Source organism: Amaranthus tricolor, chromosome 12 (genome assembly GCF_026212465.1).
Source record: "Amaranthus tricolor cultivar Red isolate AtriRed21 chromosome 12, ASM2621246v1, whole genome shotgun sequence".
Classification (NCBI taxonomy): Eukaryota; Viridiplantae; Streptophyta; class Magnoliopsida; order Caryophyllales; family Amaranthaceae; genus Amaranthus; species Amaranthus tricolor.
This window is the reverse complement of record NC_080058.1, coordinates 7,419,479-7,563,657: the sequence shown is the minus strand read 5'-3', so window position 1 is coordinate 7,563,657 and position 144,179 is coordinate 7,419,479. Positions and strand designations below refer to the sequence as shown.

General features: G+C 31.8%; 9 protein-coding genes across 14 annotated transcripts in view; 6 read left to right on the top strand and 3 right to left on the bottom strand.

Annotated features, from left to right (window-relative positions):
* The window catches only part of LOC130796694 (autophagy-related protein 18h-like), an 8,819-nt gene extending 4,304 nt beyond the window's left edge, over positions 1-4,515 (top strand). Inside the window, exons 5-9 of the mRNA XM_057659060.1 lie at positions 111-902; positions 1,006-1,181; positions 2,251-2,351; positions 2,609-3,133; positions 4,140-4,515. Of these exons, the coding sequence (XP_057515043.1) occupies positions 111-902; positions 1,006-1,181; positions 2,251-2,351; positions 2,609-3,133; positions 4,140-4,144 (1,599 nt within the window). The 3' untranslated portion in view covers positions 4,145-4,515. The remainder of the gene's footprint in view (positions 1-110; positions 903-1,005; positions 1,182-2,250; positions 2,352-2,608; positions 3,134-4,139) is intronic.
* Positions 4,516-6,403: 1,888 nt separating this feature from the next.
* Positions 6,404-9,434, top strand: LOC130796814 (histidine-containing phosphotransfer protein 1-like). The gene is made up of 6 exons (XM_057659210.1): positions 6,404-6,575; positions 6,687-6,817; positions 6,949-7,017; positions 8,182-8,253; positions 8,697-8,769; positions 9,109-9,434. Exons 1-6 carry the CDS (start codon positions 6,510-6,512, stop codon positions 9,169-9,171), a joined length of 474 nt encoding a protein of 157 aa, XP_057515193.1. The 5' UTR covers positions 6,404-6,509; the 3' UTR covers positions 9,172-9,434.
* Positions 9,435-17,729: 8,295 nt separating this feature from the next.
* On the top strand, positions 17,730-27,607 carry LOC130797163 (uncharacterized). 2 transcript variants are annotated; one of them, XM_057659648.1, is made up of 3 exons: positions 17,730-18,759; positions 18,877-19,041; positions 27,341-27,607. In XM_057659648.1, the coding sequence occupies exon 1, from the start codon at positions 17,880-17,882 to the stop codon at positions 18,372-18,374; it is 495 nt and encodes a 164-aa protein (XP_057515631.1). In that variant the 5' UTR covers positions 17,730-17,879; the 3' UTR covers positions 18,375-18,759; positions 18,877-19,041; positions 27,341-27,607. The 2 variants fall into 2 exon arrangements, with proteins under 2 accessions (XP_057515631.1, XP_057515630.1); XM_057659647.1 differs by lacking the exon at positions 27,341-27,607 and having other exon boundaries at positions 18,877-19,216.
* A 58,885-nt stretch (positions 27,608-86,492) lies between these two features.
* Positions 86,493-88,481, bottom strand: LOC130828492 (uncharacterized). Its single transcript, XM_057694473.1, has 3 exons — positions 88,388-88,481; positions 88,194-88,315; positions 86,493-88,124 (listed from the first exon to the last, which is right to left on the bottom strand). The coding sequence occupies exons 1-3, from the start codon at positions 88,479-88,481 to the stop codon at positions 86,493-86,495; spliced, it is 1,848 nt and encodes a 615-aa protein (XP_057550456.1).
* Positions 88,482-94,252: 5,771 nt separating this feature from the next.
* Positions 94,253-97,351, top strand: LOC130796830 (uncharacterized). Its single transcript, XM_057659231.1, has 2 exons — positions 94,253-94,758; positions 97,233-97,351. Exons 1-2 carry the CDS (start codon positions 94,265-94,267, stop codon positions 97,243-97,245), a joined length of 507 nt encoding a protein of 168 aa, XP_057515214.1. The 5' UTR covers positions 94,253-94,264; the 3' UTR covers positions 97,246-97,351.
* A 14,319-nt stretch (positions 97,352-111,670) lies between these two features.
* On the bottom strand, positions 111,671-114,591 carry LOC130796872 (gibberellin receptor GID1C-like). 3 transcript variants are annotated; one of them, XM_057659293.1, is made up of 2 exons: positions 113,966-114,591; positions 111,671-113,271 (listed from the first exon to the last, which is right to left on the bottom strand). In XM_057659293.1, the coding sequence occupies exons 1-2, from the start codon at positions 114,002-114,004 to the stop codon at positions 112,237-112,239; spliced, it is 1,074 nt and encodes a 357-aa protein (XP_057515276.1). In that variant the 5' UTR covers positions 114,005-114,591; the 3' UTR covers positions 111,671-112,236. The 3 variants fall into 3 exon arrangements, with proteins under 3 accessions (XP_057515276.1, XP_057515277.1, XP_057515275.1); XM_057659294.1 differs by having other exon boundaries at positions 111,671-113,074; XM_057659292.1 differs by having other exon boundaries at positions 114,271-114,591.
* Positions 114,592-116,603: 2,012 nt separating this feature from the next.
* LOC130797210 (putative disease resistance protein RGA3) lies at positions 116,604-133,082 on the bottom strand. 2 transcript variants are annotated; one of them, XM_057659705.1, is made up of 6 exons: positions 132,449-133,076; positions 120,992-121,128; positions 119,123-119,786; positions 118,039-118,463; positions 117,299-117,397; positions 116,604-117,076 (listed from the first exon to the last, which is right to left on the bottom strand). In XM_057659705.1, the coding sequence occupies exons 1-6, from the start codon at positions 132,500-132,502 to the stop codon at positions 116,860-116,862; spliced, it is 1,596 nt and encodes a 531-aa protein (XP_057515688.1). In that variant the 5' UTR covers positions 132,503-133,076; the 3' UTR covers positions 116,604-116,859. The 2 variants fall into 2 exon arrangements, with proteins under 2 accessions (XP_057515688.1, XP_057515689.1); XM_057659706.1 differs by lacking the exons at positions 116,604-117,076; positions 117,299-117,397; positions 118,039-118,463; positions 119,123-119,786; positions 120,992-121,128 and adding an exon at positions 129,724-131,745 and having other exon boundaries at positions 132,449-133,082.
* On the top strand, positions 121,883-127,338 carry LOC130797211 (uncharacterized). 2 transcript variants are annotated; one of them, XM_057659707.1, is made up of 7 exons: positions 121,883-122,210; positions 124,317-124,535; positions 125,482-125,568; positions 125,710-125,856; positions 126,066-126,092; positions 126,379-126,474; positions 126,939-127,338. In XM_057659707.1, the coding sequence occupies exons 1-7, from the start codon at positions 122,010-122,012 to the stop codon at positions 127,149-127,151; spliced, it is 990 nt and encodes a 329-aa protein (XP_057515690.1). In that variant the 5' UTR covers positions 121,883-122,009; the 3' UTR covers positions 127,152-127,338. The 2 variants fall into 2 exon arrangements, with proteins under 2 accessions (XP_057515690.1, XP_057515691.1); XM_057659708.1 differs by having other exon boundaries at positions 122,080-122,210; positions 123,701-124,535.
* Positions 133,083-133,710: 628 nt separating the features above from the next.
* On the top strand, positions 133,711-142,617 carry LOC130828490 (AP2/ERF and B3 domain-containing transcription factor At1g50680-like). Its single transcript, XM_057694472.1, has 4 exons — positions 133,711-133,866; positions 134,156-134,201; positions 135,039-135,081; positions 141,693-142,617. The coding sequence occupies exons 1-4, from the start codon at positions 133,711-133,713 to the stop codon at positions 142,615-142,617; spliced, it is 1,170 nt and encodes a 389-aa protein (XP_057550455.1).
* Positions 142,618-144,179: the final 1,562 nt, after the last annotated feature.

Here is a 144,179-nt window from a genome sequence, read left to right as displayed (position 1 = left end):
ATCTATCTCCATTCCTCTTGTTTTTAGTAACTGAGAAAATATCAATTTTTTAGCGGTTGTAGTTCTTTTATGTCTTCTGCCTGTGCTTACTTATGGTCTTTATTTCTCAGGTTATTCAAGATATTTGTATCAGTCAATATAGCCAATGGGTAGCTATAGTTTCTTCTAAAGGAACGTGCCACATATATGTTCTCTCTCCTTTTGGTGGGGAGTGTGGACTTCAAATTCAAAATTCTCACATTGATGGGCCAACGCTTGTGCCTGGATTATCTTTACCATGGTGGTCTAATTCGTCTCATACTACTTATCAGCAGTCTCTTTCAGCACTTCCTCCTCCTACGGTTACTCTCTCTGTGGTTAGTAGAATAAGAACAGGCAACTCTGGGTGGCTGAACACTGTCAGCAGTGCTGCATCTTCCGCAGCCGGAATGGGGTCTGTGCAAACTTCTGCGGTCTCAGCTGTTTTCCACTACTCAATGCCTAATGGCTCAGCGCCTGCACGCTCAAACTTCTTGGAGCACCTTTTGGTTTACTCTCCTTGCGGCCGTCTTATCCAATATGGACTTGTCCCGTGTATGGTTGAGGTAACAGGTGATACTGCTTCAAGAACCGGAACAGGCTCGCTGGTACAGTTACAAGATGAGGATTTAAAGGTGAAATCTGAAATTATACATTGGTGGGATGCTTGCCGAAGAGCAGATTGGCCAGAAAGAGAGGAATGCATCAAGGGGATAGTTTTTGGCGGAAAGGATATGTCTCCAATGGTCTTGGAAGCTTCTGAAACTGAAGATAATGATAATGTTGCAAAGGAAGAGAAGCTGCATGAACAATCCACCTTGTATCTATCAAATGCGGAAGTGCAGATGAATTGCGGAAGAATTCCGACATGGCAAAATTCCAAGGTATGCGTTTTCTTGTTTGATATGTGCTTTTTTTTGTTTATCCACGAGTTGTGAGCTCGGTTTAATATTTGATTATTCTAACAAGCTTTTTTTTGGCTCGTAGATACATTTTTTTGCTATGAATTCTGTGGTGCGGGATAGTCAGAATGGTTTTGTTGATGTTCTTGGTGGAGAAGTTGAAATTGAGAGGATCTCGCATCTCGAGATTGAAATGAACAGGAAGGATTTGTTACCTGTATTTGAGTACTTTCACCAAGTGAAGCCTGATTGGAACAACAGGTATAAAAATCTCCTTGCCATTAGTTGGCCCACCCGTTCTCACAACACGAAAAATTGATCCCTCTTCTTGTCCTCTCATTTTATGTTGCTTTTCTTCTCTTTTTTTTCCTACTTCCGCCTCCTTTTTTGCTGGGTATTTTTGATAAGTTTTAGTAAGTGACAAACTGGGCATAGCTTTATATGAGCATCCAGCAACGGCTATATGACTATAACTAAGTGCTTCGAGTTTTGGACTCTTACTTTTACCGCAATTGACTCATTCACCTAGGTCATTTCATGTCAAATTAACCGTAGAGTTGTGATGAACAACCCTAGTTATGTGATCTTAATCACCCTTATTTTTGAATGTTCTCCATACTTGGATCCTTAGAATCAGAATGCGACGAGAAACTCAAAAATTAATGATGCCCTAGTCACTCTAATATTCTTTTTTGCCATGCCCGAATGACAGGAAACAAGAAACAACAAGAATGCTCATTTATCTTCTTGAGCATTTGCTATAGGCTTTCTCTTTCGGTAATATAAAAAGTAAATCATGTCTGTATGTATCAATCAGACTTATGCAAGTTTATAAATTATAAACGATTCATATATCAATTAGAGTTTATTAGACATAAACAAACGAAGTTCTCTTGCTACATAATGAAGGTGTCCTTGACGAAGGCAGGTGACAATATGACGAACAAGAAAAAAAAAATACCGCCTTTAAATTGATTTTTTTGGCTATCCAACAGTTGGTGTGGGTACAACACTGAGTTTCGTATAGTTTTATTCTGTTAGCGGTGCTAGGAAGTGACTTGAAATATTCTAGTGTTAGATACTTAAAAGCGAAAATACCGTCCATTTAACATCAAAAAAAAAAAAGAAAGAGAACTTGCCAGATGGCTCTTTAAGTATCTCCTTTACTTTTGATTTCTTGTTGTGACATGTTTATGGGTATGTTCATACTGTAGAAATGTTGCATCTGAAGAAGGTAAAGTTTTTTTGGAATTGTGTAGCAATCTTACTTTATTATTTTGTTGTATGTATTTCTTTCTTTGGGATCACTGATATTTTAGTTTCAATGAAGGGAAACATATCCAATTTCCGGGTCTGAAGCACGTTTGGCTGAAGACATGTACCTATCTCAACCCGTGGTCCATCCTCAACCTGTACGGAACACACATACTGGTAAATATTTTTGAGCTAATTGTTAAGAGGTGTTCGTTCATCGGTTTGATTTTGGATTAGGTGTTTCAAGTCGGTACAAAATTAGGTCTTGTGTCCGCGTTGATTTTTATATAAATTAAAATTTGTTTTGAAGTCAAGTCAAGTTGGGTTCGGTTACAAGGTCGGCTAAATATTGGGTTGTTGGTTCTTTTTTGAACACCTTTGTACATATCTCTATTTGATTTTGTGTTCTAAATGGTCTTTTGTGATTCTGTCAGGATCCTTTGCACCAGCTTCAGAAATGGATTCGGCCAAGTCTTATCTGGAACTTACCCAAGATCAGATGGCTAAAAACAGGATAAAAGTTCCTTCTACTTTTTCTCCGTCTTTACTGACCCAAAACTCAATAAGAACCGACACTTCCTCCATGGAAATTTCTCCACCAGAAAACAGTTGCCTTGTAAATAGTCCTTCCCCTGTACAAAATGGATTAATTTCAGCTAAAACAGCTAATTTAACGGAGGTCCAATCGTCCAGCAGTGTTGGAGGCAGTGAAGCTTCAAATATTAGCTCTAACCGTTCTGATTTTAGTATGAACGTGGCCGATGAGAGCTCTGTCCAAGATTCGCTAGATTTTGGGGGTTACTACCAAGAGGAATATTGTAAAGCTGCAACCCTTGATGAAGGTCATGAAGTTATAACTGACGTAGATAGCAGCAGCAGCCCCCGCGAGAAAGCAAAGTCCGAAGAGGATGGCGAGAATGATGAATTGCTTGGAGGTATTTTTGCTTTTTCTGAAGAAGGTATGAACTTTTAGCTCACCTGATGTTATTTAAATTTACAGCTTCTGGTTCATGCTCTTATGAATGCCTTACCGTGAAACTATCGAAGTATGCTTTAAATGAATTCCTTATGGAAAAATTCTGGATGTTCTACGAGTTAATTGGCATCATATCTTTTTAGTTTCATTCTTTTAAGCAGTCAAGACCATAGTGCAAAAATACGGTTTCGGTCACGATCACGGTAACGAAATGAATTTTACGGTCAATATGGGTGATACATTAATGCGGCCTATATCATAGAGTAAAAATGCGGTAACGGTTGAGATTGTGGTAATGAAACGGTGATGCGGTGACGGGAGTGATGCGTTTATCGTAACGCCTAAATATCGGTCAAAACCAAAAGATATCCCTTGATATGGCCTAAACTGCGGTTTTTGACACCTTTACCGGGAAATTTTGGTTCGTTGTTTTTAAAAACCTTTTCAACGTAGCCGACGCGATGCAATGCCACCTTGTTTTTACACAATGGCCCTATATTTCTGTCACTGACTCATCATTAGCTCAAAAACATTTACAATACAGTTCCGATTGGTGGTGTGGCTTTGTTTTTGCGCTATGGTCAAGACTTGTATAGTTTGGTAGTCCATGAGAAATATAGAAAACTTTTTTCCGATATAGTTAGTGTCTTTTAGATTCGTTCTTTTAGGTAGTCAAGACTCAAGACCATTTAGAATTCGTTGATTCTTACCGTATAGTAAATTCTTACGAGACATGTGGACAATTTACATATATAAACCTTCTAGTTATGTGAAGTCCAATATGGAACATTACGGTTTCTTTATTACGGAATGATCGTTGGGCTTGAAGTCTATTTTCTTGAAAGGAAATCAATGAAATAGGCTACTAACGGATTAGTATGTTTATTCATAATTTGGGATCGTTTGCATCTGTACTTTCGGTTATTCAAATATTTTAGCACGTTCAACTGGCATATCGTGATTCTGGACCTGTTCATGCCTTCTTGTAGGATGAAAAGCAATCAACGGTCGATTTTCCTAATTGATGATCAGACGGGTACGCAATTGGAGGTTGTTGATTCGAGTAAAATTTGAAGATTTTCTGTCGATTTTAGTCATTGAACATTGCTTTTGTTGAACGAGTTGTTCACTCTTGGGGCTGATGTATATTGATTTCTTCTTTCATTTTTCCTATTTTATGCCATTACTGCCAAAGCAAATGCTTCATATTTATCTAGTTTACTTGTACATAATGTAGGCTCAATAGTTCCAGTGATTCCTGTGTTCATTTCTTCTTTTAATGCTTTGTAACCCTAAATTCTTCTACAATTTAGATATTTAGAAATACGAATAAATAAAGCAAAGAAAAAAAATTGATTTATTTCAGTTGTGCTTGCCTTCTAGTATCAATAGGACAAAATTCCGTATAGAGGTGTCTTTCAAGTTATTGGATTGATTTCGAAATAGGTGTTTTGGGTCATTTGAAATGGGTTTGGTGTCCAAATTGTTGTTTACATAAATAAAAATCATTTTTGAAGTCGGGTTAAATCGGATTCAATTGTAAGGTTAGGTAAATTTGGGGTAATCGGAATGTATTATCTCATTCTTAAAACAACTGGTCTTTTGTGAGTCCGTCTCTCAGGTCGAACCCATTAAAGCTTAATCTCTACTCTTATTCTACATTTTTCTTTATGTCGGTCCAATTAGAGATGGTCTCTAAAAAGAGTCGGTCACTGACAAGAATGTGTTCTTAAAATTAGTTTAAGGGGATGGTCTTAGTAGTTGTCTAAGAATCTATCAAGGTGAAAGTATATAATAAGAGGTTGGTAAAAATTAGTAAAATAATTTTGAAAATGAATCATTAAGAAAAACAAAAAATACTTTTTGCAATGTGTGTAGCGAAATAGATAAACACACACTTTTTGCTTCTTCTGTAGAGTATTTCCAAAAAGATCAACATTCCATACGTACAAATACATAATTTACTGTTAAAGAAATTAATGAAAGGTAATTAGTGTGTGGTTTAAGAAGTCAATGAAACACCCATTAAAGGAGAGGGAAGCTTGTGGTTATATAAATTTTTCTGATTATTTTTTGCTATTTTAAATCTAAATAAATAGATGGTCTTTTAAAGATATCGTCTTTTTTACGAGTTTGTGTAGTCTATAAACATAATAATGATAATATAACAAAAATAGCTCGTTTTGTATGAAACCGTCTCACCATAAGATAGGTCCATATAATAGCCCACTTCTTTAATTGTTTACTTTAAGATCATAAGTAATCGTTTTAAGATTATGAGTAATCACTTTAAGACTATAAAAAGTAATTATATTAAAATTATAAGTGATCACTTTAACGTTATAATTGATCATTTTAAGATAAAAAATATATATTCGGCTAGCCCAATAGAGATGGCCTTACCGTGAGATTGTCTCATTTAAGAATTTGTGTAACAAAAAAAAGATAATTTTTACAAGAAATAAATAAATAATATGTCAAGAAACCAACTCAACCAAAAGCGTAAGCTGATGGTTAAGGCTCCAATATATGTTATATGTTCTAACATAATAGCATAACACTTATTTTTTTCAAAATATAAGGGTTTGATTTTTATTACCTAATGCCATATTTGGCAACGATGATTTTATTTGAAAATTTGCAATTGGCTTAAATTTATTTTTTGGCAAGTTAAAATTTTTCAAATTTAGATTTGGATCAAATCCCACCAATATTTTTAAAGTAATTAAAGTTGAAAATTTAAAAATGACTACTCAAACCTTGTCATTTTCAAAATTTTATTCTCAAATCCATAATTTAAAATTAAATACTTATTCTCAAATATTATATAAAGAAATTCTTTTATTACGTATAAAAATTGAACTCAACTTATTTGAGAAAAGTAATATTTTAAGTGAATTCTCTCTCTTAATACCTCACTTAATTCCCCTTGTATCTAGAAATTTTCAGTCTAATCACGAATAAAAAAAACCAAAACTTGACATAAGTTTATTCCTTTTAACCTTGGTCAAAATACATTAAAAAATCCCAACCAAATTAAAAAAAGAAAAGAATAACTTGATTGTTTATCTAAAACTTTTTTTAAAAAATCATTATTATACTCAGATCTTCCCTCTTGACTTGGTTATTCATATCAATATATATATATATATATATATATATATATATATATATATATATATATATATATATATATATATATATATATTTATATATATATATATAATCACAATAAAATAAAATGATGATATAAACTAATTCCAATTACAACAAACTTTCTAACACTCTTATTTCATTGAAAAACACCGATTTTATTCATTCTTCTTCCCTTTTTTGTTACAAAAAAACAAGCCCTTAAGATGAGTAGTAGTGCTTCTGTATTGCAGAAAGAATTGGTTGATTATACTGCAACTTTATTTGATCAGGTACTAATTAATCATTTCCCCCTAATTAATTAAGCTTTGTTAATTCCCTTAATCATGTTTATATTCTATAATTAAATTCCCAATGGGTTAATTTTTATGAAAATAAAACAGGGAATTCTGAATGATCAGTTTACCCAACTTCAATTATTGCAAGATGAAACCAACCCAGAATTTGTTGTTGAAGTTGTCAACCTTTTCTTTCAAGACTCTCAAAGGCTCCTTCATATTTTGTCTCAATCATTGTAATTAATTAATCATTTTTGTGACTATTTTTTTTAATTAGGATATATATATATATATTAGACTATAGAAACTGATATATTGGTTTATATAGTCGATTTTAATATTGTTAAATCTTTGAATAAATATGCAGAGAAGTAGAAAATGTGGATTTTAAGAAGCTTGACACTCATGTCCACCAATTAAAAGGAAGCAGTTCTAGGTACAATTCGTCATTTACTTCTTCTATCTCATTAAAATTGCATTATTTACGTTAATTATGTGAGCTTTTAGAGTTAAATAATATTATTTCGTAAATATATTTTCTTTTTAACGTGTGATTTTTTTTCATATATATGGTAATTAGGGATACCAGACGCAGATAATATATATCTCCCAAAATAGGAGAATATATAAACAAATACAATGATTAAAGTGAAGATACTACTAATTTTGATGATATAAAAGTTAAATTCTTCTGAAAATTATTTAGTTAGAGTCTTCATATGTGTCTGGCTTGATTTTCTACTAACTTTATTTAACATTTTAAAAATATTTATAGTCTATATATTTTTTAATAACTTTATTTTAATATTTTTTTAATGCATATAGTTCTAAATTAACATACTAATTTTATTTTTATTTTATTAAATATTTATAGTCTCTATATTTTCTCGACTATTTACCTAATGAGTTAACATTACTTTTCATTTAAAATATTCTATCATTTTAGCTCAAACAAAATATTTGTTATGGATACATCAATAAGCAATGAATCAGTATCTGTGAATGGGTATATTTTTATCAAATTTCACACCCTAATAATTGTTAGAGTATATAACATATCCTGGGGCTTCAACCATTAGCTTAAACTTTTGGTTGAATTGTTCCTTGACATGGTATAAGAGCCAACGTGAGAGGTCACGGGTTCGAATCTCAACCACCCCTCATTTAAAGTGGAATATTCAGCGCCTACGCGCATCCACACTTCTAGCTCAATGGGGTCTCGTGTGAGGGGGCGTGTTAGAGTATATAACATATCCTAGGGCTTCAACCATTAGCTTAAGCTTTTGGTTGAATTGGTTCCTTGACAATAATGGGATAATTAGTTGATTGAAAGAAAATATTAAATTATTGTAGTTTGATTTTGTTTGAATATGATTAATCTGCAGCAAATCATGTATAATAATCTTTTGATTCCTTATTAAAAAAATGTTGGTTGACTTTGAGCATTAGTTGAATGTTTGGATAAGGATTTGATGCTTTGATCTCCTAACATGTTTAGCATTTCTCATCTTGACTAAATTAAAAGTCAAAAACACGTTATATATTTGCCTTATAATGTTATTATGTCTAACAATAATAAATTTGGCAACAAATGATGCAGCATTGGTGCACAAGGAGTGCTAAATGCATGTATTGCATTTCGAAGGTGTTGTGATGAGAACAACATTCAAGGGTTTGTTCTATTTTAAATATTATTTTCTTTCATTTCATTCGTTTTGCTGCATTTTCGTTAAAAAAAATTTATTTAAATAAAAATAAAGTAGCAAAATGAATTAGATAATATTCTCTCATATTTTTTTAATTAGTCTCATTTGACTTTTTACTAACTTTTAGGTGGGTCAAATGAGACTACTTAAAAAGGAGAGAGAAAGGATAATAAGTAAATTGTTGGTTCATTAGATAAATTGTAATAAGGTAATGTGACTATGGGTAATAAGGTAAAAAATACATATTATAAATAAAAATGAGACTAATAGGATGACTTAAACCTTATTTAGAAATGAGACTAATAGGAAAAATAGGATAGAGTATTATTGATACTTATAAGCTTATCTTTTGGGATTGATAGCCGATAAAATTGAAAAATACTATGCCTAATGGTCTTACTATGTGTAGGTGCTTAAACTGCTTGCAGCAAGTAAGGAATGAGTACGTCCTACTGAAGAGTAAACTGGAAACCTTGCTTCAGGTGACAAATATTTTATGAAGTTGTGATTCTATATACTTAAATTTAGTAGTAAGTCTTGAATTCCGCGCAAAATGGGGTGTTTGATAATATATTTTAGTAGACGATTTTAGCTTATTTTGACGCAAAAATTAACTAAGTGATCATATATATTATCGTATTTGGTAAATTAGTTGGTTGAAATAATTTGTTGTTATGAGTCATCTATTTTTAAATTATCTGCGTCTAATAGTGTTTTCAAAATAAGTTGGTCAAATCAGTTGATCAAATTGTTGAAGAAGCTTTTTTAACTTTAATTTTGTATTTGTAAATATATTTTGAAATTGGTATGGTAATTTGTAGATGGAGCAACAGATTGCAGCAGCTGGTGGGTCAATTCCAAGAGCATCCGGTGACATAAAATAAAACAACAAAATACAGATGAACATCAAAGTAGTTACATTATTATATATTAGTCAACTTGGTCCTTGTATGTACTTCTATTAGAGAATTATTGTTTTATCTTTTGTTTACCGTATAATGGCTAGTGCTAAAAGAAATATTTCCTCCGTTTCAGTAAATTTATAATGTTTTAGAAAAAAATATGAAGCAAAATTAATGGGATAAATGGTGTATTAAAATAGTATTTAAAGTGGCCGGATTTATTTAGTTGTTGTAATAGTTTATCACCCTCTTGGAGAATTTTCTATTCCTTTCATATTTTCTTTCACTATTTTGATATAAAAAAATACTATAATGGAAAAATTAACATTAATATTTCAACCTTTCTCACCCGCTATGAATAATTTTAATTTTAGATTATTTTTAATAAATTATTTGTCCTTTGTTTGCTTTTTACATACGAATAGGATATACTAATAGCAAATTAAATTAAAGGCAAAGGTTGAATTATTGTAAAATAAAAATATTATGCTGATAGCAAACTAAAAGCAAAGGTTGAATTATTAAAAAATAATCAAAATGTAGAATTATTTACATCGAATGGGTGAAAGGCTGGATTATTAACTAATATCAATTGTTTTTCCTATAATAATTGTGGTAATAATACTCCAATAGTTACAAAAAGTTAAAAAATAATTATGAGGGGGTGTTATTTTCTCTCTTTATCTTACATCATTTTAGCTTTGGTTTACTAAATTGTGAGAATAATTTTGTTAATTTGCCAGGTAATTAATAATGCTATAACATGAGGGCCATCTCCAAACTTTTTAAGTGCTCTAAACAAAAGTAAACATATGAGCTTTTTAGAAGAAGCGTATATGTTGTCATTTTTAAGTTACAATAATAAGCTACCATACTTTTTTTATCAAACAAAGTAATAATTTGTTCAATTAATTTAATTAAAAAAGAAAATACAATAAATTTATAATAATAACACTACTCTTTTAATAGGAATAATAGCACTAATACTTAATTACCTATATTGAATAATCATCAATGAAAAAATAATCAAACAGTATCTATAACCTACTAGTCAATAGTTATTTAATACTGAATGAAGAAAGAGATTATAGAGTTAAAATGTGTTGATGAAATTAAATGAAAATAATAGATCTATTATTAAAAATCGAAATGATGCAAAATAAGAAATACAATATAAAATAAAAAATAATACTGAATGAGATGAAGTATATAATAGTCAGTAGTTATAACTATTTGGGGCAAATTTTCTCGATCTCCTTAATTTATTTTTTTGCTTCGCCTATGACTAAGAGAATACAATTGAAACTATTATTTAATCACAAATTTTCGTGAGAGACTATCTTTGATTGGTCAGCCCTTAAAAAATATAAAATAACAATAGGCATTAACCTTTAAAAAATTGAGCCTAAAAAACATCTCTCAAAAAGACAATCTTTAAGGAGACTGAGTGTTATTTAATTTGTATAGTAACCAAGTGGATGATCATTTATTATATTGTAGACTTGTAGTGTACGCTCTACCACTAATTAAGGTATATTCTTGATTCTTTGAGTAAACCTCTAATAATTATTAAGTATCACTAATATTATTATTTTAAAATTACACTAAAAAACCTTCCAATGATCGCATATTCACCATACCAAAAAGCACCATTTAATCCGTCAACAATTTTAGAGTATTAAACATGCCATCAACCTCTTGTAGTCTTCTAGTTAACATGTTGCTAAATGCTAGGGCACTATTTTTTTTTTTGGCGATCAGAATAGTTTTTTTAACTAATTAAAATTAAATTAAATTGAAAGATTAATAAAAATGCATGCACGTGAAAGTGATTGGTACATATAACTTGATTAAAACATAAAATAAAATAAAATAAAGTCTCCCAAATTTTTTAGAAGTCGCAACAAAACTTTACTTTCAACTCTTATCATAAATATCTTACAATTTAATAAGAGCGATTGAAATTTGAAAATAACAAATATCAATTTCTCAAACGCTATGGCGAAATGGATTAATTCTATTGGACAAGCTAAGATATGCTTAAATGTACTATCAATTAAGGCAGGTAATAATTTACGCTATCTTAACTTCTCCCAATTATTTTCCTTGATTCCATACTTTTATGATGGAGCTTATTTTTTACTAGGCTACTTTTTAAGCTGTAGTACACTCAATCCAGGCAAGCCTTTATAAGAAAGCAACTAACCCATGTACTTGTATATGTGGATAATCTCATCCTAACTTTTTCAAATTTTATTTAGATCTTGTTTTTGCTTGTGTTGTTTCTTTTCTGCAAGTAGATGTACTATGTTATTCATATCTTTTTTACGCAGGGCTCTTACTGTTCGGAAGTAAAATTGACCTCAATTCTCTAGTCCTCCCTGTGATGGGAGTACATGTATGAATTATATGTCATCTTCCCTTCCCTCATCCCGACCCTACTTTCGAATGGGATAATGGGTATGATGATGATGAAAGTTGCTCGAAGTCTTGATGGAACATCTTAACTATTACTAAAACAAAACACTGCTGACATCATCACTATTTAAAAGTGCATACGTGTCACAACCTTAATAAAAAATTTTCCTCCAACACTAAATGATGATGTCATTGTTTTTATAACTACTTTTTTATCTTTGACTTTATTACTCACATCATTTAATATAATAGAAATTCATATATATTATTTCTTTTTTTCAATTATTTATAAAATATTTTTATTTTATTTATTAAATGAGTATTATTTAGTTTATTGGATCTTTTGAGATGGTTAAAATATAATATACTTTTACTAGGATTTTTTTTTGTTATTTATTCAATTGGTTACTATAAAATGTAATGATTTCTACTTTGTTCTAATATAATTCAAGTTGTGACTAATTTTATGTAGGTCAATTATATTTTTCATGACAAAAACTATTTTTTTCGTTTAAACTTTTATAAAATAATTTTACATATTTTTGTGTTAAATTTGATTTTGAAATGTGTTATTAATTGTTGTAATGCTTTATATAAATTAATTTAATTTATGTCGGACAATTTAATAAAACCGTTCATCGCACGGGCACTATCTAGTTATCATAAAGGAAAAATTACCTGAAATAATCCAACCTATTCGTGATTTTCCTACAATAATCCCACCTATTGCTTAACCATGAACAATCCCAACTTTGAGGAATATTTTCCTAGAGTAAACCGAGTGACCGGATGACTTGCTTTAGCAAGTTTAATTTTATTTAAAAAAAGATAAATTAAAATAAAATGTCAAAAAAATGTTTAAAAAAATATTCAAAAAAAATTTAAGATATTTTTTATATTTCAGAATTTTTTATTTAAAATTCATTTTTCTCCAATTTTGGTGAATTACCTATTATAGCAGGTCATTGGGTGATCTAAATTTTCTCTAAACAAATACCCCTTAAAGTTAGGATTATTCATAGTTAATCAATAGGTGAAATTATTACAGAAAAATTACGAATATGATGGAACCCTTGAAAATCTAAATGAGAGTGATCTCTTAAAAGCACGTCCAGCTACCACACCCACGGGACAAAATTAAATTTCAGCTAAATGAGATTTAGCTAATAGCATAAAGTAGATAAACTTTCAACCGGGAAAGTTGTGTTCATTTAAGAAAGCAAAAACATTTTATTACCAGAAAATCCAACATTATGTGTGGAACAAGCTTTGATTTCTGACGTCGTCTACAAAACACCCAATAGGCTATCTATCCTTAAATTAGGGATGACAAAGGATTGGACTCGGTTCGAATTATTCACCTTCCGACCTTGCTCCGATCCGATTAAAACTTGGATTATGTTTTTCTGTCCACATCCACACAGAATCAGATTATGCATTCTCCAACTTTACTCTAATTAAGACTCTCGGACTTTCGATAGAGTTCGGATTATTATCAAGTTTTACTGATCTTATGGATATTAAATTAATGACTTAAAAGCATAAAAAACTAGTAGAGTAACCTTTCAAACTAATAAAGAAAATATGACCTTCAAAATCTAGAATCGCAATTAGAATATATAGTTAGAATCGTATAGAATAGCAACCATGGTTATCAAAATCGCGATTTGAATCGTAGGATTGTACGATCCTACAATCCAGATCATGCCAACGACTAGAATCGCACATAGGATCGAAATCAGTCAGGATCGTGCATAGGATTGGTGGGATCAATCGGGATCGGTAGGTTCAGCTAGAATCGGTAGGATCGGTCAAAACTAATTAATTACAATTTTTTTGCTAGTATCTTTGTTCTTTTAAACTTACTATGGTTTATTATTATATCTTTGTGTGTATGTGCTCTAAAATATATTATGTGTAGTGTATATCTTATATATATTTTGTCATTTCATTAAAAATAGAGAAAAAAACTGTATTAGAAAAGTAAGATATGTATGTATTTTAAAATTAAAGAAAAATCTTAAGAAAATGTATGAGTTTTTAAGAAAATTAAGGCAAAACAATAAACATAGACATAATATAACTTGTTAATTCTGCAAATTTGTAGGATCGTCCGATCCTACGATCCAATCCTAAGATTCGATCCCACAAGTTGATTTCGATCCTATGTAGAATCTTGATCCTGACAACCTTGATAGCAACTACATACGTACGATTCCACCGATTCCAAAAAATTCTACACAAAAATACTAAATTGGGCCTTAGCCCACCCAATCAACTATATTATTGGACCCTAATTTCTATATGTTTTGGTTTCTAGTGATTAAATTGAGACGTTTGACTATAACATGACTATTTTATGAATAACACGCATGGGAGTTGGGACTCTCAGCTTTTTAATGAAAAATTTTGCTAGATTAGAGTTGTTTTTCTAATCTGGATTAACAGTTGAGGATTTGTTTTATTTGATTTTACTGACTTATAAATAATTAAATTAATCTTCATAATTAATAATTTTTAAAATTTTGATTGTGAAAATAATTAATAATTAAATTAATCTTCAAAACTAATATACTCTAGCTTTGATAAATCTATTACAAGATCACTCTACTTGACATTACTTAATTTAATAAGGATCATTGTTACTGCATCTAGTTGGTGTGTTTGTTTACTAAATTATTCATAATATGATTAGTGTATCCATTCACAGAAAATATGAGTATGTATTTTTTGAATAATAACAGAGTTTTAAAAATATTAAATGAATTTTAAGTATGTTCTTTTACTATAAAAATGGCTAAATAATATATATATATATATATATATATATATATATATATATATATATATATATATATATATATATATATATATATATATATATATATATATAAATAAATAAATAAATAAATAAATATATATATATATATATATATATATATATATATAGGAGGGATCCATTGAGAAGGGGTTGAAAATGAGAAGGTAAGAAAGACTCTACACCCTTGATTTCACTAAAATAAAAAAAATCTATGCTCACGATTGAGCCAAAACTCATAATTATAAAAGTAACTATGTTACACAGAAAGGTAACTATGAAATAATTTTTAAAATGTTCTTAATTTATAACATAGTATCCTTTTTTGTATATATAGTAACCAAACAAAATCAAACAAAAATCCTTCTCACCCTTCTCATTTTAAAATCCTTCTTATTTGATCCTACAGCTATATATATATATATATATATATATATATATATATATATATATATATATATATATATATATATATATATATATATATATATATATATATATATATATATATATATATATATATATATATATATATATATAAGCAATCACAATAACTTCTTATTTTACAAAATTTTTGAATTATTTGATTTTATGATCCGATTATGAGAGTTGTTTTCGATTTGGGTTATATTTTCGCTAAAAACTTTGGCTATAAATCTCTTGATCTCTCTTTTAATATTCAATTATGAAACCAAAAACTTTGCGTTTAAAAACTTTGAATATCATAATTATATTCAATTTGGAGTTGGATGTCGGGTCGAGTCGGAATCGAAGTCGGGTCAGATTGGAGTATCGGTATTTTTATAAAGTCCAACTTCAGTTCGTCTCTGAATCGAACTCGGACTATATAATCAAATTCATAGTCCGATATTATATTTCTCGTGTTAAGCTTCTCAATTTTTCTTAATAAATGATTCGCTACAAAAGGGAACGCAAATCGAATTAAATTTCTCATATCAAAGATAGATTCAGATTGAATCATTGAATAGCCATCCAAAGAAAAACAAGATCTTATTGTCCATTGAACATAAAACCTATGCTATTATATTGAAATTCAAATTGAAGACAATTGAAAAACTAACCCTCATTCTTGGCTTGAAAATATAAAATGCCACCGAACTGTTGACAATTGACATAGCCGTTTTGTTTTTAGCAAATTATGGCGAAAAATAATATTTGTTTTCATTTGTCCATTTAAATTTTTCTAAGAAAATTTTATGTGGTAAACCTAAGGTTTTGAGTTTTCTACGTGATAATCAAAACTTTGAAAAAATCCACGTGGTAACCCTGAGGTTCACCAAATTGTTCCACAGTGACCTTTTTGCACATAAAATATTAGCAAACGTTAATTTTGAAGCTTTAAGGTTGTTCTATGCCTATTTTTGCGACTCACTAGTTCAAATGCCATCAATCTCAACCTTTTTCCCCCTAAATATAAACCCTAACTCTACCATTTTTTGATTTCGGGGAAAAAATATGATTTAGATGAAAGATGGTAGAGTTAAGGTTTATGTTTTGGGGGAAAAGCTTGAAACTGATGGCATTTGAAATGGTGAGTCGCATAAATAGACGTACAATAACGTTAAAGCTTTGAAATTGGTGTTTGCTAACGTTTCATGTGCAAAAAGGTCACGGTGGAAGAATTTGGTAAACCTCAGGGTTACCGCGTGGATTTTTAAAAGTTTTGATTACCACGTGGAAAACTCAAAATCTCAAGGTTACCACGTGGAATTTCCCATTTTTCTACTTTAGGAAATAGAAATTTAAATTTAATTTTTAAAACATATATTAAAGATAAATTATATTCATATAAAATCTTGTTAAATTCATTTTGATACAAAGTTATTTAATGTATAATTTTACAGATTTTTTATGATACATACTTAAAGATATTAAAGTTTAAAATTTGCTTTAAAATGCGTGTAAAAAAAGGGACAAACAAAAAAAACGAAGAAAATATTTGAATTAAAAAATATAAGACTATTTTGTCTTAATCAAAAATTAAGGGGTTTAATTTTAAAATTGGCAAAATTTAAGAAGCTAATTGCCCACATTCATGATTAATTTAGTAGATTAGACTTGAATTTTATAAATGTTGAACTCTAGTAGAGCCATTAATTATTACAAAACATCAAACAGCCCTCAAAATATGATACTCCCTCCGTTGTTATGTGTTTTTTCTTAAATAAAATTTATAAATTTTAGTGTCAAACTTTGACTACGATTTCTCATTAATTTATAAAAAAAATTATATTTATGTGGGATTTTGATATATTCGTCTCAATATATACTTTGTAAATATCAACTTTTTATAATTTTTAAAAACTTATAATTAAAATTATTTGACTTTAAAATTTGCATTGGAATCTACAACAAAAATATCAATGTCAATAATATTTGAAAATAGGAGGAGTAATATTTAAATTTGAAGTGCTCAGACTCGATTTCCAACCTCTTCAACTCTTAATTTTAACTAAAGTGCTCAAAATTAGATACCGGAATATAATCATCCGAATTTGGACACCAATTTTTCAGATAGTGAAAATCAAGATCCGGTTTCGATCCGAAAAAGTTGCATACCCAAAATTCGGATTTTAGGTTTAATCTAGATATCAGGATCAGATATCAAATATTCGATTTTTAAATTCTTTTTTATGGGGTTTTTTTAAAATTACAATTTTCTACACATAAATATTTAAGTTTATTTCACTTTCTTTCTTCAACAAAGCTTAATTTTTTAAAGTTTAAAAGAAAATCATTTTAAGAATATGATTGGATAATCAAATTCTAATTTAATCACAATAGGTTATAATACAACTTAATTGTAGTTGAGAATAGTAATGTCAGTATATTCGACAGCCTAGACAAAGTTTTATAATAATATATACATATATGATAAGGAAAAAAAGAAAACGAATATCCGGTTTTTTAAACCGAACATCCAAACAAAATTATCCAATTTCAAAAATTGAATAAATTATTCGATTTTTTAATACAAAAATCAAATATTTCAAAAGGAATATTTTTGCACAACCCTAATTTTAACCTTGGTGTTATAATCTAACCCCATTATAAATAAAATAAAATTATAATAAATAAAACACGAATTCTTTACAAAAGATTTTAGTAAATAACGGTTATTTGTGTGGTTAACAAATTACGGAATCACGCTTATATAAAGGGTAAGAGTTTTGTTGTTTTAATTTATTTTTTTTTAAAATTTATTTTATTATTTTTTACAGTGATTTATAAATCAAAGGGATTGATTAGAAATTTAAAATTTTTAATTCTTTCAAATCCCTAACAACCATAAAACCCAAAAACCGGTAGGAAATTTTCTTTATAAATATGGATTTTCTACATCTCCATCAAACCCATTTCGATTTTCGTTTAATAAACTTTATAACTTCCCAAATCTCATTCCAATTCCTTTGAATCTCATTATCATTTCAAAATGGCCATAAAGAAACGAAACCAAAAGAAACAAAAACAACCAAATAAGGCCGATAAGGCGGGAACCAGTCAAAATCCGCACCCTCCTATAATTTTCGAAATAGATGATGGCAAAGATCAGGTAATAAATTCGCTTTCGATGACCGTTCAATCTTTGGATAATGAGTTGAAAGGGTCCCAATCACAAGTCCAAGCGTTACATGCCCAGATTGAAGAAATGAAGAAAGAAAACGGGAAAGTTGAGAAAGACAGAGATGAGATAAAGAGTGAAAAAGATCGTCTAATTGGGCTGATTAGTGAACTGAGTGTTAATCTTGAGGAGATTAGTAAGTTTAACCCGGTAATCGGGGAATCGGTATCAAAAGAAAACGATTCTGATAAGAAATTGGATGAGTTGAATTTGAAAGTGGATGAAAAATTGCAAGGGTTTGATATGGATCTGAGTCGTTTAATGGATGAAATTCATGGGCTGAAAAATACACAAATATGTCTGTAAAATAAGTTCAATGATCTGGTCTTTATCCGGAGAACCACACAAGGAATTAATCCTTGAGAAGAATGGGGAATCAGCCATGGAAATTGTGAGTTCAGATGAGGAGAAGCAGAATGGACCGGAATTAGAAATCTGCAACAAAATGGAGGAATTAAGGGCTGATGATGGAGAATGGCGATTCACTTTTTTTTTTTTTTTTTTTTTTTTTTTTTTTTCTTTTTGGAAAATTTATATTAATAATAATAATATTATTATTAACTTTTTTATATTTGTCAGTTCCAAGAAACATCACGCAGGGCAACCAAGGCGTGACCTACTCACTACAGGGTGGAGTGTATTTGTCAGTTCCAAGAAGCTACTAGCTAGTGATGCATTTAATATTTTTACGGTAATTTATATATTGTTCGTTGGAAATATTTTTTTTGTTTTTTACTGGGGTAACTGGTAAAAGTTCCCGTTTCGTTCATAAATATTGTAATTGAATTTCATTTTTACTTATCGATAGGGGTGAAAATGGAGAACTGCGTGTTGGAGTGAGGAGGTTGATGAGGCAGCTAAACAATATGCCATCTTCTGTTATTTCTAGTCATAGTATGCACCTTGGTGTTCTTGCCACAGCCGCTCATGCAATTCAAACTAAGACCTTATTTTCAGTTTTCTATAAGCCGAGGTCAGTCTATTTTACCCTAAACTGATCTCTATTTTGCATTGCAGTTCATTTCTTGTTGTTCAAGAGAAAGGTTTTTTTGGTATGTGCACTCTTTATATTTTGAATTAAGAGACTAATTGGATCCATGTCAAGTATAAAGTGAATCTCTCATGACAACATTTAGCTTCCCTGCTGATTGAGCTTTTATTAAAAATATAAATGAATTAATAATAATAATAATAATAATAATAATAATAATAATAATAATTTTGAATTATTGTTGTTATTAATAATAATAATAATAATATTATTATTATTATTAATATAAATTTTCCAAAAAGAAAAAAAAAAAATGAATCGCCTAAATCCGGGCGATTTAATATTTTTTTTTCTTTTTGAATAATAATTATTATTTTTAATTTTGTTATTATTATTATTATTATTATTATTATTATTATTATTATTATTATTATTATTATTATTATTATTATTATTACTGTTATTATTATTAATTTTATTTATATTCTTTTTGAAGAATATAAAAAAGTTAATTATTATTATTATTGTTGTTATTGATATTATTATTATTATTATTATTATTATTAATATTATTATTATTATTATTATTATTATTATTATTATAAATAAGAAATTTATAGGGAGTGGCAAAATTGTAATTTTTTAAAATTCAAAGACAAATTCGTAATTTCATTTGAAGGGGGCGGCGATAAAATGAAAAAGGTTGCAAAATTTATTAACTCCCTTGTTTTTTTGCTTATATGCCTTAAAGATTTGTAAACGTGTATACTAAATAGCTTTTTGCTTATTACTTTTGTAGTTTTGGGGAAATTAATTCGATTCATTACAAATAGAATAATTATCGAGTACATCAATTACACTTTCAAAATTTTCAAGTTGTTGGGACTGTAAAATTCTGTTTTTCTTAATATTTTCATATTTGTGGCTAGATTAAGTTGTAAAATTGGGTCCATTACGCTAAAAGTTTCTATTATTGGCTATTTAATCAAAATATGAAGCATGAATCACTATGAGACTGTCTTATACAAGAATTTGTGATTTGGGATGATAAATTGAAGTGTCCATAAGCTATAGTTAAAGTTAACTTATAACAATTGTAGTGGAAACTATTTTGCAAAGATTGTAATTAAGATTGAGCATGATTTGATTTTATTCAAAATAAGTTGTATGCATTAAAATTAAATTGATCGACAAGTTAGTTATGTATAGGGGTGATCAATCGGCCGGATAAGGGTCAGGTCGGGCTTAAGTAAATATGGGTCGGGCTTTCAAAGCCTGCTTTGGCCCAACCCGACCCATTTTTACTATTAAAAATTATTTTAATTCTTATTTATCAATTTATAACAATTAAATTATCATTTATAATAATTAGATTGAAAAAATATTAATAATTTCTTTGATATTGTCATTTATACTATTTAAATTATACATTAATTATATTATTTACAAAGGCCTATTTTTGGCCTTTATTGAACCCTTTTATAGCCGCTTCATTTTGATTATAATATAGCCCCTTTTTGGCCCGGCCCTTACAAAGCCCTTCTAGAAGTGGGCCGGATATGGGCTCAAAATGAAAACCTGGCCCATTGAACACCCCTAGGCCTAGCTATGTACATGTAAGAGTCAAAATTGAACCAACTCAATATCATAAAGAGGTTAAAAATCCTGTACATATTGCAAGACTGAGATAACATATTACTGGTGAATAAACAATGTTTCTATTCTCTTAATTGGTATACATGTATCTCATGTGCCAGATAAAATCAATTATGATATAATAATATCGATATGAAATTGCAACAAAGAATTAAAAGTCAGTTTTTTTTCTTTAGATAAAATTAAAAATATCACTTAATTAAATGGGTTGGGGAATTTATAAATAATTAGGATTGTATGGGCAATATATTTAGGAGAACGTTAAGCAGTTCAATTATTTATCTATTTTATTAAATAAGCCCTATTGTCCCAATATAAACTAGAAAGATTTGTTAAAGATATAAACTATAACTTATTACTTAAAATAATTCACAGCGGTACTCAAAATAATCTTTATTGAGGTGAAAACTTTAAAATAATCCAAATTATTTTTCAAATATACCAATCAAGAGAATTTTGAGAAAATGCATAAAAACTTAAGTTTATCATGAGAAAGGTACATCAATTGTAATGATAATTTTGAAAAAATCAATACTAAAGATTATTTTGAGTGGATGAGTTAAGAGTAAAAACTATTTTATTAAATTTTTCTAAAAAATCAATAAACAGTTACTCTTGCAAGAGACTAATAAAATATAGAGTATATAATTAAAAGAAATAGGATATTAAGATATCTTGCTAATAATCTCAATCCTTATTCAATATTCGGTTTAAAAACCAACATACGATAAAATTATCTAATTTCAAAAAATCGAATAAATTATCTGCTTTTTTAAATTGATACCAAATATTTCAAACTTACTTTTTTGCACACCCCTAATTTTATCGCTTGTGTTGTAAATCTAAGTATCTAATCTCAGTATATATTGCCTAAAATTTACAATGAAATAAATTAAAATAAAACGGAAAACTACCAAAAAACCCAAAAACCCACGGGAAATTTTCTTTATAAGTATAGATTTTCTACATGTCCATTAATCCCATTTCCATTTTCGTTTATTAAACTTCAAACTTCCCCAAATCCCATCTCAATTCCTTAGAATTTCATTATCTTTTCAAAATCAAAATGGGCAAAAACCAAAGAAACAAACAAAAACAAAAACAAACCCAAGAAAACCAAAAACAACCCCAAGAAAAACCAAAAGAAAGCCAAAAACAACCTAAAGAAAAACAAAAACAACCCTTAGAAAATCAAAAAGAAAACCAAAAACAACCTCAAGATAAACAAAAACAACCCCAAGAAAAACAAAAACTATCAAATAAGACGGAAACAAAGGCGGGAATCAGTGGAATTCAGCACCATCATACATTTTTATATGAAACCTAATTTACCAACAGAATCTTGCAAATCTTAAAGAAATTATCGCCATAGAGAATCATGGCAAAGAACAGGTAATAAATTCGGCCGTTCAAAAATTGGATATGGAGTTGACACTGATACAGGATAACGACGCAGTAAATGAAATGTCGAATAAGGTTTTGTTTGTTTTCATGGAGTCATTGTTGAAAAAGATTGAAGAAATGGAAAAACAGAATGGGTTATTAAAAAAAAGAGATGGAGTCGATTGAGATTAGTGATCTGGGTGTTAATCTTGAGGAGATTAGTAAGTTTAACCCGGAAATTAGGAATTCGGAATTAATAGAAAAGGATTTAGATATTGATAGTATATGGCAGGGATTTAATATGAAGAATAAACAAGTGTTTAGTATATATGAATCATTGTTTGATTCTCCACTATCTTCAGTCTTTTCATCTTCTTCTCCTCATGATCTGAACTTACTACTTTCCCATACTTCTTAAGGATTAATTCCCTATTTGGTTCTCCATATCATTAAACTTATTTTGCAGCCATTTTTGTATATTTTTCAGTTCAGGAATTTCATCCATTAAACGACTCAATTTCATATTAAATCTTTGCCATTTTCTATCAATATCTAAATCCTTTTCTATTAATTCCAAATCCCTAATTTCCGGGTTAAACATACTAATCTCCTCAAGATTAACACCCAGATCACTAATCTCAATCGACTCAATCTCTTTTTTTTCAATAACCCATTCTGTTTCTCCATTTCTTTAATCTTTTTCAACAATGACTCCATGAAAACAAACAGAACGTTATTCGACATTTCATTTACTGCGTCGTTATCCTGTATCAGTGTCAACTCCATATCCAATTTTTGAACGGCTGAATTTATTACCTGTTCTTTGCCATGATTCTCTATGGTGAAAATTTCTTTTAGATTTGCAAGATTCTGTTGGTAAATTAGGTTTCATATAAAAATGTATGATGGTGCTGAATTCCACTGGTTCCCGCCTTTGTTTCCGTCTTATTTGATAGTTTTTGTTTTTCTTGGGGTTGTTTTTGTTTATCTTGGGGTTGTTTTTGGTTTTCTTTTTGATTTTCTAAGGGTTGTTTTTGTTTTTCTTTAGGTTGTTTTTGGCTTTTGGTTTTTGTTGGGGTTGTTTTTGGTTTTCTTGGGTTTGTTTTTGTTTTTTTTGTTTCTTTGGTTTTTGCCCATTTTGATTTTGAAAAGATGATGAGATACTAAGGAATTGAGATGGGATTTGGGGAAGTTTGAAGTTTAATAAACGAAAATCGAAATGGGATTAATGGACATGTAGAAAATCTATACTTATAAAGAAAATTTCCCGTGGGTTTTTGGGTTTTTTGGTAGTTTTCCATTTTATTTTAATTTATTTCATTGTAAATTTTAGGCAATATATACTGAGGTTAGATACTTAGATTTACAACACAAGCGATAAAATTAGGGGTGTGCAAAAAAGTAAGCTTGAAATATTTGGTATCGATTTAAAAAAGCAGATAATTTATTCGATTTTTTGAAATTAGATAATTTTATCGTATGTTGGTTTTTAAACCGGATATTGAATAAGGATTGAAATTATTAGCTAGATATCTTAATATCCTATTTCTTTTAATTATATACTCTATATTTTATTAGTCTCTTGCAAGAGTAACTGTTTATTGATTTTTTAGAAAAATTTAATAAAATAGTTTTTACTCTTAACTCATCCACTCAAAATAATCTTTAGTATTGATTTTTTCAAAATTATCATTACAATTGATGTACCCTTTTCATAATGAGCTTAAGTTTTTATGCATTTTCTCAAAATTCTCTTGATTGGTATATTTGAAAAATAATTCGGATTATTTTAAAATTTTCACTTCAATAAAGATTATTTTGAGTACTGCTGTGAATTATTTTAAGTTATAGTTTATATATTTAACAAATCTTTCTAGTTTATATTGGGACAATAGCGTTTATTTAATAAAATAGATAAATAATTGAACTGTTTAACGTTCTCTTAAATATATTGCCCATGAGCCATCAGTTAAAATTTTAAAAAAATTTCATGGTTTACCTGGCGACAACCCACGCCCGTCGCCAAGCATTAAAAAAAAAAAAAAAAAAAAACTGCCTTTTATTGGCGACGAAATGCCTACCATCGAATCTATCGCCAAATAATAAAATAAAAAAAAAAGAAAAATGGCTTTTGGCGACCACAAAGCCCGTCGACAATGTACTTTCTCAGTTGGTGACTAGTCCTTCTCTCGCCTTGTCGTCGCCAGTGGCGACCAACTCTTCCCCTCGTTATTTTTCCATCGCTAATTCAATAGTTTTTTGTAGTGTTAGCAGCATAACTTTTTATTTTATAATAATTCAACATTTGCCTCTCGTTTGCTATCAACATACTCTATTAGTATGCTGATAGCAAACTAAGTGCAAAGGTTGAATTATTAAAAAAAAAATCCAAAAGTGGAATTATTCATAACGGACAAGTGAAAGGTTGGATTATTAATATTAACTTTTCCTTTTATTTATTAATAGTGTACTATTTGATATTTTGAGATGGTTAAAATATAATTTACTTCTATTAGGATTTATTTTGTTATGTAAGCTCCTGGTTACTTAAATGCAATGCTTGATTCTAATATGATTTACATTGTGACTTGTGACTATTTTTATGTAAGTTACTTATATTTTTTATGAGAAAAATTTATCTTTGTCGTTTAAACAAATAAAATAATTTTAAATATTTCTATGTATTTATATTTAATTTTAAAGTGTGTTATTAATAGTAATAATATTTAATACTTCTATAAATTAATGTCATAGTTATTTTTGTTAGCAAAAATTAGTATTTATTTTTTATTAAAAGAACTCATAATTTCGTATTGTACTCAAGGTACGAACCATTTATTTTTTATTTAAAATAAAAAAATAAAAGTATAAATATAATTACATTGCGCACAATGCAAAATGTGATATAATATACGTAATGTATACAACTGTTCAGAGTGAAACGAAATATAACTATAATGTACAATTTATTTCTTAAAATTTTAAAGTCTTAATATATACAAATATGTCCGAAATTTTGACAAAAGCCGTACATGGCATTTGCGGTATACAGTAATATTCTAAAGTTGAATTTAATTACACTTTCAATTTTTTACTAGTTGTTGTGATTACACAATTTTTTTTTTTTTTTTTTTTTAATATTTACATATCGTAGTTAGATATACTTGTGAAACTTGATTAAAGATTGAGGGGCAAATTAGCTACATTAAACGGAACGTATTTAAAGACAAGTTTTCATTGACTATAGTCTATTGTTGTAGTTAAATAACATTTGTAGCGGAAACTATTTTGTAAATATGGTTTAATGACTAAGATTGAGCATGATTTGATATGATTAAAATTAAATTGATAAGTTACTTACATACACACGAGTCAAAATTGACCCAACTCGATATTATACTCTAAATTTATCAAATACTCGAATGTACACCTCTAAATATTACAAAGAGGTTAAAAAATCCTATACATTTTACAAGACGGGAAAAAACATATTTCTAGTGATAAAAAACGTCTCTACTTACTTAATTTTATTGTATTTTAGCAAAAGCCAATTTGAATGTACGCATGACATTTGTTTTTTTTTTTTTCCATTGGATAGTATTAATGGAATTAACTTGCTTTATTTTTTGACTTACCATATTTACACGTTTGCATCTTTGGAAAAATTTATACATTAATGGATGCAATAAATCATAATTATTTCAATTACACTGTTATATATAAATGTACAATTTAGAAAATTATACTGAAAAATAGATAAAATAATGAAAATATAGTGGTAGAAAATTATACTGCAAAATAAATTTCTTTCATTACAATTATACTGCAATTTATTAAATTACAAGAAGTACATTATTAGACTTAAGCGACATAAATTAAAACTTAAGCGACATAAATTAATTTAATTGATTACTAAATTCAGTCATTTACATTATTAGACTACCATAATAATAAATTTGAATTTTAGGAAAACTGTAAAAAATATTGAACTAGATGATTATTATGGAAAGAAATAATTTAATGCAAAAAAATCAACCAGCTTCAATCAGTGTGTAGGCAATCAGACTATCTTAGCTACCAAATATAGTGCAATAAAAATCAATCAACTAAAAATATTGTCTGATTTTCTGTAATTTAATTATTCTTTTATGAAAATAAAAATATATAAACACTTTCATGGCTGATATTACAATATAAATAGCCCCATATGGCCATTCCAATTGTTTTCTAATACTATTTCTCTTCCCTGAATCTTTAGTGTTGTTTAATAATATTTTATAGAATAACCATGAGTTTAATTACATTCAATAAATTTATAGTGACAGGGGAACATGTAATATTAATGACTATTAATAAAAGTCAAGGACAAACAATATTCAAAGTTAGTTTGTTCCTACCTTAACCTATTTAGTCATGAACAATTTTACGTCATCATTTCTAGAGTCACTGGAAGGAAAGGACTAAAAATTCTCATATGCGACTAGGATGGTGAAATATGTCATCGTACTGAAAATGTAGTACATATAGAGGTATTTCAAAACCATTAAACTCTTGATTAACAACGTATTTTGGGTTTCTTTATATTTAATTCTTTACAATATACATGTGTAAATACTTATTATCCACCTTCATTTAATATTTGTGTTAGTCTAAAATTTCATTAAAATATTACGTATTTAAAAATCTGTGTATTGCACGAGTTTTATACTAGTTTGTTATATTTTGGGAAATTTAACATGGTAACATCCAGTTTTCATGAAATGTCAGTGGTAGCATTTTTTTAAGAAAATTTCACATTGTGGTATCCAGTTTATGCACTATCTAATTGCCGTAGCATTTTTCGTTAAGTTCATGTTAAATTTCGTTCAATTCATCATTTTGTAAGTTTTTTCCACATAATAACATCCAGTTTTTGTTTAATTCACCATTTTTTAACGTTTAATTCACCGTTTAATTCATTAACGCTCATAAATATTGTAATATTTTTGTTTTTATTCAAATTGTTGGCATTATAAAGTTTTAACTCATTAACGCCCATAAATGTTGTAATAATCAATATAGACAAAGTATACATTTGACACTAACGTTTGTTGTGACGAGAACAAAACAAATTATTACAACATTTTGAACTTTACAATGTCAACGATTTGAATGAAAATAAAATTAGGAAAAATTATAAAAAATACCTAATCAATAAATCAATAAAATTATGGAGAATCAGCCATGGAAATTGTAAATTCAGATGAGGAGAAGCAGAATGGACTGAAATCAGAAGTCTGCAACAAAATGGAGGAATTAAGGGCTGATAATGGAGAATCAGACAATGGGTTAAAGAAGTGTTTACGGATGATTCTATGTTTTGCGGTATTAATTCTGATAGCTGTATTTTTTTTTTATTGTGCTTTTAACATTCGTAAATGGGATGAATTGTAAAAATCAGCCATGAAAATGGTTAAAAAATCATATACATTTTGCAAGACTACAAAAAACATATTACTAGTGAATAAATAATGTCTCTACTTTCTTAATTTTTTATATTTTTAATACTCGTTAAATTTCCTTTTTTACATAAATTTAAAAGAAAAATTTAAATCATTTTTTGAAATATATGATAGAGTAAGAAAAGTCATTTAGAACCAAACGCAAAATTTAGCAGAGCTCTTTTATAAACTTAGTCTATAGACCACAATTTTTTAGTGTTCATCAACTTAATAATAGCAAATATTTTTTAATGATTATATTTGTCCAATGAAAAAACATAAACTACTATTTTTATACTTTTAAGTATAATACACACTAAAAAAGTACAAATCACCTCCATACTAAAGTTCCAAAATTGAACCCCCTGTTAAGCAAATTAACCTTCCAATTTCCATATAAAATGTAATACTTTCATAATAATCCTATATATAAAAAATTTAAAAAAAAAAAAAAAAAAACTGATTAAAAATTTAATCCCTTCTTTTATGAGTGTATTTCATAATGGATTGAATATAATCATATTTTGTTATTGTATATTATAGCAGTTATTGTTTATAGGTTATTTTTTTTTGCATATTAGATAATACTTTTTCTATTATTTAATGTTATTTTCGTTTAGAATATTCTAGTTTAAAGAAAGAAAAATTTGATTAAAGTTTTTTAAAAAACATATATAAAAGATAAAATATATTTATGTAAGATTTTGTTAGATTTATCTTGTTGTAAACTTTTTGTTATAAATTTTTTATAATTTTTAATAATGTGCATATTTAGACAAAATAAAATTCTATATTGACTATAAAAAATGTGAAAAAAGTAAAAAGGAAAAACATGGAGAGTATTTAGTATCTTTATTAATAAATGTCCGTTCGTTAGTCTTTCCAAAACATAGAATGAGCGTAGGGAAAGCAAAAACATCGAGGATCGCAAAACCCCTTATTAAGTCTAGATTAATTAATAAAGTGTACTACTTTCTTGAATCTTAAAATCCTCTTTTAAAAAGACAGATATTTACCTCAATTATGATAAGACTCGATTTTCAATCTTTTTAATTCTTAAAATTAACTAAGAGCGTTTTTGTCATATAGTAAAAATCATTATTCAGTTTTGATCCGAAAAAATCGAATATCTGAAATCCGAATATTCGGATGCGTCATCGTATATCCAATTTTATAATTCTTTTTTTGGATTTTACAAAAAATTGAAATTTTTTACACATAAATATTTAAGTGATAAGTGCAATTATTTGCACTTATTTATACCATTTTATACTCCTTACAGATGGTTGTTGTTAGTAATTTCGTGCTTATTTTGAAGATTTATGCTATTTTATCCATTTTGGTTATTCATGTTGATTTTGAGTGGTTTTGATTGTTTTAAGCATAATTCTTATGATTTTAATTACGGAGTTTACTCAGGTGATTTTAGCTCGGTTGAAGCTGTTTTACAATGAAGATGGACAAAAAATAGAAAAATATTTATATTGCAAAAATTAAAGAAAGTAAATATTTTCCTAAACACATGACTTTTTCAATTATATTTAGAACAATAAAAATAATTAATATTTTCAATTAGTCAAATAAATCCATTAAATATAAACAACAATTAACAATCAAAGAACTATTACTAAATATCGTAGTTCCACTTTTGTATTTATCCATAATCCATATTCCATATAGTACTACACTACTACTCTACAAGTTATACCCTACGGCCTACACAATCAAGTTTGAAGCATCATGAATCAAAAGGCCAACATTTGAAATAAAAATTTTCTTTTAATAAAAAATTTTAACAATAAGTTTTGTCCTAAAATAATTTCAATGTCTTCAAGTACGAGTCTAAAATAAGTGTTTGTTTACTGTTATGAACAACGAATAAAAAAAAAAGACAAAATCCTAATTGGGGGCTCTTTGACCTCATAACATTAAATAAGGGTATTTAAACTGCAATAAGTAACCTGTTTCGGGTCTTCTAAAGATATTTTAGTAACTTCATCCTGAAAGTTGGCCTGAAGAGGCTTTGATCAACAATTTTGAATTATAAGCTGTAGACTTGACCCACTAAACTTGAGACCCATTGACCCCATAACACTATGTGACAATAAAAGGGATGAATAAACTATATTTGTTGTACAATTATAAGATTAGTTAAAGGGTAACCTATTTTAAAAAAGAAATATTATAACAGATCAAGTTTGGAAGACTATAAAGTTATATTATAGTAGATTCAAGGGAATAAAAAATAGTTAACAAGAGATTAAAAGAGTTTGTAATCACATTGTCTTCTTAACTCTCGTTAACATTATTAGAGTTAACATTATTAGAATTTAGTTTTGAATTAAACATAGTTTAAATTTATTAGCTTATTAAAAAAGAATAGTTTAAATTAGGATTTGATTTCTTGATTTTATGTTATATAGTAATTTTTGTTATATTTTTGCACTCTTTAAACTATATATAATAAATAGTAAGGGGCCCAAAGCTAAAAATTTAATTTGACTGATAAAACCTTATAATCCAATTTAATTTATACCTAGCTATTATATCAAAAGTATATCATTAATATTAATCGAATATTAAATATCTCTTTTAGGAAAACTTAATCCTATATTTTTAGGAAATAATCTAAACCTAATATATTCTAGGCATTTTTTATGTTAATAAAATAAAATTAACAATTTATGTTAATTTATTTTATAAATAAAATTTTGACAATAAATAAAATTAATAATTTCAGCTCAATTAATTTATTTAATTTTAACAGAAAATAAATAAATTAAAACTAAACTTTAGAAGTGTTAAATATAAGTAAATTCATATCTCTTAACACCAAATAAACATGTATAAAATTACTTTTATACTTAATATGAATTTGGACCAAATTAATAATCAAATAAATATTTATTTAACTTTATTGATTAATTTATAAGTTTTGAATTATCAAAATTTAAAGGAGTTGAGTCATCAATGTGATACTTTCATACCATTGCTACATAAAAAGAATAAAACATGAGTAAATTTTTTTAAGTATAAATTTTCTCAATCAAAAATCCCATTTTCATATTCATTTTTTTTATCTCCTTCATTTCTTTCAGTTTCATAAATTGTACTACTTTCCAATCTCGTCTCAATACCGTATAATCTCATCCTTTTCTACGTTTAACGCTTGGACTTTTGACTCGGATCACGTCAACTTAGCCTCCAATGATTCAATGACCTTCAAAAGCATAATTAATTCTCAAGGATTTTCGACAAAAAAGTGGGATTGTTTTTGTTCCTGTTTTTTTTTTTGTTTTTGTTTTTGTTGCGATTGTTTCTTTTTGCCCATTTTGAAACAATGATGAGATTATACGATATTGAGATGAGATTGAAAAGTACTACAGCTAATTAATTAAATTGAAAGAAATAAAGGAGATAAAAAAACAAATATAAAAAAAAATGAAATTTTTGGAGATTGAGAAAATGTTTACCTGAAAACTTTTCCCCCGATTTCATTCTTTTATATAGGGGTGGAATTAAAGTATGACATTGAAAACTCATTTTCTTTAAATAAATGTTCATATTCAAAACGCATATTATACTAATCTATGAAATTAAATAATTACATTTATTTTATTATTTGGTCTGAATTCATATTAAGTATATAAAACTAACTTTATATATGTTTATTTAATGTTAAATGATATGAATTCACTTATATTTTAATCAGTCAAAAATAATTTAATTGAGTTGAAATTGTTAATTTTAGATTAGTTCAGTTAGGAGCTGTTTGGGTATGTGCTTTATTAGAATATCTTAGAATATCTTAGAATAATATCTCTTTGATTTCTTGCATTATTTTGTATATCTTTGTGATTATGTAGAATATTAGGAGAATATTTAGTTTCCTAAAGTTTAATAGCAATCTTGTATATATTGACATCAATATCAATGAGAAAGGCAACCCGAGTCATTCTTAACATGGTATCAGAAGCTTCGGTTTTTGATCCCGACTCTTTCTTCCCTTACTCCAAAAGCTGCCACCATTTTTCTTTCTTTTCTTTCTTCATTTCTTTAGTCTCTCTTCTCCATGGCCTCTCCCACAAAAATTCATCCTACTACCTCTTGGGCTCCTCCTTATTCTTACAATAATGGGTATTCTGATGGTCTTCTTGGCCCACGACCGGCGCAAAGTTATCACACAGGGACTAATACTTCTATGAATTATATTTCTACAGACATCGATCATGCTATGAACACTCTCTCTTTATCTACTCCGGATGAGCAATTTTATATGGATACCGGTGCCACATCTCACATGACTCGCTCTCAAGATACTTTACTTCCTTATTTTCCTTTAAAGCATCAATTCAATAATGCTATTTTTGTTGGTAATGGTAATTTATTTCCAGTTCTTGGTCACGGGCATATTTCTTTTCCATCTTCACAAAAATCCCTTACCCTTAAAAATGTCTTACATGCACCTAAACTTATTAAAAACCTTATTTCCGTTTGTAAATTCACTCAAGATAATATGGTTTCCGTTGAATTTGATCCTTTTGGGTTTTCTGTAAAGGATTTGGCCACGGGGAACATCGTTTTGAGATCTAATAGCACGGGTGATCTTTATCCTTTTCCTTCTACTCATGGAGCTTCTCCTTCCTCCTCCACATCATCGGCTTTTTCCGCTTTTTCCTCTAGTATTTGGCATTCCCGTTTAGGACATCCGGGCAATGCAGTTTTAAATTCCTCGTATTCCTCTAGTTCAATTAAATATAATAAAGATCCTCATTTTGTTTGTCATTCTTGTCCTTTAGGAAAACACATTCAATTACCTTTTGTTAATTCTATGACTATGAGTTCTAAACCCTTTGATATTATTCATAGTGATTTATGGACGTCTCCCATTTCTAGTCCATCGGGATATAAATATTACGTTCTTTTTCTTGATAATTATACTAATTTTTTGTGGACTTTTCCTTTATATCGCAAATCTCAAGTTTATGATGTGTTTGTGAATTTTCATACTTTTATTCGCACCCAATTTGAGCTTAATATAAAATCTTTCCAATGCGATAACGGGGGTGAATTTGACAATAATATGTTTTGTCAATTTTGCACTATTCAAGGCATTTTACTTCGTTTTTCTTGTCCTTACACATCATCCCAAAATGGCAAATCCGAACGAAAAATTCGATCCATAAATAATATCATTCGCACTCTTTTGTGTCATGCATCTCTTCCTCCATCTTTTTGGCCTCACGCCTTAAACACGGCCACTTATCTCCTCAATATTCTTCCCTCTAAACTTCTTGGTAATCTCACTCCCACTCATGTTCTATACCGTAAGTCTCCTACATATGGTCACCTACGGGTTTTTGGGTGTTTATGTTTTCCTCTTTTTCCCTCTTCTACTATTCACAAACTCCAACCTCGATCCGCTCCATGTGTCTTTTTAGGATATCCCTCTTCTCATAGGGGTTACAAGTGCTATGATCTCTCATCCCGTAAAATCATTATATCTCGGAATGTTCTTTTTGATGAGACCATTTTTCCTTTTTCTCAATCACCTTCTTCATCTCCCCCAACCTATCAATTTTTGGATGATAATATTCCCATTCAATTACTTAACACAGCCCCAACTAAATCTTCTAGGCCTAATCCATCCTTGAGCCCAACTACCACCCTTCAATCTCCATCCCCCTTTTCCCCTACTGGGCCTGCCCCACGCAGCCCAGTAGCCATCCAAACTCCCCCTCTTTCTCCCTATTCTACTGGGCCAGCTCCCTTAAGCCCAAAAACCGTCCAGCCTCCTCTTTTCTCTCCCTCTTCTACTGGGCCAGCAACAGTCAGCCCAGTCCCCATCAGCCCCATCAGCCCCACCCCACTTCAGTACACCTCCTCCTCCCTCCCCTCAACTGGGCCTGCCTCACGCAGCCCAGTCCCACAGCCCCCTCCTTCCTCCCCCTTCTCTATCGGGCCTGCCTCACACAGCCCAATCAACCCCCTCCTCCTTCCTCATCCACCGGCATAACTACGCGGAGTAAACACGGTATTTTCAAGCCCAATCCCAAATACTACTCTCAAGCTTTATCCGTTTCCTTTTCACCTTTACCCAAATCTCCTCTTCATGCCCTTCGTGACCCGAACTGGAAGTTAGCCATGAAAGAAGAATTTGATGCCTTAATTGAAAATCATACTTGGGATTTGGTGCCGCGTCCTCCTAATGCTAATATCATTCGGTCTTTGTGGGTATTTCGTGTCAAGACCAAGTCTGATGGCTCTTTTGAGCGCTATAAAGCGCGTCTTGTTGGTGATGGTAAATCTCAAAGGGAAGGCATTGATTGTGATGAGACTTTTAGTCAACGTTGTGAAACCTGCTTCTATTCGCATTGTTTTAAGTATTGCTCTTTCCAGGTCTTGGTCTATTCATCAGCTTGATGTTAAGAATGCTTTTTTACATGGTCATTTAACTGAGACTGTTTACATGCATCAACCTATGGGTTTTCGTGATTCTACTCGTCCTGATCATGTTTATTTTCTTCGTAAGTCTCTTTGTGGTCTCAAACAGGCTCCTCGTGCTTGGTATCACCGGTTTGCTACTTTTGCAACTACTATTGGCTTTTCTAACAGCATTTCTGATAATTCCTTGTTTGTTTATTGTCATGGCTCTGATATTGCTTATCTGCTATTATATGTGGACGATATTATTCTCACAGCTTCCTCCACTTCTCTTCGTGAGTCCATTATGTCCAAACTTAGCTCTGAATTTGCCATGAAGGATTTGGGTCCTCTTAATTATTTCTTGGGTATTGCTGTTACTCGTACTTCTACAGGCCTCTTTCTCTCTCAACAAAGGTATGCCTCTAAAATTCTTGAAAAGGCCGGCATGTCTCAATGTAATCCTGTTGCTACTCCTGTTGCTACCTCCGGCAAACTTTGTGCTAATGCTGGTTCTCCTTGTGAAGATCCTACCTAAGTATCTAACCTCAGTATATATTGCCTAAAATTTACAATGAAATAAATTAAAATAAAACGGAAAACAACCAAAAAAACCCCTAACAACCAAAAAATGCAGAAACCCGCGGAAAATTTTGTTTATAAGTATAGATTTTCAACATTTCCATTAATCCCATTTCCATTTTCGTTTATTAAACTTCAAACTTTCCCAAATCCCATCTCAATTCCTTAGAATCTCATCATCTTTTCAAAATCAAAATGGGCAAAAACCAAAGAAACAAACAAAAACAAAAACAAAAACATACCCAAGAAAACCAAAAACAACCCCAAGAAAAACCAAAGGGTGTTGCTATTTTTCGCCACCCCTTTTCATTTTTTCGCCACCCTCCCCTCCCCCAAAATTACTTAATTGCCCCTGCATTTAAAAAAATTATAAAAATGCCATTAGAGTTAAAACTTAATTAATAAATGTAAATCACGCTTAATAACACTATTAAGAATTTAATGCGGATGATTTGTCTATATATATCGAATTCTGAGATGCGTTTAAAGTACGAATTCAAACACGGTACTATCTCTCTAAAAACTGGTACTATCTCTCTAAAAAGTGTTAAAGAAGTTGTAAGGCGTAATTGGTTAAATATGGCTAACGAAAGCGACTATGAGTCGGATGCGGTACGTAAAATTGTCGTTCGAAAAAAAAAAAAAAAAAAACAAGTCGCACAAATCTAGGCGACTGAACCATGGTTCAGTCGCACAAATCTGGGCGACTAACTCATGGTCCAGTCGCACAAATCTGGGCGACTGAACCATGGTCCAGTCGCCCAATTTTGTGCGACTGGACCATGGGTTAGTCGCCCAGATTTGTGCGATTGGTTTAATTTTTTTTTTTTTGTTTTTTTTTATATTTTTTTTATTTACGTATTAATGTTTTTTTAAATTATTATTATAATTATTGTTAGTACTATTATTATTATTATTATTATTGTTGTTGTCATTATTATAATTTTTATTGTTGATATTTTTATTTTTGAATTTTTTAAATATTTTAATTTACGTAATTTATTTATTTATTTATTTATTTATATATTTATTTATTTATTTATTATTATTATAATTATTATTATTATTGTTGTTGTATTTGTTGTCATTATTATTACTATTATTATTATTATTATTATTATTATTTGTCTTGTCATTATTTATTTATTTTAAAAGTTTTTAAATTTTTTTATTAACGTAATGTTTTTATTATTATTAAAATTGTTATTGTTATTGTCATTATTAATTTGACTTATCGTTATCTATTTATTTATTTATTATTATTTTTATTATTATTATTATTATTATTATTATTATTGTTGTTGTTGTTGTTGTTGTTATTATTAATCCAATTATTATTATTGTAGTCATTAATGTACTTAATTTATATTATTTATATTTCAAATGTGCAGGAGTTTGAAAACTTTGGAGACAACGTAGACTACTCCGGTCGCTTTGTTACGGATAGGGAATTTATCTCCATAGATGAGTTACATAGTTGGGCCGATGCGATAACAATAACAATCGGTTTTCAATTTACACGTGCTTCTTATAAAAAGAAAGAAGGACGTTCCAGAGTTAGTTGTTATTTAATATGTCACCGCTATGGTAAACTTAGGGGTGATGTAGATAATGTAGATAATGTTGCCCGACCTGGTTCTAAAAGTAGGAGTTGCGGGTGTAAACTTATGATTGTAGGAAGTAGTCGTAAACCAGGAGAAAGACCTTGGACGGTAAGGGTGTGTCCTGGTGAAAAAGGAAAACATAACCACCCGTTCTTGGTGTACAGAGATGGTCATGTAAGGGCGAGGATTAATGTAGATATTCGGGAGCACATACGACAGCTTAGTGCAACCGGAATGCAACCGGCCTTCATTATGAATTCTATTAGAGATAATTTTCCTGGTTTTTATGCTAGTATGAATCAGATATATAATATTAGGCAATCAATAAGGAGAGATGAGATGGAGGGTAGGACTCCCCTTCAACACTGTCTTCATATGGCCACAAAACATAATTATGTGGTCTGGACAGAGTTGGATAATGACGGGCACTTGAGCAGACTTTTAATTGCAAATCCTACTTCAATCCAAATGATACGTACGTGGCCGTATGTTGTGCTGATAGATACAACGTACAAAACGAACAAACCAAAGTGGCCACTATGTGAAGTGATCGGAATGACGCCAACAAATCACAACTTCTTGGTTGCGTTTTGTTTGATGCGAGATGAGGCGGCTGTGTCGTATTCGTGGGTGCTGCAGGGATTGAGAGATATTTTCGGCACTGCTCAGACTCCTAGCGTCATTGTAACCGATCGTGACGAAGGTTTATCTGCAGCTATTCGTGACGTCTTCCCAGGTAAAAACGCTTTGTGAGTTCATTATTGTGGTTATATCTAATGATAATGTCTTAATTACGTTCACTGTTTTGTTTAATGTAGATGTACGTCATTTGTTATGCACCTGGCATATTGGCAACGATGTTGAGAACATGGTGGACAAGTTGTACGGCGGCAAGAAAAATCAACAAGGGCAGTTATTCAGGAAAAGTAGATGGAACCCCTTGGTTGAAAGTGCTACAATCCGGGAATATGAAAAGAGATGGGAAGGGACCGTCAGTACGTGGTCGGTTAGGAACCGAAGGGTCGTTCGGTATTTGACTGGAACATGGATTCCACTTAGAGATCAGTCGCGTATCTGTTGGCCCCCCGGGCTGGGGTGATGTCACTAACCAGTCCGTGTAAGTGGACTGTGAGGGCCTGCCCCGTGGCGGCTCATTATCGACAAAACTACCTCCTGCACGCTCAGATGCGGCAGAAGAACTCGGGCCGCCACGGGCAAATCTGCCGTCGGGGCCACGAACTACAGTCCAGTCCAATGGGGCAGGCTCAAGAGCTTGGAACTGAACATCATCAGCATCATTATCATCATCACTATAAACCCCCCAACTACTCTGGAGGCTATCAGCCTGGTCATCAAAATGAGTACGCACTTGGTTCAGCATACTCGACCTTTGGGCCTCACTGTGTCTGGCAGCCTCTTCCTGCCTAGCCCTCCTAGCAGAACCCGTGACCCCCCTCTCATGCGGGTCCCCTCTGAGTAAGGTAGGCCTAGAACTATTACCTCTCAACAATTGCCTAAAAAAACCCTTTCCTTTTCCTTGATTACCAGCCATTTTCTACAATTTTTTACAGTTTCATTCAATATTATAAATAATTAATTAACAATACAAACATAAACAATTATTTAACAACAAAAAATTAAATTATTATTAACTATTACAATAACAGTAATAACATAAAAAAAATTAAATTAATAATAATAATCACCTTTTTTTAAAAAAACAACAAAAAAATTAATAATAATAATCACGTTATTTTTTTTTTCAATTAATTAAATTATTATTAACTATCACAAAAAATAATAACATACTTCAAAATTTAAATTAATTATTCTTAAATATATGGAAAAATAAATAAAATATAAATAAATGAACATAAGTCAACATAAAAAAATAAAAATTAATTACAATAATAACATTTTATTTAAAAAATATATATATACAATTATTAATAATAATCACCTTTTTTTTATTTCAAAATTTAAAATAGTTATTCCTAAATATACGGAAAAATAATAAAAAATAAATAAATAAATAAATTATTTACAATATTAACATTTTATTAAAAAAAATATATAAAATTATTAATAATAATCAGGTTTTTTTTTATATTTCAAAATTTAAAATAATTAATTCTAAATATAAGGAAAATATATATATATATATAGATATATATATATATATATATATATATATATATATATATATAGATATATATATATATATATATATATATATATATATATATATATATATATATATATATATATATATATATATATATATATATATATATATATATATATATATATATATATATATATATATATATATATATATATATATATATATATATATATATATATATATATATATATATATATATATATAACAATCAGGTTTTTTTTTTTTCAAAATTTAAAATTATTATTCCTAAATATATGGAAAAAAAAAAATTAAAATAAATAAATAAATTAATTATTTACAATATTAAAATTTTATTAAAAAAAATATATAAAATTATTAATAAAAATCAGATTTTTTTTTTAAATTTCAAACTTTAAATTTATTTTTCCTAAATATAAGGAAAAAAAAAAATACATATATATATATTTATATAATAATAATCAGTTTTTTTTTAAATTTCAAATTTTAAATTTATTATTCCAAAATATACAAAAAAATAAAAAATAAATAAAAAATTGATTCGCCCAGATCTGGGCGACTCATTTTCTTTTTTTTTTTATTTTTTTTTATTTTTTTTTATTTTTTTCGTAAAATATAAATAATATATATACACTTACTAAAAAAAAAAATAAATAAACATTACAACATACAAATTTAAACTAATAATTTATAAAACAAAACATAAACATATATTTAATAATAAATAAAAATAACAATAACAATAATAATAATAAAATTAATATTAACAATATTAACATATATTTAATAATACAAAATTAACAATCACAATAATAATAATAAAATTAATAATAATAACATTAACATATATTTAATATTAACAAAAATAACAATACAATAATAATAATAATAAAAGTAATAATAATAAAATTAACAAAATACATACGGAAAAAATTAAAAAAAAAAAAAAAGGAGTCGCCCAGATCTGGGCGACTCCTATTTTTTTTTTCTTTTTTTTTCGTGATTAAATTTATTTACAAATAACTTACCTCGATTGATAATTTCCGGATTGAACTTAATTTTTGCTCCCAAATTTTGCTTTTGTATGTTGGTTTTTAGTTGTAGTGAGAGTATTTTTAGTGTGAGTGTGGTTTATATAGAAAATTTTAGCTTTGATGGCAAAATTGTAATTTTTTCAAAAACCAAGGGCAAATTAGGGGGGTGGCGAAAAAATGAAAAGGGTGGCGATTTATATGAATCGGGAAATCAAAAGAAAGCCAAAAACAACCCCAAGAAACACAGAAACAACCCCATGAAAAACAAAAACTACCAAATAAGACGGAAACAAAGGCGGGAACCCGTCTAATTCAGCAGGATCGTACATATACACATGAAAGGATTGCAGTCTACAAAAACTACCGAATTTACCAACAGAAACTTGCAAACCAGTCTAATTCGCTTTCGACGGCCGTTCAAAAATTGGATATGGAGTTGACACTGATACAAGATAACGATGCAGTAAATGAAATATTGAATAAGGTTCTGTTTGTTTTCATGGAGTCATTGTTGAAAAAGATTGAAGAAATGGAGAAACAGAATGAGTTATTGAAAAAAAAAGAGATGGAATCGATTGAGATTAGTGATCTGGGTGTTAATCTTGAAGAGATTAGTAAGTTTAACCCGGAAATTAGGGATTCGGAATTTATAGAAAAGGATTTAGATATTGATAGAAAATGGCAGGGATTTAATATGAAATTGAGTGGTTTAATGGATGAAACTTCTGAGCTGAAAAGTATACAAAAATGGCTGGAAAATAAGATTAATGATATGGAGAACCAAACAGGGAATTAATCCTTAGGAAGTATGGGGAAGTAGTAAGTTCAGATCATGAGGAGAAGAAGATGAAAAGACTGAAGATAGTGCAGAATCAAACAATAAAACAAGTGTTTGGTATGTAGAAAAGTGTACAGGAATGATTCTATGTTTTGCGGCATTAATTCTGATAGATGTATTTTTTCTAATATGTCTTTAACATTTGTAAATGGGATGAATACTAAATAGTTTTTGAGCTTATTACTTTTGTGGTTTTTTGAAATTGGATTCATTAAAAATGGAAGTATAATTTGTGAATTATAATTTTAAAGTTTAGCATTTTTACGAATTATAGCTTTAGTGTTTATCTTTTGCTAATTACAGCTACTAAATTAAAGTATCAATGTTTGCAAATTCAAGCCAAAACACAGAATTTCAACCATTTTAATGGTCGGAAATTTAGGTTAAGTAGTCGAAGTTCAGTGTTTTTGGCCTGTACTTGTAAACTTTGGTATTTTGGTGGCTAAACTTTAAGGCTGTAATTCGCAAATTATTCGAAATGGAATAATAATCTATCTATAACTAATCAACTATTAATAAAACAAAATACGGCTGACATCATCATCTTTTAAAATTGTTTACGTGTAGCTTTCTCATTAAAAATTTTGCAGCTAAAATTTAATGATGATGTCATTGTTATTATGTTTGTCTTTGACTTACGACTTTCTTATTTTAATTATGTTATTATTCTTAATAATTGTTTTTTTTACTTTTTAGGTTAAATCGTATTTAATGTATAGAAAATATATATTATATTACATTTATTTCAATTATTTACAAAATATTTTTAATTTTATTTAGAAAAATTGATATTAATAATCCAACCTTTTACTCATCTGCAGTGAATAATCCCACCGTTAGATTGTTTTTTAATAATCCAACCTTTGCCCTTAGTTTGCTAGCAGCATAACTTTTCATTTTATAATAATTCAACATTTGCCTCTAGTTTGCTATCAACATACTCTATTAGTATGCTGATAGCAAACTAAGTGCAAAAGTTGGATTATTAAAAAAAATCCAAAGGTAGGATTATTTATAAAGAACAAGTGAAAAGTTAGATTATTAATATTAACTTTTCCTTTTATTTATTAATAGTGTACTATTGGATATTGTAAAATGGTTAAAATATAATTTACTTCTATTAGGATTTATTTTGTTATGTAAGCTACTGGTTACTTAAATGCAATGCTTGATTATAATATGATTTAGATTGTGACTTGTGACTATTTTTATGTAAGTTACTTATATTTTTTATGAGAAAAATTTATCTTTGTCGTTTAAACAAATAAAATAATTTTAAATATTTCTATGTATTTATATTTGATTTTAAAGTGTGTTATTAATAGTAATAATATTTAATACTTCTACAAATTAATGTCATAGTTATTTTTGTTAGCAAAAATTAGTATTTATTTTTTATTAAAAGAACTCATAATTTCGTATTGTACTCAAGGTACAAACCATTTATTTTTTTTTTAAAAATAAAAAAATAAAAGTATAAATATAATTACATTGCGCACAATGCAAAATGTGATATAATATACGTAATGTATACAACTGTTCAGAGTGAAACGAAATATAACTATAATGTACAATTTATTTATTAAAAATTTTAAAGTCTTAAATATGTCCGAAATTTTGATAAAGTCGTACATCGCATTTGCGGTATACAGTAATATTCTAAAGTTGAATTTAATTACGCTTTCAATATTTTCGAGTTGTTGTGATTGCACAATTTTTTTATTTTTTTTTAATATTAACATATTGTGGAAAGTATTTAAAGACAAGTGTTCATTGACTATAGTCTATTGTTGTAGTTAAATAACATTTGTAGCGGAAACTATTTTGTAAAGATGGTTTAATGACTAAGATTGAGCATGATTTGATATGATTAAAATTAAATTGATAAGTTACTTACATACACACAAGTCAAAATTGACCCAACTCGATATTATACTCTAAGTATATGTTTGTTTTGGCAAAAATATAAGCTGGAAACGGATTCAAGTAATCCATTCTTTTTCTAAGTGTTTGTTTTGCTGTTTTGATAACGAAATCCGTTACATGGAAGAAACTGAATCGATTTCTTTGTTTCCGCTGCTCAACGTACGGTAACAATTAGTTAGTGTTTACAATCTCTGGTAATCCATATCTTTGCTTCCCTTTTCCCTCTTTGTCACTCATGGTTGTGGATAGCTTTTTCTCTCTTCAGTCTTATTAGCTTCTATTCAAATAAGTAAAGCATGTGTTTCCATTCTCATTGATAAACCAAACAAGAAACAAAGTAACGGTAATTGTTACTATTACACCTTCTAAACCAATTCCAATCCATTCCATTACCACTCCTCAAACTAAACACCCCCTAAATTTATCAAATACTCGAATATACACCTCTAAATATTACAAAGAAGTTAAAAAATCATACATTTTACAAGACGGGAAAAAACATATTTCTAGTGATAAAAAATGTCTCTACTTACTTAATCATACATTCTACTAATTTTATTGTATTTTAGCAAAAGCCAATTTGAATGTACGCATGACATTTGTTTTTTTTTTCCATTGGATAGTATTAATGGAATTGACTTGCTTTATTTTTTGACTTACCATATTTACACTTTTGCATCTTTGGAAAAATTTATACATTAATAGATGCAATAAATCATAATTATTTCAATTACACTGTTATATATAAATGTACAATTTAGAAAATTATATTAAAAAATAGATAAAATAATGAAAATATAGTGGTAGAAAATTATACTGCAAAATAAATTACTTTCATTACAATTATAGTGCAATTTATTAAATTACAAGAAGTACATATTGCCCTTTTTTTTAGCAATAGTTGTTAAAACTTAAACGACATAAATTAATTTAATTGATCACTAAATTCAGTCATTTACATAGTTAGACTACCATAATAATAATTTTTAATTTTAGAAAAACTGTAAAATATATTGAACTAGATGGTTATTATGGAAAGAAATAAATTAATGCAAAAAAATCAACCAGCTTCAATTAGTGTGTAGGCAATCAGACTATCTTAGCTACCAAATATAATGCAATAAAAATCAATCAACTAAAAATATTGTCTGATTTTCTGTAATTTAATTATTCCTTTATGAAAATAAAAATATATAAACACTTTCATGTCTGATATTACAATATAAATAGCCCCATATGGCCATTCCAATTGTTTTCTCATACTATTTATCTTCCCTGAATTTTTAGTGTTGTTTAATAATATTTCATAGAATAACCATGAGTTTAATTACATTCAATAAATTCATAGTGACAGGGGAACATGTAATATTAATGACTATTAATAAAAGTCAAGGACAAACAATATTCAAAGTTAGTTTGTTCCTACCTTAACCTATTTTTAGTCATGAACAATTTTACGTCATTATTTCTAGAGTCACTAGAAGGAAAGGACTAAGAATTCTCATATGCGACTAGAATGGTGAAATATGTCATCGTACTGAGAATGTAGTACATATAGAGGTATTTCAAAACCTATAAACTCTTGATTAACAACGTATTTTGGGTTTCTTTATATTTAATTCTTTACAATATACATCTGTAAATACTTATTATCCACTTTCATTTAATATTTGTATTAGGCTAAAATTTCATTAAAATATTACGTATTTAAAAATCTGTGTATTGCACGGGTTTTATACTAGTTTGTTATATTTTAGGAAATTTCACATGGTAACATCCAGTTTTCATGAAATGTCAGTGGTAGCATTTTTTAAAGAAAATTCCACATGGTAGCATCCAGTTTATGCACTATCTAATTGCCGTAGCATTTTCCATTAAGTTCATGTTAAATTTCGTTCAATTCATCATTTTGTAACTTTTTTCCACATGATAACATCCAGTTTTTGTTTAATTTACCATTTTTTAACGTTTAATTCACCGTTTAATTCATTAACGTCCATAAATGTTGTAATATTTTTGTTTTTATTCAAATTGTTGGCATTATAAAGTTTTAACTCATTAACGCCCATATATGTTGTAATAATCAATATGGACAAAGTATACATTTGACACTAACGTTTGTTGCGACGAGAACAAAACAAATTATTACAACATTTTAAACTTTATAATGTCAATGATTTGAATGAAAATAAAATTAGGAAAAGTTATAAAAAATTACCTAATCAATAGGTCTATTTGAAAAAAAACTACCTTGTGTATTTTTTTTTTGCAAAAAACTAACTAAGGGTTTGACCAATTTGAGAGGTTAAGTTGTCTATGTGGTAGTATCTCATTGGTCCACGTTTTTTAAAAAATTAAAATTAAAACACATATTTTAACAAAATAAAAATAAAAGATATTTGACGTCATTTTTACCCATCATAACGATTTTTTTTTAAAAAACGGAAGTCGTGATTATTTGTCTAGTCTTCGATACGTAAATCGAAAAAGATATTTAAAGTCATTTTTACCAATCATAATGATATTTTTTTCAAAAATTAGACGTCGCGATTATTCTTATGGGATAACTCTTTCAAAAATCTGGTCGAAACAGGTACTTATTCGCCTATTTAATTTTTTGAAACAGCATATTCGCGATTAATCATAAAGGTAATTACGACGTTCGTTTTTTGAAAAATCATCGTTATGATGGGTAAAAGACGTTATATTTATTTTTCGGTTTACATATTGAAGAATAGGCGAATAAGTACTTGTTTCGACCGAATTTTCGAAAGAGTTACCCTATAAGGGTAATTGCAACATCCGTTTTCTAAAAAAAAATCGTTATGATAGGTAAAAATGACGACGAATATCTTTTATTTTTATTTTGTTAATTTATGTGTTTTAATTTAAAATTATTTAAAAATACGAGGACTATATTAGATTAGGTAGTTTTCGCAAAAAAAAAATACATAAGGTAGTTTTTGCAAATTGAATTTAAATGTAGTAGGAATACTAAAAACTTGCTGAATTCCATTATCTTAGAGCTGTTGTAGAGATTTGAGATTGAACTATGATCTTGGTGGTGATAAGAAAGTTTCAAAGCATGGGGGAATCATCACAGTTCTTTAAGTTTGGACACTCCGGTAATTTCAGTATTCCTGTTACTATTGGAGGTGTTCTAATAAACAAAGCTTTATGAGACTTGGGTGCAGGTGCGAGCTTGATGTTGTATTCATTGTATAAGAAGTTAGGAAATGTCGGTAAACTGGCCCCCTATGAGACTAAACTGCAACTTGCCAACCGTAGTCTCATCAACTCTAAGGGGATCTTGATAGATGTGTCAGTAGGTGTTAGACGGTCTGAGGTCCCTTGTAATTTCTTAATTGTAGACATACTCGAGGACACCCCAATCATTCTAGGGAGACCATGTTTGGCAACTTGTGGGATCGTAGTAGATGTTGCTAGAGGTAGAATTGTGATGGAGATAGGGGATGAAAAACATGATTTCAATATTGATAATTCCCTTGATTTTTCTATGTTTGTTGAATCTGTGTGTCATGTAGACACTCCCACTAAATCTAGTAGTGGGTTGGATTTTGATGCTTTAGAGGCCTTTCTTAAAGGCACTGGGGGGAGTGAAGAAGTAATGAGTTGGGAAGGTATTTGTGATGACAATTTTGGTCTAACCCATGAGTTGTTGCAGGATGATGAATTTGTGCAGGATATTGATTTGCGGGACGAAGAGACAATGCATGAGGAAAAGAAGGTGACAAGGGAGAGCACCACACCTCCCAAGGTAATTTCTAGTGAACTCTTATCCATACAGAGTGCTAATTTTGTCCCCAACCAAAATCGCAATAAGAAATGTTTTAAAAAGAAATTTTGTAAGAGAAAGAAAAAGAAAAGGCTTGTTAGGGACAACAGTTTTATGAGTGTTGATCTTGTTGACGATGACACTACTTGGGTAAAGTATCTAGAAAGTGTCAAATTGAATACTTTTATTAAAAGAAACCTTTTCCTTTGTATTGATCTTGAGCCCAATTGATTTTCATGGGTTGAGCTAAGTCGAGCTATAGACGTTAAACAAGCACTTTGCGGGAGACAACCCGTACTTTTAGCTAGATTTTATTTTTGTTTTAGTTCTTTTTACTTTAGACTTTCCCTATCCGTGTGTTTCTGTTTCTCGTATTTTTTCCCTTGCTACGCAATTAAGCATTGGGGACAATGCTTTAGATAAGTATGGGGGGAGTCTACATCTCTTGGCTGTAGTTTTTATTGCTTTCTTAGATTAGGATTTTTTATTTTATTTTATCATGTTCATATTTTTGTTTTCTTTTTATATAAAAAAATAAAAGAGAAAAAAAATTGAGAGTGCTAGCTAATAACCTGGGAAGGAGGTCTAGGCAAAAGGAGAGTGAGTGCTCATCAACTGTTATTGATCTACATCCTTTGTTACGGCATCCGCAGGTATACTTCTATTCCTATCTCCGTCTTCTCTTAAATTCTAGCTCCACTAAATTGTCACACCTTAACCCACCTATCTATCCTCACTTAGATTCTCGCACATCATCTTCTATAAACCATTGCATGTAATTTGAACTACAAATTTTTTTAAACCAACATAAAGCCCTCATCCTCTTTTGTCCAAAATAGTTCTTGGATTGCGAGATCCAAGAGCTCCATTATTCTAGCTATATTGAATGGAGTTTAGGTGTCTTGTTTGGTTTCATTTTGTGTTGGTTGTGGTGATGTTGTGTTGGGTTGGGTATGAGGTCGACAAGGAGTTCGGGATTTTTATGGGCTTAAGTGAGATCATGTTATAAGAGACAAGGATATTAAGATAGGAAGCCTCTTTCTTTTTTGGGAGTCATAAGGAGAGCCGGTGTTTCATATCATAAGAGGTAATGATGCAACTGACGGTGCTATCCCAATTCATGATTGGAGTATTTTAGTTAGCTATGCATTCTTATTTTGTGCTTTAATCTGCTTTATCCAGGGTTACTGAAGACCCTATTTTCTATAAGGGTTACTGAATACCCTTTTGCTACCCATGTTTTCTATCTTGTATATTTTTGTACAATCTTAGCATTGCATTTATATTGTATCTTTGATTTTCACGGCTAAGTTTGTACATGTTGTTCATTGAAAAAGGAAGAAAGAAAAACATGCTTGAAAAGAGAAAAGCCCAGCTAGGTTGAAAACCCAAAAGGGCGATCTAGACAAAAGAGCGGCATGAGTGGGTGAGCAAGTGAGACTTGGAAAAATTAATGAGTGGCTAGGACGAAAACCCAAAAATGAGTTCCTAGGCGAAATGAGAGATAAAGAGAGATTCTAAATTTTTTCATCTCATTTGTTCTTGGAGCTAGCGACATGAGAAGTCGGAGTCATAAGGTAGGTATTTGGGTAAGCCACATTGATGGGATAAGTGTAGTATTTGTTCAAATCCATTGTCTCTAGGAGTTATTAGGGGGTTGAAGTGTAGGGTTTTGAGGTGCTTGATCTTCTAGTACCTTCCACGGTTGTTGTGTGTAATGTGGCAAGTATGAGGGCAAGTGGTACAGTTTCTTGGAACACTTGTCACACTAGGGGATTAGAGGAGCCTAGGAAAGGGAGGCATAAGAAGTAGACTAGGTTTGGAGACCGTGTCTTAACCTTCATTTTTCATTGTCAACCTTGATTTGGTCGAGGACAAGCAAAGGTTAAACATGGGGGACTTTGATAATTGCAATTATTTGCACTTGTTTATATCATTTTATACTCCTTAATGATGGTCATTGTTAGTAATTCCGCGATTATTTTGAAGATTTATGCTACTTTCCTCGTTTTGGTTATTCATGTTGATTTTGAGTGGTCTTGATTGTTTTAAGCATAATTCTTATGGTTTTAATGATGACGGAGTTCATTAAGAAAGATTTTAGCTCAGGTGAAGATGTTCTACAAAGAAAAATAGCAAAAGAGTAAAAGAGTGTTTATAATGCAAATATTTTGAGGTGAAATTTGATATATGTCTACTCTTTTGGCCATAAATTTTGATAGGAAGATTTCATTAATGTAAGGTTTGCGGCATTAGAAACTAGACTTTAAGATCTTTCCAACGGTATATTATATGTCCAATTCCAATAATCGAGCAAGAAATGACAATCGTTTGAAGTTTGCATAAACTGTCTGCCAAAAACGCCGACTCGGCGACGAGGCAAAACAAGTGTCTGCCGACTCGGCAGTTGAGGCTGACAATCACATGAATTTTCGAGAAGATGAAGCCGACACGGCGATGAGTTTAGTCATGATTAAAGCCGACTCGGCGGTCAAGCTGAGTTCATTTTCGGGCGCTTTTTCCAACCGGTTTTCTTATGGGCCCTAGGTAATTTATTTCCCTTATTAGTATAAATACACTCTTAATCTTAGATTAGGGTTTCTCTTCTTCCGCTTCTTTTCTCTTGTTTTCCTTTCATTAGTCTTAATTACTCCTTCATTAGTTTATATTAATCTCTAGTTTTTAATTTAGTTCTTCATTAAGCATTTGACATTAATCTTCCATTGGGTATTGTAAGTCTTTTTTTTGATATTTAATTTCCTTTGCTTTTAATTCCTTATATTAGTTTTAATCTTTCTCTAGTGAACATTAATCTTTTGTTTTTAATCTTCCTTTAATAAAAGAATTAGTTTGTTCTTTATTGTTGTTATTTGAATTGATTGTTGTTTTCTTGATACTTAATTATTGATTTATTTGAGTTTGTCATTTATTTCATTTTCAATCATGCCGAGTATCATTCTAGGGTTTGTTTTCATTGCTTTTGCCATGATTAGTGAGTAGATCCATTTTCTAGGATTAGGGTTTGAACCTATAAGTTGAGTATGAATTAATTCTTGGATGTGTCTATGAAACTAGGATTAAAGTGGTTAAATTATGCTAATTAACCCTAAATTAAACTTGCTTTATCGGACTAGTCAATAGAACTAGTATGTGAGATTGGGATCGACTTTGCTTTAGGGTAAATTTTAGTTAAATTCTTATTTATTCGTTCAATAAAACTAGGGTGTGAGAATTGAATTAATAAGGTCTAAATCTAATAGTTAATCAACAGGGCGAGAGTTTGAGATTGACAAGATCATGTTTAACCACACAATTAATTCGAATCTTCATAGACACTAATGAGAATTTCATCATATAAGACTTTAGGGGTTTCTCGACACCCTAGATTCCTTCATCATATAGCTTTATCCATTTTATTAAAGCATTTGTAGTTGTTAGTAAACAATCAACCAACATTTTTCTTCTCTTAAGCAATATAATTGATCGAAATAACTAAGTTTCTTATTCTAAGCTTCCTTGTGTTCGACGCGCATCTACACGTACACCGTGCGCTTGCGGTTAATGAAATTTACACATCAGAAAACCTTTTTATAGTTGACATTTTTTTTATTGTGGTATCATTCTTGTGTTAATGTTCGTACAAATCTTAAACGGGACAATTTTTTATTCTTGCCTTAATATTTGTGCAAATCTCAAATGAGATATTTGTTTAAATCTAAAAAAGATATTTGTTTTAATCTCAAATGAGATATTTAATCTTAATTGGTGAAATAGTTATTATATAAATGATTAATAAACACAAAGTTAATCAGTTTCAAATTTTATTTAAAAGAATTTTTTCACTATTGATTCAAACCAAAAACCCCAAATCACAAAAATGTAAATGACTCCATTAAAGATGTATGATTAAGAAAAAGGAATTAAAACCTTAACTGTTAAAGAATTACTAGCAATAGAAAAACATAAACATGAAATAAACCAAAAAAATAAACACAAATTGACAAAAGAGCATATTAAATTAAAATCATTGTTCCACATTATTTGTAGACTGAGGAAAACATATACAACGAAGTGAAAAAGAAAACGAGAGAGAAAGTAACGATAAAACTAAAAAGAAAGTTGGATGAATAGTGGATTACATTACCTTCAACAGCAATGGCGAATCTTATCTCGATAGTAAAGTTTGATTTTCAAATACAAAGCAAAATGAATTTCAAAAGTAAAAGTCTAAATTGAATATATATGATTATTTACAGAAATAATAAATGGGAGAAGACATAAACAAAAGTCTAATTTGAATTGGGTCGACTGAAAATAGCTTTTCAAATATCTGTAGACGACCTTCTAATTACTTACAAAAATAGAATCAATAACAAAAAGCCTTAAAAATAGAATCAATAACAAAAATTTTTATTTTTATCAAATACCTATATTTTCATTCCAAGATATAAGTTTAATATATATTTATATGTATCAGAATTAAAAAATGAGTACCCAAAAATATCAGACAAATTAAATTGAACGATTTAAAAAGTAAGATAAAGTTATTATTTGAAGTCGTTTTTGCTTAAGTATGTGGTATTTAAAGAATCAATTCACTAATTGGTTTTAAAGTTTTACTTTTGTTTCTCCACTTCAAATTTTTTAATTTTAGAAGAGAGAAATTTTAATTTGATTTTTGAAGTAGGTATTGAAGACAAAATATATTCATGTGGGATCTTGTTGGATACATCTTGATGCAAAAAAAATCTTAATATATAATTTTTACGATTTTTTTTATAATGCGTATTAAAAGAGAGATACCGATGCTCAAAATTTACTTTAAAATGTGTGCAAAAACTAAAGTGGAGAAAAAAGAATGGGAAGAAGTGCATTTTTTTTTGGGGGTCATCACTATCATGAGCATTTTTTTTTAAGTTAAATTCATCACAATTGGAACAATACTTACTTATCTTCCGCCTAATCCTTAATTTGTTTTTATTATTTTATCATCTTTAATATTTAACTTATAAATTAATATATAGTTAAATAAAAATTTTACTTAATTAGTTTTAATGGAAAGATTTTTAATATTAATTTTTGTGTACATTTTTATTTGTCAGATAGGAAATGTAATTCGTGCCTCTTTTTTATGAAAATTTTCAAATATTGTTTTCTAACGTATACTTATATTTTTAAGTATAAATAAATGATGTAAAGTAAAATATGTGAATATGAGTGCGTAAAAGAAATTGGCAAATACGATAAATTGTTAATGAATCCGTTAAATTTCTTTTTGGACATGACTCGATATTTTTTTCTACTAATAGTCCACTCATAAACTTAATATTTATTAAATTTAAATGGAAAATCTAAATCGTATTTTAAGGAAAATGCTAAATAAGATATTTGAAAGACTAAACTAGGATATAAAATAAAACTTAGCAATACTATAATATTCTATAAATTTTGATTTGTTAATATAACCTAATTTTTATTATATATAATTAGAAATATTTAAAATTGATTTAGTTCATTAAATGCGTGAAGAATCAATGTAGTTAATATTTTGGAACCCAAGAAGTATCAACTAGGGCTGTAAATGTGGTCAGAAACCTGTTTTACCGACTTGTTACCGACCGATACCGAACCCGTTTTTGACCGAATACAAGTGACCAGATACCGACCGCTACCGAACCCGAATGGTGACCGAAACCGTTTCCGACCTGTTTTACACATACCGAAACCGACCGGTACCGAACCTGTTTTAAACCGAAAACCGTTTTCGACCTGTTTTTATCATACCGTGACCGACCGATACCGAACCTGTTTTCAGACCGAAACCTGTTTTCGACCCGCTTAATACCCGTTTTTAACCGACCGTTTTTGACCGAATCTATATTGTACCGAACCTGTATTATACCGAACCTGGAACCTGTTTTGTACCGAACCTGTTTTGGACCGAACTTATCTACATAATTCTTCTAAGTTGTCAAAATATAATAAAATTTTATATAAAATAATTAAATTAAACTTAATTATATTATTTCTATATGATAAAAATTAAATTAAATATAAATTTTTATAAAATAAATATATAAATTATAAGTTAATATATATTAACTCAGTAATTTAGTAAAGCCTTTTTCTTTTCTAAAAAATTAAGTATAAATTTTACAAAACTCAGAAATTGCAAAATTGCATAAACATAGTTCATACTTTGCAACCAATATAATTACCAAGTTCAGGTTAATTTGCTGACTAATTAATACTGTATTAAATCAACATATAACAATATAAACCAATACAAAATATTAACCTATGAAATGGATAAACCACTTTCATTTCATTTAATAGTTTAGACGAAATTTAAAATAGATCCATTACATTTTTTTCCCTACCAATAATATAAACATCAATAATCCTAACTACACAAAAAGTCTTTTCCAAATTTTAGTTATGCATAAGAAATTGCAAAAGTATAACTCATTTCATCACTTTTCTTTAATTTTCTCAGAAGTATAACTCATTTCATCACTTTCATCTTCTTCCTCCTCTTCCATCACCACCTTAGATCTCCTGCTCCTAGTCCTCAATGCGACACCGCCTTTCAATAATCTGTAAGGAACTGCTCCACCAAACTTAGTGTACCTTAAGATCATATAAAAGTAACAACTTTCAGATACTGAGTATTATGATTAAGAGCATGAGATGGAAAAACGACAGAAAGTTATAATAAATAAAATAAAAAAAATATAAATTAATTATAAAATATAAATTGGGCGCTCAGATATGATAATTTGGTAAAAAACCCAATTACAAGAAAAAAATCTTCATAGAGCACTACACTTACCTGAAGCATTATCATCATGATCAGTGTTATTTTCCTCAATAACACTTAATATCTCCTTCGCATTTTCCTCGGGTTCAAACCCAAATAGCCAATTTCGCGTTGTCACCAAAATTTCAACATTTTTTGGTAACAAAGAAGATCTCAATTTGTTAAGGATCCGACCACCAACACTAAAAGCAGATTCAGATGCAACAGAAGTAATTGGAATGGCTAGAATATCTCTAGCCATTAGTGCGAGTGTTGGATAAGAGGTAGACTGTCCCTTCCAATATTCAAGAACATCAAAACCATCATAATCAACAACAAGAGACATGGCCAAATAAGAGTCCACATCACCTCTCGCCGTCCTAGATGCAGAAATACGAGGAAAATCATGACGTAACTTGCGCATTTGGAACGGACGAGGAGGACCAAGGTTTGACGGAGAGGGTGCAACAGGAGCAGATTGAGTGGTATTCATATAACATTCATATAAAGCAACAAACGCAGCAAGCACATCATTTACCTTTTGTTCAACCGCAGTAGGTACATACAGCATAGAATAATAATCACTAAGGAAAGTCATCTTAAAACGTGGATCAAGTAAAAAGGCAAAAGACAGAACCATAGAATGATCGGACCAATATTTATCAAACATTTCCCACATAGGAGCAGCCATCTTTCTCACAGCATCACTAGGATCTTGGTGGGAATCAGTCAAAATCTTTTCAATACATATTATGCAAGAAAGGTACAAATTTGCAGTGGGATATTTTGAACCAGAAAAAAGCTTGGTAATCTCATAGAATGGCTCAAGAAAATCACAAATATCTTGAAGTGTATCCCACTCATTCTCAGAAATAATATCAACATCAATATCCCTTTCACGAACAAGATATAAATCAATAGCATCCTTTACCTCAAGAGCCCTATGAATCATGTCATAAGTAGAGTTCCATCTAGTGGAAACATCCAAAACTAATTTACCCTTTGATTGCAAACCTTTATCAATTTTAGCTTTCTCAAAATTTGTAAGTCGAAAATCAGAAGAATCAACATATATAACAACCGCACGTAACTTAGTCACGGAATTATCAACAAGTTTCAAACCCTTTTTAACAATAAGGTTCAAAATATGAGCACAACACCTTATATGAAAATACTTGCCATCTAAAGGGAGAGGAGAAGAGGAGTGCAAATCACGTTTTAGTTTTTCAACCATCCTATTATTAGAGGAAGCATTATCAAGTGTGATTGAAAAAACTTTTCTACCTATATTCCAGTCATTCAACAAACCTTTCACAAACATGAATATAGATTCACCATCGTGGGGTGGGGGAAAACGGCGAAAATTTAACAAAAGGGAATGCAATTTATAATCATCATCGATGAAATGGGCAGTAAGGGCAAAATATGAACGCGAAGTACATGCTGTCCATCCATCACAAGTTAAGCATATACGACTCTTACAAGATTGCATATTGTCAAATACTAGTTTTTTGTACTTTTCATGTTCACCCATTACGCATTTAGTTATCGTATATCTAGACACATCTTTGACATTAGGATTTAACCAACGATGCAATTCTCTAGTTTTAATATGCTCTACCATACTCAAACAATATCCATGATATAATATCGAATCAGCAAACTTAAGCACGTAAGTATCATGATCATACACAACATTAGCGTTTGGGTTATTTTTTATGAACTCTTTATAACCTTTACAGCCCTCAGTATGACGTTTATAATTAGTTGTACCTGCACTACCTGGTGCTGCCGCCTCATAATCGCAGTATTTACACTTTACCGTCCGTACGTCATTGGGGTACGATACATGGTACTGATCCCAAACCGGTGACGTAATTTTTTTATGTTTAACAACTCTTCTTTGTTCGGGGACAGCCACAGCAGGGTCAGCCATACCTTAAAAAAAAAAAAATAACACCATGGGTTATTTTCAAACAAAAATAAACCCTATATTCAAGCACAAATAGTCAAGGCAGCAAAGAACACAAAACTGTGCAAATTACAGCAAATTTTAACTCTTATCACCTGATTTCTACCAAAAAAATGAAGCAAAGATTTATAATATCTAAATCCTTCTGTTTTCCAAAAACACATATGACAACAGGAATAAGAAAGTAACAAATAGTAGTAATTCAGTTAAACTTTACAAAATATTGCAAGTGTTTCCAACGCATCTTCAATTTTATCAACAACTCGAAGAAAATTGAAAACAATACAGAAAATCAATACAGCAACAGCAATAAACCAATAAACCAATACAGAAAATCAGCAATACAGCAACAGCAATACAGCAACAGCAATAAACCAATAAACCAATACAGCAAATCAGCAATACAGCAACAGCAATACAGCAACAGCAATAAACCAATAAACCAATACAGTAGAAGAATTGAAAACAGAAACAGAATAAGAATTGAAAACGGAACAGAAATCAAAACTTCCTCATTCCTCATTGAAAACAGAACAGTAATCAAAACCAATACAGCAATACTCCAGTACCCACAAAGATTAAGTATTTTAACATTAAAAAACAAGAATTGAAAATAGAAATTGATCATTCCTTCAAGATATTGATATTTTCTTCAACAATCAACACAATAAAACCACAAAATACATTGAAATCACTACCAAATTAAAGAAAAATTAAAGAAAACCAAAGAAATGGAGTACTTGGAGTCTCGACTGAATTAAATACAAAAAACCCTAAATCTAACCCTAAACGAACACATTAAACCCAGAAAATTAAATACAAAATCAAATCGAACAAAAAAAAAATGGAAGAAGACTAAATCAAATCAAATCGAAAATGAAAGAACACAAAATCAAATCGAACAAAGATTTTAAACACAAAAAACAAAGATGAACAGATTTGATAGATATTAAACGAAAATCAATGAACTAAACTTGAGGAGTAGAAATACCTAAAACTCTAGGGTGAAGATGAACAGATTTGAAGAAGAAAGCGCTAGGGAGAGAATGGAGGCGAGCCTGCGAGGAGCTGGAACAAGAAAATGAAATGAAAGAGAAAGAAAGAACGGAAGATGAAAATGAAGTAATGAACTGGCACGGCGCGTGGTACTGGGTATGGGATTGAATTAGGGTTAGCATGTTTTGGGCTTATCAACGGTTTAGATTAGATCCCTTGATCTAACGGCTCATATTAGTTTTTTTTTTTTTTTTTTTTTTTTAAAAATATATTAGAGTATGTTTAATCAATGGTTTAGATTAATTGATTTCAAAATGAAGGGTTATGATTTATCATGCCTTTTGCCAAGTTGACAATCCATGTATTGAGGTTGTGCACCAATGGGATAATCTTATGTGTTTTTTTTTTTTTTTACAACTAAATTTTTTTTTAAAATATGAGTAATTCATTGATTTAATGGTTTCTAAATAAACTTCTTAATTTTAATAAATAAACCTCTTTCTTTCTTATTTCTAAAATATATATATATATATACTTCTAATTATGCAACTATTATTTTATTTGCCAAAAAAAAACAATGTTATAATGTTATTGGTATTTATATAATTCTATATTGAAATTGAAAAGTCTATAAATTACACCCAAAAAGATAATCGTTAGAATAATTCACGAGTTGATTTATCAAATAGAAATAATTAACATGATATGATCAAATATATTAATTAATTATAATCGATTTATCAAGTTGAAATAACCAGACCTATGATCAAACATATCAACGTAGATGGATTTACATGTTAACTTGTCATGATTGACTTAGATAGGACGAAATAGAATGAAAAACCAATCAATTAACTTAGATCGCTGGCAGCTAGATTGATTAGATAGATTGATCACATTAGCTTAAAATAACACACCCATGGGCTAACAAGGGTCAATTCAGATCAATGATGAAGATAGATTATTAAGACAATCTAACAAACTCACATTGTGACTGTAATAACATGTTATGATCTATTAATTAACTTAGCTTAGACGAAGTTGATTAGTTGAATATATATATTAAACTCATAACTTAACCACATTTATAAAAACTTGATGTGAGGTTTCACCTTCTATCATTCTCAACATTGATAACAACATGATTTATCAAATTGAAAATAATTAACCTGATATGATCAAATATATATCAATTATAATCAATTTATCAAGTTGAAATAACCAGACCTATGATCAAATATATTAATTAACTTAAATAGAGTTCGTTTAAAATCAAACTTAAAGTTGAAATAGAGTTGATTAGTTGAATTTGATGTCATAAAACTCATAACCTAACGACATCTATAAAACTTGATGTGAGGTTCCACCTTCTATATATCATTCCCATCATGGATAAACGCATGATCAATGACATTATGAGGCAACACGATGCGATTTTTTACCAAATTGGAACAGAATAATTGGAACATAATTGAACTGAATTAAATCATGGTTTAAATGAATTGAACTGAACCGATATCAACCAAATTAACCGGAATATCGGTTTAACTGAATTGAACCGAACCGATACCAACCAAAACTGAACTGAACAGAACTGAATCCCGGTTCAACTAAATTGAACTGAACCGATACCGACCAAAACCGACCGATTGTGACCGACTGATTCTGACCCGCATACCGATTGTGACCGACCGATTACCGATTTTGACCGCCCGGTTATGATCTGTATACCGATTACGACCTGCAAAAAACCGTTTTTGACCGACCGAATGTGACCTGTTTCCGGTAATGACCGGACCGATAAATACCGGACCCATACCGACCGACACCCGCCAAGGAAAAAAACCGGATTCGACCGGATACCGAATAAACCGACCGATACCGACCGGTACCGAAAGACTTATACGACCTGCTTTTGACCGACCGTTTTTTACCGAACCTGTTTTTGACCGACCTGTTTCCGACCTTTTAACCCGTTTTTACAGCCCTAGTATCAACTACTACCCTCCTGTTCCATGTAAATTGTTCATTGATAATTGGTGGAAAATTTAAAATGAAAAACTAGATAAATTATTGAAAAGTTGAAGAAATGTGTAGATGCGATAAAAAAGTAAGCTAAATATATAAATGAGAATTAAAAAAATGAGTGTGATTTAGACCAAAAATAAGACAGATTTAATAGGACAAACTAAAAATGAAAACAAATCAAATTTTGTGAAACAGGGAATGTACTTCGTGGCATCTTGTTTGTAAAATAAAATCAGAAAAGACCACTGTAAATCACACAATAACAAGTGAATTATCAACAATATTATGACTTTTGACACTTTATTAATGGGCAATTGCACCTTAAGTTTTTTTTTTTTTATTATCAATGGTATCCTCGTATTATTGAGCGTCTTACAACCGTAACCTTTTTTTAACTTTTTTTGTTCAAAATCATTTAAAACCGCCAGCTTTTTTATTTTTCTTTTATTTTTTTAAATTTAAAACATAAAAAAATATTAAAAACTGAACCTTCAATCATCCAAATTATTCAATTTTCAAAAATCAAATAAATTATCTGATTTTCAAATTGAATATCAAATACTTCAGAATTTATATTTTTCAACACCTCTAATTTTATCGATTGCGTTGTAAATTTGTAATCTTTATCAAAGTATATAACCCCATGTCCCCATTACATATTGCCTTAAATTTACACTGGAATAAAATAAAATAAAAAGAAAAATTCAGTATATAAGTATAAATTTCTACATCTCCATTAAACACATTTTGATTTTCGTTTAACAAACTCTAAAACTTCCCAAAACCCAATCCAATTCCTTTGAATCTCATCCTCATTTCAAAATGGGCAAAAACAAACGAAATCAACAAAAACAAAAAGAAAAAGAAAAAGAAAAAGAAAACCAAAAACAACCAAACAAGGCAGGAACACCGGCGGGATGCAGTCGAATTCAGCAGCATCATACAAGTATAGAAGCCTACAAGTACGAAATATACCAACAGGAACTTGCAAAGCTAAAAGAAATTATCGCCACGGTAAATCATGGCAAAGAACAGGTAGTAATAAATTCGCTCTCGACGTCCGTTCAAAAACTGGATATGGTTTTGACACTGAGACAGGATAACGACGAAGTAAATGAAATATTGAATAAGGTTCTGTTTGTTTTCATGGAGTCATTGTTGAAAAAGACTGAAGAAATGGAGAAACAGAATGAGTTATTGAAAAAAAAAGGAGATGGAATCGATTGAGATTAGTGATCTGGGTGTAAATCTTGAGGAGATTAGTAAGTTTAACCTGAAAATTAGGGATTCGGAATTTATAGAAAAGTATTTAGATATTGATAGAAAATGGCAGGGATTTAATATGAAATTGAATGGTTTAACGGATGAAACTTCTGAGCTGAAAAGTATACAAAAATGGCTGCAAAATAAGATTAATGATATGGAGAACCAAACAGGGAATTAATCCTTAGGAAGTATGGGGAAGTAGTAAGTTCAGATCATGAGGAGAAGAAGATGAAAAGACCGAAGATAGTGGAGAATTTAAAATGAAGAATAAACAAGTGTTTGGTATGTAAAAAAGTGTACAGAAATGATTCTATGTTTTGCGGGATTAATGTGTGAATTACAATTTTAAAGTTTAGCATCTTTACGAATTATAGTCTTAATGTTTATCTTTTGCTAATTACAGCTACTAAATTAAAGTATCAATGTTTGCAAATTCAAGCCAAAATACAGAATTTTAACCATTTTAGTGGTCGGAAATTTAGGTTAAATGGTCGAAGTTCAGTGTTTTTGGCCTCTACTTGTAAACTTTGGTATTTTGGTGGCTTCAATTCGCAAGAAATAAAGATTGAGACGGTAATTCGCAAAAATGCTAAACTTTAAGGCTGTAATTCGCAAATTATTCGAAATGGAATAATAATCTATCTATAACTAATCAACTATTAATAAAACAAAACACAGTTGACATCATCATCTTTTAAAATTGCTTACGTGTAGCTTTCTCATTAAAAATTTTTCCGCTAAAATTTAATGATGATGTCATTGTTATTATGTTTGTCTTTGACTTACTACTTTCCTATTTTGATTATGTTATTATTCTTAATAATTACTTTTTAGGTTAAATCGTATTTAATGTATAGAAAATATATATTATATTTCATTTATTTCAATTATTTAGAAAATATTTTCAATTTTATTTAGAAAAATTGATATTAATAATCCAACCTTTTACTCATCTGCTGTGAATAATCTCACCGTTAGATTATTTTTTAATAATCCAACCTTTGCTCTTAGTTTGCTAGCAGCATAACTTTTCATTTTATAATCATTCAACATTTGCCTCTAGTTTGCTATCAACATACTTTATTAGTATGCTGATAGCAAACTAAGTGCAAAGGTTGGATTATTAAAAAAAAATCCAAAGGTGTGATTATTCATAACGGACAAGTGAAATGTTGGATTATTAATATTAACTTTTCCTTTTATTTATTAATAGTGTACTATTGGATATTTTGAAATGGTTAAAATATAATTTACTTCTATTAGGATTTATTCTGTTATGTAAGCTCCTGGTTACTTAAATGCAATGCTTGATTCTAATATGATTTACATTGTGACTTGTGACTATTTTTATGTAAGTTACTTATATTTTTTATAAAAAAATTTATCTTTGTCGTTTAAACAAATAAAATAATTTTAAATATTTCTATGTATTTATATTTGATTTTAAAGTGTGTTATTAATAGTAATAATATTTAATACTTCTATAAATTAATGTCATAGTTATTTTTGTTAGCAAAAATTAGTATTTATTTTTTATTAAAAGAACTCATAATTTGGAAGACTATAAAGTTATATTATAGTAGATTCAAGGGAATAAAAAATAGTTAACAAGAGATTAAAAGAGTTTGTAATCTGTTAAATTAGGCTGGACTTATTGTGAATGCCAACATATTAACGGGGGGACACAAGTGCACACACTTCATAAGTCAAGGAGATATATACCATCCCAAAACCATATGGCAATGGGAAGAATGTCTCTAATAGCTTATAAAGCGTGCACACCATTTTCAATTTATCGATGTGGGATAACTCATCCCAACATCCCCCCTCACATGCGAGCCCCCGTCAAGTTCGCATGTGGGAGTAATCAATTAGGGTAGGAACACTATTCTTTTCGAACCTACCATTTTTAAATTGTTGATCGAACCATCGGCTCAGATACCAAGTTAAATTAGGCTGGACTTATTGTGAATGCCAGCATATTAACGGGGGACACAAGTGCACACACTTCATAAGCCAAGGAGATATATACCATCCCAAAACCATATGGCAATGGGAAGAATGTCTCTAATAGCTTATAAAGCGTGCACACCATTTTCAATTTATCGATGTGGGATAACTCATCCCAACATAATCACATAGTCTTCTTAACTCTCGTTAACATTATTGGAGTTAACATTATTAGAATTTAGTTTTGAATTAAACATAGTTTAAATTTATTAGCTTATCAAAAAAAATAATTTAAATTAGGATTTGATTTCTTGTTATATTTTTGCACTCTTTAAACTATATATAATAAATAGTAAGGGGCCCAAAGCTAAAAATTTAATTTGACTGATAAAACCTTATAATCCAATTTAATTTATACCTAGCTATTATATCAAAAGTATATCATTAATATTAATCGAATATTAAATATCTCTTTTAGGAAAACTTAATCCTATATTTTTAGGAAATAATCTAAACCTAATATATTCTAGGCATTTTTTATGTTAATAAAATAAAATTAACAATTTATGTTAATTTATTTTATAAATAAAATTTTGACAATAAATAAAATTAATAATTTCAGCTCAATTAATTTATTTAATTTTAACAGAAAATAAATAAATTAAAACTAAACTTTAGAAGTGTTAAATATAAGTAAATTCATATCTCTTAACACCAAATAAACATGTATAAAATTACTTTTATACTTAATATGAATTTGGACCAAATTAATAATCAAATAAATATTTATTTAACTTTATTGATTAATTTATAAGTTTTGAATTATCAAAATTTAAAGGAGTTGAGTCATCAATGTGATACTTTCATACCATTGCTACATAAAAAGAATAAAACATGAGTAAATTTTTTTAAGTATAAATTTTCTCAATCAAAAATCCCATTTTCATATTCATTTTTTTTATCTCCTTCATTTCTTTCAGTTTCATAAATTGTACTACTTTCCAATCTCGTCTCAATACCGTATAATCTCATCCTTTTCTACGTTTAACGCTTGGACTTTTGACTCGGATCACGTCAACTTAGCCTCCAATGATTCAATGACCTTCAAAAGCATAATTAATTCTCAAGGATTTTCGACAAAAAAGTGGGGTTGTTTTTGTTCCTGTTTTTTTTTTGTTTTTGTTTTTGTTGCGATTGTTTCTTTTTGCCCATTTTGAAACAATGATGAGATTATACGATATTGAGATGAGATTGAAAAGTACTACAGCTAATTAATTAAATTGAAAGAAATAAAGGAGATAGAAAAACAAATAAAAAAAAAAAGGGATTTTTGGAGATTGAGAAAATGTTTACCTGAAAACTTTTCCCCGATTTCATTCTTTTATATAGGGGTGGAATTAAAGTATGACATTCATCTTCTTTAAATAAATGTTATATTCAAAATGCATATTATACTAATCTATATATGAAATTAAATAATTACATTTATTTTATTATTTGGTCTGAATTCATATTAAGTATATAAAACTAACTTTATATATGTTTATTTAATGTTAAATGATATGAATTCACTTATATTTAATCAGTCAAAAATAATTTAATTGAGTTGAAATTGTTAATTTTAGATTAGTTCAGTTAGGAGCTGTTTGGGTATGTGCTTAACAGTAGAAATGGAATGGTATTGGTTAAAGGGAGGAATGGATTGATTTTTAATTGTAACCGTTACCGTGTTAAAGCTTGTTTGGCACACTTTCAGAAAGGGAATCATTGGTTCCATATGCATTCTTCACATCCTACCATTGCAAGCCGATGGATGTGAGGTAACAAAGTAAGGGGAAGTGTTACCACCAATCAACGTAAACGGATACCATAAATCCTAATCAAACAAAAAGTAACGGTAAAGTATTACCATTCCATTACCTGTGTAGATAAAAACAGCATACTAAACACAGCCTTAATCGTGAAGGGGTTCATGAGGAAACAATATAGCCATGCAGAAACAACAAATCTTACAATATTCCCTTTGCCGGCAAACATATAATCAGATTTTATTGTGGGTTAGGGTTACTTTAAAAGAGGAACTTTAATTTGTTAAAATACCACTCACAAAAATAAATAAATAAAAAACTTCTACCATATCTGAGATGTTTTCTCCCTCACATAACACAATTCCTATCTTATACATTTATCATAAGAAAATCTCACCATAATTAATCGTCAGTATATCACTCCAGTAAGATCTATTATGCTAAATTAGATAAACAAAAATAAAAAAGTTACCTAAAATTCAATTGTTGCCCTCATTAACCGAAAGATTTGCAATTTTAACGACCCTTAAAAATTTAAAGAAACCTGAATGGTTATTAGACAATTAGTAATTAATATTTTTGATGCCATGTAAAGAATGTGGGAAAAAAATACTTTCATTCATAAATTGATTTACAATATATAGATATGTTAATCAAGGGAAAAAATAATTTCATTCATTAATAATAATAATAATAATAATAATAATAATAATAATAATAATAATAATAATAATAATATTATGCAGTCAAATAACATAAAATTAGAATTACGTTGCCTGTCATGCTTAAAAAAAAGCACTTTCACCTTCTAATAACAAGTCTTCTTTCCTCTTGAAAATCCGGTCATTTACATCCTACAAGCTACCACTTAAAAAAAATCAATGACGCAATTAATAACAAATATAGCATAATTATCAACAAAAAAAAACCAATTAAATAAAACCTTATAAATGAAGAAAAATGAACTAAAAGCAAACCTAATAAATTTTGAATAAGAAGATGAAAATTGAATTATCCCAGATTAGTAGGTTAGAAAGAGATCAAAATGAGAAATATGAATGTCTCTCTGAATATGTGTTCATCATTTATATATATATATATATATATATATATATATATATATATATATATATATATATATATATATATATATATATATATATATATGGAGAATTTGGGAAAAGATAATTATCTTGTTCAACAAGTAATAACAGAATAATTAGTGCCTTAATCTAAGGAACTAATATACGGAGAATTTGAAAATAAATAATTATCTTGTTCAACAAGTAATAACAAAATATATCTAATCCTATTTCTGTCTCCCTCCTAATCCCACGCGTCTTTTTCCTACATAATTCTAGCTAGCTAGCTAACCATATCGATCCCGTTTCATTCTACCCACTAATCCCATTTTTAATATCAAAACCTAGCTAGTTTAATTAATCAAAATAATACCATATGTGTATTAATACTGTTTATTCTAATAATGTGTCATAACCATATTTATTTAAGTCGCAAAAAATTCTAACCGTAAAATGACAAATATTTGACCAATCAACAAATAAATTTTTCACTAACTAATACTCCCTCCACACCAATATAATTGACCCATTTGTTTGGGCACGGTTATTAAGAGTGGTGTGGGATCCATTGAAAAGGTGGTAGTTGGGTAAGTAGTGAAAGGTAATTAGTGAAGGATAAGTAGTGAAAGGGTAGTTGGGTAAGTAAGATATATGGAGGTATATTCGTAATTACTTGTGTGAACTAAGGATATTTAGTTAAAAAAAGATTGACAAAAATAGAAATGTGACAATTAATATGGTTTTGCCAAATAAGGAAATGTGACAATTATATTGGTGTGGAGGAGTAATAAACAACATATATACTCCATCATATGTATAAAAATATTCTCTATCATGCATAGTAGATACATATTTAAATATTATATCAAGTTAATAATAATTGAATTAAAAATATTTCCTTTTTCACGAGGAGTTAAAATAGTATTCTTGAATATTCCAACTATCAAACACTAATATTACATGATTTTTTTTTTCAAAGTAATTAATTGTTTAGAGTAAATTAACTTATTCATAACTATTAGTTGCTTTAACCAACTACCAAACACTAATATTAAATACTCCTCCGTTCTCTAATGTTTTTCCCGTTAATGTTTTTGAGACATTTTTCGAAGATAAAGTATATCCACACGGGATCTTGTTAGATTCGTTTTAATGTATACTTTTTTATTATGTGTTTTTTATAATTTTTTATTATGCGTATTTAAAAAGACCATCAAAAATATCTTTTAATTTAGTCAAATTTATTAGCTAAATTAGATTAAATATTTTAGTAAGTTTTCGTGTTATCAAAAATAATTATTTTATTAAAATATATAGTGTTTACATAATTTTCTTTTTTTTTTGAGATATTTACATAATTTTCTTAAACAAAATAGTTTTTTTCTTGCATTATAGTATTCATTAAAAATTTTATTAATATAAGTCTCTGTATTAAACTCCATGCAAAAATGTTAGTAGCCATTAATAATGAAAATTTCAATTCTTTTTTTTTTTTTTGAAATGAATTCGGTTTCTAGTTTGTTATCAATAAACTTTCGTTTATTATACTATTTTTACTGAAGGAAATCATAAAATTGCTGTTTGGCAAACTGGTTAGTGGCACAGGATGTAGGCGTACAGGTATATTATACTACCTCCTATTCATCTAAAATGTCCCATTTATTTTTGGACACTATTCATCTATCATTCTTAAATTTCATTTTATTATTAATCTATAAATTAAAACATAGACATGTGGGATCTTATTTAATTCGTTTTGATGTAAAAATTTTTAGTATCAACTTTTTATAATTTTTAATTATACATAACTCGATATATTAAGAATCGAATAAGTGCATTGAATAAAGTGTACAAAGTAAAAAGTTAACAGTTTTAAATGATTTTTACGGAAAAAATTAGAAAATGTTACGGTTGAAAAACGCATAATAACACAAGGGCACCATTGATAATCGAAAATATTTAAGTATACTATTGATAAAGTGTAAAAACTTAGGAATACCGTTCATAATTTCCCAACATTTTATTACGAGAAAATCCAACATTATGCATGGAATAAACTATTCTTTCTGACATCATCGTCTACAACACTCCCAATAGGCTATCTATCATGGAAATGAAAGAAAAACAAGATCTTATAATCACCAAACAAAAACACAAAAAATTGGGAGAGAAAGTCTCATATTGAGACTGTCTATATGGATCGGCCCAAAAGCCAAAAATTGAAAACTAAAAAAGACTTATTAAACTGAAATTAAAGCATAAAAATTCAATTTTGACCATAAAGGAATCAATTTTGACCATAAATTTTTTAATTTCAATTCAAAGTAACCCTTAAATAGATCAATTAAATTGAAAAATTTTAATTTGACCTAAAAGCAATCTTTGACGTTAAAAAGATCAATTTGTACTTAAATATGATTTTTTCATAATTTTAGAACGGAGATACTAATAAAAACTGAATGGTCAATAACATTATCAATAATAGTGTTAAATAATATTGGTACCAGTACTCTTATTCGATGCAACATGATGGTTTCAATGGAACGTAAGAGTACTTATACTCTATGCTTATCGATAAATAACAATGGTACTGCACTTCCCCCAATATATAGTTTATATTCATTATAGATTTGGAAATAAAGTTGTAGGTGTAGTGTTTGCTTATCCTGGATGTGAAGGTGGAGGAAGTGTCAATCTTAGTTATGTTTGTCAATTGATTCAATGAATGCTCTTGGAAAAGATCAAGAGTTGATGGCTGCTTTGTTATAAAAAATTTCAATTTTAATCTTAAAATGATCATTGCAGACTTTAAAGTGATCAATTATGATAAGTAATACCATGTAAAAAAAATTATTTTGACCTTAAATAAAGATATCAGTTATGACCTAAAATATGTCAAGTAATGGACGCATATTGGGAAAGTTAATCTTGAGGAGATTAGTATGTTTAATCCAGAAATCGGGGAATCGGCATTAAAAGAAAACGATTCACATAAGAAATTGGAATGAGTTGATGATGAAATATGATATGAAAGTAGATCAAAAAGTGCAGGGATTAATGGATGAAATTTGTGGGGTGCAAAATAAGTTGAATGATATGGAAATGAATCTGTCTATATTAGGAGAACAAAACAGGGAAATCCTTAACAAGTATGGGAAATCAGCCATGGAAATAAATAGTTCAGATGATAATTGGAGTAAATAATAATAATAATAATAACAATAATAATAATAATAATAATGATGATAATAATAATAATAATAAACTTTCAATAATATTTGTTAGTGAATAAATAATATTTGTAGTGGAAATTATTTTGTAAATGTTAGAGCTACAACAGAATTTGGCCTTCTAATAGTTATAAAATAATATTAATATAACACCTCTTAGAAAATGCAATTATAAGAATGAGACAAAACAACCAATATGAAGTAACAAAATATAACTTAGGAAATAAATTTGTCTTAAATTATATTAACTTTCGAATAATGTGAATAAAACTGATTGATTTATTAATTGCAAAGCGTAAGGAGTATATATATTACATACTTCCTAAAAAAAATGGATGCTAAAGAGAAAAACTCTCTTCTCCTATTCTAGAGTTAAATAAATAAAAATGAGAAAACCTTTTCAACGTTTTCTCTGCTTCTCTGATAACTGAAGCATCCTAACTTTTCTCTTTCTTCTCTTAAAAATACTCCTCACCTTTATTCCTACAATTCTCCACCTCGTTGATCACCGAACTGGGTGTTAATCTTGAGGAGATTAGTATGTTTAACCTAGAAATCGGGGAATTCACATTAAAAGAAAACGATTCTTATAAGAAAATGGATGAGTTGATGATGAAATATGATACGAAAGTGGATCAAAATCTGCAGGGGTTAATGGATGAAATGCGTGAGATGCAAAATAAGTTGAATGATATTGAAATGAATCTAAAGATAATATTGGGAGAACTAAACAGGGAAATCCTTAACGATATGGATGAAATTTGTCTGCAAAATAAGTTCAATGATATGCAAAGGAATACGTCTTCATCCAGAGAACCAAACAAGGAAGTAATCTGTAAGAAGTATTGGGATTCAACCATGGAAAGAGTAAGTTCAGATGATGGAGGATCAAACAATGTTGAAATGCAATTGAATATGTCTTTACCCAGAAATAATGGAGGATCAAACAATAATCAAATGAAGAATATAGGACGACTGTGTTTTAATTTTGTGATTCTATCTTTGGCAGGAATAATTTTGTTTGTTTATTTTTTTTGTTATTTTGTGTAGTTAGACATTAAATAAAAATAATAAGAATAATACACTATCAATATTTTCAAGTTGTGTTCAGACTCCACAATTTTGTTTTTCTTAAAATTTTCGTATTTTGGTTAGAGAAATACTCTAAAGTGGATAAAAACTTGGAATAATAATATATTTTGTAGTGGACACTTTATTTTGTAAATAATTTGACTTCATCCGAAATAATTCATATGTAAAATCATACAATATATTAATTCATAAGTATATGTGTCATTTGTCACTTTATAGTAGCATTTGTTCCAAGTGTCACTTCCATAAACATTTGTGTCATTTGTCACTTCATATAAACAAAATGTTGTCGCAATTAGGTGTCCTTGTAATTGTTGTCGCAATATATTTCTTAAAACAAAATGTGATGTAAGATTAGACTTGCTTAAGAGGGGAATGTATGAGAAGTACACTTTTTGGGAACTTCACGGGGAAGAATTAGTTGAATCAAGTGAAGGGGATGATGTTAATGAGTCCAATGACACTGATAGTGGTTTCACAATGTTGCAAGATGCATGTGGAGTTGGTGCTATGAATGTTGGGAGTGGTGAAGAGGCTTTAAATAATGTTGAGGAGTATGAGAAACCTAATGCAAATGCAAAAAAGTTTTTCAAACTTTAGGAGTACCAAGAACCATTAACAATGCATGGCACAACAATGTCTAAGTTGTCATATATTGTTAAATTATTACATTTAAAGGTTTTGAATAATTGGTCTGATAAGTCTTTTGATAGTTTACTCCAATTAGAACGTCAAGGCTATGGCGCTTACCTTCCAACTTCTTATTACGAGGCTAAGAAACTCATTAAAGACTTGGGCCTTGATTATTATAAGATTGATGCTTGTGAAAATGATTGTATTCTTTATTGGAAAGAGCATGAAAAATTGATTGAGTGTCCCACTTGTGGTTTATCAAGGTGGAAACAAGAAAAGGAAGGCTCTTCTAAGGGGGTAAAGGTTTCTAGAAAAGTGCTAAGATATTTTCCATTGAAGCCTAGGCTACAAAGGTTGTACATGTGTAGAAAGACATCCAAAGACATGCGTTGGCACAAAGAAAGGGATGTTACTAAAACATATAGAGTGCATGATTGTGATAGGATTATAGATGATGATGCCCTTTCTAGGGAAGATGATACCTTTTTTTGTCTTAAGAATGACAAAGTTGGTGAATAGCTACAAGCATTTTGGATGCGCGATGTTTTGGGTTATGAAGTAGCTATATGTGCACTTGTAAATTTTTGGACTTTTTCAAAGTGTCTTTCACTTGTAAATTTTTGAATGAAAACTTGTATATGGTAGGAGAATTATTTTGGAAAATTGCTTATCCGTTCATGTATATGAATTACGTATATTTTTGACACACGATAATATTTGGGACGTGTGATATTTTGGGCTACGAATTAATATATAATGATAATCGGTGATATTAGTTTAGTTGGTTATAAATTATTTATTATTTCAATTGTCTAGTTTATATATAGATTGTAGGTTGTTGCGAAAAATGTGTATGTTTTTTGCAACGGTAATAGTTGTTGCTAAAAATATTAATAACAAATTTTACTTAATTGTTTTCGCTACAGTTAAGTCGTTGCAAAAGATTGACTATCATGTATTGCAACAACTTGAATTGTTGTGAAAAACAGATATTTAACAACGAAAACAGTTGTAGCTAAAAATGCAGAAAATTTGGCAACGAGCTTTTTTGTTGCTAAAAACGTTGGAAGGAATTGCAACGATACTTTTTTTGCAACAATAGAACTCGTTGCAAAAAACAGATACCTTTTGCAACCACCATAGTCGTTGCTAAAAGCTTTAGCTACGGCTGTACCCGCAACAATGAAATTCGTTGCAAAAACCATTTTTAGCAACGACATCAGGTTTTTAGCAACGAATTTTTGTGTTGCTAAAAATAACTTTTCTTGTAGTGAAAAAAAATCATTTTGACCTTAAATAAAGATATCAGTTATGATCTAAAATATGTGTTGGCCTCTCAGGTTTTGATGATGACTTCACTTTTAAATAAACAAACATGTTTTAGAGATTATCTTGTAGGTAAATATCCGATTTTATTAAAATCGTTGATGAAGCCTATGACTTGGTTCGTGGAAGATGTACGTGTCTTAAATATCCAAGAAGTTAGATAATTGCTTTGGAAGTCAGTCTACTGTTCCCAAAGTTAACGTTCTGACGAAAGTTGTAGATGGAGACAGTACACTGTTCTCACGTTGCAGGACTGGAGAACACATCGACTGGAAATTGCGAATATTATGTTTTCTGATTTTAGTTGATGTAAAAGTTAAAAGTTTAGTTAGTTGCTTAATTAAATTTATTTATTAATTGGCAAAAAGCTTATTTTTAGATGCCTAAAAATGTGGTGAAGACTTATTCTTCTCTTTGAATAAGTCTCCTTTAAATTAGGATATTCTTGGTGACTCATATACTATTAAAAGTATAAGTGAAACTGTCACTTATTTTTAGCAAATCAGCAACCGGTTCTCTCCCTTTACTTTCACCAACTTCCCCTTTGTTTTGGGATCAAGTAAGTATGTGGAAGTCATGGGTTAAGTGTATTCACGGCTGTTCCCACTATAAATAGGAGGAGCTACCCCTTAACCGTAGAGAACTAAAGAGTGTCCATTAAGGGAGATCAATTAAGAAAAATATTCTGAGCTATTTAATGCCAATTAATTTATTATATTTTTCTTGAGCAACTACTTAATTTTTATCTTCTTGAGAATTTGGCCTTGTAAGGGTATTTGTGTGTTTTGTTGTAACTAGACTTAAGGGAAGTCTAGGGGAATAGAGAAGCTTCAAGTGAAGCGTGAAAATAGAAGAGAAAGAGAAGGAGAAAGAGAAGTAGGCCTAGAGTAGAAAAGCTTCGAGTGAAGCAAATTGTTTTATGTAATTGTAATTAATTGCCTAAAACATAGTGAGAATTTTGAAATCCCGGGGGTCGTGGTTTTTCCTTCTTATTAGGCCAAGAAGGTTTCCACGTAAAATCTTTGTCTCCTTTTATCTTTTTCATTTGAGTTTAAGTTTTATTTTCTTGTTTCAATTCCACAAAATTTAGGGCAAAAACGCTTAAACTTGGTACACAACAATTCACCCCCTCTTGTTGCATTCGACCATCTCTTTGTGTTTCTTCAATATGTCAAGTAATGAACGCATATTGGGAAAGTTGAGAAAGACAGAGATGAGATTAAGAGTGATTTGGGTGTTAATCTTGAGGAGATTAGTATGTTCAACTCAGAAATCGGGGAATCGGCATTAAAAGAAAACGATTCACATAAGAAATTGGAATGAGTTGATGATGAAATATGATATGAAAGTAGATCAAAAAGTGCAGGGATTAATGGATGAAATTTGTGGGGTGCAAAATAAGTTGAATGATATGGAAATGAATCTGTCTATATTGGGAGAACAAAACAAGGAAATCAGCCATGGAAATAAGTAGTTCAGATGAGTTCAATGATATCAGAAATTGGAGTAAATAATAATAATAATAATAATAATAATAATAATAATAAACTTTCAATAATATTTGTTAGTGAATAAATAATATTTATAGTGGAAATTATTTTGTAAAAGTTAGAGCTACAGCGAAATTTGGCCTTCTAATAGTTATAAAATAATATTAATATAACAGCTCTTAGAAAATGCAAATTATAAGAATGAGACAAAACAACCAATATGAAGTAACAAAATATAACTTAAGAAATAAATTTGTCTTAATTTATACTCCCTCCGTTCTTTTTGATCTTCCACATTACTATAACGGGTAGTTTCAAAAGTTCTTCCACTTTAGAATACTTTCTATTTTTAGAAAGTTTTTATCCCACTTTTACCCCTTAAAACCCCCCTTTTCTTTTAATGTACTCCTTTTCTTTTATTTATAATTATTTTCTCTCTCATACTTTCAATACAATCATTACTTCACACTACTATTTAATTAAAATAATACCCACTACAACCTCATACTTCCAATACAATCATTACTTCACACTACTATTTAATTAAAATAATACCCACTACAACCCAAAGATTCTATCTTCCTTAATATGTGTGAAAAACCCAAAATGAAAGATCAAAAAAGAACGAAGGGAGTATTAACTTTTGAATAATGTGAATAAAACTGATTGATTTATTAATTGCAAAGCGTAAGGAGTATATATATTACATACTTCCTAAAAAAATGAATGCTGAAGAGAAAAACTCTCTTCTCCTACCATTTCTAAAGTTAAATAAATGAAAATGAGAAAACCTTTCCTACGTTTTCTCTGCTTATCTGATAACTTAAGCATCCTAACTTTTCTCTTTCTTCTCTTAAAAATACTCCTCACTTTTATTCCTACAATTCTCCACCTCGTTGATCACCGAACTGGGTGTTAATCTTAAGGAGATTATTATGTTTAACCCAGAAATGGGGGAATTCACATTAAAAGGAAACGATTTTTATAAGAAATTGCATGAGTTGATGATGAAATATGATACGAAAGTGGATCAAAATCTGCAGGGGTTAATGGATGAAATATGTGAGATGCAAAATAAGGTGAATGATATTGAAATGAATTTGTTGTTAAACAGGGAAATCCTTAAGAAGTATGAGAAATCAGCCATTGAAATAAATAGTTCAGATGAGTTCAATGATATGCAAAGGAATACGTCTGCATCCAGAGAACCAAACAAGGAAGTAATCCGTAAGAAGAATTGGGATTCAGCCACGGAAAGAGTAAGTTCAGATGATGGAGGATCAAACAATAATCAAATGAAGAATATAGGACGACTGTGTTTTAAATTTGTGATTCTAATTTTGGTAGGAATGAAATTGTTTCATTATCTTTTTCTTATTTTGCGTAGTTAGACATTAAATAAAAATAATAAGAATAATACACTATCAATATTTTCAAGTTGTGTTGAGACTCCACAATTTTGTTTTTCTTAAAATTTTCGTATTTTGGTTAGAGAAATACTCTAAAGTGGATAAAAACTTGGAATAATAATATATTTTGTAGTGGACACTTTATTTTGTAAATAATTTGACTTCATCCGAAATAATTCATATGTAAGATCATACAATATATTACTTCATAAGCATGTGTGTCATTTATCACTTTATAGCAGCATTTGTTCCAAGTTTTACTTCCATAAGCATTTGTGTGCTACCAAGTGTCACTTCATATAACCATTTGTGCCAAGTGTCAATTCATATAAGCAAGCATTTGTGATGTCAAGTGTCATGTGACTTCTTTCAATAAGACCCTCACATGCTTAATGTACAAAACTCTATGTAATCTTGCATTTATACTTACTCAATGTATTCTTGCATTTACAAATTAAATTAAAACTTTTCAACTCATCTATTTAATCAAACAACAATAATCCGGCCTTATGTATTCTTGCATTTTCTTATTAAATTTTCTTATTATTATTATTATTATTATTATTATTAAACTACTCTTCTCCTTCACCTACTCTATATATATCATATCAATATTTAGTTTTCACATTAACAATATTAGAACTGCCGTTTGAAGTACTCCTCCCACATCTTCCCATTAGTTTTGATTATTTTCCTCTTCACAATGCAATATTACTACATTGATGATTATTACTAATATAACTTTAAAAAACAACATTATATATATGTGTGTGTGTATGTGTGTGTGTCTGTGTGTATATATATATTCGTGATTTTTCTACAATAATATACCACCTATTGATTAACCATAAATAATCCCAACTTTGAGGGATATTTTCCTATAGTAAATCCGGTGACCGGATGACTTGATGTAACAAGTTTTAATTTTTTTAAAAACAAGATAAATTAAAATAAAATGTCGAAAAAAATGTTCAAAAAAAATTGAAAGATTTTTTATTATTTAGAATCTTTTATGTAAAATTTCAAAATTTTTCTCTAATTTTAATTTAATTTTCAGTTTACTTTTTTGGTGAATTACCTACTATAGTCTTAAAGTTATCACTTATACCTTAAAGTGATCACTCACAATTTCAAAGTGATCACTTAGAGAAATGGGCTTACTTGTATGAACTCGTCTCATGGTAAGACGATCTCATATAAGACAGGCTGTATTATAAATAGTAAGGGGCCTTAATTTAAATATTTAATTTGACTTGGTAAAAACCTTATAATGCAATTTAATTTAAACCCAGCTATTATATCAAAAATCATTAATATTAATCGAATATTAAATATCTCTTTTACGAAAACTAAATTCTATATTTTTAGGAAATAATCTAAATCTAATATATTCTAGGCTTTTTATGTTACTAAAATAAAATTAACAGTTAAGTTAATTTATTTTATAAATAAAATTGTGACAATAAATAAAATTAACAATTTCAACTCAATTAATTTATTTAATTTTAATAGAAAATAAATATATTAAAACTAAACTTTAGACGAATTAAATCTAAGTAAATTCATATAACTCAACACCAAATAAACATATATAAAATTACTTTTATACTTAATATAAATTTGGACTAAATTAATGATCAAATAAATATTTATTTAATTTTATTGATTAATTTAATATATGTTTTAAATTATCAAAATTTAAAGGGGTTGAGTCATCAACGTGATACTTTCATGCCACCATAAATAGAATAAAACATGGTAAAAATTTTTAAGTATAAATTTTCTCAATCTTCAAAAATTCCATTTCCATATTCATTTTTTTTATCTCCTTTATTTCTTTCAGTTTCATAAATTGTACTACTTTCCAATCTCATCTCAATACCATATAATCTCATCATCATTTCAAAATGGGCAAAAAGAAACAATCCCAAGAAAAACAAAAACAAAAACGAAAATAAAAACAAAAACAAAAACAAAAACAAAAACAACCAAACCTTTTCATCGAAAACCCCAAGAATTTATTGTGCTTTCAAAAGTCACTAAATTATTGGAGGCTGAGTTGACGTAATCCGAGTCAGAAGTAATAACAGGGGTTAAAGGCAAAAAATAAAGTGGTAACGGTATTCTTGGAGTCATTGACAAGAGAGAAGAAAGAAGTGGAGAAAAAAATGCAAGAAATGAAGGAAGAGAAATATTAAGTAAAAGCAAAGTTTGAATAATCGAGTAATTACGAAATTAGGATAGATAAAGAATCGATAAATGAGATTAATAAGGAAAAAGATTCTCTAGATGGAGTGAATAGTGAAAGAAATGAGTTGATTAAAGAATTAGGTGTTAAAATTAACGATATTAATGAATTGAATGCAAAAATTAGGAGATTACAAAATAAAAGAAAAGCATTCAAATAAAAAATTAGTTGAGTTGCAAATGGAATATGATATGAAAGTGAAAGAGAATGGAGCAATATCCAATGAGAATGGACTGAAATTAGAAGGTGAAGTATCAAAAATGTGCAAGAGAATGGAGAAATTAAGTGCTGATAAAAAAGACTGAAGATGGAGAATCAAACAATGATGAAATGAAGAATAAGCAATGATGTTTAGTAGACGGTGTAATGAAGTGTTTAGGGATGATTCTACGTTTTGCAGAATCAATTCCAATAGTTGTGGTTTTTGCTTATGCCTTAGACATTCGTCCATGGCATGAAAACTAGAATGTTTTTTTGCTTATTAATGTTGTAGTTTTTCTGAATTTAAATTCATCACAAAAGAAAAATAATAATAATAATAATATTCTTTAGTTCAATTCTATATTTTCAAGTTGATGAATTGAACCTCAATTCATTACAATGAAAGTGTAATTGAATTGAACTTGAGAGTATTATTATTATTATTCCAATTGTAATGCATTGAACTTCACAAAATTAACAAAAGTAATAAAGACAAAAAAAATTCTAATATTCATGCCATTGACAAATGTTTAAGGCATAAGCAAATAAGACAGCTATCAGAATTGATGCTGCAAAACGTAAAATCATCCGTTAACACTTCTTTACACTATTTTCTAAACACTATTGCTTATTCTTCATTTCATCATTGTTTGATTCTCTATCTTCAGTCTTTTCATCAGCACCTTAGTTCCTCCATTTTCTTGCAGATTTCTGATACTTAGCCCTTCTCCTTCACTTTCATATCATACACCATTTGCAACTTAGCCAATTTCTTATTTGATTACTTTCCTTATATTTCTAATCGCCCAATTTATGCATTCAATTCATTAATATTGCTAAGTTTAACATCTAATTTTTTAATCTATTTGTTTCTTTCACTAATCACACCATCTAGACAATTATTTTCCTTATTAATCTCATTTATTGATTCTTTAACTACACTAATTTTAGAATTGATTTTTCAAACTTTGCTTTTATATAATCTCTCTCTTTCTTCACTTTTTGTATGTTTTTCTCCACTTCTTCCTTCTCTCTTGTCAATGACTCTACGAATACCGATACCAATTTCTTTTCTGCGTTTAACGCTTGGACTTCTGACTCGGATCACGTGAACTAAGCCTCCAACGATTCATTGGCCTTCGAATGAACAGTTACGTGAACTAAGCCTCCAACGATTCATTGGCCTTCGAATGCACAGTTAATTCTCTGGGTTTTTCGACGAAAAAGTCGGGTTGTTTTTATTCCTGTTTTTGTTCTATTTATATAGGGGTGGTATGAAATTATCACATTGAAAACTCAACTTCTTTAAATAAATGTTGATGATTCAAAACACATACTATATTAATCTATAAAATTAAATAATTACATTTATCTTATTATTTGGTCCGAATTCATATTAAGTTCATGAATTAGATAAACAAAATCAAAAGGTACCTGGAATTCAGTTGTTGCCCTCATTAACCGAATGATTTGCAATTTTAACGACCCTTGAAATTTTTAAAGAAACCTGAATAACTATTAGACAATATGAATTAGTGAGTGAGTAATATTTTTGATATAGGAAAAATTAATTTTATCATAAATTGATTTACAATATATACATAACATATACTATGTTAGTCTTAATTAATACACGGTCAACTATGAGCACAATATTAGGCTATAATTAAGGTAATGCATAAGAATAGAAAAAATCAAGGGAATATAAAAAGTAATGCATGAATATTCAGTTAAATTAAAATTAGTATCGCACGATCTTAGATCCTATTTTCATGTAATAGGAAAGGATTTTGGAATATTCAGTTAAATATTCATGGAAAGATATTAGTTGTTATTTTCATGTTTTAGGATTTAGGAATTAGCCTTTAATTGATAATAGTGTAACCACCACTAATTTGATTTCGTTAGAACCACTATTTTTTATATAATTTTTTTTAAAGATATTAATAGGCTTTTAACAACATGAATAAAATATTAAGAGTCTAGAAAATCAATTATTGAACCATCTCTTTCGGTCATCATCATCATATCCAGTGTATCCCGTGGATCAAAAGTCTAGTGAAACATGTAAAAAATGATATTGTAAATTTCAATTTGCATATATCATCATTGTCTTAGGATAATCTTGATTTGTCATTTGATAATTATTTTAACTAATAATTTATTACGGCAAGTTACTCTATCTACTCTATCAAATTTCTTTGAAAAAAAAAATTTGTAATAGTTGAATTTTTTATTTGTTTTATTATGAATTATTATAATTTTAGTTACACATTAATAATCTAAAGAAATAAAATAAATAACTTTACACAAAAAATAAGTTCTTTATTTTTACTTAATTTCTATAATCCTATTAATCAAAAATTTAATATTCATTTATGTAGTGTTTGGAAATAAATATTTCATTTCAAATCATGAATTTCAATTATTAAATCATGAATGAAGAATTTTAGATTGACAAGATTTGGGTAGTCATTCTCAAATCCTCAACTTTAACTACTTTAAAAATAATTGTGAAATTTGATCAAATCTAAATTTGAAAATTTTTAATTTGCCAAACAATAAATTTGAGCCAATTTCAAATTTTCAAATAAAATTATTATTCCCAAACATAACATTAAGCAAATCGTTAAGGGCGGTTTATGAGGAAACAGAATAGCCATACAAAAAGAGCAGATGCTACAATATTCCTGGGGAGATGGTGCAACATAAAAAAGATCAACGCAAAGAGTGAAAGGGCGCATATTCATGATAGGAGAACTTTATTAAAAACAACAAGATTAATCTTCTACAAAATTCAATAAAAAATTTTGAACCCATAAAATACTAACCAATAACAAATTTTAAACTAAATTTTCAAACAATAAAACAATCAAATAAATTGTAATTATTGAAATACAAAATAAAACAATTTCATAAACCTTGGCACGCGGTTAGTGGGCTGTGGGCGTTGACGCCGTTGAGCAGCGATGGCAATTGGCATGAACTGTTATTATACTTGGGATATATATTAATATATGTGATTAGTTATTTGTTTCCTAATATAAAGGTAGATTTTTTCCAAAAATAAAGGTAGGTAGTTATGTGTTTTCAAAAATAAATGCTAATTTTAGGTACGTATATTTAATACAAAATTTAAATAGAGGTAGCTAATAAAAGAATTAAAAAATAATCGCATGATAACTGTACTTTTAAAAAGTTTTCCTAAATAAATGCTAAATTTAGGTAAGTATATTTAATACAAAATTTAAATAAAGGTAGCTAATAAAAGAATTAAAAAATAATCGCATAATAACTGTACTTTTTAAAAGTTTTCCTAAATAAATGCTAAATTTAGGTAAGTATATTTAATACAAAATTTAAATAAAGGTAGCTAATAAAAGAATTAAAAAATAATCGCATGATAACTGTACTTTTTAATAGTTTTCCTAAATAAATGCTAAATTTAGGTAAGTATATTTAATACAAAATTTAAACCAAATAAATTAATTAAATTGACTCAAAAATAAACTCAATTTATTTAGAAATCGTCAGTTTATTTTATTAAATTGAATTTTAAAAGACCATTAATATTATCTTTTAATCAAATTTACGAGCTAAATCAGAAATATTTTCGTAAGTTATATTATTATTGTCATGGTATTGTTTTTAATTAAATAATTAGCATCATATCCCTAAAACACCCTTTGACCTTTCGGGATTTGACTTTAACTTTTAGTCAATAGGCTTTTTGGCTGGACCTCTTTTCTTCTTTGGCAGGCCCATGGGTTTTTACCTCCAGAATACTTAAATCCTTTGCCATCCCTCTCCTGTGGCTATCCTCCTTTTAAGGAGAATAACCACCCACCACCTTCCACTCTTCATACATGCTTGGCTCTCCTTGCTTCAGATGAATAACTGTCCATTCTTCCCCTGACCAGTCCACCTCCCATTACTCCCACTACTCCCATGTTAGTCCACTTCTTCTCAGAAATAACTCCCCTTCTTCACCATTATAAATAGAGGCTACCATCAAGGAGGGAGGATCATCTGAAATAGCTTTCCTAGTATCCTTGCTTACATTACTTCCTTAGCCTTCCTAAACTCTAGCACTAGCACTAGCAATCCCAATCCCGACCTTCCTTCTTGCCTTCATTCTACAATCTGTCATTCATTAATTTCCGATCTACGTTCTAACTTGAGCGTCGGAGGGGTTTTCCGGGAGATCACCCCCCGGACAAGGCTAACGTGTTGTATTGCAGGAATTCAAGTCGCTTTCTCTTATAAACCGTTTCACTTGATCACTCTTCCATCAATCTCCAGGTATTTTAAGTGTCTTTTGCACTTCCTCGTTTCATTACCGAAACAGTTTGGCGCCGTCTGTGGGGAGTTGAAACAAAAAGTCATGGCTCCTAAAAAGAATCCTACACAAACTGCAACAGTGCATAGCACAGATACAGACACTTCCGCAGGTCACGCTAACAATCAAGCCGTGACCCGTCGTGATCTGGACATGCTAGCACGAAATCTCACGGCCGCGTTCTCTGAACAACTTCGTGCCGTCATAAACAATACCCCTACTCAGCAACGAGTACTGGAAGATATGGCTGCACAGATAAAAAACCTGGAGGAACGAATCGAGCCCCATCCTGAGATACCAAAATCCCATGAATCTCAAGAAGGGAACTCGAGGACTTCCCACTCCAGCAGACGCAACAAGAACAGGCGGGAAAGGTCCAAGACTTATCCACACCCTAGCACCACAGATACACGAGATGGCGACTCCAAAACCGCCACTCCAGATGCTCGAACTTTCCTAGAGAGCAAAAAACGAAAAACGTCCGAGAGCGTCCAGTCCCTGCTAGATAAAAGAAGGGAGGAAAGAAAGAAGACGGAACTCGCTGGATCTAGCCGCCCCCTCATTTCCGCCACCATGCCGCGGAATGAGGCCACCAAGAGTGTCCTCCCCGAAGAACCCATATCATTAGTCTCCCCCCTGGCCATGGAGATACTAAATACTCCCAATCCCGGGAAAATAAAGGTACCAAACATGGCTGCTTTCGATGGCACGTCATGCCCACAGGAGCACATGACGGCGTATAAGAATCTTATGCTGTTATACACCACCAACTCATCGTTATGGTGTAAGTTCTTTCCAACTACTCTTACAGGAGTAGCTTTGACATGGTACACCTCCCTTCCCGGAGGAAGCATCCACAAGTTTGCCCAACTAGAGGACAAGTTCTTGGGCCATTTTGTAGCCTCAAAAAGGCAGGAGAAATCAAACTTCCACCTGCTTAGTGTCACTCAGTTGGAAGGAGAATCCATATCCTCTTATCTCAAGAAATTCCATGAGGCAGTGCTGGAAGTAACTGATTTGGAGGAGTCAGTTGCGCTAAACGCCCTAATCAACGGAATGAAGGCTCAACGGCTGAAGTTCCAGTTGGTTGAAAGTCAAGTAAAAACGTATGCAGAGGTCATGAAACAATGCCAAAGCTACGTCACGGCCTCGGAGATATGTCAGGCCCATGACCCGAAACGGCGTAAATCCGAAAAGAAGGAAGCCGGATCCTCTCTTCAATCCTCACGACGTAGAGAGGAACATTCTCCGAGGGGGAAGAATTACATGCCGCGTCGTCCTGGCCCACCATCTGATATGGGACCTCCACGAGCCAGACAGGTATATGTAGCAGGAGGGGAGACTAGGACGCGGAATCTGGGGGATGGAGGCAACGACCCAATGTTCAATCGAAACAGGAGGGACATTTTCTTCGCTGTTCGGGATCAATTGCCGGCTCCACTTCCTGTTACCACCCCCTCTGATAGGCGCAACTATAATCTGTGGTGTGACTACCACAAAGAACACGGCCATACTCTGGCACAATGCCGCGAACTAAAGCGCATCTTGCATCAGTTGGCTGACGAGGGAAAACTGTCCAGGTTCATCAACAGGAGAGATTATGATGCTGGAAGAGAAGGAGAAAGGAGGCCATGGCAACAAAAACGCCGATCCCCCAAGAGGAACGAAGCCAGACGCGAAAGTTCCGACACCCAAGGAACTATCAACATGATTTTTGGGGGATACACTGAGGAATATCCCACTATCCGCGCGGCAAAAAACAGCGTCCACACTTTGCTGAAAGGACCTCCCATGGCCGCATCTAAAGGACCGGTCATGAAGTTCGATGCCACGACTTCCCAGCCGCTGCAACAACCCCATACCGACCCCCTGGTAGTCACTCTTAAAATCGGGCAAATGAAAGTCAGACGGGTGCTGGTAGATACGGGAAGCACGGCTGATCTTATTACAATGGAATGCTTGAGAAAGATGAAGTTCGAGGAGAAGCACTTGCAACCCCTAGACAAACCACTGATTGGGTTTGGAGGGAGTCAGGTCATTCCGTTGGGAACGATCACTCTCCCCGTACGGGTAGGGGAGAAAAATGAAAGCCGTACCATGCCCATACGGTTCACAGTGGTAGATCTCAACTTTCCCTACAATGCCATCATGGGGCTCCCACTCATTAACAAGATCAAGGCAGCCATCTTTCCCCATCAACTCCTGCTGCAATTCGAAACAGATAACGGGCAAGTTGGCATTCTGAAAGGAGACCAGGTGACGGCTCGCCAATGCCTCGTTAGCACCCTGAAGCGCAGGTCTTCCGAGACACCTGCAAAAAGAAAGAGGGAAGACAAGGTCCCCGCTGTCATGAGCGTATACAGGGAAAATCCCAACACGCATGAAAGGCCCCGCCCCATAGAACGATACGAGGAAGTAGATATGTTCAAGGGGAAACAAATCAAGATAGGGAAAGATCTTCCTGACACGGTCAAGCAGGACATAGTGGCCACCATTGCTGAATTCCGCGACGTCTTTGCTTTTTGCACGGAAGAAATGCCTGGCATCCCTACCAGTGTCGCGTGTCATAAACTTGACATCAAACCAGGCCATAAACCCGTGAAACAAAAGCTACGACATCAAGGAAGAGAGCGGACTGAGGCCGCAAAGGAGGAAGTTGAGAAGTTATTGAGAGCCGGATTTATCAAAGAATGCCAATACTCAGAGTGGCTATCCAACGTTGTTCTGGTAAAAAAACCAAATGGTAAATGGAGGATGTGTGTCGACTTCACGGACCTGAATAAGGCATGCCCCAAAGACGATTATCCACTTCCAAAGATAGATCGTCTGGTCGACTCTACGGCAGGCCATGCATTATTAAGCTTCATGGATGCCAACGCCGGCTATCATCAGATCCCATTGGCCACCGAAGATCAACCTCACACGGCCTTCATTACTAGCACAGGGGTCTATTGCTACAAGGTCATGCCCTTCGGATTAAAAAACGCGGGAGCAACTTATCAGAGGATGGTCAACAAGGTCTTCCAATCTCAGATTGGACGGAATTTAGAAGTATATGTGGATGATATGATCACAAAGAGCAAACAAGCAAGTCAGCACGCCGCGGACTTACGAGAAACCTTCCTTACCCTTCAAAAACACCAAATGAAGCTTAATCCCGACAAGTGCGTGTTTGGAGTTACCGGAGGTAAGTGCCTCGGCTTTCTGGTAGACGAGCGGGGCATTGAAGCAAATCCCGATAAGATCCAGGCCTTACAAAACATGAGATCCCCCACCTCAGTAAAAGAAGTACAAAAACTCACGGGGTGCATAGCCGCTCTCGGAAGATTCCTTTCCAAGTCTGCGGATAAGTGTTCCCCCTTCTTTAAGACAATAAAACAACAGAAGTTCGAGTGGACAGCAGAAGCAGAAGAGTCCTTTCGCCAACTCAAAGAACACCTGTCCACATTACCGAAACTAGTTTCTCCCATCAAAGGGGAGAAACTAGTCCTATATGTTTCTGTCTCCGAGTATTCGTTATCCGGAGTACTGGTTGCGGAAAGGGAAAAGAAACAGTTTCCCGTATACTACGTGAGTCATGCATTCCGCGGCTCTGAGGGAAACTACGGCGAAGTCGAAAAAGTCATATTCGCAATCGTTATGGCAAGCAGAAAATTGAAGCCCTACTTTCAATCCCATCAGATCATCATCCGGACTGATCAACCTTTGAAAAAGATACTGGAAGGAAAAAACAAGTCAAGCCGCGTCACAGATTGGGCAAACCAGCTAGCGGATTTCGGTATCGAATACGAGCCTCGAACGGCAATCAAAGCTCAAGCTCTGGCTGATTTCATTGCTGAAAGTACCTTCCCCTGTCATCCTGAACCCAATCAGAAGTGGAAGTTGTATGTAGATGGGTCCTCAACACAATCAGCTAGTGGAGCTGGACTCCTCATCATGTCTTCCGCGGGGGTCCGTATGGAAAGAGCAGTCAGGTTCGAGTTCGCAGCATCTAACAACGAGGCAGAATATGAAGCATTATTGATGGGATTGAGAATTTGCTACGAAGCGGGAGCGAAAAACTTGTCCGCTTTCTCTGACTCCCAATTGATCGTGGGACAAGTCAACGGAGAATTCGAAGCAAAGGATGATAGCATGAAGATGTATTTGCAGCAGGTGAAAGAATTTGTTCAAAAATTCGACAGATTCACATTGGAGCACATTCCAAGATCCCAGAACGCACAAGCGGATTCCCTAGCAAAACTGGCCAGCTCGGCAGAAACATCCGCGGCTCGAGACATTATCTGGGAAGTACTTCCTAATCCCAGCATCAACTTCATGGTCAACACCATCGACAGATCAGATACATGGATGGAACCGTACATCGAATATTTGCGAAATCAGACGCTTCCCCAAGATAAAAGCCAGGCCAATATGCTCCAGAAGAAAGCAAGATGGTTCGAACTCCACGAAGGAACGCTCTACAAGAAGTCATATACACACCCCCTCCTGAAATGTGTATCCCCTGAAGAAGGAAACTATATCCTTCGCGAAATACATGAAGGAGGATGCGGTATACATCAGGGAGTGCGAACTGTCATCGGGAAAGTCCTGAGAAGTGGATATTATTGGCCCTCACTCCGAGAAGACGCGGAATACTTGATCAAGAGATGTCCTGAATGCCAATACCATTCAAAGATAGGAAGGAAGCCGTCTAATTACTTGACTGCTATACAAGCCGTCTTGCCTTTCGACAAGTGGGGCATGGACCTCCTTGGTCCCTTCCCTCCGGCAAAAGGGCAACGCAAATTCATCATTGTGGCCATTGATTATTTCACAAAATATGTAGAAGCGGAAGCCCTTAGTTCAATCACGGACAAACAAGTCTGTCAGTTTATATGGAGAAATATCATCACAAGGTACGGCATCCCCCGGGTGATCATAACAGATAATGGAAGGCAGTTCGTCAGCAAGAACACTATCGATTACTGCGACAAATTTAACATCCAAATCAGATTCAGTTCAGTATCCAGGCCGCAAACTAACGGTCAAGTGGAGTCCGCAAACAAAGAGATCCTGAATGGCATTAAGAAGAAGATAGAGGGAGTCAAAGGTAATTGGGATGAAGAACTACCAGGCATCTTATGGGCAAGCCGAACAACCACCAAAGACGCAACGGGGCATACACCTTTCTCTTTAGTATATGGATCTGAAGCCGTGCTCCCAGTTGAAATAGGCATACCCTCTACAAGGGTCACCTACTACTCACACGACGAAAATGAGGAAGGAAAAAGAGCAAACTTAGATCTGCTGCCGGAAACAAGAGGAAACGCGATGCTGAGATCAATAGCACAAAAACAGAAGATGATCCGTAGCTTCAATCGCCACGTAAAAACCAGACGCATTCAAATGGGTGATTTGGTCCTTCGAAAAATAGAAGCTACGGGAAAGATCGTGGAAAAAGGAAAGTTAGGAGCCAAATGGGACGGCCCTTTCAAAGTCACCCGCATCATCAAACCGGGAACTTTCGAACTAGAAGACATGAAAGGGAAAAAACTACCCCGTCCATGGAATGGAGACCACCTAAAGAAATTCTACATTTAATAAAATTTGCAAGGGGCAATCAGTTACTAGTATCAGTGTTAGCAGCATCAATCCGCGACTACACTCATCCCGCAACGTAGTTGCGTTGTCATTCGAATTCACTTTTGTATTCTTATCAATCCTTTATAACAGAAGTTTCAATTTCAGATTATCTGGCACCTATGTTCGCAACTATTTGGTAAAAATCTATTGCAAATCTTATTAAATCAGTAATATCCAAAAGTCGGACCCCTTGAGAGAGGTCCCATTATCAAGTTATTCTAAGTCACTAACGAACCTATGACTTCGACAAGTCGGACCCTCAGTTTGGGGTCCCCCTAGTTCAAAACATTCTAAGTTTTTACAAGGATGTTTCCCAACCGGGACATCGATAAGTCAGACCCCCAGTTTGGGGCCCCCTAATTCAAAATATTCTAAGTTTTTACAATGATGTTTCCCAACCGGGACATCGATAAGTCGGACCCCTAGTTTGGGGTCCCCTAGTTCAAAATATTCTAAGTTTTTACAATGATGTTTCCCAACCGGGACATCGATAAGTCGGACCCCTAGTTTGGGGTCCCCTAGTTCAAAATATTCTAAGTTTTTACAATGATGTTTCCCAACCGGGACATCGATAAGTCGGACCCCCAGTTTGGGGTCCCCTAGTTCAAAACATTCTAAGTCTTTACAATGATGTTTCCTAACCGGAACATCGATAAGTCGGACCCCCAGTTTGGGGTCCCCCTAGTTCAAAATATTCCAAAAGATGTTTCCCAACCGGGACGTCGATAAGTCGGACCCCCAATTTGGGGTCCCTGAGTTCAAAAGAAAATCCAAGTCTCCCAAAAAGATTACCCGCGACCGGGACATCGACAAGTCGGACCCCCCTACTGGGGTCTGAAGGCTGAAAATATTCTAAGTCCAAATTTCCTTGATGTCGCCTATACGTGACATCGAAAAATCACGTCCTTTAAGTAGAATTCCGCGGCCTCAGAAGAAAGAAGCCACGGCTCAACAAATAGAAGCATGGATATCACGAAAAATCAGGAATATATACATCGAATATTCAAAATATAGTTGAATGTTTACAAAAAACAAGGTTACTAAAATACAAGATTATACATCGTCAAAAAAGGCCTCGACATCTTCACCCGGCGGCGGAGGAGATTCGATCCTTCCCTCTTCAAAACTCGGGGTGAAGCTGACATAATCTTCAACATTGAACGGCTCCACTCCGATCTCAGACAACTCCCGGGACAAGCTCTGGAGGTTCCGGCCTTCGTCAATAATGAGATTCGATAGATCAAGGCATAGAACCTCCAGGTTGGAGAGCGTCAAGTTCTCTGGGACATCTGACGCCGGAGGAGAAGAGAGAGCCAGCTGCTCCAAGTCGAGACTTAAAGCCTCCCTCTCAGCCTCGGCATTTATCTTTTCAGACCAGGCCCTCTTTTCGGACGCGTCCCAGACCGTGTCGACCAGTACCGCCAACTCCCCGTCCAAGACAGGAGCAAGGTTGGACAAAGCTTCACTCCCCTTTTGTTCAGCAGTTTGCTGAAGGGAAGTAAAATCCATGCCCAACTCTGCGGCAGCCAGACGATACTTCTCGTCACTAATCATGGTTCCGGCCTTCACCATCTCGGCCGTCAGATCTCCGAGAAACTTCGACGCTTCCGGCTCATCCGAGAGAAGCCAATCTCGAGCTATCCGGGCCTTCCTGGTTAGGCACAATTTGTATACTTTAGCCGCGGATAGAATCATTTTGAAGTGGGAAGAATCGGCCGACACTTGCTGCATTAGTTGCTGGTTCTGATGAACGAGCTTGGCATGAGTATCCATCAGCAAGCCGACCTCATGGCTGATGCTCGCGGACCTGGTGGAAGCAGCATCCAAGTTCTCAACGATCTGATCCAGCTGCTTCCTCGCCCTTTCCCGCCATTGTTCGGTTCTGACCAAGCGTTCTTTCAGCTCAGAGCACTTGGCCAGTTTTTCTTTGAGGCTCGGCAGGTCCTCCCGCAGTTTTGTTAATTCTTCGTTCAGCTCTTCGCAGCGGGAGGTAAGGGCGGCCATGGTTTCCTGGTCCGCGGCACTTTGACGGTTGGCGTCGAGCTCAAAGGCCAACCGTATGAACGCCTGCAAAGGAACGATTATTAAAGAAATCCGGAAGCAAAAAATAATCATATTACTGAGTTTAAAAGTTATTACCTCCGCCGCCGAAGCTTGTGCTTGACGCACCCTATCACGGGGGGGCATAGATTCTAAAAGGTCGACGTCCACTTTGCTGATTAAGTTGGACGTCGCCCTGTTAAAGCGGACTACTAAGCCCTTATGCCCCAGCTCCGGAAAGGGTGTGTCGCGTCGAAAAGGGGAAACCTCCCGACGACGGTAAACCTCGGCATACTGAGAGGAGGGAGCCGCGGAAGATTCCCCCATTTTCTCCTTCCCTTTATCTGAAGATGGCCGTGGAGAGTCTTGAAGGGGCGAGGTCTCCTCTTCAACTGGCCTTATTTGGAGGGGCCGGGCGGTAGGGACCGCGCCCACGGAGGGCCTCTTTGCCGACTTCTCCTTGTGGGAAGAAGAATCCCGCTTCCTCTTCTTCTTCCCACTCTTTTTTGTCGCACCCCTCGTCTGAGGAGGAACCACCCTCTCAGATTCATCGGGGATATGAACCTGCTTTCTTTCTTCAAGAAGTCGGAGAGCCTCTTGCTCCGAAGGCACGTCCTCCAGACCCTTCTCCACGGTTGCCGAGTCCTACAAAAGAAGAAGTTAGGAAGAATCAACAAAAATCTTTTTTCAACAGAACTTTGTATAGAGATATACCTTTGGAGGAAGGGGAAGAGGCTTATCCTCGGCCCGCTGGATGGCCCCTGAAGCAAGTCTCAGAACACTGAATTTCTTCATTAGTTCAGGACTCTTGGCTCGAAGATTTTGCTTGGCTATCCCTGTAGAAGCATGAGTTAGCAACAGTCAAACGTACTATAGAAAAGGAAAGGAAGAAACTCGGCAACTCTTACTCCGATCGATAGCCAAGCTAATGCCGAAGGCTGAGAGGAGGTTCTCATTCTCCAGCTCAGGACGACCAGGTATCCAATTAAGTTGGACGTTCATTTGTTTCCTTCCCAATTGAACGTCCATCTTTGCATATTCTATGATCACCGCATCGTTAAAGGAACATTGCGGGATCCCATTGTAATGCCCCGAATTTTTCTCTGTGGCATAATTTCCATTTTATTCATCTTTCTAGTTACTTTTCTTTAAGTCTAGTTTTTAATTTAAAATAATTTATTATGATATTATTTGTGGATTATTATAACTATCTCTTTTATGCTTTATAATGTGATTTAAAAGGAGCGTAAGTTATTATTATTATTATTATTATTATTATTATTATTATTATTATTATTATTATTATTATTATTATTATTGTTGTTGTTGTTGTTGTCGTCGTGTTAATATATTATTTTCATTAAATTTATGTACTACTATTATATGTCCTAGGTTATTTATTTTTGGACCAACTTGTGGTAACAAGTTTTAAATTAGGATGACTAAATATATTTTTTTTTAGTACACTATTATCATGATAATCTTTTAAAATTAGTGTTTAATTAGGTTAATTGATTCTAATTTATGCTTAATTAATTGGTACATTCTAGAATGGAATGAATGCATGAACATCCTTCAAATCTTTTCATTTTCTTTTCTTCAAGTTGATTGAACTTCCTAATGCTCATAAATTCTCAACCATTATGAAGAGTCTTTTGGGATGGTTTTTCCCCTCCTATAAATACTAGCCTATTGTTATGGAAATTTTCATTCATTCATAAACTAGCTCATAAACTTTCTTTCTCTCATTCTTTTCTCTCAAAATAAAAAAAAAAGAATACTTGCTTTATTTTTCTTCAAGTGTCAAAATATTATCATATTTTTGGGTAACTTTTGAAGACTTATTTTGAATTATTCAAGCTTACTTCAAGGAATTTATTTTGCAAATTATTTGGGAGATTTTCTTGGAGTTTTCTTTAATCTTCTAAAGATTATTACTTTCCTCCATTATCCAGGTAACTAGATTTTTCTTCACTTAGTTTCTTAATTAAACATAGAAGTCTTGTTTAGAATTAATTAAAATTAGATTGATTAATTCGGTTTTATATTGTAAATTTTGCTTTAATTATTTTCGTGCATATATTATTGTTATTTTAATCTTCTATGATTTGTTATAACATAGATTTAAATTAGGATTGGTTAAAATTTAATTTTCGTGATTTGAATAATTTTATTTTAAATTATTATGAAAATCTGGAAAATCTGCATTTTTTTATTAATAGTAATTTGGCTGTAATTTATTGATTTTAATTTATTTCCACATTATTTTAACACTAAAATATGTTACAATCAGTAGGTAATAGTGTAAATTAATTTTGATGAATTTGGGTTTAATTTTACAAAATTATTATTTAATGATGGCTTAAACTAGTTGATTTGAATTTTGTGAATTAATTAAGTTTAAGAGGAATTAAAATCTGATTTAATTTATTATTTTATTATTTTTGGTCATGTACCTAATTGCTTGGTTATGTGTTGATTTCATGTACTACTTATTTATTTAATTAGATAGTTTATGACCATTTGTTGTTAAAGTCATGTAAATAGAGAACTTGACTTTGGCATTGACTTTGACCATGACCATTGACTTTTATTGACTATTATAATGGTTATGTGATTTTATTTTGATGGTTTATAAAACTGTTTTGTTGCTTGTCGACAAGTTTATACTTAAGAATAAAATAACATTGTCTGTAGTATATTCTTGCCAAGAGTTGTAGTAAGGTGTATTCTTGATTAAGTTCGAATTATCCTTATTCCAAACTCAGACATTACAACTTAAACTGTATGATTTTGATCTTGATTGGTTTTGAACTACTCCTTTGGAGTTTTGGTATTTTGGAAACGGTCATTGTGGCCTTTGGGTTCTTAAGGGTAAATCCATAGTGGTTCCTTATGAACATTTGATTTGGTTTTGGAATTTGACTTTTGGGTTCTTAAGGGTAAATCCATAGTGGTTCCTTATGAACATTGGTTTTGTTGTTATTTGGAAATCGTTGGGTAAGTCCATAGTGGTTCCTTCGATTGGACAGCACATCTATAGTAGATTGGTTTTAGATTTAGTTGTCGTTCTCGTTATGCTGGATCTTCGGAAAACGAGAGAGATTGGCCATTCTTAGACAGGGTTATATCATTGTGGTTGACCCGAGGTTCGCCCTGACTTTATCTAGGCTTAGTGGGCCGCGAATTTGTTCACTGCGTCTGTTCCAAGTACGACTTGAAAATATTGTTAACTTGATTTTTGTTAAATTGTTTTGGAAAAGTTATCCTTGGTTTTAATTGATTTGGTTACCCTACTTTGGTATTAATTGAATTGATCAACATTATTTGACTCTATTGGTTTGGCTTGTATGGTTGGATCGTTGTTAATTGGTTTGAATTTTAATTAAGTCTCGCATTAGTTCTTTGTTTAAATTTGAACCTTTGTGTTAAGGACAGTCTAGTTACTGGCCACTAAGTGGTAATTTGCGGTTTAGTTGTTGCAGGTGATGATTGAATTCACTCGGAGCGACTGGGGAATAAGACTGAGAGATGTAGGGTTACCTAGAACATTAAGTTGAAGTTTAGATGTTTTATTTATTTTTGTTTATGGGAGTGTTTTACTCCCTGGATTATTATGTAATGACTTTTTGATTTATTTTATTCGAAGTTATAAATTTATTTTGAAAAATTTTAGTGACCCAACTTAGTGTATTGTTTCCGCCAATACACCCTATATTAAGACGGGTCATTACAGTTGGTATCAGAGCTGAACGATTCCGAGGCTTGCTTGAGTAAGTTACTTGGAATCGAAGCAATTGACTTGACCATAGAGAGAGGATTACTTGGGTAGTAAGAAATGGGAATTGCTTTTAGAAAAGCAAGGAAGTATGTAAGACTACATATAAATTTCTGTTTTTGTAGGATTCCTCCTAGAAGATGAACCTCTGCTTAATGATACTGGTGCTACTACTTCTTTCATCTCTTCTTTCTTTATTGAAAAAGCCAAGTTGAACTCTTCTATGTCTGTTAAATCTGTGATCTCCCTTCCTAATGGGGAGAAAATTTCTTGTCATCGCGCTTTTCGAAGCGTTCCTGTTATCATTAACGAGGTAGAATTGACTGCAAATCTTAAAGAGTTCCCCATGGACGAATTCGATGTGATATTCGGCATGGATTGGTTGAAGGAATACCGAGCTGTATTCCATTGTAGGGATGAGAAGGTGGTATTGAGAAACCATAAAGGGGAGAGAGTTTCTTATTCTAACACCAAAGCAAAGCCTGGTGTGAAGATCATCTCTGCTATAAAGATGATGAAAATACAAAGGAAAGGGAATGAAGTTTTCTTGTGCAAAGTGACTGAAGTCTCCGAAGGCGTTAAGCTTGAAGACATTCCCATTGTTAAGGACTATCCAGATGTATTTCCCGCATAATTACCTGGAATCCCTCCCGAAAGAGATGTAGAATTTGGGATTGATTTGATTCCAGGTACTGCTCCTATTTCTAAACCCCCCTATAGAATGACACCCTCAGAAATGCAAGAGTTAAAGACTCAGTTGCAAGTGCTTATCGATAAGGGTTTTATAAGGCCCAATGCTTCTCCTTGGGGTGCTCCAGTTCTATTTGTGAAGAAGAAAGATGGTAGTATGCGGCTGCGTGTTGACTACCGTGAACTGAACAAGGTAACTATCAAAAATAGATATCCCTTGCCAAGAATTGACGATCTTTTTGATCAATTAAAGGGCGCGGGTGTCTTTTCTAAGATTGACCTTAGGTCTGGTTACCATTAGATCCCTGTGAGGGAAGATGATATTCAAAAGACGGCTTTCCGGACTAGATATGGGCATTATGAATTTGTCGTCATGCCCTTCGGTCTTACGAATGCCCCTGCTGTGTTTATGGACCAGATGAATAGGTCCTTTCACGAGTTGTTGGATGAATGTGTAGTTGTCTTCATTGACGACATCTTGGTATTCTCGAAGGATGAAGAAGAGCATGTTAAACATCTAGAAATGGTGTTAAACATTCTCAGGAAGCAGAAATGGTTTGCCAAGTTCTCAAAATGTGAATTCTGGCTTAAGAAAGTGGCATTTCTAGGCCATGTTATTAGCAAGGAAGGTGTGAAGGTTGATCCAACGAAGATTAAAGCTATTATAGAATGGGCAAGTCCCTCTAGTGTAACTGAAGTTCGGAGTTTTCTAGGACTTGCAGGCTATTATCGAAGGTTTGTGCATAACTTCTCTATTATTGCTCAACCTTTGACAAAATTGATGAAGAAAGACTGCAAGTTTAGATGGTCCGAAGAGTGCGAAAAGGCTTTTCAGTTATTGAAAGAAAAGCTCACATCTGCTCCTGTCTTAGTCTTGCCGATAGAAGGAGAGGAGTATGAGGTGTTCAGTGATGCCTCGAAGAGTGGACTAGGGTGTGTGTTGATGCAACGGGGTAAGGTTATTGCCTATGCTTCAAGGCAATTAAAAGTTCATGAGAAGAATTGCCCTACGCATGATCTTGAATTGGCTGCAGTGGTGTTTGCATTAAAGATTTGGCGACACTATTTATATGGTGTTTCGTGCAAAATTTACACTGATCATAAAAGCCTCAAGTATATTTTCACTCAGAAAGAATTGAATATGCGTTAGAGGCGCTGGCTTGAGCTTATCAAGGATTATGATTTGACCTTGGAGTATAAGGAATGAAAGGCTATTAGGGTTGCTGATGCCCTGAGTTGAAAGCTTGGACCCTTGCTGAATTTTATGAAGGTACTCTCCAAGGACTTATGTGAGGAATTCAGCAAGATGGAAATTGAAGTGGTATCATTGGGTGGGGTTAAAGCTCGCTTAAGCGCTATGAGTTCTGAGCCTGCTCTTTATGCTGAGTTAAGAGAGAAGCAACAGAATGATCCTAAGCTTCGGAAGATTCGGGCTGCAAAGGCTCAAGGACGAGCTGGGAGTTTTGATATTGCAGAGGATGGGAGTATGAAGTTCAAAGGGCGATGGTGTGTGCCTAATGATCCGATTTTGAAGAACGAAATCATGAGTGAAGCTCATAACACTCCTTATTCAGTGCATCCTGGAGGTTCGAAGATGTATAAGGACCTCAAGCTAAGCTTTTGGTGGCCTTGTATGAAAAAAGAGGTTGCTGAATTTGTTGCCAAGTGTTTGGTGTGTCAGAAGGTGAAGATTGAGCATCAAAGGCCAGGTGGTTTGTTACAACCCCTTCCTATTCCAGCATGGAAGTTTGACTCCGTTTCCATGGATTTTGTGATGGGGCTTCCTAATGCCGCTGGTGGCTTGAATGCAGTGTGGGTAATAGTTGATCGCTTGACCAAGGTTGCCAGATTTATTCCTATGAAGAAGACTTGGTCAATGGAACAAATGGCGGAGGCTTATTCAAATGAAATCATAAGGTTGCATGGTGTACCTAGGGAAATTGTGTCCGATCGTGATCCCAGGTTCTTATCTCATTTCTGGTCCTCGTTACAAAAGGCTTTTGGTACTAAGTTGAAGTTGAGTACCGCTTTCCATGCTGCAACTGATGGGCAAACGGAGAGAACAATCCAGACTTTGGAAGACATGCTCCGTGCTTGTGCCCTGGAATTCCAAGGCTCGTGGGTGAAGTCTTTAAGCTTGGTAGAGTTCTCTTACAACAACAGCTATCATGCGAGCATCCAAATGGCTCCCTACGAGGCTCTTTATGGCAGGAAATGTCGTAGTCCTACTTTCTGGAGCGACATAAGTGATTCGTTGGTGTTGGGATCCGATCTTATCCAATCTACTATAGATAAGGTCAAAGTTATTCAAGCAAAGATGAAGGCTGCCCAGGATCGACAAAAGTCTTATGCCGATTTGAGTAGGAGACCTATTACTTATGATGTTGGGGATAAGGTGCTTTTGAAGGTGTCCCCAATGAAGGGAGTAATGAGATTTGGTGTGAAGGGCAAGCTCAGCCCTAAGTATGTGGGTCCTTATGAGGTACTTGAGAGGATTGGTGAAGTGGCTTATAAGTTGGCTTTGCCAGTCGAGCTATCTAAGGTTCACAATGTGTTCCATGTCTCTCAGTTACGGCGTTATCGAAGTGACCCTTCGCATGTTATAGCCGTAGAGTCGGTAGAGGTCAACCCTAATTTGACTTTCGAGGAGAAGCCAGTCAAAATCCTTGATCGTCAGGTACGTTCTCTGAGGAGAAAGGAAGTGCCATTAGTGAAAGTTTTGTGGCGTAGTCAAAAGTATGAACAAGCCACCTGGGAAACTGAGGAGTCAATGCGACTTAAGTATCCCGAGTTGTTTGTAGCCGAACAAAGGTAATTATTTCGTCCTTGTTTCGTTATCTTTCTTTTTGTAAGTTTCGAGGACGAAACTTTTTATAAGTGGGTAGGATTGTAATGCCCCGAATTTTTCTCTGTGGCATAATTTCCATTTTATTCATCTTTCTAGTTACTTTTCTTTAAGTCTAGTTTTTAATTTAAAATAATTTATTATGATATTATTTGTGGATTATTATAACTATCTCTTTTATGCTTTATAATGTGATTTAAAAGGAGCGTAAGTTATTATTATTATTATTATTATTATTATTATTATTATTATTATTATTATTATTATTATTATTATTATTATTGTTGTTGTTGTTGTTGTCGTCGTGTTAATATATTATTTTCATTAAATTTATGTACTACTATTATATGTCCTAGGTTATTTATTTTTGGACCAACTTGTGGTAACAAGTTTTAAATTAGGATGACTAAATATATTTTTTTTTAGTACACTATTATCATGATAATCTTTTAAAATTAGTGTTTAATTAGGTTAATTGATTCTAATTTATGCTTAATTAATTGGTACATTCTAGAATGGAATGAATGCATGAACATCCTTCAAATCTTTTCATTTTCTTTTCTTCAAGTTGATTGAACTTCCTAATGCTCATAAATTCTCAACCATTATGAAGAGTCTTTTGGGATGGTTTTTCCCCTCCTATAAATACTAGCCTATTGTTATGGAAATTTTCATTCATTCATAAACTAGCTCATAAACTTTCTTTCTCTCATTCTTTTCTCTCAAAATAAAAAAAAAAGAATACTTGCTTTATTTTTCTTCAAGTGTCAAAATATTATCATATTTTTGGGTAACTTTTGAAGACTTATTTTGAATTATTCAAGCTTACTTCAAGGAATTTATTTTGCAAATTATTTGGGAGATTTTCTTGGAGTTTTCTTTAATCTTCTAAAGATTATTACTTTCCTCCATTATCCAGGTAACTAGATTTTTCTTCACTTAGTTTCTTAATTAAACATAGAAGTCTTGTTTAGAATTAATTAAAATTAGATTGATTAATTCGGTTTTATATTGTAAATTTTGCTTTAATTATTTTCGTGCATATATTATTGTTATTTTAATCTTCTATGATTTGTTATAACATAGATTTAAATTAGGATTGGTTAAAATTTAATTTTCGTGATTTGAATAATTTTATTTTAAATTATTATGAAAATCTGGAAAATCTGCATTTTTTTATTAATAGTAATTTGGCTGTAATTTATTGATTTTAATTTATTTCCACATTATTTTAACACTAAAATATGTTACAATCAGTAGGTAATAGTGTAAATTAATTTTGATGAATTTGGGTTTAATTTTACAAAATTATTATTTAATGATGGCTTAAACTAGTTGATTTGAATTTTGTGAATTAATTAAGTTTAAGAGGAATTAAAATCTGATTTAATTTATTATTTTATTATTTTTGGTCATGTACCTAATTGCTTGGTTATGTGTTGATTTCATGTACTACTTATTTATTTAATTAGATAGTTTATGACCATTTGTTGTTAAAGTCATGTAAATAGAGAACTTGACTTTGGCATTGACTTTGACCATGACCATTGACTTTTATTGACTATTATAATGGTTATGTGATTTTATTTTGATGGTTTATAAAACTGTTTTGTTGCTTGTCGACAAGTTTATACTTAAGAATAAAATAACATTGTCTGTAGTATATTCTTGCCAAGAGTTGTAGTAAGGTGTATTCTTGATTAAGTTCGAATTATCCTTATTCCAAACTCAGACATTACAACTTAAACTGTATGATTTTGATCTTGATTGGTTTTGAACTACTCCTTTGGAGTTTTGGTATTTTGGAAACGGTCATTGTGGCCTTTGGGTTCTTAAGGGTAAATCCATAGTGGTTCCTTATGAACATTTGATTTGGTTTTGGAATTTGACTTTTGGGTTCTTAAGGGTAAATCCATAGTGGTTCCTTATGAACATTGGTTTTGTTGTTATTTGGAAATCGTTGGGTAAGTCCATAGTGGTTCCTTCGATTGGACAGCACATCTATAGTAGATTGGTTTTAGATTTAGTTGTCGTTCTCGTTATGCTGGATCTTCGGAAAACGAGAGAGATTGGCCATTCTTAGACAGGGTTATATCATTGTGGTTGACCCGAGGTTCGCCCTGACTTTATCTAGGCTTAGTGGGCCGCGAATTTGTTCACTGCGTCTGTTCCAAGTACGACTTGAAAATATTGTTAACTTGATTTTTGTTAAATTGTTTTGGAAAAGTTATCCTTGGTTTTAATTGATTTGGTTACCCTACTTTGGTATTAATTGAATTGATCAACATTATTTGACTCTATTGGTTTGGCTTGTATGGTTGGATCGTTGTTAATTGGTTTGAATTTTAATTAAGTCTCGCATTAGTTCTTTGTTTAAATTTGAACCTTTGTGTTAAGGACAGTCTAGTTACTGGCCACTAAGTGGTAATTTGCGGTTTAGTTGTTGCAGGTGATGATTGAATTCACTCGGAGCGACTGGGGAATAAGACTGAGAGATGTAGGGTTACCTAGAACATTAAGTTGAAGTTTAGATGTTTTATTTATTTTTGTTTATGGGAGTGTTTTACTCCCTGGATTATTATGTAATGACTTTTTGATTTATTTTATTCGAAGTTATAAATTTATTTTGAAAAATTTTAGTGACCCAACTTAGTGTATTGTTTCCGCCAATACACCCTATATTAAGACGGGTCATTACACCCATTATTAAAACCCGAGAGATTGGGCTTTATATCAAAAGAGGTCTTGATATTCCATCCCTCTGAGTTGTATAAGTATGCGAATTTTGTCCTATACCCCTTCTGGTTATCGGGGAGGTCTTGGACTATCTTCAGTCCTCGACGGTGGGTGAAAGTAATCCAGCCACAGCCGTATGATTGGGAATTACATAGGCGGGCTCTGAATATATATCTAAAAGCTGTGAGTGTTGGTGGCACGGCCAAAACTTTACACAAGATCAAAAAGGCCACCATACAACCCCAGGCGTTCGGGTATAACTCGGGCACTGAGACGTCCAAAAACTCTAACACCTCTCTAAAAAACGGGTGAAGAGGAAATCTAAGCCCTAATTCAAAAGAAGGGAAGTATACGGCTATACAATGTGGAGGGGGAAACCTAACGGTGTCATAATTCCCCGGGGTAATAATATTTATGTTATCTTTTAAACCCCATTTTTGAGAGATGGCCTCCCGACGGTTGTCTAGATCTCTCTTAGTCTGTACGTCAATAAAGTAATTTAGAGGCCCGCCGTCTGGAATGTAGAATGGAGGAGGAGCTGGCGCCGCACTCTCTCTTCCTGAAGACTCGGCTGATCCTTCAAGGTTTTCCATATCTACATACAATAACCCTTCTAGGTCAGGATTTATTCGCGGCAAGTAATTTGGAAAGAAAGCAATGCTCACTTCCCAAGGAGCAGTTTTCATAATCTCCGGAGGGTATATAGGAGATACGGACGACTCATCCCCAGCTTTTATTGGTTCATAATGGGGGGTAATTCTCACTGAACTACTTTCATCCGAGTCATCCATTGGTAAACCCTTTTTATTAAGACGCCTACGTACTATCAAAGGAGTTTCCGGCAAGTTAGTAGGGTTGGTGTCTGAGTTAGTAGTCGCGACATCCATGATAATAATAAAGTAAAAGCCGAAACTTGTAAAGAATGGAGACTAGATTCATAAACAAATTCAAAGTTCTAGGCTAGCATTCATGAACAGATTGAAGATATTCAAGAAATTCGAGAACAGTTTGAAGAATAACTTGAAGAAATTCGAAAAATCTGGGAAAAGTTTGAATACCTTAGAGAAATGTGAAGATTCGTCAGAAATTTGGTGAAGATCTGTCAGAGACCTTGAAGATCTTCGAAGGATTTGTCAGAAGTTTGAAGGAGGGATGAGGATTGTCCGAGCGTCTCTCTCTACTTTCTCTCTTGCAATTTGAAGATTTGAAAAGAGTTAATGAAGATTAGGTAAGATGGAACTATTCCAACTACCCTATTTATAACAGCAATAAATGCTTCACTTTGGGTTTGAACAGTTGAAAGAAAAGTTGAAATTCCAAATGAAAGCTGGGAAGTCGATAAGTCGGACTCCCAATGAGGGGAAGCCAACAGATTTCTTCTTAAGTGTTTAATAATGTCCGTGAGGTCTATTAGTCGGACCCTAGTTGAAGGGGTGATTTTGCAAATTTTTTCTAAGTGTTAAATCCTTGAATTTAGCTGGGAGGTCGAAAAGTCGGACCCTCAATTAAAGAGCAACATCATCAATTTGTTTAAGTATCAAACCATCCAGCCGGTGAGTCGATAAGTCGGACTCCCAGGGAAGGGTAGAATATGTATAATTATTCTAAGTCCTTCAGACAATGTCCGGAGGATCGATAAGTCTGACCCTAAATTGAATCTCCTGAAAGGGAAATCATTTGAAGAATTAAGGTCAGACGTTCAGCTGTCCGACTTATGGACACGACAAATGAAATGTGATGGAAGGAAACATGAAAATTTCTTAAGAAGATTTCCGTATGGTCGATAAGTCGGACCCCCAAATGACCCTAATCCAAGTAAAAAAAAAAAAAAAAAAAAAAAAAAAAAAAAAAAAAAAAAAAAAAATTCTAAGTATAGAACCTCTCATGTGTGTCCGTGGGATCGAAGATGCGAGTTCTGGGGCTCATTCCGTATCATGCTGGAATAAAGAGGGCTGCTTGGACCAAGTACTGAATATTTTTAAAGATATCCGTGTGGTCGATAAGTCGGACCCCCAGGTGGTCCTTCTCTTTCTCAAAATATTCTAAGTATTGAAGGAGGATTCCCGTGCTGAACTTACGAATGAAGACGCAAACTATTAGTTCGCGGCATAGTTCAACCATAGGGGTAAAAATGTTGAGAAGAATGCAATGCCGCGTCATTACCAGGAATCTGATTCGTAAATACCCTTGACGTTACGCGGTATCAGTTCGAAACAGACAGTTGATTTAATCCGCACAGTCGATAAGTCGGACCCTCCTTGGGTGTTTTGTTGAAAACCTGATTTCTGCAATATCAGTGAAAGCAAGGGCCGAAATATGATGTCGCGGAATCTAGATCCCACATTCACTATTTCGCTGATGTATTAACACGTCTGGGGCTACTTCGCGGCATACTTCAAGCCGCGGCTTCATATGTCCGTTTGACCCGTATTCAATGTGTTCTTGCCTGACAAGCTTAAAAGGTCATATCTTTTTCGTTACAATTCGGAATTTGGCATATGAACAGTCGATTCAAAGCTTTCAAGCTCAACTTTCATGATTCATCAGAAAATTCGCCAGATTGGGCATGTGTTCATCCTCATGGGGCTTTCGCATGTTCTCTATGATCGTGTCCCTTCACTAAATCAATTACGATGGGTGCATATTTATCCGCATAAAGGAAGATATTTCAGGGCGTCGGGACTCTCCCCTCATATTGTCCTTCATGCGTGGGGCTAAATGTCATGGTATTGTTTTTAATTAAATAATTAGCATCATATCCCTAAAACACCCTTTGACCTTTCGGGATTTGACTTTGACTTTTAGTCAATAGGCTTTTTGGCTGGACCTCTTTTCTTCTTTGGCAGGCCCATGGGTTTTTACCTCCAGAATACTTAAATCCTTTGCCATCCCTCTCCTGTGGCTATCCTCCTTTTAAGGAGAATAACCACCCACCACCTTCCACTCTTCATACATGCTTGGCTCTCCTTGCTTCAGATGAATAACTGTCCATTCTTCCCCTGACCAGTCCACCTCCCATTACTCCCACTACTCCCATGTTAGTCCACTTCTTCTCAGAAATAACTCCCCTTCTTCACCATTATAAATAGAGGCTACCATCAAGGAGGGAGGATCATCTGAAATAGCTTTCCTAGTATCCTTGCTTACATTACTTCCTTAGCCTTCCTAAACTCTAGCACTAGCACTAGCAATCCCAATCCCGACCTTCCTTCTTGCCTTCATTCTACAATCTGTCATTCATTAATTTCCGATCTACGTTCTAACTTGAGCGTCGGAGGGGTTTTCCGGGAGATCACCCCCCGGACAAGGCTAACGTGTTGTATTGCAGGAATTCAAGTCGCTTTCTCTTATAAACCGTTTCACTTGATCACTCTTCCATCAATCTCCAGGTATTTTAAGTGTCTTTTGCACTTCCTCGTTTCATTACCGAAACAATTATCATAGGTAATTATTTTATTAAAATATGTAGTATTTACATAATTTTCTTAAACAAAAGAATTTTTTCTTGCATGATAGTATTAAACTCCGTACTGGTTAGTGGTAACACTACAACAAATTTAACCTTTTGCGATATTAGATTCAGTGACATCAAAAAAATGCCACTGACTTATGTTTTTAGCGTAATAATAATATGATTTATTTTAAGTTCCACTATAAAGTGATTTAGCAACATTTTATTTGGTCTTTAGTAGCATATGTTATTGTCATTATAGTATATAGTGACATTTATGAGAAATGTTACTAAATTCTATTCACAAAAAGCTTTAGTGTAATTTTTTATTATGCTCGAAAAAAGAAGTCAATGATCGAAAAAAAATCTGCAATCACATGATCAGCAAAGACTACAAATACACCGAAGTTGCTGAAGAATTGAGAAGGCTATCCGAGATTAAGTAGGCGATCTATGTAATTTTCTTTATTAGTCGGACTAATTTATATAATTTCGAAAAATTATTGTATTTGTAGGACTAATTTATGTATTTTCGGCTTTAAGTAGTCGACTTATGTAATTTTAGTTGTGAAATGAAAAAAATTCAGACTTTTGTAGGCGAAAAAAATTCAGCATTTTTAATGGGATTCAAATTGCTTAGAGGGAATTATTAACCTCGTAATCATTTCATTAAAAACCATTAATATCTCTCTCTTACCCTTAGGGTTCCATTTTGACCCATTTTAAAATACGTAAAAAGTCAAATGAAACTCCAAAAAAGACTAGAAGGGAGTATTAGATTAGATGTATATAAGCTTAAAAATTCAAGTTTCAATATGCTCAAATGACATATCTAATATCTAATATCGCCCATGAATTAGAGGGAATTAAAGGGCTATATCAGACAAATTAAATTGAACGATTTAAATAGTAAGATAAAGCTAGTTATTTGAAGTTGTTTTTGCTTATGTGGTATTTAAAGAATCAATTCACAAATTAGTTTTAAAGTTTCACTTTTTGTTCGTCTACTTTAAATTTTCTTATTTTAGAAGAGAGAAATTTAAATTTGATTTTCAAAGTAGATATTAAAGACAAAATATAGTCATGTGGGATCTTGTTAGATTCGTCTTGATGCAAAAAAATCTTAATATAAAAAAAATCTTAATATATAAATTTTTTACAATTTTTTATAATGCCTACTAAGAGAGAGATATCGATGCTCAAAAGTTGCTTTAAAATGTGTGCAAAAACTAAAGTTACTTTTTACAATTTTGTTGGGGTCATCACTCTCATTCAAGGTTATTAGGATCGGTATTTTACATAGGATCGTTGAAAGGGTAGGATCGAAATCGGTAAAATCAGATCGTAGGATCGTGTGATCCTACAAATATGCATCAATGTGCTTTGAATTATTGATTATGATTTATATTTGTTCTCTTTTTAAGTTTTAAGGTGTAAGTAAATACTTTTTTGACTTCATCTATTAAGTTTTAAACAAAACATAGTTTTGATAATCATTTTTACACTGCAAATTAAGAAAATTTTGAATTTTATACAGGTATTATTATAATTATTTTAATTATACATTTATATGTAAGTGAAATCTGTATTATATGAAAATATTTTACAATTGAAATCTGTATTATATGTAAGATCGGATCGTAAAATCGTAAGATCGTAGAACCGCGTTATGATCCTATCACCTAAATTTTTGAGCTAAGTAGAATCGCACGATTCTACCGCATCAAGATCTTACCTACGATTTGGATCGGTCGCCCATTTTTAAATCGTAAGATCATAGAATCGTAGATCAGAATTGAGATTCTGATAACTATGCTCTCATTACTCAATTATGAGCATTTTTTTTAAGTTAAATTCATTACAATTGGAACAGTACGTACTAATCTTCCGCCTAGTCCTTAATTTGTTTTTATTTTTTATCATAAATTAATATATAGTTAAATAAAATTTTACTTAATTGGTTTTAATGCAAAGATTTTTAATATTAGTTTTTGTGTACATTTTTATTTGTCGGATAGGGAATGTAATTCGTGGCATCTTTTTTGTAAAAATTTTCAAATATTGTTTTTTAATATATAATTTTTAAGTATAAATAAATGATGTAAAGTAAAATATGTGAATATGAGTGCGTAAAAGAAATTGGAAAAATACGATAAATTGTTAATGAATCCGTTAAATTTCTTTTTGGACATGACTCAATATTTTTTTCTACTAATAGTCCACTCATAAACTTAATCTTTATTAAATTTAAATGGAAAATTTCAATCGTATTTTAAGGAAAATGCTAATTAAGATATTTGAAAGACTAAACTAGGATATAAAATAAAACTTAGCAATACTATAATATTTTATAAGTTATGATTTGTTAATAATTTCTAATTTTTATTATATATAATCAGATCCTCTTTAGTATTGGATTTTTCATTCGAGTTTTGAAGGACATCGATTTCTTCCATCTCGTCATCTTGGAGATTAACTGATTTATATTTTTAGTGAAATAAAATATAGTTGAACAATTCTGTAGTCGTTGAAGTGTAATCTTCCAAAATAAGGGCTTGAAATAAAGGAATTCCATTTCTTGTTAACAATTTTCAATCTTAAAGTAATCTCTTGGATAATTAATTACTCAAATGCTTCTCAATCCAACTCTTACGAATTAAGTCTATTCACATTAATCCATTTACTAATTCCTTCATCCTATATATATATATATGCAGCCTTATAAAACTTACTGTTATAACAATCTAACCCTGGAGCTTTGTCATCTAGGATACTCTATAGAGCGTCTTTGATTTCTTGAGCGGTAAAGGACAAGTCAAGAGACTCCCTCTCAGCTTATTATTATTATTATTATTATTATTATTGGTAAATAAAGATTTTTTATTTACCATAAAGGCAATACAACCTAAACTTGGAAACCTTTCCTACTTAATTACATTAGTGTGGAAACGAGGCCCACTTTTTATGAAGGATTATTATTATTATTATTATTATTATTATTATTATTATTATTATTAAATTAATATTATTATTATTATTATTATTATTATTATTATTATTATTATGGAAATTCCACGTGGCAAATCTGAATTATCGACTTTTCCATGTGGTCCACAAACTTTTTTTTTGAATCCACCTAGTGTCCTTAAGTTTTCAATTTTTCCACATGGTAGACAAAAGTACGTATTTTTGTTAACGTTATACTCACTCCATTTCTTTTTGTTCTTCCCATTTACTTTTTGTACAGTTTTCAATGCAAATTTTAAACCTTAATATCTCTAAATACATATTATAAAAATTCTAAAAAATACATAATAAAAAAGTATATATAAAGACAAATCTAACAAGATCTCACATGGTTATATTTTATCTTCTAAATATGTGTCAAAAACATTAAATAAATTTCTCTCTCCTTAAGGTGGAATATTCCAAATGGGAAGAACATTAGAGAACGGAGGGAATACTATTTTTCCTGAACATGATGACTTGTTTTTACCAAAATTGACGTCGCTATTATACTAATTGGCCACATATTTTGTAATTTAGTCGAAATGAAGACTTAATTTAACCAAAAATTTAACATTTTGTCTACCACAAAAAAAAGTTGGAATCTCAAGATCACCATGTGGTTTTAATGTCTACCACGTGGATTGAAAAAGCTTAAACATCAGGGTCACTACATGAAATTTCTATTATTATTATTATTATTATTATTATTATTATTATTATTATTATTATTATTATTATTGTTGTTGTTATTATTATTGTTATTATTATTATTATTATTATTATTATTATTATTATAAAACTGCATTTAATATCATAGAAATGAGCTTTTACAAGATGTTGGTAGAGAGCCGAGCAGCAAACTGAGCGCCTACACCTTTTTGGATACAAAAAGCTATTCTATGATAAATGTATGTCTTGGACTTGGTGATGCTAGAGTTACTCGAAGAAAAGTATGCAATCCGTGATAACATAACCAGCGCGTTCTCACCTAACTCCCCGAAAGTGGAGAAAGCAAAAGGGATGAATTTGTAGTCATTCTCCTCACACTTAGCAGAGGATTTCTTCCTCTTTCTTTCTGCCGCATTGGCTAAAGAGGCACCGGGGACCCATGAAGGGACTCTTGTGCCAGCGAAGGGCGAGCCTCCAGTTACATCCACGCACGCATCTTTACCATGAAGCCAGTTAAACAAAAGGAGGTCTGTTGGTCTAAGATCTTTCCCTGTCTCCAAGGAAAACCCCACCGGTGCCTCTTTACGAACCAAAATCCCAGCTTTACAACAGATATCCACTAGCATGTGCCGAACTAAATTGTGACGAAACTTCACGTCAATTTCACAGGAACAATGAACAGCGTGATCGCCCCATTTGTCCATTTTGGGGATGTTGCAGCTCGGGCATAAACTACCTTCAGAGAACAAGGGGATGGTGAGCCGATAGCATAAAACAGATCGGAACTAGCGATGGTTCATCTTTAGTCTCAGACCTTCAATAGGGATTGTCAGCAGAAAATCTTGAGCATGTGGTTCACGAGTGGAGCTAAGAATGGCAACTTGTCTTGGGGTGAGCAAGTAACTAGACGTAAGACTCTTCTCAACAACACTAAAATAAGTCCCTGCCATCTTTTTCATCATATGGGGGGAAGTGGGTTCATCGTTGAGAGAAAAGGCGTTGGAGCCACAAAGAGAGCGAAAGAGAGCAAGAGCCCGTTCAAAAGCCGGACCAGGAGAGGAGAGATCACTGTTAGCAAAGATCTTAGATTGAAGTGAACCGGTTTGAAGACGAGAAGCAAGGAAAGCATAATTAATAATTTCACCTGGCCAGTAAGTGCCACGACCACCCATCTTGATGGGAAGGTTGGCTAGCCTCCACTGCCAATCTCCAAAACGTGGTCTAGAGGCTGTAACTATCTTCTCCAGGGAAGAGTGCAGAGCAAGATTGAACTGAAGTTGTGCTTCCGAAAATGAATCTGGGGGACACGCCCTGAGCGCGTAAAAAAGCCTCCCAACCCCAGCACAATTGCGAAGAAGGAGAAGCTCACATTGTGGATCATAGAGTTCGCTAACCGCCGCCATAAGCTCAATGGTTTTAGAAACCCTTTTTAAGGAAAAATCACGACAAAAGCTCTGATCTATTAGGCGGAAAGACTTCAGGCTCTCTACTTTTGGGATCCTCCTTAGACCAGAAAAGTTCAATCTTATCCACATTGAGAAACAAGCCACGAGATGGTCCATCCTCCTTAATAATGTGTAGGGCCTTAGCAACCATAAGGGTGTCACCAGCAATAATACCATCGTCAAGGTACCACGCTGGAGGTGTAGCTTACATGACCGAGGAATCTTGAAAACCAAGGGATGCAGAATAAGGGAAAAAAGCAGAGTGCCTAGGGGGTCGCCCTGTTGGTCGCCTTGGCAAGACTAGAGGATAGAGTCACCGTAATATAACCTAGCAGGTTGGGAGTAGCAGAACTCTACCCACGGGGCAAGAGAGGGGCACTGAATCCGGGTTTCGGACAACATGGCACTCCTATCAACAAGATTAAAAGCATTTTTAAAATCTATCAAAAGTAAAGAGGTCCAACCTACATCTCCCTTACATTCAACAAGCCTGTTAACAGAATGAAGAATAGCCTCACCGCCTCCTTGTGTGCCAACCCCAAACTAGAAATCTTTGAAATAGGTATCCAAGGTCTTCCCAACGACTGAAGCGACAACCTTAGACACAAGCCTACGTCATACCGTACCAACGGCGATGGGCCGAATACCGCCCCCTGGCTTAACCGAAGGGGTGAGAGGGGCACTAGCTATGTAACCCCCAAGCACACTGGGGCATTAGCTATGTAACCAAAGGGCTGAATATTATTATTATTTTATTATTATAAAAGGGTAATTCATTTCATATAGAGGAACTTTACAAGAAGTTGGTAGGAAGCCAAGCAACAAGTTGAGCACCTACCCCCTTTTGAATACAAAAAGCTAGTCTATTAAAGAGACTTTTATTATTATTACTATTATTATTATTATTATTATTATTTCATTTCATTGAAAGAGACTTTACAAGAAGTTGGTGGGTGAGCCGTGAAACAAGCTAAGCACCTACACCCTTTTCAATTAATAATAATAATAATAATAATAATAATAAAATAATAATAAAATAATAATAATAATAATAATAATAATAATAATAATAATAATAATAATAATAATAATAATCTATGATTTATAACAAATAACTAATTAAAAATTGAAGTTAAAAATAAAGATTAATTTTACAAACAAATTAATTTAAAATAAATAAATATAAATAAAACACATGTATACCACCTACATATCAAATTATTGGGTTTCAATCTTAAATAAACGAGGAAGGAAATTGTTGACTTGATCTAATATTTTGGGCATAATGGAGTTAAAGAAAAATTGAAGAAAATAAGCTTACTTTAGAAAATTAATCACAAAATAAGCTTTGGAAAATTTAAATTTTCAAAATAAGTGTCTTTATGACAAAACTAATGTCGGATATTTGTTCGCTGTTACAAACAGTAAATAAATAACTGGTCAAAAAAAGTCAAAAGTCTTTGTTAGTAACAACGAACAAAAACTTTTGACTTTTTTGACCATTTTTTTATTCGCTATAAGTAACAGCAAACAAACCTAATCTTAGGCCCAGATACAAAACGCTTATTCGAAAATAAAAATTTCCTAAAGCTGGGGTTTTTCTTTTAAAAAAGTTTTTTTTATTCAATCTTTCATGGAGTTAAAGTGCTGAAGTTATTTAAAAATAAAAAAGAAAAAAAAAAGAAAAGTGGTTGAATATGTCTCCAAAAATGAAGCAAAATCAATATGTTGGACTAAAATAGAAATGAAGCAAATTAAAAGGAACACAGAGTACAAATTCAGATAAATGAAATAAAATAAGGATTAGTTATTAGGATGTTGCACATTAATTACCTGCAGCTGGGTCCTGAAGTAATCCTTACATAGTTATGTGTCACCGATATTATTAAACATGACAGATGACACTTAGGGATGGTTGTGGGTCCAGAACCCTATTAAACCCGCCTCGATTTGTCTTTTTTTTTTTTAGGGTTTAGGTCTTATTTTTTGAGACCTATCGGATTCGGGTCGAATCTTAATCTAAAAAATAAATAACGGGTCCGGGTCTAGATCTTAACCAAACCTGACTCCTAGACCCACCCCGTAGACCCGAACATTTATTAAATAGTCATATTTTTTTGGGAAATTCCACGTGGTAACCCGGAGGTATTAGGTTTTCCACGTGGTAACCATAATTTTTAAAAAATTCATGTGGTAACCCTGAAGTTTACCCAATTCGTCCTCCGTGACCATTTTACTCAAAAAAAACGTTTAGAAACATTAATTTAATAAGGATAACGATTATTGTACGCTTATTTAACCTTTTTACCAAATCCTATTACATTAGAAGCTTATATTCCCCTATAATTTTAACCCTAACTTTTCATCTTTCCCCCAAATCGCATTTCAGGGTTTATGCTTTGGGGAATATGAGCTTTTAATGTAATGAGATTCGGTCAAATAGTTAAATAGGCCCACAACAATTATTATCCTTAACATTTTCAAACATTTTTTTGGTAAAAATGTCACAGAGGATGAATTAGATAAACTTCAGGGTTACCACGTGGATTTTTAAAAAACTTTGATTACCACGTGGAATTTTAAAAAACTTTGGTTAACACGTAGAATACCCAATACCTCATGTTTATCACGTAGAATTTCCCTATTTTTTCTACTGTTAATCCATTATTCTATTCTGCCCCATTTTATTTTTATACTTAATGAAACCCTAAAATTGAAGTTCAATTTCATTTCTCTCATTCCTGATATCCCACTTGTTTTTCTTTATCTAAAATAATTTTATGGGTTCAAGTATAAGAATTCGGTAGCCACTAGGACAATGGCTTGTACTAAGGATATACAAGAATTCCATGGACTGAGACTAGACAAGCAATTATAGGAGTCAAGTGCATAATATGGCCAATAGAACGATGGATTAGTAAAAAAAATGATGACAAGAATTAAAGAGAAAAAACATGCGCAAGTTCTTTTTTCTGCTCAAGCTGGGGCTCAATAACCTTATCATGGTGCAATTTTACGTAAGACCTGTTTCTACAAAATCCCAAACCCCCCTCCCCCCACGTACCCACCAGAACCTCAAAAGATTTTGATAATTACTTAACACATCATTCAAGTAAACCAACATTCTTGGACATTCTCAGAAAGATTGAAAAAAATAAGATAAATAAACAATTTAATTCCAAATATAAGATTCGGGAAAACTTATGTCCCAAAATAAGCTTCCGTACATCCAAGCCTAGCCTCGGGTAAGTCGCTGTTAGTAACAGCGACTTAAGGGGTTGACTAGTTGACCAGTCAACCCCTTAAGTCGCTGTTACTAACAGCGACTTAAAAAAAAAAAAATTTTTTTTTTTTTTAAATTTTAATAGTACTGAACTTAAAGTAGCTATATTTTTTTGTTTTTTAACCTTCAAACAATTATTTAGTAGCAGATGAACTAACTATATAAACTTGTTATTGTTTGATTAATCTTCCGATGTGGGATTGTTTTCTGGAACACATTAAAATAAATGAAACCAAAAATTAGCTCACGAATAGAGCACCGATGTGGGACTAAGTTATTATGTCATTACGGTTAATTTAGCAAGTTGGGATGTGTTGATCCAACAGTTGTCTACAGAGTGCTGGAATGACCTATAGTGATTGAGATTTAAGAGTAAGTAATTTCTGCACAAAATTGCTTTGCAGTGCACAAACAGTGCAAATATGTTGATCTTGATCTAGTTAGGAATAAATAGAGAATTCAATCCAGGTGTAACACTGTTGGATTTTCTCCCCAATGCAAATCAAAGGGAGGATGTATGGAGAAAAGATGACGAGATACTGTTTTTGACTTGAAAATTGCTATTAATATACTGTTTAGCTCTCTCAATCATTTGTAACTTGCTCAAAGATAACGTAAATACCTATTTTCCATTTGCCCATGAATTAGACATAAGGATGATGATGCAAAACTTATTGCTTTGTTGTTTCTTTTTGCATGCTTCCATCTTTATTCACATCTCACGATGCAGCTGGTGCTTTTCTTTTCCGAAACTTAAGTTTAGAAGTGATATCCTTAAGTGGAGGTTGGATGAACTTGCAGACATAATCATTGGTCAGATGGAAAACATATTAGTGTGCCTCAATACAAAATATCAACATTTGTTTGTAGGGTTGTGGAATTGAAATGAGGTAGAACTTTTGTGCTGGTATTCTTTTTGGAGAAAAATTAGTACTTTAGGTAAACTCAAGGTGTTTGTTTTGGTGCATGTAGCTGCCCCCTGATTGGAATTAAGGTTTTGATAATTTTGTTGGTAAACTCTAAGTGTGGGGATCTCAATGGGTAACTTTGTGAACTGTGTTTTTTGTGTCTTGCTGGAGAAGATATGAGCTTCATTAAGCTTTGAAGTTTAAGTTTTGGCCTTTTCCTCATGGACCAAGTTCTTCGATCCAAGTGTGTTGGCTTTTGTCCTCTGAACTTTTGAAGTTTTTGCAACTTTTGTGTCGGGAAAAACAAAAGGCAATCATTGGCTTTGCTTCAGATATGAGTGATTTTATTAGAAAGAAACTGAAGACAAACCTCTCAAGAAAACAATCCCACATTGGAAGATTAATCAAACAATAACAAGTTTATATAGTTAGTTCATCTGCTACTAAATAATTGTTTGAAGGTTAAAAAACAAGCTGCTCCAAAAACAAAAAAATACAGCTACTTCAAGTTCAATACTATTAAAATTATAAAAAAAAAAAATTTTTTTTTTTTTTTTAAGTCGCTGTTAGTAACAGCGACTTAAGGGGTTGACTGGTCAACCCCTTAAGTCGCTGTTACTAACAGCGACTTAGGGCCTTTTAATTTTTTTTTTTCTCCTCATTCGCTGTTACTAACAGCGATTTACCCGAGGCTAGGCTTGGATGTACGGAAGCTTATTTTGGGACATAAGTTTTTCCGAATCTTATATTCGGAATTAAGTTGTTTATTTATCTTATTTTTTTCAATCTTTCACATTCTCATAACCCCTCATGGCACAGCCACAGTGAGCCACATCAAAAGTGTTTTGGCCCGCATGGTCATGGGCCATTGTTTGAAGATGGCTGGCACGGAACAACACAGCCCATTACTGTTTACACTATACAGCCCACCATACACATGGCCCACACCAGCACAGCCCGAATTTTGCGTCTAATATACACGAAAATCTTGAACCCCAACAAAGTCCCAACACCCAATAACAACTTGGAAGTTGACACAGATTATTCTAATTCAATACAAGGTTCTTTATTACAAACTTACAAGTTGGATAGTACACTTGTGCACTTCAATTTGGTTAGAAATCTTAAACATACTAAACATGCTCAGAACCTCCCCTACCTTTCCATTAATCAAACAATTTTCTTATTTGAATTAAATGAAATAAGAAAAGGAAAAAATTGTGCAGATTCTTGAGGATAATTTAGTTGCTAATATGTATCAGTATCACTATTCACTAAAATGAAAGACTATATGTTCATATCCATCAGTCTCCAAAAATCAGCCATCATAAAATGTCACAAACATTTTGGATATACAGTAACATTAATCCATGTATATAGAAAGTCAAACTGAATATAATTCATAGTAAGCAAAAGTTTGAACCATAATTCATACTAAGCCAAAGTTCTAATGGCGTTGAACCAGAAAAGGATAAAAAGCACAAAATCATCATACTTCTGGAGTAATATAGTATGAGATATATTATACATCTATACAAGATATATGTATACACATACAGGTTTTACAGTATCTAAGATAAACATGTTGCCATGTCCTCTGATAAGTACCTATACTACTATTAGCTGTAAGTCGAAAAGCTCCAATCCGTAGAAGCGTCGCAGCCTGCCTAGTGCTCTACTACCCACCGAATTGGCTAAAAGCGAAAGGAAATGACCAGCAATTGCCCCGAATTGCCAAGAACTCTAGCAAGTCCTACATACTACAACTTTCATACATAATGATAACCACCCGAATTAGGTAATCTCATGACTCATGACTATCAAACACTAATAAAATTAAGTTTAAGCTGCGCCGCAAGCGCACGAAAGCCCAGAAATCATCACTTGGTGAGTTGCACACAGGCGAGACTCGAGAGCTAGTTGTCCACAAGTTGCCTTATTACCTATCTTTCTGGTTGATCTATCGATTGATCGATACCAACAAATTTGCGGATTTCATCCATGACGGTGAAGAAGTGATTGTTATTCGGCAACAAGTAGAATCCAATTGTTGCTTGCTCCAAATACAAGAGCTTTACATCATGGCCTGCTTTTTTCAGCCCCTCGACATAAGCCAATTGCCAATCTTGTATAAGATCCAACCCCGCTACGACTACAAGACTTTTAGGAAACTTCAATCCCTCAAGGCTTCGACCACGCGGACCAAATGGATTACATGCTGGATGGTCTCGGTTTTCTCCTTCGGGAAGAAATGCTCTCCAATACCAATCTCGGTCCTGCAAAGTTACAAAATATTTCCCATCTAACCCCTGTTCTGATTTAGTCCTTTCTTGCCCACCAAACATAGGATTGAGAAGAATATTACCCAGAACTTCGATTTCAGAATCAATGGCTGTTACGGCAACATTGTGAGCTATGTTACCGCCTGAACTATCTCCGGCCAAGTATATATGTACTTTTGAGTCCTTACTTTGAAGCCAATTCCTCGAATTCACCCATTTAACGACAGTCCATCCGTCATCGTAGGCACAAGGATACCTGTTTTCAGGAGCACGCCTATAGTTTACAGACACTACAACAGCATTACAAAAACCAACTAGCCTACGACAAAGTACGTCATAGATACCACTACTCGCAGATGAATGAGCAAAGCTCCCTCCATGAAAGAAGATTATCACTGGAACAATAACATCAGATTCGACAGGCTTCTCTAGGTTGATAATAGTAGTGGACTGACCTCCCACAACAACTACTTCTTCAGCTACGGTCGTACGATATACCCTACAAACGAGATTAGTAGAATGATCAACAACAACATCAAAGGAGAAAACGCCCTGAACCGGGTTTGGATCAGCAACGACTTTTCGATCAAGATATTCAGCCAGGTGACGGTTAAACGAACCATCGGGATGTCGAAGCATATTGTATGCCAACTTAAATTGTGAGATCAGAACCCATGTATTCAGTGGTACAACTCTCTATCACAGAAAAAGATAAACAAAAATCAACTTTCCTAACATTTGAAGAAAAAATTTCATTACAATAAGGCTAAAATGTCCACATAAACACAAAATTTATGACAATAATCTCTAGTCAACAACTCAGCACAAAGGAATTTCCCAATTAACAGTGAAAACTAAGAGCCTAATTCATCCAGATATTTAGTAAAGTATAAATTAAAACCCTAGTTAGTCATCAATTCAATTGAAATCTGTCAAGAACCAATTCAGTCAAAAGCTTGGGCTAATGTACGCACTCTCACGCGAGAACCCTTTGGATTAGAAAATAGGGGTGGTTGAGAATTGAACCTACAAAATTACTACCCAAAAGAGCCTAATTTTAAATTGAGACAGACAAAATCCAAAAAACAGACAAGCTGAAAATGCAACTCAAAAAACAAAAACAGAAACAAATCAAATGCAAAAGCGGACAAAAACAAAAATATGTTTGGCCAAATAACAGCTGGTAGAAACTCAACCAAACAAGGGAAACAAAATAGCAGCAACAATACCAAATTTAACCAAAATACATTTCCGAAAACAAAGGATCAAACCATATATAAGAAACATTCAACATTTCAACACTCAACAACCCATAAACTAACATAGCAAGATTCCAATCACAAAATTAACAAGAAATAAACTAAAAAAGGGGTGAAATTGAGTAGTTTACCTTAGACTCATTGACATTAACTCCATCATTTGGAGCCATGAAGGAAAAAAAAAAAGAGAATCTTGGAGAAAGTACGATCAAAATTAGCTAAAATCCCCAAATACCCAACTCATAAAATACAAGAAATTGAACAAAAATCTAAGAAAGAAGGCTTTAAAAGGAAAAGAAAAATCAATAATTAATAAAATAAAATGAAGCAGCATTACCTAAAACTAGTACCTTAAAATTTGTTTGTAAGTGAAAGAAAAGAAAGTACAGTAAGTATAATAGCAATAAATAAAGAAAAAAGGGAGCAGAATAATAACCAGTGTGGAAGAAGCTGCAATATTGAAAAGGGGAAAAGAAGAAAGAAATACTCTCTGCAAACAAACAGAGGAGACAAGGACAGAGAAGGAAAGAAGAGGAGAGCGGGTGTGCACGATTAAAATATGAGGCGTAAGATAGTGACAACGCATAGATTAGTGCTAACGTGCAAGTGGAGTGAAGTGATAAAGGACGAGATTGAAGAAGGGGATGGATGAGAGGGAGGGGACGGTGCCTAGTTTGGAGCTTGAGGACTGAGGGAGGAGGTGTTGTTATGTCGATGTGGGGCTTGCTTTAGTTTACAGGTTTATTGTCTTTTTTGTTATGGGAATTAATTACAAAAATTTTTGTGTGAAAAGGGTCTTGTTGTGAGATATGCTTTATATATTAGGATTAAATAGCTTAATAACAAAAATTTTTAGTTTATGAGTTTCTTGTTTTGAGATTATCTCATCGTAAAAAGGTCTCATATAAGATGGGCTGGAAATTAATGAAGTTAGAAATAGTACTACTCCCTCTATCCCTAAAAAATTACAATAAAAATATATTGCACAAAATTAAAAAATAGTATAGTTATTTAATTTATGTGAATAATAATAAATAAAAGTTAAAGCATGTAAATGAGACATCCATAAAAGAATATTATAGCAAAGTAGTATAAGAGACGGAGCAACAAGGAAATTAATCGTGGTTTTTTTTAGGGACATAGGAAGTTTTTAATATTTTTGTCTTATTTAATATTTTTTAATATTATTTAATTTGTATTTTATTTTTAATTTATAAGTTATAATGTAGTCAAGTGAGCTTTTATTTTCCTTCAAAACAATATGTGAGTTTCTACTTTTTGTTTATTCATTATAAATTTTATTAATATTAATTTTTTATAATATTTAAATATACACAATTTAAGATACTTATAATTGAAGCGTACGACATCAAATAGAAAAAAATTAGAGAGTATTATTTTTTGTCTTTTAAGTGTCAATAATAGTAACTTTGTAAGAGAAATTAAACAAAATTGATTATGTAATTTGGATTTATGTTTTTGGATTTTATATATATATCCTACGTCCCTACTTCAGAAAATAAGCTCGAAGTGTAATTATACAAAAAAGTATTATAAAATTTTTGATGATCAGAAAAAGATAAGACTAATGAAAATACAAAGATTTATTAAAATTGGATTGAATTAGAGTTTTTTGTGAATTAAGGTAATTTGAATTAAACTTTAAACTTGAAAGCTTAATAACAAAACATAACAGAAAACTTTAAACTTCTTCCTATAGTGCTCGCAAACTACTTTTATATTAGATGAAGTCACAATCCAAATGAAAGATTTGATGCTTGAATTTGATAATTCCACATCTCACAATCAAACTCAAAATAATACAAATGAAATCCCACATATAATATTTTTTTTAAAATTTCTTTTAATTATAATGGTATGTAAATAAGTGTTTAGGGTGTGTCAAGTATATGGTATGTTCACTAGTGATTATGTCAAATAGGGATTTATGCTATGTAAAATAGGGGTTTGTAGTATGTTAATTAGATAATTAGATATGTCAAGTAAGTGTTTTAAGGTATATCATATAGGCGTTTAGTGTGTTCAACTGTCAGGTACGAGTTTATAGAATGTCTATTAGACTTCGTGCATAATATTTTTGTTGTGCTTCACTTTTCAATAGCTTTCTTACATAATTCCTAACTCATACTTTCTAAATTTAAGATAGTACGCTCTATTTTAATATACACTAAATCTATAAAAGAATTCAAAATGGTCAAAGTACGCTCTATTTTTGTTGGCTAACATTTCACTTCATAAATTGGTTAGCCATAAAAGAATTTGCAAAGCCTAATTTTCCCTTATAACTAATTCATATAAACGTAATACACCCCATTCCATTTTTTTCATATTGCAATCTTAATGAGACACAGGGAGTAAAAATAACCAAAATGCAAACTTAGAAGTTTTAAATTATTTGCCAATGTATGATGCATAGGCTATAAGTAGAGGAGTCAACTTCAGCTATATACCCCCACCTCCTCAACATTATCGGACAAAGTTGTCTAAACATTTTAGACGCGTCTTCAACCCGGATCAAATAAAAACTTGTTATTTCAAAAGATAAGGTGCCAAACAGTCTTCAATATGGGATAATTCAAGAATTCTAAAAGGTTTTACAGTTGATACAAATGATTATTTTGTGAAGAGAGGTTCAAAAACTTAGGAATAAGCCCTTTTAGAAAAAGGTTCATACTCGTGAAACTAGTTACTTCGGTGCCTTCATAGTCGTGGTACTAACAATGCAAACTTAGCAAACCATAAATAAAATGGACTAGAACAAATAACAATTTCGTGTTTCAACTCAATCCCGAACAAAATGTTGCTTGTTCCGAGGGAAAACTTTGCAATGGTGGAGCAAATTAACATGCATATTGCAATGGTGGAGCTAGAATATAACAATGTGTATAGTACAGTATATTCACAAAATTACCTCCAATTTGGCCATTAAAAACATAATACTACAGAAAATGCAGTTGCGAAGCCAAGTACATATAGGATTGCGGGAGCAGCAAGGTTAAAATGTTCATATTGATGCAGTCCATATGTAAACCTGCCCACCACTAGTAGCACCGGCCAGCATCCCAACGTTACAAGGGTGAGCATCGTATCGACATGGAATAGCCGTCATATTAGGGCTTTCTAATGAGTATACTTTCCTTTTCTGGGTGACTGATAGTACATCCACTTTCCTCTTCATATTTCCAATAAATAGATGTGTATCGTCCCAGCCCCATATAGCTCTGCTCAGATCAGACAGCAAGGTAAGTCGCATATTTGAAAATTTTGTGAACGTTGAACAATCAATACATTAGGAGAGGGAAGAAGTTGCAGCAGTTCCCCAAGGCATATTATGAAAGCAACTTGAAGGATAAATCTAACACCAATCCATGAATCACATACATAGCTAGATACATGATATGCTTATAAATTATAATAAACCTGCATATTAAAAAACATTGTACCTGAAAGATGAGACCCATCTATTTGTCCAATTATCATTGGGGATCATGAACTCATCCTCAAAATTAGCCCCACAGATCACCCCAATATTGTCATCTAGACTGCACAGGAAGAACAAAATGGCAGATAAGAAACCCAGCAACAACACTCATCTCCCACAATATAGATAAGGTACTTGTAAAATTATGAATAATACTCCAGATAATATAAAAAAACTTGTTCTCAAGTCGTGAATTCAATTGAAAAACTGCCATAATTAGTAAATGCACAAATCAAATTTACAAGCAATAGGATTTGAGCTGACAAAGTAGAGAACGAAATCCAGATCTGGACAATAGTAATGTAAGGGAAGTCCGAATTTTGCAAATCTCAAGGCCAGTTCAATAATACGGAGTATCATTTTATATTATTAACTTTTAGAGAAAAGACCTACTTACAATATATTTGACAATTGAAAAACCACCTATTAAATGTTTATAGAGTAATTAATCTTAATAAGCACCTCAATTTTTAACTTCCATTCGATGACAAAAAGATGGCTATTATCCTCATAACTCGTCAGGAATAGAGATGTTACTATCAATATCTGATAAAGTTTGCTCATTATTTAAGTACTAATTAACATGTCTTTAAAGATAGTTGTTTCCAAGGAACTATGTGTGATTTGGTGATTCCTATAAGATAGTTGTTGACAGAAGATAAATATGTGGGATACCATGTCTTGCAACTAATCACCATTTACCTTGTTGTTGCCAGGCAACTACCACATGGAGAGAAATATGCAGATTGTACAGCTCGTGAATGCTTAACAGTACGCAGAGCTCTTTGTTCAGGATGTTCATCTTTAATATTAATGTTTCGAATATCCCATAGGCAGGCATAACCATCTGTAGAACTTGTTGCCATAATATTGGTGTTTGCTGGGTTAAAATGAATGGAATTTATTCTTGCCACATGCAAGGGCCAGCACATTGAAATTTTCCCCATTCTTTGATCAAATATGTTTAAACCACCTGGACCCTCACCGACATATAATGAGTTCACATCATTTGGGTGTTGTGCCAGTGAATACAAAGAATCCCCACAAGTGCTGGAGTATGCAAGTTCAAACTTCTCACTCTCGATGTTTATCATCCGCAAAAAGCCATCATAACAACTTGAGTATACCTGAACAACAATTTACACCAATATTATTTTCGAATAAAAACTTAGCAAACATTGTTAAGTTTTGCAAATATGGGAAGGTGAGAAATCAATCACAAGAGCTGAAGTACAGATAAAACACTCCATGATCCATATGAAACAGAAGCATAGAGGTCAAAGCCGTTCAAGAATGAAATGCAGTGTCAACAAAAACATTATTTTTCTCCCTTAAGCAGTAAAAATGGTAAATAGATGTCTCATTAAAAGTCAGTTATACAACATTCTTGCCTTCTGTATTTTTAATGTTTTCCTTCACAGTTTACATGCCAAACAATCAAATTCATGATAGATCCCATTAAATTGAATTCCTCTACTTTGAAGTAAAACACTGGCATTACAAAATATAGCCTTTAAAGGTAAAAATCCGCTATACTGCTTAACAAAAGACCTCACACAAAAGATATCATGGAATTCTCTTTGGGATGTAATGTAAAACCAGTGTAGAATAGCATATATTCATGTGACTAACATCTGAAAAATAGCAAAAACAATGTTGGACCACAGTCATGCATGACATACGAGATCAAGGGAATTAACACCTGACCAATATCATGTTAGTTAGAGTAATAACCATGACCATTCACACATAACTCATTAAAACAAATTTAATGTCAAGTGATTACCTTAGACAAGGAAAAAGGGTGCATGGAAATTCCTGAAATAGGAGCGGAATGAGGCTGGTAAAGATGAATCACATCTTTCTCCTCCCTATGTTGTGGTTTAACATCCCAAAACCCCAAATGGCCATACTTATTCCCTGCAACAACCATAGTCATATTTGTAGTTGGAAAGAATCGAACGGAGAAAATCCTCCCAGGCACAACGCGAGCTACATTATCATCATACAGGTGCAATGATCGAGGATCTAAGGGCTCCTCTAATTTTACCGAAGGATCAAATGGCTCCTCCAGTTTTAACCAAGGATCAAGCTTTGTGCAAGAGTTTGAACTACGAGTTTTTCTTTTTTCTTCTTTACTCTCTCCCCTTTCAGCTTTAGTCTCTCTTGTAAGTCTAGACAGCTTTTCCACAAGCACTAGGTGCGAACCTTCCCCTTCATAGGTTTCTTTCATACTAAGAGGTTTTGAAGGCATAAGATCTTTTTTAGGGGATGAAGATGATTTCATAGGATTTGATCTAGAGGGCTTAACTAAGGACTCATTAAAATCTTGAGGCAAGCCAGAGGAATCAGGAGGCATCCCACGAGTGCGAAGGGAACGCCTAATTACAATTGGAGCTTCAGGCTTGGGTTTCTTCTTCTCTGGGCTTTGCTTGTAAGATTTCTCTACCCTGTAGTGCAATTTCAATCATAGATTACTACTAAGTACAACATCAAAAACTTTCTATCACATAATCTACTGGACAAAGTCAAGTGAAGTTGTAAAATCAAATGAAGGAAAGAATAAGAGCTACAATTCAGCAATGAATTTTAAATTTCAATTGTATAAATTAGGAGTATTGTACTGTTTTGTCATGAAGAAAATTGAAAAAAATAGTTAATGACAAAGACATAAGTAGTGAAAATGCTAAAGATGTTAGCGGTTTAAGATTCAAATGGGTTGGTAACAGTTTAGAAATCAATTAATAATTAACCCCGGCTTCTAAAAGATATAAGTATACTAAAGTTGTGCTAGCTTTATAGTGTTTGGATAGGAGGAAGGAGAGGAAAAGCGAGAGAAATAACATTTCCTACACTTAATGGCAAAAGAGGAGAGGAAGAAAATCAAGAGAGGGTTCCTTCACACTTTATGTAATACTTGCAATGGAAAGATTTAAAAGAAAAATTCATCAATTTTCCAGTCCTTCCCATTTCCTCCCCTTCCTTAATTGTTATCCAAACAAACTTCTCAGTTATCACTATCCACGCGTCATGTTATCAATTTGGCACATGCTTCCAATAATATACACACTTAGGGAATGTTTGGTTTGGTATAAGCTGCATAATGATAACGAACAGGAATGCAGAGTGAATTTGTTACTCTTATCCACTGTTTGGTATGATCTTAATAATGTAACCATCAACACATTCCATAAGCAGAAAGAGAAGAGAAAATTATTAGAAATAGCCATTGACATCCCCCAAATCCCATAACTAAGGAATAATAATTCCCATATAACGCCACATTGTTTAACTATTCAGTTCCCTTTAAACTCAACCAAATTATAAAAGAGAAAATAGAAACTCTTAATGCTGAAATCTGCGATTAGCATACTCCAAAATGGTTTACTTCTACTTTATAATAATCCACCAAAAAATCAAATATTTTCCTATGATAAGCCGATTTGAATATTGTTAAAAAGTACATAGAAACGTCATACTAAGAAATCGTAAAATGAGCAACTCCATTGCTAATTATTTCAACAAACGCATAAAAACAATCCACTCTGTAAGTAAAAGTAAAATAAGAAAACAGTAGATCTCAAGCAACCATTAATCAAAACCATACAAATTCCGGAAATAAAACGACAATTTCATGAATAATGAACTTGAATACCTGAGCCGCTTGGAGGCGACAGAAAGATCGGCAACATGAGAATGGATCTTGAGGGAAGCCATCATCTCGGAGTTGCGCTTGATATTCTCGAGTCTTCTACGTTCATACTCCGGCAAATTCTCCATAGCCATTTTCACCTGCGAGATGGTAGAGACTGGTGACTACAGTCTACAGAGGAGAAAAGGGATTAAATTTGAAAGGAGAGAGAATTAGGTTAGGGTTTTTTGATGGAGAGTTTGGCGGTTAGATTGGGGTGAAGGGATTTATAAATGGAAGCCTGAAGGGTTTGCGGGTATATAAAATTGGCGGGAAGTTTTTATTTTATTTAACTTTTATTCTCCAGCTGTGATGGGTGCAGTTTGACTGGACATAAGAGAGTGGATCGCAAGATGACACGTATGAATTCTAATTTCTGTCTCGAGTTATTTTTGTGAGAAATCGTTTTTCAATAAGACGATTTTGATAAAAGATCTCGGTAAAATGTTGTTGAACAAATCCATATTTTTATCAAAAATTCGGTGCATTACCATGTATTTCCACGATAATGAAACTTTCATTACAAAAAATTTCTTATTCGTAAATTTTCATCGCAATTAAATACCAAATTTTCGAATAACAATGCACAATCAAATACCAAATTTTCGAATAACAATGCACAATTAAATACCAAATTTTCGAATAACAATGCATTGATATTAATTTTATAAAGAAAATGAGATGGTAAAGAAGGACAAACACGGTCAAAATCTGTAAAAAGATATTTCTAGTTAAATTTCACAACTTTTAAATATCATTTTTATTATTTAATACCGACTATTTATAAGTGACTAGTTTAAAAGTGCAATTGTCAATTAAATTAGCCTAACAAAAGTAATCTATGTGAAACCGCGTCATTTTAAAATTATTGAATTAAATAAATAAGTTGAAAAACAAAAATACACATTCATTAGCCTTTTTTATTGTTGAGGATAAACAGCAAAACAATGAAAGCAAGGATCAAAGATTTTAGAGTGAATGAATGGGTTTCATTATGTCATGTGTAAGCAGCCTAACAATAGCATGTGGACCCACCTCAGAAACCAGAGGAGGACTCAGAAAGCAAGTTTTGGAGAAACTGGACTTTGAATTAGCTAAAGGCGATGAAAGGGCTGCTCTTTCTCTTGTCAAGAATTCCCAATCTCAGTCTGGTGGACTCCGTTGCTTTGGTGCTGCTCGACAGGTTCTTTCATCCCTCTTTACCCCATTTTTTCTTTCTAGTATTTGCTCAATTTATGGAAGTATGATAAAGTATTTATGCCTCTTTCAGTGAAATTAACCATGCCCATTTGTAAATCTTGTTGTTTTTCAACCTGGGTGTTCTCCTAAATTTGATATTTTTGTTGTTTTTGATTTCTGGTACATGTGATGGTTATTGGTACGCAGGGCTGCTGTTCAATTCTTATCAAATTTAGGGTTGTAAAAATTTTACAGGAGCCAATGTTCAATTGTGATGTAATTTTGCTTGGGCATAGTACAATGATTCAATTTAGGATATGCCAATTGGGTTTTCTTGGGAAAGTTACATGAATTTCAATTATTCCAACTTTTGATTATCTTGTTATAAGGTATAAGGTGATCGTCCTCTGCATTTAGGAGCATCAATTATTAGTTGATATTAATTTACATTATATTTGCTATAGTTTAACTACTTGTTTATAGCCTAAAAATTTCGAAAAAAATGTAAAACCAACACGGCCTTAAATTTTATAGTGTATCTTCGCCCTTGATGAGGTACCAACTTTGAATTACTGTGGTGGTATTCCTAAACGAGTGATACTCAATTGTCATTATAATATCTGAAAACGCAAGTGTTTTGTCAATTTGGTCCAATTGTGATTCTAATGATAGAATTTACTTGATGGTGAAAAATAGGGGTTTGGAACTTAGGATCTTGTCCATCCATTAGGTAATCTAATGGTTGAAAATAAAAAATAGAAGTTAGGCTTCTCTCGATACATGATCCAATCTAATGTATTAGAATAAAATGACAATTTAATATGTTTTCTAAGTGGACAAGATAGACAACATTATTCTTTTATTTTAGCAAAAGAAATGAGATTTTGCTTTCTCTAATATAGTAGCTCCTGGAAATCCCAATTGGTCACAACAAAGGGAGGGGGCCAATGTAGCAAATGAACAGGGAAATAAGGTTCTTTTTGTGGTCGTGATAGGATATAGGTCATCAACTCTCACGTCTCATGAGAGTCGCTCCATCTGAATATCATTTACAGAAAAGCTAAAAGGGACAAAAACTAACTAAAGCATATTATTAGTGGTAATCTTACACAATTACACACATAAGTTAAATTCTTAATTAATTTTGAGACATGGAGAACATTTTTAAGTAGAAAAGAGGATTAGGGGAGGCTATACCAAGTCCTACAGTAGGAATACAATGACAACATTTTCAACAATAATTTCATTTTTTGTGCTTAAATTAAAATTGGATGAGAGAGTACCAACGTCGGATATCATGTGAGAAGGGGCTTCTGTATCTATATACCAAGATGAATTTGGTGGAGTATGCCCAAAAGATGATAGTGAGTTTGAATATATAAAGGAGGAGTCCACGACGTATTGGGTGTCAAAGTTGTTTGTTTTGCTAAGAACGTCAACCATCACGTTTATAAGGCTGTCTTAGCCTAAAACTTGGGTGTGCTTCCATTCTAGGTTGTAATGTAGATAGAGGTGAAGGCAAAATAATTGTTTGAAGGGAAGCTTTTGCCAACTATTTTCGTGAGGGCTGATTCGATTTGTGATAGGTATGTACAACAATATAGCGGCTGATTGTGCGTTGGCCGTGGCAAGGAAGAAGGAAACATATAGGTGTGAAGGCAAGCTTTCTTACCATTATAATAATCAGAATAGGAATATTAGTCTATTAGATGTATGCTTACATTCTTCTAATAACAGACTCTGCAAATTAGGTCAGGACTAGTTATTGATAAAGTTCCTTCAGCTTTGGCTAGTGCGAGTTTCAGTTTGGCCATGTCGCTTAGGCTTCTAAATGAACTTGTTGCATATACATGGACTTGTAGCTTAAGACGTTTACTTTTGTACTTCAGACCCTGTAAAGCTGAAACTCTGTATCAAACATCAATTACGTGTGTTTGACACTTGACACAGATATTAAATATGATATGAGCACGTTTAAAGTCTTGCACGATGTGGATCATAATTTCAGAGTGCTTTTATAAGAAACTAAATTATTTTTGGCTTGAAGGTAACAAGCTAAAATTTTGGAATCAAAATTATGTTATTTTGGGAAGTTTTACGCACTGTGCAGGTGCCTCAGAGATTGTATAGTTTGGATGAATTGAAGCTGAATGGTATTGAAGCTGCATCTCTGTTGTCCCCGGTGGACACAACTCTTGGTTCAATTGAAAGGAATCTTCAGATTGCTGCATTTTTAGGTGGTGTTGCTGCATGGAATGCCTTTGAACTTAGCCCCCAACAACTCCTGTATATCTCTTTGGGATTGTTATTCTTGTGGACATTGGACTTGGTAATTTGATTTCTTTTCTACACTTCAAAATTTGTTTCCTGCCTAAAATTGGAGCCTCATTAATTGGTCAAAATGATTTTTTTCTTTATCATGTGAAATGGTGATTTCATATCCTGTTTAGTATTATAATTTTTTTCCCTCATCTATTTTGGTTCTAAGGGTAAGGATGGGGTGGGGGTGGGATGGGAGAGTGGATGATGCTTAGAGTTAAAAACAAATTATCAATATGATCTGAACCTTAGGTCCTACCCCCTACATACTTCTGGTGAGTTAAAACTACACGGTAGAGGCTCATGGTAGATTATTCTATCATTAGTTGGAATATTGAGGTTTTGTGTTTAGAGATATACTTAGAGGTTTTTTAGCAATTATATAGGGTAAAACAAAGGAAAATTTTCATTTTGGAATTCAAATTTAAAGGCTTGAAAGGAGTTTGACTAGATTAGTATGATAAATACTTAGAATGTTTTCTTGCTTTGTTGACAATAAATTTGAAGGGTTTCGATGGAGGCCGCCATTAATCATTTGCCCCAAACAAACCAAGTTGTTCATAATCTATGTCAGATTATCTGTAAGTACATGCTTATGTCAAAAAGATCATTACAGTCGCTCAAATGGGATGGACTTGATGATCATTAATGTTAGGATGCCTTGACCCTGCTCTTCCATCTGATGCTACAAGTGACTTATCAGGGTGTTATTACTAGTGCCTTGAGTTCTGGCGTACTATGTTAACTTTTGTTAGAACACTTTACAACCCCAATTTTCTTTGTCTTTTTTTTCTTCTCAAAGAGCTTATCGGACTTATTCCCCTTGCCTCAAAAGTAGCTTACAAATTAATAATTTCTTGACGATTCATATTAGTATGTGTGTCAAATGTCAATATCTTCATTATTTTAGTTCTTGGTGACCGAAACATAACCAACTCTAAAATCTGGTCCCACAGGTTTCTTTTAATGGAGGAATTTATAGCTTGGCTCTTGATACCATTGGTCATACTTTTAGTCAAAAATACCACAGCCGGGTTATTCAAGTAAGCACTTGAGCTATCATTTTTTTCCCTGAAGCTAGTAGTTAGTCTTCTACTGATGCAGCTTTTCAAGATAAAATTCTTCCTGGTGTTATGCTTTATAGTTTACATCGTAATATGAACTGACTATAAGATCAACTGCAGCATGAGGCTGGACACTTTTTAATTGCCTACTTGCTTGGCATCCTTCCTAGCGGGTATACACTTTCGAGTTTAGAGGCATTGAGGAAAGAAGGGTCTCTTAATGTTCAAGCAGGGACAAGTTTCATAGACTTTGAGTTCCTCGAGGAAGTAAGTCGTACTCTCTCTATAACTTGACGATTTTCTCTCGCTTGTATCACTCTCTGAAAAACTATATGCGCTTTGTCCTCAGTGTATGTAGCAATTAGCAATGCTAAATTCAAACATGTCTTCTTAGCTTTACGCATTTGCATTTTCCCGTTCATAAATTCTATGCACTTATTGAACTTCTGGATCATTTTGGTTTTTTTATTTTGTAGATAAACAATGGAAAAGTCACAGCCACGGTATTTTCTGTTTTTGCTGCAATTTTATTTGGCTCCCTTCTTTCTCTTATTTTACATAGAGTTGATGAGTCCAACAGCCACCCAAAACTGGATCAGACCGAGCTGCTCTAGGCCAAATATGTCCAAAGTCCAAAATTGATAATTTGGACAGGCTGGTCAAATTAGCCAACGAATAGGGTCAGGCTGCATCGGATTCAATAATCGGAACTTGTTTGAGGGGATCTCCTGTCGACTGACAGGAGCTGCTATTTGGGTATCTCATGACATGGTTATGCCTTTTGATTAGATGCTGAACAGATTCTCATGTATTGCATTGGCGGGTGTAGCAACAGAGTTTCTATTATATGGATATGCTGAAGGAGGCTTAGCTGATATTAACAAGGTTTTCAGTTTTCACTCTACTTATAAGTCAATACTTTGCATATCCATATCCATATATCGTAATATCATATGTAGCATATGTACTGAATCGTGAATTCGTGATCTTCATATATCCTCATCAAAAAAACCCTTGTTTTAAAGAACAATAAGATCTAATTATAGTGCAAAAATGCGGTAGCAGTCACAATCGCGGTAACTGACACATTGATGCGGTAACAAGAGTGATGCAATCATCTTAACGCCAAATATTGGTTGAAAGTTTGACACATTTTTTGAAACTACCCAAGGCGCGGTATTTTTACACCATTACAACGCAAGAATCATTAGATCATTTTTTCAAACCTTACAATGCGACCGATGTGATCGATGCAGCCGTGTTTTTGCACTACCCAAGGTTTGTTTAATGTATACGAATGAAAATATTTCATTCCCTCCGTATTCTGATTGTTTATTTGTTATGTGAAGTTGGATGTATTGCTAAAGAGCTTGGGATTCACACAGAAGAAAGCAGATTCACAGGTGAGATGGGCCGTCTTGAATACTATTCTTCTCCTACGTCGTCATGAAGAAGCTCGAGTAAAACTTGCTGATGCCATGTCTATGGGAAAATCTGTTGGTTCTTGCATAAATGTTATTGAAGAAGTTATTAATGATGAAGAATTGGTACAAAATTTGTGACATGTTTGCTTAGGGGTTCTGTCTAACATTATATAATACTAAATTACTAAATTCATCCTCAGCCTGAGGTATTCCCCTTTTTTGTTGATAATTTTCTTTTGAACTTAGGCAAACAATAATTTAACCAGATAAAAATAGTATCATATTTGTCTGTAGAAAAATTCAATAAATAAATTGTATTGTAGTATGTTGTCTTTCACATTATAACGTTGTATCATACAACTTGTATGATACTATTTTTTTTTATCACAAATGCTTAAATGATACTGTCTTATGGTGACATTATTTCTATTAAATTGACCCACAAATACTTAAATGATACTGTCTTATGATGACATTATTTCTATTGGATTAACCTAATGTATTCTTGTTTTCTTAACATACTTATAAACTTAAAGTGACCACTTATACATGTAAAGTGATTACTTTTTATAGTGATCATTTTCAACCTTAAAACAACTATGGGTTTGTCACATAGTAACACGATCTCATACAAGACTTGTTTTTTATTTAGCATTTAATTGTGAAATTTTTGTTTATGTTATATTTTTATTTGGGAAAGTATATGACAATTAAAGTATGATAATTATAAGTTTATGCTCAAATTTAGTTACAAAATATCATAGTAATAATTCGTTCAAAAAAATTATACAATAAAGTAATTTTTGTTGGGATTTTTCCTTGGGTTTATTATGGTGATTTAGATCGAAAAGAAAAATGATTATTATGAACAATAATAAAAAGAAAATCTATGCCAGCAAGTGCCACTCGTACAGAACTAAAAGTCTAAAATAATGAACACGGACTAATTCATAAAGAATGCCAATAGTCTTTTTGTAGGAATTAGGAAAGCTGAAACAACACAAAAGTTGAAACTTTCTACAGCCACCTACCTGACAATCACCAATCCTGGCGCAGCTTCCCTACTAAAACATCCAACAAGAAAATGAACGAGAAAACGGGTCTGGTAGAGGAAATGGCAGAAGGTGTGCTGCAAAAGCTAAAAACTTCAATCTTACTTCTTCGGGAAACACCGCGAAGATCCAGAAAGCTTCTGGTAGATTTATCCAGTCTTAGATGTGAAATTGAGTTCGTACAGGCCAAGCTCCATGAAGTGGGACTTGCTGGTGATTGTCTTGAGAATGTGAGAGCCAATCTATAGGACACAATTGATTTAGTTGACCAGATCTACTTTTCAGCTAAGGAAAGGCTGAAGCAGCAGCACCTAACCTGCTGGGGTCACACCAGTAACTGCATTTCAGGGGAATCTTTCAGTTTTGAGACAAAAAAAGTTAGAGCCATGGTAAACAGATTCCGTAATATTAAAGTAGACACACAGGCGTCCATTCTTGTAACTAATTGCGACTATGCAACAGCTGAAAATCATGTGGATGGAAGGGAGGAGAACAAACGTCAAATTGTCGACCTGTTGCAGGTTCCGGATGATTCAGATAAACTTTTGGTCATCTCAATTTATGGGATGGAAGGTTTGGGTAAAACTAATCTTGCCCAACTTGTATTTCATGATAGTGATGTTTCAGACCAGTTTAATCTTCGGCTTTGGGTAGATGTAAATAACGAGTTTAATATATATTCTCTAGTTCTGAAGATTGTTGAAAAAATGATGACTAATGAGAAACCATCACTTGATTTGGAACAATTACACATTTGTCTCCGTACGAATATACAAGGACTGAGCTACCTACTTGTATTGGATAATGTAATGGCCTTCGATTCCGAGGTCTGGGGTACTCTTTTAGATTTATTATCTGTTGGAAAGTGTAATAGTAAGATTATCGTAACTACTCACTCCGAAGAACTTGCAAACCAAATGGACCATGTCAAGTGCACTGTTCTACCTTACAAGTTACCGCTCTTACATTTTAAGGACGCCTTGGATCTTTTCGAACAAGAAGCATTTCAACCAGGGCAAACAGATAAAGATCAGGAGCTCATAAATTTTGGCAAGAAGATTGTTAAAAGTTGTGTTTATGTGCCCCATACCATCAAGTTTGTAGGATCAAAACTACGTGACAAGCCGAAACATGAGTGGAAGGATAAAGCATCAAGCTCTATAGAAAGTTATTTACAGACTCCCTCCAAGCTCACAGAACACCAATTGCCATCCTCCTTGAAGAGATGTTTTGCATATTGTGCCATTTTCCCACCTGATCACGTTTTTGACAAGAATCAACTGATTAATATTTGGATAGCACAGAGCTTCATTCGTCAACATGACAAAGACCTGTCCCTTGAAGATATTGGCAAACAGAACTTCATGAAATTGCAAAACTGGTCTTTTTTCATAAAATTAAAACCAGATGAGCAAGGCAATGATCTTTTCAAAATGCAGACATTTTCCTTGAATCAAGCACGATCTATGGCTGGAAGTGAAACCATGGTGATCAAGGACTCCATAACCGACATTCCCAATGGAATCTACCATCTCTTATTTGATGCTCGTTCAACATTAAAGCAGGTAGATTTAATAGCAAAGCTTCCAGCAAAGCTACGTTCATTTCTCATGGTGCATGGATCCACCAAGGACTTCACTAAAATCAATTACCATCAGTTGTTCTCACGTCTAAAATACTTGCGGGTACTCGACCTCCATGCGTTAGAAATGGATGTGGTGCCTAAATATATTGGATCTCTCAAGAATCTAAGGTACCTCAACTTGTCCAAGAATTATTTCATGTCCCTTCCAAATTCTATTACAAAATTGACAAAATTGATACTTGCAACTTTGTCAATTTTGTAATAGAATTTGGAAGTGACATGAAATAATTCTTGGACAAGTTGAGGTACCTTAGATTCTTGAGAGATCCAATATATTTAGGCACCACATCCATTTCTAATGCATGGAGGTCGAGTACCCGCAAGTATTTTAGACGTGAGAACAACTGATGGTAAATGATTTTAGTGAAGTCCTTGGTGGATCCATGCACCATGAGAAATGAACGTAGCTTTGCTATTAAATCTACCAGCTTTAATGTTGAACGAGCATCAAATAAGAGATGGTAGATTCCATTGGGAATGTCAGTTATGGAGTCCTTGATCACCATGGTTTCACTTTCTGCCATAGATCGTGCTTGATTCAAGGAAAATGTCTGCATTTTGAAAAGATCATTGCCTTGCTCATCTGGTTTTAATTTTATTATAAAAGACCAATTTTGCAATTTCATGAAGTTCTGTTTGCCAATATCTTCAAGGGACAGGTCTTTGTCATCCGAAGGTTGACGAATGAAGCTCTGTGCTATCCAAATATTAATCAGTTGATTCTTGTAAAAAACGTGATCAGGTGGGAAAATGGCACAATATGCAAAACATCTCTTCAAGGAGGATGGCAATTGGTGTTCTATGAGCTTTGAGGGAGTCTGTAAATAACTATCTTTAGAGCTTGATGCTTTATCCTTCCACTCATGTTTCGGCTTGTCACGTAGTTTTGATCCTACAAACTTGATGGTATGGGGCACATAATCACAATTTTTAACAATCTTCTTGCCAAAATTTATGAGCTCCTGATCTTTATCTGTTTGCCCTGGTTGAAATGCTTCTTGTTCGAAAAGATCCAAGGCGTCCTTAAAATGTAAGAGCGGTAACTTGTAAGGTTGAACAGTGCACTTGACATGTTCCATTTGGTTTGCAAGTTCTTCGGAGCAAGTAGTTACGATAATCTTACTATTACACTTTCCAACAGATAATAAATCTAAAAGAGTACCCCAGACCTCGGAATCAAAGGCCAAAACATTATCCAATACAAGTACGTAGCTCAGTCCTTGTATATTCCTTCGGAGACAAATGTGTAAGTTTTCCAAATCAAGTGATGGTTTCTCATTAGTCATCATATTTTGAACAATCTTCAAAACTAGAGAATATATATTAAACTCGTTATTTACATCTACCCAAAGCCGAAGATTAAACTGGTTTGAAACATCACTATCATGAAATACAAGTTGGGCAAGATTAGTTTTACCCAGACCTTCCATCCCATAAATTGAGATGACCAAAAGTTTATCAGAATCATCCGGAACCTGCAACAGCTCGACAATTTTGACGTTTGTTCTCCTCCCTTCCATCCACATGATTTTCAGCTGTTGCATAGTCACAGTTAGTTACATGAATGGACGCCTGTGTGTCTACTTTAATATTACAGAATCTGTTTACCATGGCTTTAACTTTTTTTGTCTCAAAACTGAAAGATTCCCCTGAAATGCAGTTACTGGTGTGACCCCAGCAGGTTAGGTGCTGCTGCTTCAGCCTTGCCTTGGCTGAAAAGTAGATCTGGTCAACCAAATCAATTGTGTCGTATAGATTGGCTTCACATTCTCAAGACAATCACCAGCAAGTCCCACTTCATGGAGCTTGGCCTGTACGAACTCAATTTCACATCTAAGACTGGATAAATCTACCAGAAGCTTTCTGGATCTTCGCGGTGTTTTCGGAAGAAGTAAGATTGAAGTTTTTAAGCTTTTGCAGCACACCTTCTGCCATTTCCTCTACCAGACCCGTTTTCTCGTTCATTTTCTTGTTGGATATTTTAGTAGGGAAGCTGCGCCAGGATTGGTGATTGTCAGGTAGGTGGTGCTGGTGGCTGTAGAAAGTTTTGCGTTGTTTCAGCTTTCCTAATTCCTACAAACATGTTTTAATTTGAACATGTTTGAACTATTAAATGAAAAGTAAAAATACAAACATGATGAGTAGCGCAAAATTTCTTGATCAACAAAAATTAATTACAAAGGAAAATATAAATTATTAATAACATTTGAGAAAAAGGTGAAACTATATGCATGCTCTATAAGGCTACAGGTTCAATTCATGCTAAAAAGCCAATTTGCACAAACAAATTTCTAATAATAAAAATTTATTTAATTTAAGCCCCTTTATAAATTAAACCCTAAACGATTGTATCTCAAAACTTCCACTGATTCAGCCCAGTGCTAGTGTATTTAGATGTGAAAGTCCTTTTAACCTGATTTGATTTTAAATTATTTCTCTAATCTGATTTGGTATAAATTTGTTTTTTTCTTTTTTTTTTCCTGACGCAAATCATAAAAAGAAAAAAATCACTCTCCTAGAAATACTTATAATTGAGCTTTTTTTCCTAATCAATTGTAATTTAGTATAAAAATTGAAGAGAATGGCGCTACACAAAAGTAAATAGATTGCAAATCAACCATACCGGCGGTTACTCTACCAAAAAATATTGCAGAATTTCAAAAAAAAAAAAGAAAAAATAAAAGTAACTTTTTTAAAACCTATTTCTGATGAAATGCGCAGAATAAGTTTATACTTACCGGAGGTGACATTGTCAGTTGAAGAAGTCCATTGAATGTTGCGGATATTTCCATTAGTACTTGATCGTGATGAAAATACTTCTGTTGTTTTGAATAAATTGCTCTTCATTACTTTTGGTTGATAGCTGTATATACCATTTTCGATTTTTTCTTTTCCTTTTCCAGAATTTTTGCTTTCAAATTGAACACGGGAGATTTCTGATTTCAGATAGAATTTATCTTTCAAATTATCCCAAATGAACTTTGATTTCTCGGCAATACTAATTTTTTCAAAAATAGAAGTCCCAATCTTCATGGTTATCCACATCTTAGCCAACTCATCTTTACGCCGATTTTGGTCTAATTGACTTTTTTCAGCAGCCGTTAGATCTTCTTCCTCTTCTGGTTCATTGAATCCAACATTCCAACTTGAACGACCTCGTATACTTCGATTACCCGGAAAAAATTTTCCATCTTTGCTCTCCAGTGATTAAAATTTGAATTCTCATCAAACACCTCCACAGGACAGATCATCAACTCTTTTTCTCCGGTCATTTCTTTGAGAAATGAAATTCCCGAAAAAAAATTTTCCAAGTTTGCCCTCTCAATTTCGCTGCCCGGTCCTATAATAAGAGATTATTATTGTACACAAATATTTTTTGAGTGGTAGACAAATACTCCAAGAATGCACTTAAATTATCGTAGATGATATTTAATGGAAAGTTAAATTTAGTTGGAGAATAAAATAAAAAGCAATTAAAAGATATAAATGAGTGATTAAGATGAAGAGATAAAATAAGTTTGTGGATGAGATTTAAAGAAAAAAAATGGGGTAATTTCAAAAAAGGAAAAGTTACAAAATAAGTGGAACAAATTAAAATAAAAAGAAATACAAATTGAAAGGGACAAAGGGAATATTTTTAAAAATCCACATTAAGTTTTTTTTTGTTAAAAAAAATCATTTTAAATATATTTTTTTAAAATGTGTTATAATAGCGACCACAATTTTTGTTTTTATGAAAAAAACTCTTTACATTGAGTAATAATAACTTCAATTTGACAAAAATATTAACCTTCCATGTGAAAATGTATAAATTTTAGAATCGTCATATGAATTATAAACACGTTTTTCCAACGTGTGAAAAAAGAAAAAACTTAAAGTTACCATATAAATTTCGCATTTTAATAATATTAACTTATTTATAATTTTAATTGTTTACAATTAAAAATACCTTTAATTAAATATATGTATAGACAAACATGTAAAAACTAAGGTGCACTAAATGAATTTTGGCTCATGGTACTATGTTCAATTTGTTCAAATAAACCCAAATACTTCATCTAACTATGCATATACGATATTGAATGCCACTCCTAATGATAACGTTTTGGGTGGACTTAGATTATGGTGCTACTCACACACTTCGTTGTCCACTTGTGTAATGTCAGGGGAGTGTTAACAATTTAAATATGTAAATTACATTAAATGGAATTTGTCCCACTAATATGTTTCTCAAACCTTTTTGATATTATTGAAGTCCTAAAACCTATAACTTTTTTAAAAGAAAAATTAATATTAGTAATTTCATCTTCCACTTATTCGCTATAAATAAATTTATTTTTTGATTATTTTTTAAACAAAAGGGTGAACACTTTTGCTTTTGGAACCTGTTGGAGCCAACGGTTCGATCTTTTTTTGAGTACCAGTTTGATTGGTTGTTATTATAGGGTGGCTCGATCTTGGTCTTTGGTCTTGGTCTTGGTCTTGGTCTAGGTTAAACCGTTGTTAAACTTACCAATAGCCATCATTAAGTGGAAGCTAGAGTCAAACAAGTTAGGGAAAACCCGAAAAAGCATTAGCATTACACCGTAGAGGAGATGGTACCAATACCACATTTTAAGGTTAAGAGCATACTTGGATTGGGTGTAAATATTGAAAGAGTCAAACTAATGAAATAAAAGCAAATAGAGATGCATTTGAAGTAATTGAGATAGTTGTTAAGAACGTAAAATGAACACGAAATAAAAATAATAAAGGAAAAAGTAGATGATTTTCCATATTATGGAGTTAATACATTTCCCCACCCTCCACTAGGATAAATATTTATCCCACAAAATTGAGAGCTCCCTTTATTTTTCATCATTTTGCAACCATTCTTCCACCTCTACTGTAAACGATGCTATATTAGAGTTCGAACAATGTGTTTCAAACTTCAATTCTTTGTTCGACCTGGTCGAGAAACCTTCAGGAGGCATTTTAACAGCTTTGTTCGACCCAGCATAGTAGAGCATATTTTCCAATTCTTCATTAAGATTTATAACTCCCATGTTTAAGTCACTTCATCAACACACCATTTATTTTATACATTGATTATCAACTTAATCATCATATTAAGTCACACACTTAACCACCCATTAAACCTCTCAAGAGATACCATCTCTATGTGCATGATATGATTGTGCACTCAAGTCACCATTAACTTTAACATTTACAACAATCAAATTTCACTAATTTCTCATTTATCAACTTTATTTTCTTACTTTGACATTTTTTCACCCCCTTAAATATTTACATCCAATCCAAGCATGCCCTAAGGACGACATATTTTAGTCATGAACAAAATGAAGACCACAAGAGCAAATAATTCAAACACTTAAATATAACAATCTATTTTCTCATCAATTGGTTTGTATATAATACACATACACAATCTTATTGACAAAAAAGTTATTTTCAATAGACCTTTTGATAAATAATATCACGTGCAACTTCACATAAATACGAAATACATGCCTATGATTTAATTATTTTTTAGTAATGTGTCTAGATTTACCAACTTAGAATATAAAAAATATTGAGCAACAAAATTAAGAGTACAAGAGCAAATAATTTGAGGAAATAGAAAAAAAAATTCACGTGCTAATCTTGAATTATTGGCTTTTTCAAGTGGTATGCAAACTCTTTTTCAATCCACGTGGTGATCGTAAACTTTCAACTTTTTCATATGGTAGACAAAAGGAAAGTGTTTTTGTTAATTTTACGCTATTTTTCTTGAACATAATGACATTTTTTTTCAAAAAGACGCCGCGATCTTACTAGTTGACCACATATTTTGTAATTCGGTAGAAATGATGTAACCGCCTCGAATTATGAAGGCAAATACTAACTGGAATTTAGCATTAATCAAGCGGAAGCTTATTTTTACCAACACAATTAAGGGGTTACTTAAAGGTCAAACCAATATCCAAGTATAATACTTGAACCAAACCAAAGCAATATAACGGAAGTCTTAACTGTCCAAAATATAGGAAAATTACAACCAAATCGAAATAAGTCCAAAGTTCAAATTACATTCTTAAAATAGTCTAAATCTAAACTAATAGTCTCTCAAAAACAATAAAGAGATCTAGACAAAAGGGGAATCATACTCCAACTCGGGTTCAACTTCCGCTCGCATATCCATTCTCCGTCGAGGTGCCATAGGGGTTTACTCTAAAAACAAAACCATTGGAAAAACATACAAAGCATAGTATCTGCAAAAAGGCTGAGTATAAACACACTGGTGTCCGTCAAACAAGTTATTAAAATCTTTTTTTTTTATTTGAGTAAATTCATTTTTGGAATATGCTTTTTTTTCATTTGATAAATCATATTATGATTCAAATCCAGTTCAATGGCTCTATAGTAATTTAAAATTCTCATTTTTCATCATAAATCATAAGATCTCAATAGATCCAAATCAATTTCAAACTCATATCATAAGTTTACATGGGTACTCTGTGAGTCATCCTGTGACTCGTTTGGTAGTCGGTCTACTGTCCGCGACATGTCCGGCAAGTGTAACACAATGGTATTGTGAACAATACGCGCTCAGCATTGGTGAGCCGTTTAATCATGCACACAACATTTGTTGTGGCATATGTACCCGCCATTTAGGCTAAAACATTTTTTTTTGTACATAATATATATCTTGTAATTTTAATAGCATTTGAAAGTCAAAAATATTAACTTTTTCCATATGATAAACATCTATTATTTGCACATAGCAAAACATACTTTATTTGCGACTTAGCAAAATCAAATCATAATATTTCCCACATGGGTAAAACATGCTTAGCATAATCATATCATTAAACATAACCTTTGTATTATATCGGGGCATCATTAGCATGTATGGAAATGCATCGTAACAAAAAGTGATTAAAGTTCAATACGATTTTTTTTTTTTAAGGAAACCACTAAAATGTTTCGTTTCAATCTTTCTTAAAGTAAATATAACTTGAAAGGGTTTTGAAATTCATTCAAAACAACTAGAATATGATTCATAAGTCTATAAAATCATTACGACAGAAGATTTCATAAAACACTATTTTTTCTTAAATACGAGATAGTTTTGCCGGTAATAAAATCGATAATTGATTTACAAAGTACTTATTAATTCTCCAACAAGGCCCAAATTAATCAAGTCAATATAATACCATGTTTTAAAATGAATTTAAGGTTGTCCCATCAGATTATAATGGTTATGCGAATTTATAAGGATCTTACAATTATTTTCGACAATTTGGGTATTTACCGTTATTTAAATGGTGTCTTAAATCCGTAAAATTTATAAACCATTTAATTTAAACTTAATTTATACTATGAGGTAGTAGGTTATTTATATAATTATAAATTTTTTTATATAGGTCTATTTTACCCAAATTTAATTAACAATATTACATTTTTTAAATAAATAAACATTTTCTATTAATTTAATAAATTAGTAAATAATTAATAATTTATTTTATAAAATTATACCAAAGTTTCAGAAGTCATATAACATGTTTATTAGGCCATTTGAACTTATAAAACTCATGTATGATGTTTTATTATTTTGTATAGACATTTTATCGATAAATAGAATAAAATAGGTTTAAAATTATTTGAGTCCGAATAAAATAAAAATTATATGATATTTCAGAAGCTATTTTAAGGGGTATAAAATTTTAAATAACCATTAAAAATCATGTGGGGTATTTTTAATAATTAATATCGTTATTTTACCGATAAACCGAATAAAATTTATTTAAGTCCATATATGGTCACGAAAATCTATATAAATTTTTGAACATGTATCTACTGTTTATATAAGTGTCTCATAAAATTTTCATGTCCAAAAGATATCATTTAGTATTTATTTTATATTTTACCGTTTTCAAACTTACCGATTATTAATAACCGAGTAAAAATTATTAAGGTCCTTAAATGTCAATGAAACCTTCCCAAACTTTTACCAATTTTACCTACTGTCCATATGAGTATGTGATAAAAATTTCAAGTCCATATGTCTTTGTTTGGTAATTATTTTATATTTTACCATTTTACAATTTACCGTTAAACAATTTAACGATTATTCAAAAATAAAAAAAAAATTCCAAACTAAATATATTATGGCCAAATCTTGTTGGAGAAATTATAATATGTTTTTATTAATTATTTTTGATGATGAAGAGTTCATCTAATACCATGTTTTATAATAAGAGTATTTAACACCTTAAAATGCATTAAAATATCAATTTAACGAATAATCTCAACAAAAAAGTATCCAAGAAATTTTCTTAACATATAGCTACTAGAAATTTCTTTTAAAATGAATTTCAAATATTTTCAAATTCATATAATCATTTCCATCACAATAAATTTCACAAAGTAGTGTTAAACATGCCGTTAAACATACAACAATTTATAAAATCAACATGCATGATGCCCACAATAATAATACATGTAATAAATTATTCCATACTCAAATTTATCATTTTCACATCATTTTTTTTCAAGATTTAAGAACTTCTCTTTGGGAATTTTATTATTATTTTGTTTAAAAAAAAAACAAGTTTATACACAAACTTTCCCAACTTGTTCTTAAATCCTTTAAAAATCACCCCATGTGACATACCTCGACTCCAAGCCTATATAATTATTCCGTAAGCTCCTACGCGTTCTTAGAAGCGGTTCTAACTTCGGATCCTTGCCCTTCAAGTCTCAACTCCAACTCTTCAACTAAACATATTGCATTCATCCAAAAATCAATAATAATTTTGGATTTCTAACATGCACTTAACTTTTTCTAGTTAGAGTTGTTAGGCTAATACTTGTGATGATTTTAACATATTTGGAGTATACTTATTATGTTGAGCAACATACTTAGTTAAGTCCCATAATTTTACTTGAATCCTTTAAGTAACAAAATTTATATGTTTGTGGAAATACATCTTCTTACTTTCTATTATGGCCTATTTTTATAGATTTATAAGTGATGATTTTCTTAGTTTAGAGATAAAATACTCATTTTATAATGATCTTAGTTTATAGAAAGATTCATGAAAAAAAATCTGTTTTACATGAACAAGTTTTAACAAAAAACTAGTGGAATAAAGAAATGAACATAACTTACTCTATACTAGGTGGATTTCTTCAAGTTTGATGTCTATAGAAAGCTCTTAAGATGAAGATTATTTTTATGGGAGATTTGAGTTTATAAACATAAATTTTCAGAAGTTTTAGATGGGTTTTTGAAGAAGATTTGATGAGAAAAGAAGGTGTTTTTGCTAGGAATTGTAAGATTGAACTTCAACTATGCTTATGGATGAAATAAGGAGTAAAATGAAGAGTGAAAGAAGGTTGATGGAGCTAAAAATATGGACAGCAAATATGTCTTAATTTATCATGTTTGCATGCTTGTTATAATGGTGTTTTTGGGTAAGAACAATAGGGGCTTTGGGTAGAGAGTTTGGTGGAGTGTGTAAGTGAGTTTTGGGGCTAAAAGAGGGCTAGTATGGCAGCTAGGGGCTGCTGTTTTGGGGCTGATTTGAGGTGATTTATATCCTCAATTTGGTCTAATATGGTGTAAGAAAGGTTTATCTAAGATAGTTTAAGGTTTGGGTAAAAACTGTAGTACATGTAACAAGTTATGTAACTTGTACTTCATGTTTAAAAATCACTTGTATATGTGTGAAATATTTAATTTACTCCCATTATGGTTATATAATATGCTTGGGTAATAATTAAAATTTTCTCGAACTGTTATGGGTAGTTGCTCAACTTTAAGTTTTACCTCCAATGTTTACGTTACTTGTTACGATTCATAATCACGTTACGAATTAACAAGTTTCTAATCATTGTAGAGAATTTTCAAATTACGACCATCACTAATTAAATTATAATTAGTAACGAACAAATATATAAGAAAAATTAGGTGCTAAAAACGACTAATGAAATCTCCTAATAATACGACTGTTTCAAATGAGTACTTAATTTAACCAAAAATTTAACATTTTGTCTACTACATGAAAAATTTGGAAGTTCAAAGTCACTACATAAATTTTATTATCTATCACGTGAAAAAGCCAAAAGCTCAAAATTATCACATGAAATTTAAAAAAAAAAATTCGGTAAAATGAATTGCCTTAATACAATTATCAATTATGTTGAGATAATCACAGGACCGTAAATTAGGAGATGATTGATCTCTTATTTGTAAAAATATTATATAATAAGAATATAAATATAATAAAACAATATCTTTCCTTAAACCAAATCAAAATTAAACGAAGTGAATAAAATACATATTTTAAATCCAACCAAAAGAAATAGATAGCATATTACAGAATCAAAATATTTCCTAAAATAAATTAATTACCAAAATTATTGATAATAGCTGGCTGAAAATATTTATACAAATAATCTTGACTGTCTTAATAATAGCCCAAGTTTTGGTTATATAATTGATTTTCTGTCCTTTGTTTCCTATCATTTTATACATCAAAACAACAACAAATAATCAATTTCTTCATAAAAATATATCTTGGTTTTGGTTTAATTTGGTTTCGACGTTGTTTTAAGGCTGCAACTTAGTTCAGGTATTAACTAATACTTCATTTCATATGTATTTTTTTTTAAAGACATTTCATATGTATTAGTATACATTATTTTTTTTATTTTTACAGTATTTTTCTTGAGAATTTTGAAAAGCAAATGTTATAGTGTCTATTGTTTTTGGGTATTTCTATTAGTTATTAGGCATCAATAATGATTTATTGTTTCAAAAATTTAGTATGTGAAAATAATTATGAGGTAGAGTTGAATTAAATTGACTTAAAAAGAAAATGATAATGACCCATGATAATTTAGAGGACTGAAGTGGAAAGGAATTTATGTGAATATCAACTAAAAAAATAATTTATTAATTTATGTAGTCAATCCATATTTTAGGTTTAATTTAAAGCTTTAACATTATTTTTGAATAAATTCACTATTATATTTCAAAAATTCATGTAATATAATGGGTTATATATGTGATTTGTAGAATTAAGTTCTTCCAATTGTAGCATTATTGCAAATCAATGAGATTAAGAAAATTAACTTAGCTTGTTATTAGAAGTATTAATTTGCAAACATATATGAACTAGATTACGATGAATTTTTGCAATTGGCAACAAGTATAAGTATTCTTGGTTCAACTATTAACTCGTTATGGGTGTGTTTAAGCTAATTGTGGGGTAATTGTAATCGTAACTATACAATTATAACTATTAAATATGGGTAATTGTAATCGTACAATCATATAAATATGAAATATTTAACTATATAATTAAATGTGTAAATTATTATTTTTTTGGTGAAAGAACGATTATCATAGTTGTTAAAAAATAATTTTTTTTGAAAAAATGTAGAGAAAACTTAAAACATACCTTTTGAATTTTGATATATATGAAAACACTACAAATCATAACATTATAAAATCAACTTTAGATTATACATTATATAAAAATATTATTTTTTCAATAAAGTAGTAGAATACCCACTTAAACAACTAAGCCGAATACGCTGAATATGTTTACGTATCATATCATATCATACAATTAATAAAAATGTAAGAAAATTACAAATTTCTTTTTCGAGAGTCTTGACAAATGAAATTATTTTAATAAATCAAAAATATTTTTCTAATTTAAAATTTGTTTTTTAAAATTGGAGCTAAATTAGGTAAAGTATTTATATAATTTCTTAAAGTCATTCTATATGTCTAACCTAGAAATTGAAGAATTTAATTGAATGAAAAAAGTGGTGTCGACAAATAATTTATCAGTATTTAATTTTTGTGTTAAAATTATGTATTCGATAAATTTAATCACGATAATATATACTTACATTATTATTTAAAATTACATTTTTATATATTGCTTACTAATAAATTCGTGCATAAATGGATGAAGATATGGTATCCAACCCTATACAAGAAAGAGCAAACAATAGGAACAAGCCCAATAAGGTAAATGGCGGGTCTTCAAGATTCAAAGGAGTAGTTTGTCAACAAAATGGACACTGGGGTGCTCAAATATATGCAAACCACCATAGAATATGGTTAGGTACCTTTAAAACAGAGGAACTTGCTGCCATTGCTTATGATAGTGCTGCAATAAAGCTCCGACATGGTAATTCTAACGAGGCCTATCGTAACTTCCCGTGGAGTAACGTAACCATGTATGAGCCCAATTTTCAAGCCCGTTATAGTACTGATCAAGTGTTAAATATGATCAAAGACGGGTCATACCAAATTAAATTCGGGGAGTATTTAGGGTCGATTACCCAGGTTCAAAATGGGGAAACATGTGATCAAAAGAAGCAAGATGGGTTGGTTTGTCAAGAACTATTTAGAAAGGAATTGACACCAAGTGATGTAGGAAAATTGAATAGGCTTGTGATTCCTAAGAGGTATGCTTTGAAATATTTTCCCATTCAAGATCATGATATGGAACTTGTTTTTTATGATCAAGGTATGAAAACTTGGAAATTTAGGTATTGCTATTGGAAGAGTAGTCAAAGTTTTGTGTTTACTAGAGGGTGGAATAACTTTGTTAGGGTTAAGGGATTGGAAGCTAAGGATATTGTGATTTTTTATATGAGTGAATTAAGGGAAGGTAAAAGTGATGGTAATGTAAATAAGTTTTGGATGATTGATGTTGTAAAAGGTGATGATTGTGATGGTCGTGATCGATATGAGGAGGAGGAGGAAGAGGAGGAAGGATCGTCGTCATCTGTGAATAAAGGGGCAGAAATAGATAGTGCAAGTGCTAAGGGGTTTAGGTTATTTGGTGTTCAAATAGTTCCGTTACATGTTAATGTTTCAATGGATACTATCAAATAGAAATTGTTTGTTATCAAAACATTATACAACATATTGTGTAAGACAGATTGCTATTATATGTTGCAAGTGAATTATGTTGAAGTATGTTTGGAATTTTGTGTGTGGCAATTCTCTGAATAAGTGATTGAAGATGGTCACATTTTGGAATACTGCATTTTTTATGTTTCACTTTTGGGTTATATTTTCACGGGGTGGGTTGATTGGTTTGTCGTTTTTTATTTCTTCTTAAATTTTGATTATAGTTTCTAAGAGGAGAATATATTATTTATAATGATAATGACGACTATATAATTGTTTACTTTAGGTATATAACAAACTTGAATCCAACACGAAGACGACTGCACTTGATATTAACCTAAAAATATAGTTATCTGAAGTTGGTATTTAATTTGTTCTTTTCATATTCAACTTTATTAATATTGACTTAAACCAAATTTTACATTTTATGGGACAAAATGGGCAAGTTGAGAAAAAGTTAGAAAATATTTGACCAAAATCAAGAGAAAATTCAGCCTTGAAATAAAAACATGAAAAATATTGCACCAGATAATAATTTGAATTGTTATAATGCAATGCACTACTTGAAAATATTATGGAAATCCTCAAATCTAAATTCATATAAATAATAATCCAAAACAATAATCCCCCTATAATATTTCCAAGTTTATCAAAGTTATATATCCAAAATTTGAAAATCAGGAATGGGAAATTCTAAGATTCCAACTCAAGGTACGCTATTACTCCATATATACTTTCATCGTCCCTTGGTTTTTGCCTCCGAAAAAAGTCTTCACATAATGGTCTAAGTTTTAATGTGCAATGTTTTTATTTTCACAAAAATATTTTAATAAAAATAACTAATATATCGTACAACAAAGAAATATAGTTTTAAAATTTGAATAAAATAATTAGAAATATAATGAATTTCAACTAATAATGACGTGGATTTAACAAAACTGACAAGAAAAAATCGACAAAACAGACAGATTAAAATTATGATTATATTTGATTTAACTTTTCGGTACTTTCGAGTTGGGTCATGTTCAAGTTAGGGATGAAACTTTGGGATTATGAGTTTATGACCCATTAATCTTTAAATTGGATTCAGAGTCAAAAAATTTATAGGTTTAAGTCTAATTAAGAGTAATATTTTGCAATGTGTTACAGATAGACTGAAAAGAGTGGGACCAGCAGGCAACAAGGGAGAAGAAGTTTGGGAAGTAAAGAGTAAAGTTGCAATAACAAAATTTATTGTTTCCCATGAACCACAGAAGATTAATTCTCTTCAACTTCAGTATGTTGATGAAGATGGAAACTTCACCATGTCTGAAATTTTCGGCAATTCTGAGTTTGTCGGAACTGGATTTTTAGCGGTTCTCCTACTTTATCTCCCTTCCATCTCGTTATTAACTTCATACGCATCGTACATTTTATGATTTTATCTAAATATTTCAATTTTCAACATAAAACTTAAAAAATTAAATTCTTGCAAATTTAAATTTTATTGTGCAAATTCATAATGACTAGTCTATCATCAAGTCTTGCAAACCATATCATGTCTT

Bases quoted from the DNA above. Each gene is read 5' to 3' on its own strand.
- LOC130796872 (XM_057659292.1), bottom strand. From the start codon at position 114,420: ATGCGTTGTCACTATCTTACGCCTCATATTTTAATCGTGCACACCCGC. The intron at 113,272-114,270 runs GTTATTATTCTG...TTTCTGTGATAG, and splicing joins TTGCAGCTTCTTCCACACTG to AGAGTTGTACCACTGAATAC.
- LOC130797211 (XM_057659707.1), top strand. From the start codon at position 122,010: ATGGGTTTCATTATGTCATGTGTAAGCAGCCTAACAATAGCATGTGGA. The intron at 122,211-124,316 runs GTTCTTTCATCC...CGCACTGTGCAG, and splicing joins GCTTTGGTGCTGCTCGACAG to GTGCCTCAGAGATTGTATAG. The intron at 125,857-126,065 runs GTAAGTCGTACT...TTTATTTTGTAG, and splicing joins ACTTTGAGTTCCTCGAGGAA to ATAAACAATGGAAAAGTCAC.
- LOC130797163 (XM_057659648.1), top strand. From the start codon at position 17,880: ATGGCCATAAAGAAACGAAACCAAAAGAAACAAAAACAACCAAATAAG.
- LOC130796830 (XM_057659231.1), top strand. From the start codon at position 94,265: ATGAAGGCTGCCCAGGATCGACAAAAGTCTTATGCCGATTTGAGTAGG.
- LOC130796814 (XM_057659210.1), top strand. From the start codon at position 6,510: ATGAGTAGTAGTGCTTCTGTATTGCAGAAAGAATTGGTTGATTATACT. The intron at 7,018-8,181 runs GTACAATTCGTC...CAAATGATGCAG, and splicing joins TTAAAAGGAAGCAGTTCTAG to CATTGGTGCACAAGGAGTGC. The intron at 8,770-9,108 runs GTGACAAATATT...GGTAATTTGTAG, and splicing joins AACTGGAAACCTTGCTTCAG to ATGGAGCAACAGATTGCAGC.
- LOC130828490 (XM_057694472.1), top strand. From the start codon at position 133,711: ATGAATTTTGGCTCATGGTACTATGTTCAATTTGTTCAAATAAACCCA. The intron at 133,867-134,155 runs GTAATGTCAGGG...TTGTTATTATAG, and splicing joins ACACTTCGTTGTCCACTTGT to GGTGGCTCGATCTTGGTCTT. The intron at 135,082-141,692 runs TTAAATATAACA...TGAAGATATGGT, and splicing joins AGAGCAAATAATTCAAACAC to ATCCAACCCTATACAAGAAA.
- LOC130797210 (XM_057659705.1), bottom strand. From the start codon at position 132,502: ATGGAAATATCCGCAACATTCAATGGACTTCTTCAACTGACAATGTCA. The intron at 118,464-119,122 runs GTAATCACTTGA...ATTGTTGTTCAG, and splicing joins ACCCTTTTTCCTTGTCTAAG to GTATACTCAAGTTGTTATGA. The intron at 117,398-118,038 runs GTAAATGGTGAT...CTTCCTGTGCAG, and splicing joins AGTTGCCTGGCAACAACAAG to TCTAGATGACAATATTGGGG.
- LOC130828492 (XM_057694473.1), bottom strand. From the start codon at position 88,481: ATGAACGTCCAACTTAATTGGATACCTGGTCGTCCTGAGCTGGAGAAT. The intron at 88,316-88,387 runs GTAAGAGTTGCC...ATGCTTCTACAG, and splicing joins TAGCTTGGCTATCGATCGGA to GGATAGCCAAGCAAAATCTT. The intron at 88,125-88,193 runs GTATATCTCTAT...CTTCTTTTGTAG, and splicing joins CTCTTCCCCTTCCTCCAAAG to GACTCGGCAACCGTGGAGAA.